This window comes from Dermacentor andersoni, chromosome 3 (assembly GCF_023375885.2).
Source record: "Dermacentor andersoni chromosome 3, qqDerAnde1_hic_scaffold, whole genome shotgun sequence".
Lineage (NCBI taxonomy): Eukaryota > Metazoa > Arthropoda > Arachnida > Ixodida > Ixodidae > Dermacentor > Dermacentor andersoni.
Window position 1 is genome coordinate 23,955,148 of NC_092816.1, and position 136,136 is coordinate 24,091,283.

Below are 136,136 nucleotides of genomic sequence, written 5' to 3' on the forward strand. Positions count from 1 at the left end.
ACGGTGTGTTGGATGATTTTGCAAATATTTGTGTTACCGTGACACATCAACGAGGATGCACGAGATTTAAGTGCCCATGTGATTTCGCACGATACAAACGACCTTAGGCGTAGAATTGCACGACTGTGGTTATCACTGTGGTTAATGGTTACAGGACCATCCTTAGCTGTTCCTGAGGTGTCCTTCTATTATGTGGATATTCCACTATGCAGAAATAGTTATGCTTGCCTTGCAAGCAAATTTTGGGGCTTTGGCACATTATCTGCTACAAAAGGGAATTGGAAACGGAGTATTACAATATCATGTGTAACACTGCAGTCGCTAGACACAGGGTGTCGTAAAATTGAGCTGCTGGTGGTTAATGCAATGCATGTGCGCTTTAGCATGGTATTCGCTTGATGGAAGGTAGTGGTCATTATCCTTACAAGTAAACAGCATAATAAGGCTGGCTTTCAATATATAAATTTTGCCCCATTCTCATGCATGTAATCATGCAAAACAATCCTTGTGCTACAATGCTACATATGGGAAAAAAATATGTGTGAAGCCACAAGGCAATCCTGTCACTGCGCTGTTACTTATAGTGGTCTGCCTTGTTTAACCAAACTTAGCAACTATCTTGTATTCGACTGATAATCGAAAAAAAAAAGAAGCGAAAGTATGTATGCTTACAAGTGGTGAAGTAGAGTAACAATAAACAGCTACTTCAACTTCATTGTACAGGAATACAGGCATTCTTCTAGCCAGTGCAAGAATGGCAAAAAGTTGAATTGCACAACAGCAGTGCCAACAGAATAGGCTGAATGCAAGCCGAACGCCAACAAAAAGCACCACGAGTGTACCGGAGCAGAAACTGCGTTTCACGCCGATTTCACATATAGTAGGAAAGTTTAGAGTGTTTTGTGCAAGAAGTGGCATTGGAGCACAATATATAATCAGATCACTGCAGTCAGCACGTTTCATTACCACAGTATGTGTCATTACCAAACAATTGGCCCAAATCTCGCAGTGAATTGCCGCCGAGCCTCCAGTCATACCAACACGCTGATGGTGCTGCCACTTGTAGCCTGGTCTCACAGCCAATAGTGGTCGTTTCATTCATTGAGCATTGTACAGCCAAAGCATAAGGCACTGCTTGTTCTCTTCATTTTGGCTCGGCGCTATGGGCACATGTCAGTTATGATAGTGCTAGTTTAATGGTGTAGCTCTTTTGCTTTTATATGTGTGAGAGTTAATGTGTGCTTACGAAGCAAAGCAGATGAGATAATAATGGCTGCACTACTTATCAGGACACAGCGAAAATTTACGCTTTATAAAACTGTCTTTATTCTGGCTGACTGCACAAAAGCAAATTGCAGAGAAGCGCAGTAAGGGCTAACTGCTCCAGCGTGAAAGTCACCAGTCCTTGCATATTGAAAGCACACCACAGAATAAACAATTTTCTAATGTTTGGCAACAGAGAGCCCAAAAGATTAAAGAACATAAAAATGAGCAAGTTTAGGTCATTTTCAAACTGCACGATAACTAGCTTCAACTCGCAGGGCTTGAGGGAACATTCAAGCACAAACTACTTTGCATCACATTGTGAAATATGTATATTTTATAAGAACTCAGTATAATGATATGCAAGTTTCAAGTGTGAGGAAAGATTCTGTGTACTCAATGCGTGCAGCAGCAAAAGATCTAAGACATGCAGTGCATGAACAATGATTCAGAATAGACAAGGACAATGGATCAAAATACAGAATAAAGCTTGCACACAGCAAAAGAATACGTACCTTTTGATTCATATGTATAACAGCCAAAATCACTGTTAGAACCTTGCAGGAGATAAGTACACCATCAAAGTGGCCTGATTTACTATGTACTGCCAATTACAGACGAAACCTTTAGAAGAAAACATGAAATCAAATCACATTGCCCCAAAGGTTCCTGTATTCTGTTCATATTTGGACAGCAGTAGAATCCTTTCTAAACGTTTACAGCTGGGGGGAATGCATTTTGTAGCTTTAATAGTTTGAGGTTGTAAATAAGCAACAGTGTGTTGTGGATATGCTATACATGTAGAGCAATACTGCTCCTTTAGTGCCGTAGCAAAGCACATAACCCTCCTTAGACCATACAAAGCTAAGTTCATTTAGAAACTTACAAGCCATGTGTCCAAGCCTGGTTTCCTGCCTGTATTACAATAAAAAGAAGGCTAAGTGGTCAATACAAAAGACATTTGTTGAGTCTTGTGTACACTGCCTGAACACATGCACAGTGACTGTTGAACATTAGTTTCTTAGACAGAGCTATCATAGAAGTGTTACACTACCAGTAGTTCATTGCTTGGTGGCTTCAGCAGGCACAAGCATTTGATGAGGAGGATGTGCTATGAGAAGCCTCAGCACAGGTCCCCGACAATCACTTGTCATATGAGAGCTCAGGATCAGGCAGGCTCATGAGGACTTCATTAAGGAAGCCAGGCCATTTCAGAAGCAGCAACTTATGGCACAGCTGGTGAAAAGATTGTAGCTATGCCAGAAGGTCCCCAAAGTAAATCCTGCAAGTCACACATTTGAACACAAAGGCCCCACTTGCATATATATGCAATCTTTAGTGCAGAATTCTCAGCATGTAATGACTATGCAACCTATAAAACTGTGCATGCTCATGAGAGGTGAAAGAGAAAGAAACTTCCCTCTTCCCTTTTCCCGCTCCTGAAACATCAGCTTAGCAATACATGCTTTGTAAGAACATATGACAGACTAAAAGGCACAGTGGGCCACTAGAAAGTGGAAATGAAGAATGTGAAATAATGACCTCTCACAACCCAAGAGCATTGCACTGGGCGACCACTGAATCTAGTTGCAGACTTGCACCACGAGTTATTTAACGCAAGTATTGAAGACAGTATGACGTTTCTTTTAACACTTCTCAAATAACAACCGCCATTTGTACAGAACTGAGGCTTCTTAGGGCTGTTACACATTTAGGAAGTTGTGTTTTTGAAGTTTCACAATTTTGCACGAAGAGAAAAAAAAAATGAACACAAACACAGATACACAACTTCCTCAAAATGCCACATGAAGCTCAGCAATTTTTGCATTCCAAGTAATGGCATGTTGATAGACGACCAATGATCCGACGGTAATCCTGGCTAAAGCCAGTTCACTGTGTATACCAACTAATCTGGATAATAAACAGCACGCATTTCAGCAATTAAGGTGACATCTTACTGCACAAATGGATGACCGCTTACAGGTATCATAGCAAGAATATGTTGGGCTTCACCTCGTTGCTGCTTCACGTGATCAATCTAGTGAACGCTGGATGATGCACAATTAGCATCAAAAGTTAATGGGGCAGGGTGCCTACAAAAAAAGCTGAATAGCAGCAAATACTTGCAGTTGCAGAGCTTGTGGTGAGCACACTGGTCTATTTTTCAACAAGCTGCACAGCCTAACTCCATGAAAATTTCAGCTTATCACAGGAGCCATGCCACAAACTTTTCATGCCTGTAGTACATCAACCTGGCAATTTGTCAAGAGTGATTAACAACTACCAGTGAAGACTAAACTGCACGGCATGTGAGGGAAAAAAATTAGGTCAAGGGTTCCTGCACTGTGCTGGCAATCTTGACAAATATCACTAGCTGTCGCAGCACCTTTTGTGAATAGGTCAAATTAGCAAAGATGTGCACTCCCTTTAACTGCAAATCTCTGCGTGCCCATATCGCACCTTGGTACAAAACAAATGGATTTTCAGAATAACAAATTACCAATGTATAAAGATGTACAAATATGTCTGCCTTGAGTGTCTCTTCACTCTAATACTGTTAGTAATTTCTTTGGATAACCTACATGTAAATGAGCAGTTTATGCTGATCTGACAGTGTGCTGAAGGAACCTGAAATGTTTTAATAACTTGAGCATGATATGCTTCCAAAAGTGGAAATCTCTTCTTTTTTGCTTGCTGTTTGAACACACCAGCATTAGGACAAAACAAAAGTTCACAATGAAGAAAGGAAACTTGGGACACACCAAGCAGGGACATATCACAGACAATACAACAACAAAATAGAAAGACTTTGCACATTGCATGAACACACAGAGTAAACACCGATATATGCAAAGACAATCATGATAGTCCCAAATAAACCGTAAATATGAGTTGCAGAACCACTAACCATTCAGTGCTCAAAGAAAATTGCAATTACTAATGAAAATATCTAAACAATGCTCACAGAAAAAAAAAAATGGTGGAGCAAACAGCAACACAAGAACTACTTTTCACAAGCTTTCCAACACCTTCTAGTCCACGTTTCAGCAAAACTATAGCCAAGCACGGGCAGACCTATAGCCGAAGGTCAGGAGACAGCCTTCTAGCCAGTGTAAACGCAAGAAAGTAACCCATGAACTTTACTTTTAGTTTATATATTCCACCAAAATAAATTGACGAGCTGGACTTTTAATGTATATAGAAAGTTACCAGCCGAGACATGACAGGTGCTTCCCGATGCTTCAATGGAAAAGTGATCTGAAAAGAGTATATTTATATTCTTAAAAGGCCCTACAACACTATTTCGGAGAGATGTGGAATTTGTCTGCTATCAAGTGCATCACGTCATGAATCCTTCGTAGCAAGATGTTTCTGGATGTGCTTTGCACGAGGGGAGTTACTGGCAATCGCATTCTGTACCTAACAGGCCTTCTTCAACTACTCACTTTCGATGTTCCTACTGTGCTCAAAGTTAAGTCACTGTGTCAATGAGTAGCGATGTTTGTTAAGTCACGTGTAAACCGGTATATCGTGCTTGCTCAATTGTCCGCCAAAGTCGTGATCAGTTAACCCGCGAGATCATCGAAGCAAAACTGATTGACAGGTATGGGGACACTTGTGTGTCGAAACAGTCTATCGCCCTTTCCAATAAGGAGCTATCCTTCGTGCATAGAGATAAGAATTTTCTGTGGAGGCGCGCACGTGAAGTGCCACAGATTTTGCTATATGTGCGGTTGCTTTCCTCAAAATAAAACGCTGTTGTAATCTGTGTTTGTGTGTCTTAGCCTCTTCTCTGTCCTCGTCTTGCGTGCAAAAAGCTGCGTTCGTGTTCTACCAACGTGCCCAAACAGTCACTTTAGTGGCTACTCCACCCATCATCATGATGAGCTTTGATGGCCATCGAAGTTGATTCACCGCAGAGCCTAACTTTGGAGGCCAGAGGCATAACGTTAAAGGGACACTAAAGGGCAACAGAATTAAGAGTTAGGGAATGGGTGCCAAAGAAAGGTAAGCGCAGCCAAGGACGCCAGAGAATTAGGTGGTGTGACAAGGAAATTTGCAAGCATAACTTGCAATCAGCAAGATAGGGGTAATTGGAGACTGCTGGAAGAAGCCTTTGTCCTGCAGAGGACATAGAAATGTTCACTGCAGGACCAAGGAATTTTATCATCATCCGCTGATGATAAAAGGGCAACACTGAATCATCTGATACAAGTAAACGATTCTTTAAAGATGGTGTTGTCATTCATTTGGCAGAAAGAGGTACAAAATGAAAGCAAACTTTCTCGTTAACTATCGCAGCAAAACTTCAGCTCTGGCACGTCAGTGGGAGACCAATTTATTTTATGAATTCATATTGCAACCACACACTGACGATTTTAGCAGATTTAGATTTTAATGTATCCTGGCCGGTTTGGCGCTAAAAAGGTGCTAGGTTTATTCACTGGTTCTTTTAAAATGCAACGTAGTCCTTCTTTATCGTAAACAATTTACTAGACATGTGTACACACCAGCAATATCCATCACATCACGGTGATCTGGTGAAGGACCTTAGGGTGGTGTCACCAGTAGTCGTCCAGTTAGTCTTTTTTTTGATCCCCAGTAATGCCAAAGACTCAGCTTGCTGGTTTTTGCACGATTCAAGATAGAACAGTGCAACTGTTTCACAAGGACAAAGTTGAAGAACAGACAAGCACAAGCACCAGCTTTTATGATGGAGTTTTAAGGTAGATGCTTGTTCGTGTCTGTGCTTTGGTTTTGTCCTTGTCAAAAAGACAGTGTGACACTTCGAATCTGGCTTATCAAGCTTTCTCTCATGGTAAGAGTGGCTGTCTTTCTGTTGAGGAATAGTAAGGTACTAATGGAGATTAAGCTAACATTCCTGATTCTTTAACATCTGCCAGCGGAGGGTGAAAGCACCTTATCAGTCATGACATCTTTGTTGTCTTCTGAAAGAAATTTTCATGTAAAAAAATATCTGACCATAGCCATAATGTTCATTTCTGCTTCACAAGAAGTTGAAGGAATTTTAACAAGTTAAAGGAAAAGGCAGACAGTCTTGAGCAAACTCATAGGCTCCCTGCTGAGTCTACAGGAATAGTACTTTGCTCAGGTGTTCTTGGGAGCAATGTTCAGCAACTATGCGAATTTAATTAGCATGTTCAAAACATGCTGCAGGGCCCCGTTAGGCTTGCTCCATGCAAGCAATATGATTAAGATACCGTGAGTATTATTTTTACAATTCCAGTGACTGCATAAACTGAAAATGAGTTTATTTGCTTTTCCAAAAGAAAGCTCATAATGACGGCTCTACCTTCTTGTCTGTCGGAACCCTTGAACAAATGCAACACTTTGAAAATGAAAAGTTATGAACATGGTATGTGTGCTGGTGCAAGGAAGGAAAAGAATCTCAAAGGATCAACTTCTTTTAACAACTTACAAGCTAGGGCAGCTCATTGAGCGGTAAATTTTTTTTTGCTAAAGTAAGCAATATCTTTACTGTACAGTTATGTTCCCGTCCATCTGTGCTAAGTTAAAGGGACTGTGGGAGTCGTCAAGCCGTGTTGTGCCTTTTAGTTTACGGCCCTCAACATGTGTATTACTCGGCTTTTGACATTGATATGATGCGATTTGGACTAATTCAACTTGACAATTGCAAAAGGAGCATCACAAGTAAACACCATGTAACTGAGAATAACAAGGCCAAGCTTGTGCATCTAGACATTGTGCCCAAAATGTGGCACGGATGATTATGGTATGATGGAATGTCCTAGATGGGCTCTTTTGTGCAGGAAAAGTTTGAAAAGCATGCCAGGCTGACATCATGCCTGCACACTTTCGTATGCAATGTGATCGTTGTTTTAGTTGGTGAATTATTCAACGAGTACCAAGAAAACACTCCTGACATCTATAGCATCAAGGTAACCTAATAAAAAGCTTTATGGAGATGTTTTAAAACCTACTGTTGGTTTCTGCAACTTTCTAGCATACCAAGACTCTGCTTGTAATAAAGCCAACCTGTTTGCATTTCTAGGAGTGTTATAATCAAGGTTAGTTTAACATTTTTCTAACATTCATAATATGACAAACATATGCAAATAGATGCAGTAAAACCTCATTAACACATAGTTGGCTGGGAACATGAATTAGGCACACACTAAGCGATCTAATAATTAACAGACAATGGCAGATGAGTGGCTATAGACTTACTGGCCAGAAAATAACTATTTATGTCTTATTGTCCCAAACACACATGCAGAACTGTTTTATTTGCGAACAGGCAGCAAAAAATTTGCGATTTTCACTTGCCGCCGCGGCAGCTTGAACTAGAAGTTCTTTAATGTGCATGTCAACCTAGCACACTGGTGTTTCTTCTCTGTGCACCCTTCAGAATGTGACTGGCAAGGTTGGGTTTCGAATCAAGACCTCACAACCAGCAGCAAAACACCATATCCCCAAAGCCTTTGCACCAGCTAGAATGCAGTTCTTTTTTTCCTTTGAGAGTCTGCGAATGTCTCATTAGAGAAAGTGCAATTGAATGTTTTAGCCGTACAAAGCGAAGGAATACAGATTTTTCACTGAAATGAGAGACAGGCAATGAATCTTTATAACAGATTCTGGGTCTGATGTGCATATTTCATTGGTTCTAATGAAAGAAGTACCAGATATGACAATACAATGCAAGCTAAATTTAGAACAAAGAAAACAAAACAAAATTGTAACAAGGCAGACTTTTATCACTTATTTACTTATGCAGTATAACATTACTAGCTTGAGTGTGGAGTTATTAAAACAGGCATGGATATGGTAGCAACACAGCAATACTGAAAGCTAAAGGTATACCAATTACAGGTTTCACTTATACTGAAAGCTTGAGTAGAGGGTCTTTCTAGAGCCGATGCAATCAGATGCCTTGTACTATAAACTTGCTCTTTTGAATGAACACTCAAACCATAATGTTTTTAAAAAGGGGGAGTAGATCATGAACTGTCATCGATAGGATACAGCAAAGGACACACTTCAGTGCCCTCACTTCCTAGAGCTAAAGTGTGCAATCAACATCTAATAAATTATAACCAATTCTTTCTGTTACGTCACCCTTAATCTACCAAACCAAATATACAGTGCTATTGTATTTCCTATCCTTTTCAAGCACTTTACTGTGCTTGTGAAATTTCATTTTGTAAAATACACCTATACGTTTTTCTTGGCATAATAGAGCCGTGGTGATTCCATGCTCACAAACAACTAAACTTGGCATCCATCATTCCTGCTGAATGCAATGGCAGAGCCTTGAAATGCAGGACCCTTTGCTAGACAATTTGAAACACCCATAAGTCGTGAAGGATGCTGTTTGCAATTAATTTGACATCCTAATGTGGGAGCGGTCTGCTTCGGGCTAGGAAATTAGCGCGACCATCCATCCATCTCTACCGAGGGGCACTTGCATCGGCTCATCCAGTAGCACAGCAGGAGTACAAATAACAGAGTAAAGGAGAGCATAGCGAATTATAGCAGGAAATTCATTAAAAGCACTCATTACTACTTTGAACGACACAATGCAACGCTTTAATAAACATGTCCAAATGATAGCAACAATTTAATGAGTGTCCCCCAACTATCTATACTGAAAACACAAGGAGTAAAAGCAACCATTATGTCACTGGCTCCAGTGAGAATTCCAGTTGAAGGTAAAGAGCACTCGAGTTATCAAGTGAAACAAGAAGAAACTTTACAACACATTTGAGACAATTTAATGCGCCATTAAGAACTTGCGCCTATTTATAGTCGGGGACTTTAGTAATCGTTACGAGAGCACACCATCGAGAAACTATACTATGCGTTGCTTCAAATCATAGAGTGCATACTGTCAGTACTGCCATTCTATGGCTTTGTTCGTGGCTTCAGACGCAACAACCAGAGTGCGATACTGTAAATGGAGCAGCAGCGATTCATGCACTCTTCGGAGGCATTCATTTAGCCACTAATCGTGCCTCTACACAACCTTTATGATACAGTAAGCAAGAGCAACTTAAATTTGTTGTCTGCACAAGGTACACTCGTTCAAAAATATTTCGCTTTGTCCAGAAGCACACTTCTGTCCACAACAGATATCTCCGACATTTTTACAATGCAGTTCTCAGTAACATGCAGCCCAGCTGAATATTTGTATCGTTGACACTAAAGGCTGGAACATAGTGGGCACAGAGTGCTGAGAAATGAATGCACGAGTGAATTGCTGTTATAGTTGCGTGACAGAAGTGCACTTAGGAAAACTGAAAATTTAGTTACAGTATAATCTAAACATGAGCCCCATGCTGTGCAGGTCTGCTTGTGAAGAACATGCACAGCTATTTCCAGGGCTTTCTTTTTCATTCAGTTTATCTTCTTCACAGGCTGTAACGCTTGAAAAATTCCGTGAAGAAGAAACACTTAGCCATGCTTCTTCTGAAGCAGCGCATTTGCTTCACGCCCTCCCCCGCAACTCACTGTTGGCCAAGTGCTATATAGGCAGTCAGGTGACTATCATCAGCTAGCCATCACTCAGGCTTTGTAAATGCGGATGACATTGACTATACGCTGTCGGCAGACGGGGCACTGAGGGTCACGGCTTTGCAGTAGCTTCAGGCCACAGTCGTGGCATGTGAGCGAGTGGCCACAGTTTATGAGCACACTCTCAATTGAGTTCTCGAAGCATATCCGGCAATCAGTGTCAGGTTCCTCTGCACAGAAGAAAATGCAAAAGAAGAGACTGGTCAAATACATGGACTTATGGAATTTTCTCCGAAAAAAGTTTGCAGAGAAAAGGTCAAAGCAACTTCACACTTCAAACCTTCAAAAGAGAACACCGCCTTTCACAATTGGCAAGGTTCACTACTCATTGTGATAGCAATTATATGGACACTCCAGGTGAATTTTTGCCGACGCGTTGCGGATATATTTGAGTACAGTTAAAGCTCGACAAAATGCAATTGGTAAAGTCGGCAATTTGCATTGTTATATTAAAATTCGATCTCTTATACAACTAAGTGCAGTTGCCGATGAATTTTTCTTACATGGAAGGGGCTGCAAAATTTTCCAAATCATTGGCCAATTGGACAAATACAAGTTTGAGGGAAAAAAAAATTATAGTTTTGTTGAAATTGAGAGTCGGAGACGAAAGGTATGGCTTGATACCGTGTTGACAATATCTTAACATCAGCAGTATGAAGCGAAGCCAGCCACATTTTCGCATCCACTCCGTGCCCGTGTTTATCTGCCTTTTGCTTCAACGCACCTCTGAAACTCGAGATTATGCAACCTCCAGCACTAAATGCGTGGGAAGACAGTGCATGATGTCACGCCATCTCAGCTTGCCTAGTCTTTGCACATGTGGCAGACTACCTCTATAACAGGGTTTATGAGCTGCGTATGCATGCAGACATGACCGGGCTAAAGTGATGCATGTTTAGCTGCCCCCCACTTTAATAGGGCAACTCAGTTGGACTCCACAATAAATTCTTGGACTGTGGCGCAAACGTCCCTGCAGTTGAATCAGCGTAGAAGCCTCAAATAAAAGAGTAAAAGTGAAATGCTAAACCTTGTTATTACTGTCAATGCTTTGTGCTTTGGGCAAAGCTGCCACTTTTCCTCCTTTAATATAAATGGGAAATGTATGCAAATAAGCTTTAGCAGGCGAGCCATGCTAAGCTGGTAATCTGACTGGGTTAGCTTCATATCTTAACACAGACAAATTGTCAAGCAAGGAATGTTAACGAGGCATAGATAGCCAAAACATTTTAGCCAAGACATATTTATAGCCAAAACCAATATTTAGGCTGCTGTTTGCATTGACCAGTGCCACAAAGAAATGGTGCCACTACCCACGTCACCACAATTTGCAGCTGTTTTAAGAACATATGTACAGTAGAAATGTGTTGATATAATCTCATTTCTTATGATTTCCCGGCACGAATTTTTGTGATTGAGAACTAATTAAAATGACCTAATACATTTACACAACATTCTTCACCAGTTTTTCACGTTCCCGGAAAACAAGATTTTTCGGCACCAATGCTCAGTACATGCCTAAACTGCAACCATATGTGTGTCAACAATGTCAAAAAGAAAAGACGTGAGGTAAGCGTGACCGAGAGCAGTAGGTGCCCGCTACGGCAGCTTCCCTGCAGCCCTTGGCGCCGATGTCACATGAAAGTGTGGGCACGCACTCAGTTTTCCCTTCCGCGGTACCAGCAAACTTCCTCGCAGGTCGTTGCACGTCGTATTCACAGATGTCACTGCCAACCCGATATCGATAATCATCTTCACCTATCTGTTTCACAGTGCGTGTGGCGTAGTGCCACTGGAAGCGTAATGCATGCCTTTATAGGTGATAACCCAAACGTGCCGTTGTTCCCTGCAGCAGGTGGTGTGAAGTGAGCATCGTGTTTCACTCTTCTTACAATAATATTTACATTCATAGCGTAATCGAACTGTGTAGGTGAGCACACTCAAGAAAACTGTATGGTTGTGTACCCGTGAAAAAAAGGAAAAAAAAAAAAAAGAAACGTGGGATAAGCTTTCACTGATCTTCATCTTATCGCCAACTTCTTGAGTCTCAAAAAAAAAAAAAAAAAAAAAAAAGAAAAAAAAAAGAAAGAAAGAAAAGTAAACGGAAACACATGCACTGTGGGACTCTTCGTATGATGCGCAGCCCTACGAGCAATAAACGAGCGAGTAACAGGCGGTCGCCCTTTGAGCGATTAGTAACGACATAGCCATCAGTTTTGCGAGCAGAAGAAGCCGAAACCGTCCGTGGAACAAAACCCAAACTAACCGCCGCCTGCCCACGCGTGTGCCAATGCACAAGCGGTAGTATATAGATGCGTCGTAGCAAACAAGCTAGCTCTAAAACAAACCATGCAATGAAAAGTGAGACCAGGGAGGCGCAAGAAAAAATTCGGTGTATTCCCACATAGTGGCAGCACATGCCATGAAAGAAAGAGTTAGGAAATTGGCGCGCTATTTAAATGCACAGACGGTGCCGTAAATATACGGCATTGACCAGTTTGGACTTGTTTAAGGTGCCGTATATTTAAGTCACTGACCCTGAAAGGGTTAAATATATTGTTGTCAATATCAGAAGTTAATGAATATTGAATATATAAGAAAGCTATTTTCCTGTCGAACATAACTTCCTTATAACGAGGTTCAACAGCATCATGCCATTATGGCTAGAATACCAGAAGCAATATTATTCAGTCGTCCTCACCAATGGATGGTGTCGTTTTTGTGGTGCTGTTCTCTACCTTGGGCTCCGGGCTTTGCTCACTCTCGGCCACAGGCAGTCCCCGCTTGCTCCCTGCACGTTTGTTAAGTTCCTGTAATATTTTCTACACACACATGAAAAACACACAAAACTAAAGAAGCACTGGATGCGAGCCACTTTTTCAGCAAGCGGACTCCTAGAAATTTACTAACGCCACACTTTACCAACTCGCATTGCAAAGACGCAAGTCCTCCACGAAACCAACATCACAGATTGGTCAGCACCTTCACTACATTGCAGCATATCTTTGCTTTCACATGTGACCATTCAGAAGTGGCCTAACAGAAGGTGGATTTGGGAGCTTTAATGTACAGTCGTACCTCAATAGAATGAACATGAGCATAACAAAGTAAACAAATATATTTTTGAAAAGTATGGTCTCTTGTACAAGTTCGGGGCTGCATATTAGGTCTAGGAGAGTGTTATGAAATGGCCTGTATTGCTGCTTTTATGGATTACAATGGGTTATAGATGTTGACCTACATTTATTGTAAATAAATGCCAAGTCGGAAATGTCACGTCAGTACTTCCACGCCATGGATGATGTGGGTTCGTCTGCGCATATCTGTGATGAGCTCAACGCATCAATGATACCTTTCATTCTCTTACGGTTTTCACTTTCTTGTCGGCAATTGAGCTCCAACTTTCACATGAGCCCTACACCTCATACTTCAAGGATGTCCTGGCTCTGTGACATTGTGCAAACAGGGGTACGATGGAAGTCGAATGTGTTTACATCTGCTAAAAGAACTGACTCTGTCGTATTCAATGCCTTAGTTGTACGAAATCCAGCTACTGTCCAAGACGTTACATCCACAAGCCAGCACATAGATGAGTGGAACTCTCCATCTTCACCAAGACAGCAACAATCCTCGCGTTACCTCTCACTTTGATTTATGTGCTCTTATCCGCACCATAAGCTGCAAAAAAATTTAACGTGCAAGAATTGAGGTGTTCTTCTGCGTCTTGCATCCCACTCCTAACCTTCAGCTTGTGCTACATCATAATATTTGGGGTTTGAAATCTTGAAACTGCACAGTGGGCCATAAGCAATGAAATAGTGGAGAACTCCAGATTATTTTTGACGACCTGGGGTTCTTTTAGGGAGATGCGCCTTAGAGAAAATGTTTTTTTTTATTAATAAAGCTAACTGGATGAAATTTATGCAGAATATAGTGTTTAATCTAGGGGTGTGCAAATATTGAATATCACCAAATCGAATAGTGAGCGTTCGAATAATTTGATTCGCAAATAGAATATTAACTGTTTGATTTCTCGAACGTTCAATATATTTGGTGTAGAGATCCGCACAGTGCCCCACGTCGCGTGCGCAGTACAGCCCTGTGCGCTCGATGCCGCCCAAGCGAGCGTTTCACTTCATTTTTGCTGCGAAAGGACCGCCAAGTGAGCCGCTGATGAGTCACCCTGGCTGATGCACTAGCGGACTTTGTCACTGTGAATGCTCCCCGATGTCTGCCCGATGGAGGATTGCACATGCAGTGCACGAACACCACAATTCGCAGAACGGTACTGCCTTGGCCGAGGCCACCTCCGTCGGTACAAGGTTCAACCAGGTAGGCAGGACTGATTGGAATGATAGTGCAACACAGGTGGAGGGAACAGCAACATTAGCAGCGTGTATCTCATAAAGCAAAGATTGGGTCGATTAACCACCGACAGGCACACAGTTCGTGTTGGATAAGTTGCTTGCAGTCCGTTACCATCTCGGCCAGTGGCAGATTGTCATCACGGCCAAACTCACAGCAGGCACTCACAACAGCCCGGTGCACTGTCCTGTAGTTGCTTTTCACTGTCTGCGTCCCTGGTGCTGTTTTATATTTACGGCCACACTGCCTAGCTTATTAGCCCTCATTGGCACTGCTTCATGGGACATAGATTTGCAGCAGCTGCAAGACACTCGGACAAGCGACAAAACGCCTCGCAAACAGGAGCACATCCAGGTGCCTACTTTTGGGGGCGGTGGTTCCTTAATGTGGTTGGGGAAGAAAGATTGCGATAGTAACCAGAAGTCTGTAACCATGATTTCCATGAGACCATGTAACCATGAGAAGTCTGGTCATGATTTGTTCTCAGTTGTATCCCTTAGTGCATTTCTTAACATCTTGCAGACAACCATGTCAGCAGTTTGAAAACAATTTGTTGATGTCAGTGGGCATGGTCAAACCTTGTAACAGCACTAAAAACTAAATACTGTAAGGAGCCAGAAAAGGGAAGTGCAAATCTCACTTCAACCTCTTCACTGCCCCCAAAAAATATGTAGGCAAGAAAAACAGAAACATTGTCAACATATAATTTAAGATGGCTTCGGAAGTGCAGAAAAGAAAAAAAAATTGTGAGAAAATTTTCATCTTCAAATGGTACAAATGAGCGTCCACAAATGTGGACATTAGTTGGGAGCATGGTAAAAATGAAAGGAACAATTTTACCCTTGCAGGCACAAGAAAACACTGCATTTCATGCACCAAACTTTCGACTTTGCTTTGCCATCTTTGTTCCTGCATCTCATTCCACTTCCAATTTTACAAAATACAAAATTCTGGGAAGTGGTCAAAACCATTTTCTCGTGTCACTGTCAGGTGGTTAAACTGGTCTGGCCTCTGGAGCTGCCGGTCTGCTTTTGTACCTTCATTCCCTGGCACCATTTCGATTTGGGTTAGACCTGGTTAAGGTTTTGACTACATCCTGCTTGAAAGACAGGAGAGACTGCACCTCTTTTTGTTGTAGGTGCAAAGCTGTTGGGTCGCGACAGTTGATAGACGTATGGGGTTTTATGGCAAAAGGGCCAGACATGGCCAAAGAGCACCATACACATGATGATGGGTATTCAATTATTCATTTATGAAATGGAGAAATGTGCTTGGAATGGTGGATGTAAATAGGCCTAAAATCAGTCGCTGTAAATTGCACAAAATATAGGAGTATTAAAATAATGACCATGACCAGAGGTGTGAACTATGAACATAAGTGTTTTGTTAAGCGCGGGCTACATGGAGCGAATTGTCACGGCGAACGCGGTGCGGCGAACAGGGGCGCGGCGGCAAGACGTCGAAGATGCGCTGCATAGCAATACATGAGGCGAACAGCGGGCGGACGCCGCCGCGAGTTCGCCGTGTTGGCCCCAGCGTTATCAGACTTAGCATACGCGTTGTAATAAATGATGAAACAAATATAAGCGCTGCTTAAGGTGGCATATACCGCTTTTATAACTGAAAAATACATCAACACTAGCGCAGACACCAACGTGGTTGCAGAAGACGAGAAAAGGCCCGCACGCGAAAAACCAGCATGCCTAGCGACCGGAACTCGCGCCTCCCGATTGGCTGTCGTCCGCCGCTGCGCGCTCGACGCTTCCGGCGGCCCGACGAAAATATTTGGACAGGCAGGTCGGCGGCGGCCGTCAAATTTTTGGACGCCGGCCGTCGGGCGTTCGCCGCCCAAGGAAGTTCGTCGCTCGGACGCCGGTTATTCGTTCCATGTATTCCGGGCTTTATGCAGGGATGACGTAATGAAACATGTAGGTGAATGTAGCACTATTGCCTCATCAATGCCTTTGGGTGCAGGGGCCTGAGACACGTGCTATACTTGATGTAATGAACGCAGCAGCAGCTTCTAGTGAGAGGCCACACTACGTAACTCTTGGACTGATAACGTGCAGTGTAAGAATGTAATCTAAAAAAATTTTAAACATATTTGGTGTTGAATAATGGAATTGTGCCAAGAGACTATGCTGGATGTAATGAGGTACGCTGTTGATATGCTAAAGGAAAGTGCTTTTTCCTATCAATTTCCGTTTCCCGACATTCCACAAGGACGTGGATGACGATCAGTCTTTCACCACATATACCACATGTACGAGGTTCAACACCAGTCAGCAAAAAGTTGCGTGTACCGTATGAGTGCCTTATTCTTATTTCACAGAACAGGTCATCGATTTCGCGTGATTTTATTATTTGTGGGGAAGTGCTTAAGAGTGGCTCAATTAAATGAAGTTTATTTGAGGTTTGGGCGTCCCACAAGCATTGCCAATAGTCTCTTAATTTTTTCCGAATGAAAGATTGCAAATCTATGGCGGAGACAGCTATGGAAGAGTTGAAATCTTTTGTGGCTGTGGATGTGGCGATTTCATCGGCAAGTATGTTACCCTCGACGCCTCTGTGTCCAGGCACCCAGCACATTATGACTTGTGGATTGCATGCATAAACAGCGCACAAGAATGTATAAAGATCAATAGATACAGAATTTTTTGTGGCCTCTCTAAAGCCTTGACAATGCCTAGAGAGCCGGCGAATATAATAGTCTTTTCTAGTTTTAATTGTTTGATGCGTTTCACAGCTTATAGTAGTGCACAGGCTTCAGCCGTAAATATACTTGTTTACGCATGCAGAATGTCAGACTCTGAGAAGGACAGATTGACTGCTGCATAAGACATGCCAGCTTGTGACTTTGATGTATTGGTGTAAAACTCCGGGCAGCAGTACTTTGACCGAAGCTCAAGGAAGTTCATTCAAACGTGCATATCAAGAGCACGCTTACTGACTTCAACAAACGACATGTCACATTCCACAAGCTGCCACTGCCACGGCGGTGACAGCTTCGCTGGAAGCATTAGATGGTGTTCTAGAAGTGGGACACACATTTCTTCATTGAAATTCCGAACACAAAGTGAGACGGGTTCCCTAGGGAGGCTGCGGGCGAATTATTAAAAAGTATGGCACAGGACACATCGTTTACAGTTGTGTAACAAGGATGTTCAGGATTCGAGTTTGCTTTTAGATAATATGTGAAGCTGGAATATGACTTCTGTAGACGAAGTGACCCCTCGTTTGATTCTACATAGAGGCTTTCAACAGGGCTTGCCCTGAAAGCACCAGTTGCAAAGCGGATGCCTAGATGGTACACAGGGTCTAGGATTTTTAGCACCGTTTGCATCGCAGAATGACGGATTATAGCACTATAGTCAAGGCAAGAGTGGACAAGGCTCTTGTACAAGTTCAGGAGGCATCTTCAATCACTACCTGATGTTGTGCACGACAGAACTTTTAAGAGGTTCATCGTCTTGAGGCATTTCGCTTTTAGATATTTAAGTTGGGGGATGAAGGTAAGCATATAGCCTAGATTTATTCCCAGCAATTTGTGTTCACTGCTCACAAATAGTTCCTCTCAACTGATCGAGAGATTTGGCATTGGTGTCACGCCTCTTTTGTTTGAAAAGAGTATACACATACTTTTTTGGGCGTTTATAATAAACCACACAATTTGTATAATGCAAGCTGCACCTGCATTCGCAGATACTTATTTTACATGGTTTGAAACCAATCTGCCCATCATCGACAAGGCGCGTGGAATGACTGTATACAGGGCCGTAGACTGTTGGTGCATCATGTAGTGTTGCTGAGCAGAATTTTTTTTTTTTTTTTACATTTAATGTGAAAAAAATTACAAGTTCGAAATGTCATGTCAGTACTCCTTTAACTCCTTTCATGCCATGGATGATCTGGGTTGGCAATTCCTAATTTTTCTTTTGTTTTCTTGTATGGTGCAGTTAATGTTCACTTGCAATGAGTTGAAGGCAACTTTGTAAATACTAAGTGCTTCAAATGTTGTCTACATTGTTATTTGTGAATGATTCTGCAGTAATGAATTTGGCCAATTTTGGTAAGATTTCAAGATAACAGCATGGCCAGGAAGGGGTTAAGTTGCACTGCAAGAGAGCAGCCTTGAAGGCAGTGATGACTAGAATGATAGAAGAAAAAAAGAATTTAAGAAAATCAAATTGTTTCTGGAGCATTGCTTTGTGCCTACTAAATAATATGCAAAACGTGCACTTTTCCTGCACAACTTGCGTGACCTAACCAAAATGGCAGAGCTTGCAAGGTGTCAATAGTATGTGGGCTGGTGACATCATTCCTGCCTCCCTTCATTGCCTGCACTGTTCAAGCTTGTAAACGCATGTTTCAGGTTAAATTGTGCTACTAGTGAGAACACGGCTATATATCTCTTAAGTCAACTTAGATTTATGAGAAAGCCTGCTAACGGAATTTTGCATATTGTCCACGGGCTACATAAAAAAATCCTAGACCTTGTGCACCATATTTAGGCATCCACTTTGCGACTGGTGCTTTCAGGACAAGCGCTCTAGAAAGCCTCTATGTAGAATCAAAGTTATTGAATGCGGCTATATTTGCAAAGGTTATATGTACAGATGTTCTCTTTCACCCTTCTTCCCAAGCAGTGTAATTGGCAAGAGTTGTGTACTAGAGCAGGTTTATGCACAAAACACAGCAAGCCTGGTATCTAGACGTGGTAGTATTTCTTTCTCATCCTTCATTTTGTACCTTCCTGTGGTTACAACATATTATATTTTCTCAAACTCAAAAATACTGGCTTAAAGCAATGTTCTGCGCGTTTGCTTTGTGCTTTGACATGCAACAGAGGCTACTTTCTATTCAGAGAGAGTGCAGGCCACGAGCTCTGCCCTTTTCTTTTCCTACTTGTTCTCCTTTACACTGCAAACAACCAAATTGAACAAATTGCGCATACATATGTAGATGACAAGCACGCAGGGTAGTTTTTTAGTACAGAATGAAAATTTTTGGAAAGATGAAAACAGAAAAGGTAAATACGTACCAACAAGCCTGAGCTTTGTTACCCGGCCTGCAATGTCGAAAAACGGAAAGAACTGCTGTGTGCCATCCACGTACATTATTGTTTTGAATGACCCATTGTTTTGCGAGTACTGAACCTTTCCTGCAAGCATAAAGAAAAAATTGAAGTGAACATTAGGCACCAAATTGTGCAGAATAGCATGCACACTTTTTCAAAAAGCTACAAGCAACTTCAGTGGTTCTGCAAACAGCGTGGAAAATGAATACCGAAACGAAATTGGGATTTGTGTGGCATACCAGCCACGAGCACAGTGATGTGCCAGAACTTGGTGCGTGGGAAATTCAATATTCTGAAGATGAATAGTCTGTGCACTCAATTTGTATGCAATGTGAGAATTCACTATTTATTTTTTAACACCAATTTTCATTTGAATATAAGAGAACTCTACAGAGAGAAAGTCAGGTGCAAGAGTGGACTGTTCCAAATTATTTTGCTGCAGGGGAGCTGCAGCTGCTCAGCAAACATACAAGGAAGCTAACTCCTCGATTTCATAATTTAGTAACGATATCTTGCCATTAGGCGACTTGCAGATTTGTTTTCGCTACTTAGGCAAAGCAATTTATCATCTGAACGATACTACTGCCTTAGCATTCCTTTAGAATGATGCGCTGTTCTGTAATATTACTCTGCTCTTTCACAAGCAATCTGATGTTATTGTCAGTGACATGGTGTGCCAGATACAAGCATCTTCTAGTCATTTCACATTTGCAAGCTACTCAGTTGCCCAGTTTAATGGTAAATGGCATTACTTTATTTGCATGATTCTAACGCGCCACAATTTGTAACGCGCAGCTATATTACCGCCCAAATATTAAAAAAAGTTACTTGGTGCCAATTCTACTGTGCACATCAAGTAATGAAACCCAAGTTAACACGTACCACGGTGAAACAATATTATGGAACATACAAAGGCACACCGGCATGCACATAGCTGAACCGTAGCGACTAGTCGCTATCGTAGTCTCACAGCATCTCCTTTTCACTGTCTACTGACCACAGAAAGTCATCCTCAGTTCCATTTAATGCATTATAAATGCCACACTTCTTGAAGGCTTGAGCACGACTGTCTGCAGCAAAGCATTCCACGCACCATGGACCCACCTTGCGATGTCTCCCGGCATCGCTTTCTTCAAACGACCCGTTCGACGGCAGTGTGGCTAGCTACCTTACATTGAGCTTTTTTTTTAGTAAGAATCTGTTCCTTCCTGGATTTTGAGTAGAATTAGTTACGAATGTAACGCGCATGCAAACTTGAACGCAACTTTTATTAAAAAAGAAGTGCAAGTTAGAATCGTGCAAATACGGTACATGTATCAAATACAATCAAACCTCGATATAACATGAATATATACTGAATCATTTTATATACAGTAACGAAGTAAATATAAAATTTGGTTGGTCATGCTTTATTTTAGTGGAGCATTCTCAACATCAAAATGAGGGATTCCACATGTCGTCGGTTATATAGAAGCAAATCTTTGTTACCATGTGTTTTAAGATATACATATTCTGGCAGAAAAAATGTGCAATAATGTCATATACCGTCACTGACCAATTTTTCAGGCGCCTGATTTTGCTGACCTGCATGTTTTTTTCTGACTTGCGGCACCACCGATGTACAACAATTTCGAACGCAGCACGATGTTTTGGGCATGAACGACACGCACAATGCAGCAAACATGATTGATGGCCAAGAACAAAGTTCCGCCATGTCAATTGGCAAGAAACCGCGACAGACTTCTGTGGCAGTGTTTGATACAGGAGCAGTACAGCCTTGCACATTAATTAAATTTCTAAGGGGGATGTTTGAACAATTCATTTAAACAATAATTAGGCATATTCAGGTCTTATATATGCGGCATCGACTGCTGTGTCAACAGAACCGTGCAGCCAGGCTGCAATGGAGAGTACGGTAAGAAAATTGAGAATATTTGGCCAAATTACAATATCCTTCATGTTCAAATGTAATGCAATGTGCATTCCTCAATACAGTCGAATCTTGTTAATTTGAACATGCTTAACTCCATCTTTCAGTTTATTCCAACTGACGCTGTGGTTCTGTCAAAGTTATGTGTATTCTAATGGGCGAAAATGCCCGATAATTTGAATGCACAAGCATTTGTGATGGATAATTCGAACCTACTGCGCTCTGACAATGCTCTCAGCAGCGTGTCGAATCATGCGGCGGTGGCTCCGACCAGCAGTCCTCCGACTCTGCCAAAGAGGAACAGCTTAGGAGAGAGCCCTCAACACCGCACACGAAAAAAAAAAAAAAAAGTGGTGTATATTTGTGTGCAGGCATGTGTAGCTGCGTATATAACCGATTATTTCTGTTAGTGACAGGTGTCCTTTACAGTTAACGACAGATTTTCCGAACTCCCAATTTTTCGCACATGCCCTATAATTCAGACACCTTTGCAGCACCACCATGTACTTACACCACTCAATGTATAAGAATGTAAGAAATTTTGGACGCAAAAAACCTTTGCCATCCGATTTTCCAGACTGCTTGCCATGATCACAGGTCCAAAACGGCATTAAACAAAGCTATCAACGCCGTCATTTTGATTATCTCGCCGCCTCGAGCCGCCGCTCTTGCATGCAGATCCGATGGCAGCTATAGCCATGACTGCAACAATGCTAGGTCTAGCTATTTCGACATTCGCTGCCAAATTTCTTGCTGTTCGGTTCCGTGTGTTTCATTGAAACAATTCTCCGCTATTATTATTGGTGCAGGCTCCACCTTTGTAACCCTCGCCAACGGCTTTGGAGCGCGGAAAGCATGGCACGCTGCATAATGCCGGTTCCTGAAAGTCAGCTTCGTCCAAATACAGCAGTGTTAAGCAGTGAAGCATACTAAAAGTTAAAAGAGGCAATTGTCACGGGAGATGGTATGTTTACTTTGAAGGGGCCCTAAAGGCAAATACTAAGTCGACGCGGACTGTTTAAATACCATTCCAGAACCTTGCAACATTGTTTCATGCCAAGAAAAGACTTGGTTTACAAGGAAATTGTATCTGAAGGGTCTGAATACCTTTATCGAAATTTGTGTCTCCCGCCGCCCAACCGAGGGAGCGGTGACATTGCATATGCCCTCACCGCCCTTTGCTGCCGTCGGTGAGTAAACGGCACCCGACAGACAACGACATCGCGCCGCGACAGAGCGGCGGATTCGCCACTGCAGCTGCTTTTTGCTCAAGTGGCATAGACCGTTCGTGCATCCCGCGAGATCCCATGGAAGTTGAATTCTGTGCTACTCGCAGTTTGTGCAAGTTTCTCGAGATAAAAAAATCAGTGCAGCACTTCGCGATCAGGAAAGTATTGAAACGTGAAAGCGTGGGTGGTGTAGAGTCGAACGAAAACGAAACCTTTCAACTGCCTGTGTCATTGTCAACGGAAACTTCAATGAGCTCTTTTTTCTATACATAAAATGGAACTGGACAAGTAGCTTTTATTTCATATTATAATACAATATGAGGATGTTTTCTGCAATGAGTAGTTGAGTACTAGTGACAGAATTTAGCTCAGGAGTGCTTTCATTATTGGGCAAGTGCTTGAATGTCCCAAGGGAGTCATGTCCTGCATTTACCTTGATTTCTAGATTATTAAGGCTCTGTCCATGATAATATTGACGCCTTAGAGATTCTCAAGCACTAAGCCATCACTTCAGTTTGATTTAGTATGTGCCTTTAGTGTCCATTTAATTACACACGCATGCGTGCACCTGCCGTCTCCTATCCCAGTACGAGCACCGATACACCTAATAAGTGTAGTGGCAGGCTTCAGGGCTATTTTGGACGTGTCTGTGGCGATTTGGGCCCTTGAAGGCAGTAAAAGGCACTCCTTTATTTTTTGGGACCATCCAATCTTTCGGACGTTTTTGCGGCCCTAGGGAGTCTGGAAAATCAGACGTTGACTGTAATTTGCAAATACTTCCAAATAAATCTTCTGGAACTTCCCACTCAAGTGTTAGCTGAGTACATGTGTGCTACTGCAGGCAAATCCTTCATTCAATTAGCTTCCTGTATTGCGAACAAATTTCAGGGCCCCTTCGAGTTCGAATTATCGAGATTCGACTGTACTGGCTGACTTAAAATTTACCAATATTACAGTGGGCATGTTACATCACTGGAGGTGATGTTGTACTGGCATGGGAATTCCCACAAGCACGCTAAACAATGCACTATTAAAGAATTGCCAGAGCTACACAAACCATCGTCCCCTGTGACAAAGGTGAGTTCATCGTTGAGTAAGCAGGGAATGTCTTTCTGGAAGACCCAGTACTCTGGTCGATCCAAAAGAGCATCCAGGTCGCTGGGGAGTTCAGAGGCAGCTTGCGCAAGGGTTGCCGGATCACATGTCGTCAGGCCAAAAGCCAGAGAACCAGACAGCGCTGGGTCTACGCCTACCACCTTGACCATAAGCCTCTCGTTTGGACAGAGCGTGCGTGAAGCAAACACAAACGCGTGCTGCTCGCTGAGGTCACAACGTTCTGCCAACAGTCTGTAAAGCAAAATATAGACAAACTGTAAGAGCAATCCTTAAGTCACCAACTGAAGTCCCTGATAAGCTCAGCTGCATATGGTTACGTGGTTGTGCAGCCAGGACCTTTGGCACAAGGCCAATTAATCTTAGCTTGCTGATTAATGTTAGGATTGAACCTTAGGTGTCTATTACCTGATGACTTTGCTGCAACTTCAAGCTACATCAGCTGATGCTGAAGAGTTCACACTCTTAATTTCTTTGCCCAAAACTAAGCAGACTATTTTGCACTAGGCAAAAATGGGAGACAAAGAAGCAGAACCAGGCCCTAACTGATAAAGGACTACAGTCACTGACGGATTTTTCAGACCGAAAATTAATACTTGAATATTCCGGACTTCATAAATGCATTGTCAGGGTTTTTATAAAGCTAATGCATTTTCACAACCGATTTTTCGGATAAATTTAGGCCCCAAGGTTTGATTTTCCAGATTAAATCGCTTGTTCCGAGCAACACTACCCAAGCTTGGGGGTCGCCATGTTGGATTTTCCGCCGCTGGCTTGGCCAGGCTGGGCTTCCAGTTGCCTGCTCTATAGCCTCCAAGATTGGGATGTGCACACTTTCAATAAAGAGCCTGCAACATTCTCTAGTGTCAGAGGCCATGCCTGCTCTTCTTTGGCTGACAAAACTCTTGGTCAGCACTATCATCCTAATCACTTAATATGGTATCCATATTTATTAACTTATTTATTTTAACTATTTGCACAAGGTGTGCGCACAAAGCAGGTGGGTCTCGGAGACGACGTCGCATCGTTATGTGTGTTCGTGCGGCTTTGAATTTGTGTGATCGGCACCACCTCGTGTGCCTTCACGAGAGCCAAGTGGTGCGAAGAAATGTGGCTCGTTTTTTTCTATCTCCATCAAGATCTCCGGCAATGAAGATTGCAGATTACCAATGCAGTGATGCTCTTTTCAGACTGTATATGGAGACTACGTCACTCTTGCGCAAATATAAGCAAATTTGATCACCTCCAAGCATGGTATGAGGCAGGGCCATCTCTTAAATATTTTTAAAGTTGCTCTAAGCCTAATAAATTTTATTTTTTTGAGTGAATGAGTTTTTCGGACGGTTAGATTTCTCCGACTATCTTTTCGCTCCATGAGAGGTCTGGAAAATCGGTCGGCGAGTATAATGGACTATAATCAGATACTTAAGTGTTTTCCAGCATTTATTTATTTATTTTTTTAATTGTGGGGTTTTACGTGCCAAAACCACTTTCTGATTATGAGGCATGCCGTAGTGGGGGACTCCGGAAATTTGGACCACCAGGGGTTCTTTAACGTGCACCTAAATCTAAGTACACGGGTGTTTTCGCATTTCGCCCCCATCGAAATGCGGCCGCCCTGGCAGGGATTCGATCCCGCGACCTCGTGCTCAGCAGCCTAACACCATAGCCACTGAGCAACCACAGCGGGTGGCATTTATTTGGCTACTGACATAAGACTTCACTGTGAATACTGAAGTATTACTCACTGTTATTTGCAGCCAGGTGAAGTAAAGGCTTTTACTAGCACTTTATTTTATATTGTAATTGATGTCTAACCTACAACTGCATATAACTGGCAAACATACTTTCTAATTAGTGAGCTTGCTCGTTTACAGACACCTGCCTCCTCCTCCAATGCCTTTCATGATAAAAATCACATAGTGGGATTAGCAGAACCTAAAGCAACACCTGTGCTATTATCTGCCTGACCAAAGGAGACGAGCTCACTTCATGAAATCCAACGAAAAAGGGCAGAGTGGGAATTAATAACCGATACATCAAAGGCAGCGAAGCTGTACAATCAAGTTCTCACATTCTTCAGAATGGGGTATGTTTGCTGGCTCATTGCTACTGCGTTTCGTGTACAGTCATGGCTGGCTGTTCACTATGACAGCTCCCACACAAACTGTGTTGCAGCACCACATTATGAGCTTTCCCTATGAAGCCTGCAATAAAGTTATCACAAAGAACAGCGAGCCACTAATACGCCCTAACCTAGCAGCAATGCTGCATTGCAGCACCAAGCCAACAGCTTTCATCGCCACAGCAGTACAAACTCCAATATTGAGTGGGTAAAATGAAAGCGAGAAAAACTTTTTTGGATTACTGGTTAATTTGAGTGAGGTATACGCACGGCAACTTTTATTTTATAATCATCGATAAACACATCTTAAAGCAATAATTCAGGACTCTGGCTGTTCTTTAACATTTTGCTATTACCCATGCCACTGCTCTTTGCATGAAAACAACTGTAACACTCCCCTTAACAGGTTCATTGCAAGAACAATCGTTGTGAAGTATGAATCTCGCTTGGTAGACTGCAGTGAAGTGCCAGGCGAGTCCCGTTGCTGCTCACCTGTCTGTTGGATCTAGCCTAGCGTTTGGGCCGAGCACATTGTGAAACACTAGTCGCTGCCAGGCGCTCGCACCAGTAGGAGCGTGCATGGTGATGGGACGGCGGTGAGGCGGAGACTGCAGAGGCGTGCCATCAAGCGACTCTGAACTGCATGATGCCTGCATATTACAGCAGATGAAAATAAGTATGGGGCAGTTTATTGAACATTGCTTTAGCACCACAAAATTCAAGAAAAGTCAAGCAGCAAGATACCTTTTAAGTGTGTTCTTACTGGCAAGTGGTCACTTAAATAACCAGAAAAGCACATTGCTTAGTAAAATGGTTACACATACATCGGCACAGTAGTGTTCTCATGTATATGAACAAAGTGTGAACATTTCTCAAGTTTGCAAGAAAAAATAAGACTGCTGTTTACCTAAATTCAAACAAGACAGACGCTCACAAGAAGATTGAGGCTTGAAGTGACCAAAAGTGGTTTGACAAGGAATGTCACTGTAGCCAATGCTTTAAAAAGGGGACCTGTATTCTTCAGAGTAGCCAATGTTTTGACAGGTAAACTTGTCAATACTTTGGCTACAGCAACTTTGGCTACAGTGGTTGAACCACTGTTCATCACTTGTTTACCTGAACACATAGCCAAAGGTAACCACAACACAATTCAATGTACTGAACCTTCACTTGGGATTTAACAGCACAATCTCATGGCATTAGAAATGAACTTATCTGGTGTATCTCGTTATTGGTGATATAATGCTCAAACATAATTTCCATTTTCATATTTATTAAATAGAATCTGCTTGGCACATTACTGACAAACATAAGCACATCATGGAGTGCATGTGCAGTATTGCCAAACATACACTGCGACAACATGCTCAACTTCTTGATACAAAAACTGCCACATTACAAATTAGGCCATGAACTCATCTGTGCCACTGCTTAGGTGGGTTATTGCTCCTCGAAAAGCAAGCAGCACATGTTTAAGGGTGAAATATACTGACGGCAAAGGAGAACTAAACGATACAAATGATTGCTTGATTAATTTTGACGTCCCCGAGCAACATGGGGATTACAGGAAACTGTAGTGGAGGCCTTGAAATTGCAAATTTTGACCACTTGGGATTTGAGCAGAAGAAACAGCATGATGAACAGGACAGAAAAAAGGGCCAGAAAATATCAGCAACTAACAGGCAAATTTCATTCTTTCAAGCAGCATATGTAGTATACCTCCTCAACAAGAAAAAAGAGAAAAGACAGAATGGGAGCATGTGCGGAAGTGATGAGATAAAATCACCCCGACAGGATTCAGATTTCCTTTAGAAGAAGTGAAATGAATGGGTAGCTGGGGATCCTTTAACAGGCCTGCAAAGCATGGTACACAAGCATTATTACATTACATTCTCAACAAAATGCGGATGCCTCAGCTGGGAAACAAATGTAGCCGCAGAACAGAATGCCATAACCAGAGAGTCCCAATAGCAGACAATGTGCAGGACAGCAGCACCACCACCTTCAGCAGTAGTGAGAAAAAGACTATAATAAATCAGTAAATGCAAGGGAAGTGTAAGTTCCATGCATTACAAAGACAGGTAGTGACAGCAAGCTAAGCGTTCCGTCACAGAGAGAAAAGTAGTGACAACAGGAACAAGCAACAGACTGATGAAATCCAAAAAGTACCTGAGTCACCACTGGAGCCGGTCCGGTTGTCTCCCTTGAACCATTGAACTCTTCCATCTGTCGAATCAGGTCCTCCACACCACCAGTTGTCAGGGTGACTGCAAAGCCCACTGAAAAGTGATTCTGGTGCACTACAGACACGAATGTGAATTCACATCAGCTGACCTTGTGAGCAGATCTTGCAACTCACACTAAGAAAGCTGAGATTATGGATGAAAGTGGTGGCCAATAAGCAGACAGTCCTCTCAAAATAAGCCTCCCCTAGCAATGAAATAGGGACTTTGTTGATCAATAATGTTTGATGTAGGGTCAATGTGGTCCCACTTCGAGCCAATATTGACTGCTTTCTGTGCTGCTTGGATAAATAGATGGCACAGTTCGTACATAAGAAATCTCTCTCATTCAAATTAAGTTTTGGATAAAGCACTAGGGATGTGGACAAACAAAAGGTAGCCCCACACCAAAATATATGTTAATTTAAACGAGTACACGTGCTGGTGCATTAGCTGGTTGTTCATTAGGACATCATTGCAGGGTGCTTGAGGTGTCTTGCCCACATAAACCACACACTCAATGTGCTGCATTCACTGCCCAATTACCTATATTCGCAATACATAAACTTTTTTTTTTCATTTCCCAATCGTAGTTCCATTGAACGCATTTTTTTACGATTTAGTGAACTGGGGCCCTATAGCGTAAAACTATTCCAATCTGTTTTTATTCCAAATTGGCCATTCGCCGTCCATGACAGGTCAGAATGGTTCAGGTCCAGCCCACATGGGCCGGCACCACACATATGGACAGAGCCTGAGCCATTTTGATCTATCACGGAGGGCTAATGGCTGATTTGCAATAAAAACAGATTGGTATAGTTTTATGCTATACCGGCCCTGGTTTTGTTCCACAGTTTCAATTAACTGTGTCCACACGTATTGCCTGCATGTACTTGGAGCCTTTGCAGCCATCAGGTCTGAAAAATCAGTTGGCAATTGTATTTGACTTTTTGGCTACCAGAATGTATCTCGAGGCACGTGCAAACAAAAATTTGCTTCATCAACAATGTGTCAAATCTTACATTACTGATTTTGTTATAGCAGTAGAATACTCCACTGAGACAAACCATGACCAACCAAATTTTACATTTACTTAGTTATATCTGATACTTTGTTATATTCGTGTTCGTTATATCGAGGCTTGAATGTACAATATTGTCCTTATGCAATAAAGGCACCGTATAATTTTATTGCTTTTTTCCATCACTTATAGAACTGTGGCTATGATGTTTGGCTTAGAGGTGGTCTACTGCATAGATGGTACAGAAAACAACTAAGGTAACCTGCAAGTTGAAATTTTAACTTCAACAAGAACTTACCATTTCGAATGATCTCATTTCGATTGTTCAATAACTGCTCATCCTCTGCAAGAAAAAAAAAGTACTCGTTGAAAGCGACAAGTACATTGCCTACTAAAGCCACAGCAACACCCCATGTACTATGCACTAAGCTTTTTAAAATGCAGAATGACATATTCACTGAACATATCGCAGTTTTAAAAATATTAAAGGGGCCCTGAGCCACACCTCGGGCTTGGTGAAATAACCTAGTCCGCGGGCGTCCGGGTACATCTCAGCCAAGTTTTGCTGTCGTACGCAGCGCGTGGAGCTCCCCAGCGGATCACAAAGTTACCTTTCTCTCAAGGGCTCTCTTTCAACAAAAGGCTCTGTCTTCACTATCTTCTGGACGCTTTCTTTTGTCATGCAACGCTTTATTTCGTCATTCTCCTTAGACGGCTGCTATTGGTCGATAGCCAATATTGTCACGTGGTGGTGACGTTCAAGAACACAGTAGCAATACTGTGAAAGAAAAACTAACCTTTATTGGGCGAACCTGTGCCCACAAAAATAGGCTACACTTATACCACAACGATAGCGGCGGACACGGTAGGCGATCGTCGAAAATCTGATCTGCGGGTCAAGCGCGTCGACTTTTATACAGCAGTCGTCGAATGTTCCAGACTAATCGTTCGGACCCGCGTGCCTTCCACAAAGTTCTACACCATTCGTGTCACGCGATGAAATCAGATAACACAAGGTTCGGCGACAACAGACAGCCGGGTAGAAGCATCGATAACTTTCCAGAAACTTCAGATACATGCAGGCGTGTCCCGCGCTGTGCGATTACATTTGTCAGGCGGCGAAACGTGGTCGCCCGATAAAGATAAGTACACGTGTCAATATCGAGCTGTAGTTGCCTACATGGCATAGATACTGCAGCCACTTCGGGGTGCCGCCACGAGTCCACTGGCTAGGCGCACTATGGCTCGCTGAGGACAACCGCGTTTGGCTTATGTTTAGCGCGTCGTAGGGCACCAAAGGCGGAAGTTGTGGCATCTATGTTAACATCCAAAATGAAATTTAAACTGTGCACCACGGTGACATATAGAAGGTGGAGCGTTACGGGCCCACCCCACTGCACCGTAGCCTTTGGAGCACAAGGCATTGAAAAAGGAACGGGAGCACAGTGGAGGCCGTGTTTGATCGCCAAAAGCTTCACTTCTGCTGAACGCATTGAAGTACTTTTTGCGGCAAAGTATTTCTGAAATAGCCTATTTTCACTTCAAATGTCTTTCTCCATTTCAATAAAAAGTGGTTCAGGGCCCCTTTGAGCAGCATTCAGCAAGTAAAAAACTAATATAATGTGTCTGAGATAATGGCTCAAGCACAGTGTGCAAAATTCAGGACCTCATATAAGTGAGGACTTCTAATTAAAGTTGTTAAAGGCCAACAACAAAATTTCACTTCTAAGATAGTTATAAATAAGTAGCATATTGTCACACTGTAGGGACGAAGATAGCGGCAATATATATTGAAGCAACCTTGGCAAAGCTGCAGGGCTGGTAATTATCTCATTTTCTTATTAAGTATAAGATGCACGTACAGTAAAATCACATTAAACCGTACCCACTTAAACAGTAGTTTCGTTACAAAAGTAGTAAAGTCAAATCCCTGACTCAGCAGCCATTGAACATAACGAGTTTTGTATCTACATAAACCGTAGCAGCTTATTGTGTACATATTGGTTAACACGTAGCGTTTCCACTTTTCGTCGCGCAAACACGGCGGTGCGTCGTCTCCATCGGGTGGCGTGGCAGAACAACAAGCCTCAGAGGTCGGAACAATGGCCTCCAAGCACCCCATACGTTTGCGCGTGAAGCCACATCAACATAATTTCGGCGCCGTGTCAGAGAGCATTGTGGCATCGTGCAATCAAGGAGTCGTGTCATGCCGAAGCTCGGATAAGAAAAACGCCGAGTGCTCAGCATAGAAGAAAAATTAGACATTGTTTGTGATATCGAACCTGACACGAAGAAGTCGGCGCTGGCACGCGACAGGGATCTGCTGTTGACTACGGAGTGTGGCATTTGGAATGCAAAGAAGCTGCTCGGCAGTGCTGCTGCTGCTGCGACCGTGAAGAGATGTCGGCTACGAGGTTCGACTTTTCGCCATCGTTGCCTCTGTTGTTGCCGAAGTGTCAACTAGCGACAGTGATGAGGACGACACAGAAAGCAACAGCACGGGCGATTCAGGCCTGACAGTGGCAGAAGCTGCACGTTATGTTAGCCTCATGAATGCAATCATCGCGACGAGAAGAGCGCCCTGCAATGAAAAAGGCGCCCCGTGACTTTTGCAGCGCTACCGCGCGCGTGCACGGAGAATACGTAACGCCAACGAGGAATCTGCCATGCAAGTGTTTGCCGAGAAGAGGGGGCTGGCTGAAAAGCTGGCTCGCAGCTTCAGTAAGTTGGAGGCTGCTGTCGCCCCTGCTATGCCGCCGAGGCATCAAAAGAAAGTAACCCCTTTGTCACGCGAAGTGAACAAATACTGCATGTTTTTCCCCCTTTCATCGCACTCTCTCCGAGCTCCGTTTTCGACAGGTAAGTGGGCGAGAGCTCATGCTATTTCGGTTAAGCAGTACTACCCTTTAGCACGTACTTTTTCCCGAGCTCCAGCCAACGGTTTAACGAGGTTTGACTGTACTTAGTGGTTAGCAGACATTACACACATTCTAGAGCATGGCCTCCAAGATTTTCAGTGCATTGTCTGAGTGCGCACTCTTGGAGGTCATGCCAAGGAGCCAAGCTGGTTTTTAACTTTTTTGGATCTCGTTCATTTCCAGTGAGCAGTATTAGAGTTATTTTTTCCAGTTTTGGTTTCAATCTTGTTAATTTTTATGGACAGTCATTTCTGGACACCTACCGACCATCTTGATGGCTGTAGTGTTGCCGTAGATATCGATGAGTGCCCATAGAGGCCCTCTGGTGTCAACACCATTCAGAAAAAGCCCCTTCTCCTCGCCATTAATGCCAAAGAATACTTCTCCCATGTTGTTCACATAGTAATGTAGCAATGTGCCCTCCGTGGCATACCTGCAAAGTTTGCATGAAAGTGTCAGTGCAAAGCATTGGCAATTACCACCACAAATACAAGTTTAGAGGATCATGCACAATGGTTCATTATTCACAACTTCTGTTGCCAAATTCATTCAATTGATCTCAATCTCTACAAGACACTCAAAGACTGCACTGACAAGAATACGAGCATGATCTTGCAAAATGGTTGTCAGTAGGGCTTGTTGCTATGACGACATAATATGGAAAACAGCATAAAAGAGGGACTAAGGCTGGAGAAATGGACAGCACAAGTCACGGACAGCACTCGTGCTGTTTTTTCTATAATCTAGTACCGTTTTTATGCTGTTTGCTGTAGCATTCTTCTTCGTTTCGCCCCATTCCTAGTAAAATTTTGTGTTCTTTGGCTTCCTAGCCTCTCCTATGCTTTGTTTTATCCTTCCACAAAATCTACAGAATCATGTTATTGATGATTGTTATTTCTATCAGAATTGAGCATGAAAATGAAGCACCACTCGTCATATTGCATTATCACTGCCCCACATCGAGCATTACCTGAGCAGATTTATGCACATGAAAAGGCACTGTGTCTGCAACCATCAAACACAGGCAAGGCATGACTTTATGGGCAAAGACTAGGCATAGTGCTTTCGTGGCTAATGATGCATCTTCACTGCCCGCACAAACAACATGTTGAAGAAACCTTACTGCTTCATAAATTTTTGTCCGCACAAAACACAATTGGTAATTACAATATTAGCAGTAGTTAGGAGCCATTATTCATTACTTGCTATGTCACTTAAAGCTACATAGGGCTAGTCGGGGGGGGCATTATTGCAGGGTCCATATCTGACAAGTGAACTTAAATGAAGTGCAGCTAGAAGTGCTGTGAAGTGGGCTAGTTGGTTGTACATACATTTTTTACCACTCTGTTTTGTAACAATACACAGAACAGTGCACAGCATAGGAAGGTGGTCAGTCAGTGAGTGCTTTTAACAAGTGTGCTTGGCATTCTTTTTTCCTGCCTCTTCTAGAAGCTACTAGTAAATTGAAATCGCACAGGCAATCACGAACAAACAATGTTTAACTGGCTTCCACATTTTCCCCTTTTCCAACAATGAAAAATGTGTGCCTGATACAAGTGTGGGCATTTCAGATTTGAGTAAATAACGGTTGTATGTGTATGAGTGTATTATATATATATATATATATATATATATATATATATATATATATATATATATATATATATATATATGAATAGCACCATGATCTCTTTGCAAAAAAACTAAGTGTGCACTCACTTCGGAGTAAAATAACAGTCAGTTCAAGAAATAAGTAAGGCAGCGGAGGATTACGTGGAGTGCTAAGAAATCAGCAGGCACAGGATCAGTTCTGTTAGCGTAGGACAAGGAGAATGAAGATCACTGCGAGAGACTTTAATCCTACAGTGGACCTTATAAACACTCATTTATGATGATGATGATGATGAATCATGTATAATTACATAGATGAAGTCAAACCAGTTTGCTATTACAAAAGTCCTTCTCAAGGGTAGCTTTCATATCTGGAACAGTGATTGTATCAAACTTCATAATAAGTATTGAACATTCTAAACACAGTTTTCTTGCCAGCAGCCCCTGCCACCAATTCCAAGTGACACATTACTTTGTTGTGTGGTACTGTGCTGCTAAGTGAAATTGAAATGCAGCTCTCGTACTGTGGGTGTTTGCTTGATTGCCCAAATGGGGCACTATTTCACTTGGGCCAGATTTTGTAAGGATTCTTTTTGCTAGATTTTATTAAGCTCTTTCATTTGCATGATCGATCTTGACAATAGGGTGGGCAAAGCCTCATACAATCGATCACAGAGGGCAAAAAGAATGAAAAATGAAAATTATTATCTTAAAATATGGTTGTATGGTTGAACTTGGTTAAACTGGAAGAAATGTATTACCTACATAAAGTGAGTCAAATGGCAAAGAACCATACCTTTCACCCAGCGCCTTGGCCCAGTTACCTGGTCTGTTGGTCAGATCCGGGCAAGCGTATTTTGGTAGAGTTCCCTGTAGCGTGACTGGGTCGTGAGACGTGAAGCCCAGCCTGCACGCAGATAAGCAATTGGAAGAGGGAATCGGGTGTGGATTTTGAGCTTCTGCAATTAATAGCTTGCCTGTGTAATCAACTGATGCTTATAGATACCCTGGCACCACTGCGTCTAACTGCATGTTACCAACATTTCAGCTTCAAATGTAACACTAGACTTAGCTAGGCTAGATCTATGCAGAGGCACTGCGCCACTTGGCTATGTGCAAAGTGCACTCCCATGACATAGAAGAGCCTACAAATAATGTCAGAGCCTCCAAGATGCTCTGACATTATTTTGCACAGTTGTATTTGGTGGTACATGTTTACTTATGCGCCAAACATGCCATCCACATCTCTGGTGTTTCAGCCATATAATGAGGCCTTGCCACATCGATCTCAACACCTGATGACACGTCCGTTTGCACTCGCAAAGTGCAGCCAGACATGTTGCTCTTACAGCGTTGGATGCATGGTGGCATTGGTTAACAAAACCAGCGTCACTCAGAATTATCTTAGGATGAGCGATTCAGCCTATTATGTCACATCGCCTGCACTCCGCCAAGGTGCTTCCCTCAAACTAAACTTTCTTGGGGAGTGTAATTCAGCATTCTAAGCAGTGCTGCAGTATTGTTCAAAGCAAAGTCAGCATGGTGTTTAACCATTAAGCACCGCTCCAATGCCCCGTTAACCTTCCCCATTCCTCCTTTAAAGGCCGATTGCATTGAAATATTGTATTGCGTAAAAAGCTTAGTCCAAGATAATGTAGATACAGAGGAGGCTCCGTGTAAAATTTGAAATAATAGCAGAAGTGTCACAAAGAGCTTGGAAAAATAGTTGTTTTTGATACTGAAAAATAAATGCTGCCATTACTGCTCACCAGAAGTGACGCTCCGTGGCATGATCTCTAAGATTATAATGACGCACCCGTGCAATCTTGGACACCATGCTGTGAAGCGCCTTCTTGCTGTCGAGACGCTCAGACCAATCGGAGCACACAGTAGTTCCGAGCGTCTCTCTCTCTTTTGTTTCTGACATGACCTTCTGTCAAACAAATGCACAGCTCACCACTGTCAAAATGCGTGTAATACACACACTAGCAATTTCAATCTGCTCCTAGGAATGCTTATGTGCCCACGTGACAGCAGTAACAAATCCGGATGCTAGTTTTCCAACTTTTTTGTTTCCTTCTCTTGCTGTAATTTTTTTTCTGCGAGGGCACTGCGACTCTCTGAAGCCCAGATCCCTCTTATTACAATGGTTCCAAGGTGGCAGTGTTGTGTAGATTGTGTCAATGGCAAGTGGTTGCACACTCCGTGGTGCAATCACACCTCCCAACGGCGAACTTTTCACCCATTTTTTACCCACTTGGGCTGAAAGATTGCCACTGCTGGCATGCATTCCCTTGTACCTCCTTGCTCAATGCCAAAATAACCAAAGGCTCTGCATGCATGCCTTCAGACTACGTCTCATTGTATCAAGCATGAAATTCCCGCTCACACTAACTTTTACTTTATTTTCAAACAAAGTTTTAGTAGCAAAAGAGGTATGAGGTCAATGGCAATGCTGGCAATTAGTGGTTTATTTAATGAAGTATACCAAAGCACAGACACAGAATATGTGTAAAGTTATGAAGCAGTAAAAACTTAGTAACTTCACCTGCTTTGTTTCTTTTTCCCAACATACACTCCTCTTCTTTCACTTCTAGTAAAAATCATTACCTGCCTTCAGTACATTCCCCCCCCCCACCAGAAAGTTTTCTGCAGACACTCACAGTTCAATGTAAGCTAAGTGAATTCGGTGTCATGAGATGGTGCGAGCAGTGGTGCTGATATCTATCAAGCAAGAACTGGTGGGAATGTCCACCTACCACAAGCACTGGAGTTCAAAGTTGACAAGTTGATGGGAGCATCATTAACTCTTTAAGGACGAGACATACAAAAACCCTAAGAACATTGCTATTTCCTATTTAAACATGCAAAACACATGGAGAATAAGAATAATCACGGAAAAGAAAAAGATATTTTGCTGGAACTTGTGCAGTAATAGGGGGGTCTGCTGTAATACTGACATCTCTCATCATACGTGAACTAGAGGTGTACATTTGATTTGCTTTACATCATGTGTGCGATACCAGTAATGGTGGAGATCTTGCATCAGTCTCTCCTCTGACCGTACTTTCAAAAGAAAGTGGGTCATGTGCCAAACTTCTTCCTCATCCTGTTTCTGCTATAAATTCACAGGTGACGCTTGCTGCCAGTTATTCAGTGTTGGCCAAAGACATTTTAGCCAGAAACTTCGTACTCAATGCCACAACTCAGCAGAAAAATCTTTTTTTCCTGGTATGTTGCCTCTAGACAACAGTCATCCATAAAGGGCTAACTGGTTGGTGGTGGAGATCAGCAAGTGACAACAGGAGTCTTGGTGAAATAAAAGCAGTGCAGAGGTGGGGACTAGCATAGGTAACTTTACAAGATAGTGACAGGCAGAACATTACTAGAATGCAATAGATAAAGTGAAACCTAATTAGCTCCCACAGACTAGATGACTATTTATTTGTCAGTACCATGATTCAAAGGAGATGACATTAGCAACCATTATCTGATGTCTGCACGCCAGTACTTCAATGCTTGGCAATTAGCAATACACATATTGACATTGACTGCTCGGCTGGTTGATGCACAATGGCAATTAACTACATTTTTTGTGCAGAACATTGGACAGATGCTGTTCCATCTAGGAATTATACCACTATGTGTGCATTCCTTTTGTGGTTGTCTGTTTTGTGCAAAAATTTTTATTTTACTACGTGTTGATTGAGTTACGTCGTACATCTACAGGCTTTAGTTCACTAATGATGGCAAAGCACTCACCTCAGTGCACCACTCCAGCCATTGGAGAGCTCTGTGATGCGCAACACCACCCTCTCGTTGACCTGCACAGGCCGGGAGCTGAAGACAATTGCCTTGCAGAAGCTCTCTGCTCGGCGTGCCACTTTGCCGCCTTGCTCCAGGCGCACATTCTCGCCATGCACCTCATGAAAGCCCATTGGCTGCCCGCTGCTGAAGGACGTTGCCCCAGCCGTTCCAAGAGGAGTTTGTGACACTGGGGACATTAACAGTAAATGATGGATCTAACTGCTGTTGCACTGTGCAGTGTCACAAGTTTTATGAAAAGGAACACTCGAGTGTGTGAAAGACATGCCTGTATGGTACCCATAACAGTGCAGTTCTTTTGCTGCCTGTTCGTCCTCACTGCCGCCTCCACCTACTCACACTAAGGTTTCTTTTCACCAGTTTCCTGCTAAACTTTGCCCAAACAAAATGCAGCATCAGTGTTCTCACTGAAGAAAAAATAAATAGTGATACTTGCTGCTGACAACTTGACACCAGCAGCTAAGCAGAAGACAGAGCTCAACGAACTCTCACCAAACTGATTCCTCAGCCTTTAGTTTTGACTCCACCTTTCATTGAAAAGGAAATACAAAATTAATCAAGTTGTATCATTTTCATGTGCCACACAAGACAGAGGATCACAGGAAGATGGAGCCTTGAAATGATCAATAGCAATCAAACAAGAAAACACAAGTCCCTTTTCAACTTTCAACTTGTGCACAGCCCACAATGCTACAGTGGACAATGTTCATCATCCATAATTTTTTATTCCGACGTTCCTTTTTCTTAGCACTTTGATACATCCTGGTGAAGCTGCCACTTCTATTGTCATTGAAAACAAAATAATGCCCCATGTCTTTTAATGTTCTCTTTTCCAGTGTCTGTGAACAGTTATTTACAAGATTCTGAAAAAAGAAAAATTCTAATTTTTACTATTATTTTTTAAGAGGGTTCATTTTTAATCAAAACAGGCAATTTCACACAATTTGTAAAAGGATGTATTTGTGCTACAGCAGCAATTTTCACCATAACTGCTGAACAAGTTGAGTTCTCATAGCCGGCCAAGTTTCAAAAAGCTACATGCATTGGCTTATAGATGAAAATTCGCTAAAGTAGCAACCTTTTAACGAGTATTGAATATTTTGAATGTTTAAATATAATATATTTGTACGGCTCCAGCAGCCATGACAAATTCTAGCTTACTATTCCTTACATATCCATCTTAGACAAAAAATCCCTTCTATGTAGCCATAACATTTCGTATTTTATACTGTTGTGAATTTGTAAGAATGCCTAGTACATGAAAATGGCATTTCCACACTGAAGAACTTCAGTTATTTCTTTCCCTCCTGTATTATCCAGTCACTAAAGAAACAGAGTTCACTTTCGTGCTACCAAGTGATATGTGCATAAAATATAAAACATTTCATGGAATCTAAAATATCAATTTTCGGACCTATGTTCATCTCTCATGGAATCGACCAGAGGCAAGCACTAAAGCATTGAAAGGCTCTACAATATAACTGCCAATTATTGTGTTACAAAGGGTTCCTCAAGTACTTGCAAGCCGAATTAATTGGTAAGCATTAGTATCAGAAAACTGTACAATAGGCCATGAGGGACACCTCAGTGGATGCCTCCACATATTAAGAATGGAGGTTCTTTTTTCCCTACTGTTCTGTCAGTACTTTTTGCTGAAACCTTTTCTTGTAATGTACAACCAATGAGCTCAAGCAATGACAACCCTTAAAAACCACATTCATTGAAAGTGTCACCTTACAATTGCTGGGAAGCAAAGCCAGCAAGAGCGCTGAAGATAACACTGAATTTAAAATGAACTGTTGTGCATAGTATGTGGAAAGGTGGAAAAAAAAACACTTAGCATTGGCAGTTTATAAATATAAATAATAGCAGCATTAAACGTCTTTATTGAGAGATCGCCTCAACAACCAGAAGAAGAAGTAAAATTGAATTCTAGGGTCTTGTGTGCCATAATAACAACCTTTTCGAAACAGGCCAAAAGCACTTTCTTTTTGGACCTGGTGAGGTCATAATTAGAGTTCTGGATTTTCGGCACTCAACATTTGGGGACACAAACCGTTTGCTCTACAAAAGAATGCAGGAATGTATACAAATGAAAGCAAGCAGGCCAGGGTGCTTTGTGTGTGCAAAGGTCCCTTTGGGTACCCAAAGCCTACATACACGAACTTTAAAGCTCTCTATTATGGTTGTGACTTCACCTGCAAAAAATTGACGAGAGCCAAGAAACTAAGCAAATAAACTCAATAAACAGATTGCAAGCTAGCACAGTAAGTCACAGCAGCTGCATTTCGATGCGAGTGAAATGCAAAAATTCCTGTGCCATGCTTTGGGTACACATTAAAGATCCCCAGGTAGTCAAAATTAATCCGGAGCCCCCTGCAATGGTGTGCTCTGCAATGAGATCATGATTCTGACATGCAAAACATCCGATTTTTTTTTTTTTTTTACCATGAAAAGCCACTTATGCTCTACACCAAACACACAAAAGTTATCTGCTCACACTGTGCCAACATGCTCAGTATGCTTCTTTCCCGCTGTAATTCTGGTGAAGCACAGTTTGCAAACACAGGGGCGATCTGTGAGTATGGAACATTCCGGAAAGGAATATATATATATATATATATATATATATATATATATATACATATATATTCTGACCAAATGCTGCCAAGTTAGCTGACGCTTCGGCAAAAAAAAAAAAAAAAAGCACACTGAATTGATAACTTTTTAAGGCTGCAAAAGGGCTAGTGCGCGCCGTTATTTGATAAGACCGGCCTTGCGCAAAAGCCGCCGGAAATTACACTTTATCGCGACACCGTCGCTGCATTACAGCTGCATGCTGCAGTGGTTGGACGAAACTATGGCCACTACGGCACGCAGTTTTTAAACGAACCTCTGGCGCGCATCGCCCAACGGTTACCAGTACGTCAGTGACAACGCAAGGAAGACGTGACTGCTTTACGTCGCGCATGCCCTATGCTATTGAGTCGTAAAGAATACATAATGAACGAAAAAAATATGTGGTTTAGTTTAGTTTCTTAGGTTTTTATAGTTTTAGTTTTTTAGGTTTTTAGTTTAGTTCACTTTAGTTTTTTACAATAGAGCCAATCGCACGCAAGTCCTCAAAATATACTGCAACAGCTTTTTTCCACACCACTTCGGCAGCTGCCATAATAACTGCGCCGGTATCTTGAGACCGCTTTACTTGTCATTGGTAGTAGCAGAACTGCATGCGTGGGAACAATTAGCGTCGACATTTGCGATAGTGTACAAAAACTTCCGAAACTGCGTTGGGCCAGGTACGGCGAAAGTTAACGCGTGAGGCTCACGCCAGCAATTTAGGCATGCGGACAATTAAATTGATAGAAGTGTACGAGAAAAGTTAAATGAACAGTCAAAGTGAAATTCGGCGGTTTGAGTGAAAGAAACCAGCTGCTGCATTGCGAATTTCACCTGTTGCTACGCTAAAGCAGATGTTATCGCAAACAAGTAAAAAAAAAAAAAAAAGCGCGCACAAATATGCGAATGTCCTTTATGCAAAGCAGACTTTCCAAAGTATGTGTCCCAGCTTGGCGACGTGTTCTGAAACCATGCCGAGAGCGTTATAGTTATGCCCCGCAGTTCCGCGTTGCATTAGAGGGAGTGAAAGCTTCCCGCACCTTTTCCCGACACGATTGGCCGGTCAAAGTACGTTTTGGGTCACTACAGGTCACGGAGATCGAACCGCAAAGGCACAACTACAACTCTATAGTGCCTCGCGCAGCTTCGTCACGCCCATAAGGGTGCTAAGGCATAGCAGATAAAACTGGAACACAGGGCAAGCCGTTGATAAGAAGGCCCAAGAGAAAATGCTGGCACTTACATTGGGTCGCGTTGGTGTTGCCCATTTCACTGACGCATCGAGGCGGATTGTTTTCGCCAAGCATGCACTACATACTTCAGTTGAACAAGTGAGCACGCTTTGGTAGTTACTGGGCAGCGAAATGGAGTGGTGACAGCGAGCCTGAGCAGTCTGTGCGGGAAAACAAGACGGCAAGCAAACTCGCCCCACTCCAAGCTCTCAGGTTCACATCAGTGGCCAGATTTTGATTTGGCTAGAACTGAGTCTCTTATTCTGACTGGCTTTGTCTCGATGACCGCCTCTCTTACAAAATATTTTACAACAAAAAATATTTTTTCTTTGCGATTTCATATTTAAATGTAAGATTAATTTAGTTTTATGCATGTTATTTTATATATATTGTTTTACGCCTCATAGTTGTTCATTTTCTTTTTCATGATGCTAAAGTTAGTGCGGCAGACGATTGCATGCAGCAAACAAAGAAAGCGAGAAGATTTAGCGCGGTTATGTTGATTTCTGAATGCATCTTTCATAATGCATGTATTGAGTGTATTCTATGTGAAACTGTTTGTTACAAATAATTTGCAACGCGTTTAGTTATTCGTGATCTTTAAACGCGTGTAAGAAAACATGCGCAAGTCATCTATTCTTCAGCAATCTGCAAATAAGAAATTTAACAGCCCTTTCTTGAAGCCAGCGTCGACTGCTTCAGCTGTGAGAGTAAAGGTAAATGTCACGCTTTTATTCTGAGCGTCCCAACCTTGCAAATCGAAGAGGGAAAGATATCAGTCGTGCAAAATTATGCACAGAACATTGTATCAACCCGAATGCAAACAGACAGCAGCAGACGATGTCCATTGCGTTTTGTTGAATGTATGCACATGTGCACGACTGATACTGTACGATTGCTTTCTAGCCTCTCACCGTGATGCTTGCTTGCTTGATCCTCAACTAATGGAACCCACCCACTACAGGAAATCGTCCAGTTTAGTGGTGGAACTCCTCCTCTTCTACTGTTTCTATCCGTTACCGAGACAACTAATCTACGCGCCCATTTTCCCAGCTTTTGTTCATGAAAAGTCATTTTTTTCACCCATTTCACTAAACTTAACTAGGAAGGTCAAATCGTGTGCAGCATGAGCACATCATTCTTCACCTGCACTTGCCACCTACATTCTTTTGCCTTGTTGCCTCAAACATATGCACGTACCCATAAGACGTTCACATTGAATACCCTCCTTCTCGCTAATTTAATGATCTGTACTACCCATATATAAAAACAACAATAATAAACCTGTCTCTACTAAAAGCAGTTTCGTTTGTTTTGTTACATGTTCTTACAAGATATTTTCTCAAGATCACTCTCGTCTATATTGTGGTTTCTGTGTGTTTGTATATTTATTGCAGTTTCCGTCTTTCTTTTTTTTTTTATTTAGGAAGGATGGTAGCTATATACAGCAGGCACCTTTCTGCATGCAGGTCTCCACTTCTGATTTTTCACTACCTCTTTACTTCTTTCCCTGCCCGTGTTTTGAAACATAGATCAGAGCACATGTTGTGCAGATTGCTGAGGGGCACCTAGCTGCACATCATTGTGTATTCTCATCCTAATATACAAAATAGCTGGTAATGGTCAGAACTCGGATCATGGTTCTTATGTCTCAAATAACACTACAGACTACAAGGTTTGCAGGGGGAAGGGTTTCAGATAATTATTGTGGGAACTCTACTGTTGCACTTGAATCCATATGTAAGCACCTAATAGAAATGAGTTCTAATTAGACATACTTAAGTTGTGACTATTACTCCTTCATGCTGAGATGTAATGGGTAACAGGATCTCATCAACTATGTTTGCTTATGCCATTTTCTACAATATTGAGATATCTTATCCTTAATACCTTTCACAATCAACATTTTATTTCACTTCACCTTATTTTCCTAAGAAAAATAAATAATAATAGTTTTTTCACTGCCTGATTCATGGCTGATCCCCCTGTGGGGTTTGTGCCATTTCACTAAGGAACAAGAACAAAATTTAAACAGCCTATTTTCTACCAAGAATAAACATGGCAATTACATGGCTTCTATTAGGGGTGTGCAAATATTCGAAACTTTTGAATCGAATAGTCTCCTATTTGTTCGATATTCAAATTGACTAGTCAATATTCGTAAATATTGATATTTTTTCAATGCTTTTTGAATGTTTCAAAACGCCACCTGCACCCAAATAAACATAAAATTGGAGCAAAGGTATGGTAAGCTTTCACCCCCACGGACATAGTATTATACATAAAACATGAGAAAATGCATAGTGGAGCAGGCTATGTCACTTAGGTAGCCATACCTTACAGGCTGTACAGCGATCATTTGCACTCTCTGAAGAGTCCTGTGCATGCAAAGGAAATCCTTGTTTTCTTGTAATGCCCCATTTCTGTTTTTAATGAATAATGCTTTATAGCATACTATGACAGAAACTTGACAGAAATGGCAGTGAATGACAGAAACTTGCGAACTTCAAGAATACTGGGATGTGAACATTGTTTTATATTAATTGTGATAATGGCTGTTCATTGTTCGAAAGGTTTGCAATTCAATTTGATTTGCTTCTGGCACTATTTGATTTGGTCTCAAAAATCACTATTTGCACACCCCTAGTTTCTATTCAAACATGGTTTGATTCAAAATGTGACCACTGGTGTCATTGGCTGTGACCTTTGGTGGTTCATTGATTGTGTTACATTATGAAGTGACATCTAGACTATGAGAGATCAATAGTTTTTCTTAGCAAAGAGCTCTCAATAAATTCTGATTCTCTTGTTGGCTTGTTAATACTTACTTGAAGACAGAAGTAGTAAATTGAGTTATTATGTTTTTCTTAAAACTACATTATGATTGCTGTTGCTTCTGAATAAACTGCTGGGACAGATGAACATCACTGGTTGTGGCTGATGTTATAATTCAATGTAATTGATGAGGAAAACTAAATGCCCTCTAAAGTTACCAATCATGTGTTTGCTAGCCTGCTACATAAGGTCCTCCTTCATGACTGAGCTAAGCTTTACCCTTGTAGGAACAGCCAGAGCTTTGCAGCACTGTGACTGGGTCTGACAAGGGGGCTCAGAAAAGAAGTATCGGTGATATAGTGAACCTTGTCAACCAATGCCCAGCTGCACAAGACGCAGTGAAGAAGGTCCGTGTAGAGCTGAATGCTCAAACCAGACCTTCACCAGATGCTGACAGCTGCAATGAAAGGTAACTAGTCTGTCTCAAGCTTTACATTAAAATGATTTAACTGCCCTGTTGCTTACAGTGCTGCTCCTGATGTTGTGCACCCTTTGTGACCATCACATTTAGAATCTCTTCTAATGGAATTTTTTAAATGTTAGTTTACCCTTCAGCATAAAAGATTTCTCACCACATAGTTGTGAAGCCCTGTTACCAACATAAAGTGAAAACAAAGTTGCCATGATAGACATTGCAGCTGGTAGCGTGTGTAGGTTGTATTAACAAACAAAAGTAAATGCTGGTTGTAACATTTTTTAGCTAATATATTGCTATTTTGAATATTTTGACATAGTCAAAAGTGACTAATTTTTTTATATCTTCTTGTCTAACAGCTTTGTATATTATGTGTTTATCCTTCTGTTAACACACATAGGTAAAAAAAATGTGAGAAGGAGTTCTTAGTTTCAGATATTGGTTTAGGTTTAGAGGATACTTTGCTGATAATTTCAGACATACTGCACCACCCTGTTGTGAACTATGCTTTGAAAGTTGTAGCACTGACCCACTGTTAAAATCGATGCAGCCTACCAACACTGCCAACACCAGTGCAGAATACCAGAACACAGTTACCTCTGTCTGATGCACCAGGAGCCACTAACAACGCTCGTTACTACAGCGTTGTCTGGTGCAAGAAGTCAATGAAAAAAGTGAGTTTTGCTCCCGTTTCTCTTGCAGTGGAATGTAATCTGACAGAAGTATTTACACTGACATGTGACTGTTCTTTTTCATGCATAGCACAAGAAGTGGGAAGGTGATGGTAAGTTGCACTACCCATTTGAAATGATTCATGCTTTAATGACTTCGTTGAAATCAAGGCATCTGAGAAAACGCTTATAGCCACGTTGTGTCTGCTACTCCACTCATTCACTCACTCTGTCCTCTTGTTTTTTCCTTCATTATTTCAATTTCTCATCCCTCTTCCCTCAGGCTGGGTAGCCAAGCGGATGTCCATATGGTTATTCTCACCGCCTTTCCTTGTTTTCTCTTTCCCTTTCACTATTTCTGCACCACTACTTGTTGCTTTATGATGTCTGGAACTTACTTTCCGTGGGCATTTTTCGATGCAGCTGTGCTCATAATCAAAGGACGGTCAGCCACGTTGAGAAGCTTGGAGGGAAAAGAGTGAGTTCTATCCAATTGTTTGCATGCATTAGATGCGTGGTAACTGGTTATATAGTAGATAAATTGTGCTTCTTCAGGAAACAACAAATAGCATTAAACCTCATGTGCAATAGCTTTCTAATTGGAGAAGCAAAGCCACATCTGTGCAACTTAGAATTTTTTGAAAAAGCAAGCAAGGTTCTTTTTTCAGTAATAGAGTGAAAAACTTGAAAACGTAGTAACACTGGGTGTTTCCTCTCTTTTTCTTTCTTTTTTTTGTGTGGCTCAATAAGGCTGCAGGAATATCATCTTTGTTTATGTCAGCTGTTCCCGCTTGTTCTCTAGTTTAATTCAATTTAGCTTTCTTGCCTGTTCTTCCAATTTTATGTCCTGCTGTTCATACTCTTATATCTTGTGTTGATATTTGTTGGAATTTTATCAGAGCACATCTTGCTGACACTGTGTAAATTGTCATGTGCAATATTGGAATTGACAAAGAGAAATAAATTAATGGATGAAAACTGCTGGCTCAAACATTTAGTCAGTATTCCTTTCCTTCTTTGTATGTTTGGCTCATAAATACAATACAGATTGTCGTCTGCATTTGGGTACAAAGTGAAGGAGGTTGATGCAATTGAAGAAGGAAGCATTTTCAGCATCGGCGGCAAAGAATGCGAGGTATTGTGCCATCCTTATTGCATGGCTTCTCTGAAATGATGACTGTTGGGTAACAGAATTGTAATTTTTCTTGATTTTTCACTTGACACAGAAGTTAAATTGTACCAGTTAGTCACTGTTTTCTTTGAATCTAGCTATCAATTCAAATGCTTTTTATAAAGAATGCTGATCTTTTTTCCTTATTTGTGTTTTAGATACAAGCTTCCATATCTACCGAAGAGTACCTTTCAGGGCGCTGTTTCAGTGATGGCTTTGTACCTGTGGCCACCCAAGAGGACTCAATACAGCCACGTTCAGCACCTGCACTTAGTAAAAATGAAATATACTAATTGCTTGTATCATTGCTCTCTCGTGTGTACATAAAGGCTGATGATTTTTTGTAACGTTTGTGAAAATGACGTGCAAATAAATGACCGTGAAGAAATGTCGAGATGACTCATGACACCTCAAGAACAGTTCAGTAGCCTCGTTATAATTGAAATTCAAATAATTGAAAATCCTGGATCTTGAACAGATCTCAAAGAATTAAGTTATATTTTCAGTTTGTTTTAAAGGCACGTAAACGAAACAGGTCGTTAATGAATACTGGTTAAAGGCCAACTGCATTAGGACAGCATAAAAATTCTAGTTTAGGATAGTGTAGCCATAGAGGATCCTCTGCACAAAATTTGGTGCTTGAAATATGAGCAGAAGTGTCCCAAGCATCTCACAAGAATAGCTGGCTATTTTTTGATACTGAAACTAAAAAACACATTGTCATTACCATTGCCGGAAATGACATGGCTTTTTGATATGAGCTTTGAGATAAGGCACCACGCTGAGAACTCTTGGAGGTGGTGTGCTGGGACTCGCGTCATAGCAACAACCACCAGGTGCGTGCATTGTCTGCTTAAGTGCTGTTTAAAGGCTGCTAACAGAAAGCTATACAATTACCCGCCCTGCACCTTTGCCAATATTGCTTCAGTGCTACTCATAACAAATGTAACCAAAGTGAAAATTCGTTGCAGTTGGCATTCAACAGAAAAATTTAGCTCAGGCCCAACATCAATTTTTCTATTGAAATGTACTTAAAATGCAGAAATGTTTTCATAGACAATCGTTGTACGAATTTGAATAAAGTCAGTTGCACTTGAGGCAGAGAACTTAATTCTACTAACTGTAGGAAGCAAAATTGTGATTTAATGCCTCCAACTATTTTTCATGAATTGCCAAAAAGTCAACAACATTAAAAAAGCTTGAGGACAAAGTTTACGAATCCAAAACTCAGTACCAACAACAGGTACAGCAGTTCTGTAAACTGCATCTGCTAAAGCAAGTGGACAAATTTGTCATGTTGTTTTACAGCTTACGTGGAATCATTACAATTTTTACGGAGGCTTTGCAAAAGTTTTATTTGCAAATTAGTGGTGTACTATGGCATGGTGTATTATTTTCTTCAAAATAACTGCTTGGCCTAGTTAGTATTTATGGTAAGACATTTTGCCACAAGGAACACAAACAAAAAGCAAGACATGTTGATGGTTGTGTCATCATCAATATGTATTCTTTTGTGTGTGTGCTCTGCAGCAAGTATGTCTTAAAGTGGTGTATTATACATCAAATTTGTCCAATTGATATGTGTCAATGGGTGCAGTTCACAACATTGTGATATCAGTATTTGTTGCAGAGTTACAATTTGTAAACTTCATAATTGATTGTTTAATATTTTGCAGTTTTCAATGATTACAAAAAGTTGATAGCAAAAGTCAAAAATTTACTTTCTACAGTTGCTAGATTTCAACTTCCACCTTCAAGTAGAACATGCCTAATAAGCGTTGGTGCAGTGATTGTCAAGATAAGTGATTTTCCATTCTCATGTATTAAATAGCTTCGTGAGATAAAGCTTTTAAATCAAACCTTATGGCTTCTCATGGAAAAGGAACACAGCCAAAAACAGGCGATTTCAGGGTATTGATGAGGCATAAGTAACCAAATGGTGCCCACGCTAGATATTTAGGCCATTGTTTGTGTTGATAGGCACCACTGTATGATGGAATTAATGACCCTATTGCGCTAACACAGTTTGATGTTATGTATAACTCCTCTCATGTATTCGTCAGCATATGACAAGGTCTCCATGTAATAAGGCATAATTCTGCTTTTTGGTCACATTTTTTCAACTTAGGTTAAATCAAACTTCTGATGATTGAAGCAAAAATCTCTGGATGCAAAACGTTTTGAGCTAAGTCGTCTACTGTAATGTGTAATTTCCCCAGAACCATGACAATGTTGCTTTCTTTTTTTCGGTGGGACTTTGTGCGTGGTTAAAAAGAAAGTAGTGCGTGATAAGAGTTGGACAAAAAATACCCCAATTTTATAGAAGCTGCTAATAAAAATATTCATCTCAATTCGCAGTAACTGTTAAGAAACGAGGTCATCTTCTGGTAAATTGGCATAGGTCATTTTATTGTTTTGCTAACATGCACCGTCTTGTTCTGCTAATATAAGTTCTGATACACTTGAGTGAACAGCATGCCTTATTTTAAGAATTGTTCCTGCTACTTTTATCATTCGGCTGATCACTGTAAGAATGAAAAATCATGGTTTAGCTAAAACAAGTACCTGCAAGAAGGTGACAAAATTGGCATAGTATTTGTTCTGTATGATTCAATTTATTTTCCCCTCAAAAGCGATATTTTTCGCTTCATGAAAACTAAAAGTGTGAAAGTGTGAATCATTTATAGACAGTATATCACAATTATTGATTCAAGTGTTAGCAAACACTTCAGACATTGCTGTCAGTGTTTGCACTTTATGCTGTGCTTAATTAGACTTCTTTCCCTTCTACACAGAGGCGTCAACACAGCAACATGCCACAGTCAAGTTCCCAGCTTTTAGAAGTCCTCACGTGGGAAGCCTTCCTTCTAACACAAGCAGCAAAAAGATTTTCATCCCACTGCCCTGTCCACTGATCAAGCCAGACTCGCTAGTCATGCCTCGCCCAAACAGCATTCACCAAGTATGTCCGCAACCTGCTTCAGTAACATTGTTTGCTGCATGAGTTGGTTCATATTAGTGGGTGAAAGAAATGAGTGAAAAAATGCAAAGGCAAAGAAGAGCTACACAAGACAAACGCAGAACTGAAAATTTGATGAATATGGTAGTCCTGACATTGAAGCAGCGGTGCATGTGTCAACTTCAGTAGCCTGACCAGGAACAAAGCAAACAGGCATAATTGATCCTTCAGTGCTCGCAGATAAAGAGGTCGTATTTTTACATTGTTAGTGCATGTTAGCCTAATCACTGAAATGCTTGAATAGCTTACTATGCCTGTTTGCTTTGTTCCGGGTCAGATTACTGAAGTTGACACATGTGCTGCTGGTTTGATGTCAGGGCTACCATTTTCATTAAATTTTCAGTTGTAATTCCAGCACTTGTACTGTGTAGGTCTTGTTCTTTGTCTCTGTGTTTTTCCGCTGGTTTCTTTTACCCACAACCTGCATGACCACTTTCTGTTATTCATAATAGAATAAGGCTGTTAATGTAGTCCATAGACTTGCAGAACTTGTATATAGCGTGCTGTGTAGCAAGCCAATGGCCTGAATGCACAAGAGGAAAACATTGTAACATACTGTCATTGTATCGTGACTGTTGATGCTTTCAATTGGAGCTAACTCTAGAGACACTTGTTATATCACAAAACAAATGACATTTGCCTCAAAGCAGGTGGTGTGTTGTGTAGGGGTGCAGCTGATTAGATGAAAGGGAGTTATGGATCGTAAATAGAACACAAAGTTTGCTTTGCTTACTTATACTTGGGGAGGGTTTATTGGAGGCAGATGGATAATAAGAATGTAGAGAAGAGACACATATCAGGTGGGCACGTTTAAAGCCATCAACACAAATCTTTTGACCGTTGGAAACATCAAAGGTAGCTTTGTCACCCTCTCTTGTCACATGTGATGAGTTCTGAATTGTGAATGTGACATGTGAATGTTCTGAAGCAAGAATAAAAAAGAGTGCTGCACACATTTCTCCTGGTCACACTCGCATGTGGAAACTGCAGTAGTTGCTGGAGTGGTGTAAGCTATTGTATGCATGACACACCAATCGAAACTGGTTTGTAGAAACAGGTATAATAGCAAATTTTATAGGGAACTTCATATTTTTTTCAAGGTCTAGACGGCTTTAACTTTCATTTAATGCACAAAAATGACAAGTGGAAATTGTCATGTCTCCTCCAAGATCAGGGCTGCACCCATAGGAGAATCTAGGACAAGGAGTTGTCTGCTCTTAATACTGTTGTACCAGCATTTCTTTGCCTAGCATGCCTAGTGTAAGAGCTAGGATTGCTGCAATTTACAAAATGGAAATTACCTGCTGTGTTTTAGGGAACTGCATATTTTGTAACTACAGACAAACCTCGCCATAACAAAATAATGGATATAACAAAGCAAGTGAAATTCCCATAGAATTCTCATAGAGATTCATATTGCAGTTTATACAATAAGAGATAACAACGTAATGGATATAACAAAGTGATTGTGGCTCCCCTTTAAACTTTATTATAGCTACATTTTACTATATACAGTAGAACTTTGTTGATACGTTCCTGTTACGTACGTTTTCCAGCGCCAACATTCAAAATCGAGAACACAAAAAAATGACCCGACAAAGTTATGCTCAGTTTTTACCGGTTCATACGTTCCTGGAAAACACGATTTCTTGGCACCAACATTCAGTACGTTGCCAAATTTCCATCATGTAATACGTTTTTGGGCCGCTAGATCCCATGTAAACAAGATAATCTGTGAGGCGCGGACAATCGAGAACAGTATATAACAGCCTGCCATGTCAGCTTCGCCACAATACTTGCGTGCCCATCTCACCTGAGAACGCCGGCGCACACTCAGTTTCTCATTTCGGTACCAGCAAACCTTCTTCGGGGTCGTCGCACGCGGCATTCAAAGCCATCACCGCCAATCCTATTGTGATAAGCATCTTTGCCTATCTGTTTCACAGTGCGTGGTGCCGTCGGAAGAGTAGTGCATGCTCCTAAAATGCGATAACTGAAACGGGCCGCCGTTCCCTGCTGCAGACTGCGATTGTATACATTTGCCGGCTGCTAGATCCCATGTGAACAAGAAAAGGCGCGAGGAGCGCGCGATCGAGAACAGTATATAGCTGCCAATCTCACACGAAAATGACCGCGCGTACAGTTTCTTATTCCGGTACCAGCAAATCTTTGCCCGGGTTGTCGCACGCTGCATTCACAGCTATCGCCGCCAAACCTATTGCGATAAGCATCTTCACCTATCTGTTTTACAGCGCGTGGTACATAGTGCCATTGGTAGCATACTGCATGCTTTTAGTAAGCGATAATCCAAGCGTGCTTCCGTTCTTTGCTGCAGGCGGCACGATGTGGGCATCGCATTTCACTTCAGCGGCATCCTGCATCACCCACTAGCTTGATTTCGTTTTGGTTTCCTGTCACCCTCTTAAAACACCGTGCAATAGGAAAACAACAAAACGTGTCTCGAGCTGCCGGAGCACCACCAGCTCGATGCTCGTCGGCGTCCTGTGCCGAAACAATCCGCGAAATCCTTCCCATTATGTAGATGTTGAGTCTGTCACATTTTTTAGTTACTTCGGATTGTATGTTTTTCCGGTTAGTATGTTTTTTCTTGCTGTTTTTACCAAAACATATGAACAAGGTTCTACTGTATTTCAGCAAAAATAAGCTGTCAAGATGATCGTAAAAAAATCCTGACAAGCGAATCATCTTTAATTAACAGTTGCATGTTCTATAAAAACTCTTACTTCACTTTCTGAAAGAAGCACTTTGGTTGCCTTTCAGTGGGACCATAACAAGAAGAACCTTCCCGTGACAGATGTGGTTGTGGAAGACTCACTTGCTCGATGCTTGCGGCCTCACCAGCGGGAAGGCCTCGTCTTTCTCTATGAGTGTATCACGCAGATGCGAGCTTTTGATGGATGCGGTGCGATTTTGGCGTAAGAATTATGTTCTTTTTTATTGCAAAGCTGCCATCTGACATTAACACAGTAGGAAAGTAATGAATTGACACAGAATGTTGTTTTCATTTAGTTTAAAGCAATTTAAGTATAATGTTCCCATAACAGATATGGATGTGGATGATTAACTTGCTCAACATTTGCAACTTCCTCATTAAACTAATACCTTAAACCTCGTCTGTAAGCCCCTCCCCTTAACTAAAACAGAGCCACTGTATTAGATTGCATGTCAGGTAAAATTGTAACTTGGCGTTCATAAATTTTGTAATAAATGGTTTATAGGAACAATTTAGGGGTATACTACAGAGCAATCTATTAAATATATAATGTCACTTTTTTGGCACTGTAGATATTGTAATAGATGCGCTGTGCAGAATCGCGATATTATATCTTTTTCTTTTTACATAATGAGCCAGTTTTCAACTTGATGCCGCCATTGTTTTAAGCTATCTCACTTTCTGCAGTATATATAGAAAAATTGACAGCCTAAATTCACAGAAGATCCGCCTGGAAGAGTCATTGGAATTGAAGTTAATAGGTTCAGCCCACCTTGATGCAAATATTTCTGCTTTTCACCTATAGTTATCTTGATACACAGGGCCAAAAATAGTGCTTTTTATTAATATCTTTAGCTCTCTAAAAACATGGCGGAATCAATGCAATGATGAATGCCAACGTTAATGCAATTCACAATAACGCACTGTAGTAGCACATCACAGTGCCGCTGCCAAAACGCGTCGTGTATGAGGTGTGTATGCAGCTGGGTTCCTCTCTCGCTTCCCACTGGACATGTTGTGCCATCTAACGATGCTGCCATGAAGTATGCGCATGGCACATGCATAAATGTGTATTCACAATAAAGTGTCACAAATAGAAGAGGCGGGTCCAATTCTGCGCAGCATTGGAGAGATATTAAAGGGTTTTGGTTGTCATTCAAAAGCACCGCATTTCTAGTAGCAGCTTTCCCAGTAGCACATACGCGGTGACCCAGGTTGGTGTGAAAGAAGTTCATTGAGGAGCGGTATATACCGAGTGACCCAGGATAGGGTGAATGAGGTTCATTGATGAGCAGCACGTACTCATGGTCACATATTCATCACCCAAGTTGGCCATACAGTTAGTTTCAAACATGGTTCCCACAGCATAGCAGCATAATGCGCTACCCATTAGACTATGGATTACCCAGTGACCCAAGTTGGCAGGAGAACTGTTAGCAACATAGACTGGGATAACGTAAAACTAATCCAATCTGTTTCTGTTCCAAATCTCTGTAATAGCTAAAAAATATGGCTCCGGCTCAGCCTATATGGGTGGGACCTGAGCCATTTTAACTTATCCCGGAGTGCTAAAGGTTGATTTGGAATAAAAACAGGTTGAAATAGCTTTAGTTTATCCTGGCCATAGATAGATAGACAGCAAGCCACCGGAAAGTAGGTGAAGTACTCTAAGAATGTTAATTGCATTAAAATGTTAGCTGTGAGAGCTTGTGTGGATTTCAACTGCTTTCTTAATAATCCAAGTTTTGTTGCTTCATTGTTTGTCTCCTCAGTAACAAATCTGTATTCTGTTGCTCAGGGCAGTGGTGTGGGAGGGGGTAGGAAGTATGTAACATGTTTTTTTTTTCAAGCTCATCCTCTCATTTCAGGGATGAAATGGGCCTTGGAAAGACCCTACAGTGCATTGCACTTATATGGTGAGTGTTAACGCTATGAAAACATGTGCTGTCACAGCAAGCATTGCACGTAGCGGTCATGAAATGCAGTGCAGCATAAATTAAGAACACGCCATGGCTGTGGCGTTCACTGCAGGACACTTCTGAGGCAAGGACCATACGGCGGGCAACCATTTCTTTATAAAGTCATCATTGTGACACCAAGCAGCCTCGTTAAGGTGTGTATTGCACAAAGGCTGCTTAACATTCATTTGCAAGGGAAAGTTTGGAGACCACAGCATCAGCAAAACATAAACATTTCTTCTAGGATAGCAGCACAGTGCGAAAGAATTTCAATGCATTGCGTTAGTCAAACACAAACATGCGGCCGGTACCTCTTGATTTCAGCCTGCATGCTTAAGCCCTGAAGACAAAAAATGTTTGCGGTGTCTGTGGTCTCCAAATTATTGCTGATGTATGTCGATGTGCAAAATGCTGAAGGTTCGTGTTCATCATTGTAAACCAGTGCTACATTATATGTGGCCTTCTATAGTTGCTAACTTGCCTCCACTTCACAATGTATATATGGTCAGCATCAAATTAAAATTGCCGGCACTAAAGTGTGGAACTCTGTACCACTAGAACTATAAAAGAGGCACCTAACTTCAGTATCCTAGCAAAAAAGTATTTTTTATTCTGCCACTGTGATGTTATCTTCATCCGTCTCTTTTCCCTTGCGTGGTGAAAATTTGCTGAAAATCACAAACTTCCATGAAAACATTTTGTCTTGAATAATTAGGGGTCACAAATATTGTTTGTCCCTCATCCTAGAACAAACTACAGCTTACAGAGATCGCATTACACTATACCAGCCATGCTGGACAACTTTGGGGTCACTGAACATGAGTTGAAAACTTTATCTTAAAGAAATTTGTGTAATATGCAATTATAAAGTCTATAAAGTGACAACCATTTTGTTATGTTGTGGCATATTTTTGCTTTAAGATTGTCTTGGTGTAATTTATTTTTTATGATTTACCTTTTGTATATGTTAATTAGGTTTTTGCAGTCATATGTTCCTATGTATTTTCTGTGCGCTATTGATGCTGATGTATCTGTTGTGTGCTAAAAAATCTGTTCAGTTGCACGCTGACTCTTCTGCCAAACTTGTAAAGGAAGGTAGGACGTGTCAAGCTGCATTGAGACACAGCGTTTTTTTTATGCTTTCCTCTTCACGTCACGTACATGGGTATACTTGTTTGTGAGAAATAAATCAACTCAAATCATATCAAAATGATGCTTCAGATTTGCTTCGCCCTCTGAATGCAGTTTTTTATTATGTAATCTGTAAAAGGAAATTACCAACTGTAACTATACATGCTATTGGTATATTGCCGTGCAGTGTCCTATGTCCATACTGCAATATTTTTCTATTTCCTCTTTAATCAAGATAAACAGAGTGAACTTGGAGCACAATGTCATCACGATCACTTTCAACGTGTGAATGCTAAGCTATACTTGCATACGGAATTGCGCCTTTATCTTGAACCCATTACTAGTCTTTGGTTACATGTGCAAATAGGTCTTATAATTAAATTGTACACTTTATTTCGAATGAAATTGAACTGACGCAGTTTTAGAAAGATAGAAAAATGAACAATGCCATGCGTTCATGCTTCTTTCTGTCCTTGTATCACGGTAGCACCAGTATTCAATGATAATGTATACACGTGTTTACCTGCATGTTTAGGGATCAGTACAGAGAATTTGGTGCACAAGTGAATTGAAAAGCACATTTACTAACATCTACTCTGCAGCAATTCTTTTGCCCTAGGTAATTTTCATTATTGAGCAAGTGCTAGAACTAATGGCTACCTTGACCAGCTGGACACTGAGGCTCCTGGTCCAGCACCCCCACTGAAACTTTTCTTGCAGTAGACTCTTGTTATCGTAAGATTATCTGCACTGCAGTCTTATGCGGCCGCTGTTCAAAGATTGCTAGTGCATGCTGTCAACTGTTACACTTCTTACGACAGATTCTGTTTACTCGAATACACTGATATTGGGCTGCTAAGCTTAGAGGTCGTGTACTCCTGCCCTGCCAGCACCATGATGCCGATAGTCCGTTACACTTTAATGTTGTCAGCCCTGTAATCAATAATCTTTGTGTTTTGTGTGTCCTGGTGTTAGTGTATGTACATTAACATATCATATTTATTGTGTGCATCATGTGCAGAATTGGGTCAAAGAGTTCAAGAAGTGGCTGCAGAACAGAAATCTTCGAGTCTACCATGTTGATCAGAACAATAAAATTGATGTGAGTACTGTACCACCTCTACTGGTTCTTCATAAGCAGTCTATCCGAATTGCATAAATAATACAAGGTAGCTGTGCAACTGGCCACAAATAATTTCATCTGTGCTTTAGCTTGGAGCTTTTGCTGACAAAGTAAACTAGTTTATCACTTCTAAAATACTCCCATTCTCATCTCATCATCAGCCTATTCATGTCCACTGCAGGACGAGGGCCTCTCCCTGCGATCTCCAATTACCCCTGTCCTGCGCCAACAGACTCCAAATAGCACCAGCAAATTTCCTAATTTTATCACTCCATCTAGTCTTCTGCTGTCCTCTACTGCGCTTCCTTTCTCTTGGTACCCATTCTGTTACCCTAATGGTCCAACGATTATCTAGTCTGCGCATTACATGACCTGCCTAGCGCCATTTTTTTCTCTTAATGTCTATTAGACTATCGTCTATGCCTGTTTGCTCTCTGATCCAAACTGCTCTCTTTCTGTCTCTTAAAGTTATGTCTAACATTCTTTGTTCCATTGCTCTTTGCACGGTCCTTAACTTGTTCTCAAGCTTCTTTGTCAGCCTCCAAGTCTCTGCGCCGTATGTCAGCACCAGTAAAATGCACAGATTGTATGCTTTCCTTTTCAGTGATAACGGTAAGCTCCCAGTCAGGAGCTCACGATGTCTGCTGTATGCGATCCAACCCATTTTTATTCTTCTGTGAATTTCCGAGATCATTTCATTAGGGAGGTTGTGGCTGAATACTGCACCAGGGAGGCCAATTCCTATTTTGGTGAGGGAGTGTCTTTGTTCAAGCTTAGTGGGCCTTCCTAATTTGGTTGTACCTGGATTAGTATAGCCTCACTCGCTCACGGCATCTTTCGCCGGTGTCAGGAGCTACTCCAAGCCTGCAGATGTAGTGCACTCTCCCATTAATACTCCCATTACTCCCATTAAAAATGTATAAATTTTTACACTTTAGCAAGCACGTCATTTTATTTTTATTCATTGCTTTCAGGCATTGTGTGTAACTTATGTGTAACCCTGGGACCCAGGCTGGGACTGCAAGCCCCTGTGGCCTGTGCAGTGCTGCCTTTTTGCACCCCTGCGTGCCTTGGATAAATTCGTATAAGTGCAAATAAAGTATTGGTATCAATAATAGGAGTTTTGTTTTATTTGTAAACAAAATTACTCATTTTTTAGTCTTTGCCTTGAACAACACAGAATCAATATTTGTATGGTACAATTGTGACCAGTGGGGTAAAGTTAGTTGTTTTCGGGTTTTATCAATATTACATGGTGCACTGTCGTGTAGAGCCATATTTTTAAAGTGAATTGCTCATTTAGCTAATGTTGTTTTCTTTTTCACAGGTCTTTTTAAGTCAACCATCCACGTATCCTGTGCTGATTCTTTCATATGAAATGTACATGCGTGTCAGCAATAGCCTCGCCAGCATCAACTTTGACCTGCTGATCTGTGACGAGGCACACAGGTTGAAGAATGCCAACATCAAAACCACAGAGGTAAGTCAGCTCAATAACATCCGCCAACGGCAACTGCTGTGAAATTACTGTTATCTCAGAGGTTGTCAAGTTCTCATAATAAGTGCGCATTGTTAAATTCCTTTCTGCGGTGTTGTCATCATTTGAGAGCCGTGTGCTTTTTGTATGTTGTCTATTTTGCATGAGTACACATAGGTGTCAGTTGTGGCTTGCTACATTCAGTGGGTCCAGTGATTCATATTCTAAAGAGATTGTAAGATATGTTCGATACAAAAAGACACCATTTCTGAACATCCTAGTGAAATCATTTTTTTTTACTTTTTGTACCAGTGGAATTATCAACCATAAAAATGCTTGTTCTTGCTGTTTAAATTGATAAAACAGAAAAGAGGAACATTAACCCATTCTGTACCACTGACATGTATAGTCGTCATGAGCAAAAGTGTCTCCAGTGTGAACGGATTATTTATTTATTCATTTATTCACAATGCCTTACAGGACCATTGAAGGGCATTGAGTAAGGGGGGCAACAGTAATTACATGACAGAAAAATAGCAAAGTGCAGCATTATTATACAATATTAACATGCAACGAATGCAGGTTATCTCAGCATATCTTGTGATTGGAGATGGATGCAATGTGATCTGGGAGACCGTTCCAATGTGCAATAGCTCTAGGAAGTGGTGATAAGTTAAATGCCTGTGTTTGACCATGAATGCACATGAAACTAAGTGCAATGTGAATGCGTTGAGATGTGTGTGCAGGATCACGAAGTGGCAAACAGTGAAAATTACCACTATAAATGTACCTGTGAAACAGACATAAAAGAGCAATGACACGACGATCTTCCAATGACCGAAATGCAAGGTCTTGTTTTATTTGGGTAATGCTCGAATGATAGTCATAGTTGCCAGAGATGAATCTGGCTGCCCTATTCTGAACGGATTCCAACATATGGATTAGATAATCTTGATATGGTGACCATGTGGATAAAGCGTATTCTAGTTGTGGGTTAACATAAGTAAGATATGCCAATTTTCGTACATTAGAAGGTGTGTTGCGCAAGTTTCTACGCAGGTAGCCGAGAGATTGAGAAGCTTTGGATGAGATAGTTGCTACATGCATTGTTCAGTTTAAGTCCGATAAAAGATAAACACTGATTACATCTGTCAAGCTGCTTCTAGTTGCAGTTGTTGACATTATGTAGCCTGTGTGTAGTGTATCTCTTTATTTTTTTGGGTGCTTGAATGCTTGCACTGGACATGGGGCCTGCCTGCGCGACACATTTCTGGGAAGCTTGGTACAATTTTCGTCATTTTCTGCAGTATGGAAAGGGTTAAGCAGGCAGACAGTTGTCTCCACGAGGTGCACAATGGCTGGTATGACTCAAAGAGGAGGGAGAGAAGGGTAGAAGAGAAGAAGGAACAGTAAAGAGGAGAACATAGCGTCAACAGGTCTACTAACTGATAAGCTTGCCCTAAAGGCATGCTACTAGAGCTGCATGGCCACTAAAGTGAAGGAATCAAGCACTAACCTAACTGGTGTTACAGTCGAGTTTATGAATAAATCCAGCCACTACCAGCCATTGACCATCTGTGATGCACTGCAAGCTGTAGCAGTGGCAGACGTTTCAGGAGGGGCAGGTTAGGACAGCTATGTTTTCGAGCAAAAATGCTCATTATTGTCTGCGGATTATCTTCTGTGTAATATGTGTAACTTAGGCAGTCAAGATCACCTGATACAGTGATTGGGTGGGTCTATTTTCCATTTTCAAAAACTGTTTTGAGATCCCCCTGGCAGACCTCTCCTTGCTTGGAAAGGCAAAGTAATACAAAAGCCTCATAGCATGTAAGATGCAAAATTGTATCGCAGTGTATTTGCATTAAGAGGAAGCTTTAGCTCGGGGTCTCCTATCTAAATACATGGAAAAGAAGAAATCGTTTTTCTCCGTGACCACTGCTCCAAATTTGATGAGGCTTGTTGCATTTTAAATAAAAAGTTAAAATCTAGTGACTGTTGGTAGTGGCAATTTTTGACTTAGGCAGTCAACATTTTTGTAAAAATTACTGAAAATCACAAATTTTCAGAAAACGAAACTATGGAGTTCACAACTCTAACTCAGCAATGAATACATTAGATATCATCTAATTGATATCATCTTAACTATCCATTACATATGTCTCGTTGCTGTCTCATTTGATTAGAAATCAGTACATATGCGCATGCGTACGGTGGTGTCTGTTACCTAGATATATATGTGTACCGCTTCGTGGAATAAAACAATTGCTGGAAGTTAGCACTGTGTCTGCGTCTTACCGTCTCTCGTTCCTTTTCATTCGCTAAATAACCTCAGTTATGGAATACCAACACGCCCTAACCTACGCTCTTTCAATGAAAAATAATATCACAATTCTGTGAATTGTATATAAAAGTACATCTAAAGTGGACAAAATTGATGCATTATATATGGCTCTCAAATAGATCACTAATATGTGAGTATAGGACTATTGCAAAACCATTGCAAACAATGTAACGAATTCACGTAAAATGTAAATTGATAAATCAAACTTGTTCACTTTGGATGCTCTAATGGATGCAGTTGACAGAACTGCAATACCTGTTCTTAGTTCAGAACTAGGAATTTGTAAACCTTGTGCTTCCATTTTTTTTCAAACTTACAAATTTCTGAAAGCTCCTTTTAAAAAATTCGAACCCTAAATGAAAATTCTGCTTCCAGCAGTCACTAGAATATAACATTTTTCTCTCAAATGCAACAAATTTCATTAAAATCGGCCCAGTGGTTACCTCAGGAAAGTGTTTATGTGTTCTACATGTATTTGAATAGGCGGCATCGGAGTTGGGCCGGAGCTAAAGCTTACTCTTAACCCTCCACACCATAATGCCTTGTGTTACTGTGGGTATGTAATAAATAAATGAATGAATAAATAAATAAATAAATAAATAAATAAATAAATAAATAAATAAATAAATAAAAAAAAAGAATGTGCTTGCATAAACAACATGATTTGCTGCATAATACTAAAGCAGACCTTGGATTCTTTCATGGCTGTCTTGGTGCATAATCTCATATAGCTGGTAGCATGCTTTTTTATGCGAAAATCACTGCCAGCTAGATTTCTACATCATTGTTCTTTTTTTTTTTCACCTGCCTTTAGTCTCTGCACAACTTGGGAACCCTACGTAGAATCCTGCTAACAGGGACACCTGTACAGAATGACCTACAAGAGTTTTTTGCCCTTGTTGATTTCTGCAACCCTGGAATATTAGGTGAGCTTAAGGGCTTGCTTTAAAAATAATCTTAAAGCCACACATTCAACTTACCAATATTCAGCACTATTCAGCACAAACATTTTGATTGCAGTTTGGGCCACTGTTCTTATGCCGTCATATTATGTTGAAGTCTGCATGCTACCTTTACTTGTCAATAGCTGGTGCACAAATTATGCAGCTTGAATAATGTCCCATATGTGTGACTGATATGCTTTTCATGAATGCTGCATTGCATCCTTAAAGGTATAATGAGTGGTATGCATGCAGGTAGTGTGGGGATGCGCGACTCTCGCGCGTCCCCTGATGTTTTTCCCGCATAGCGCATCCCCTGATATGCTGTTTTCCCGCACGGCTCGCGTGTCCTGGCGCCCGCGGCGGTCGGGTGGTACAAGCGCGGTGCGAGAGATGGCGCGACCGTCGCGGCGGGGTTACTCGGGCGCGGAGGGACAAGGTACTGGCTCTTTCCCGGCGGGTCGGCGCGCGGCGGAGGACGTCTCCCGCGAGCGCGCGGCGACCGATGCATCTGCGAGACCGCCTCGCGTGGCCGCCTTGGAACGCGCCACGATTCGCGTGACTATACACGCGAACGACCAGGCGTTGGGATCCAGCATGGAGCGAACATATTCGCTCGCGAGGACGCGGTGAGTCGGACTTCTAGATTTGTCGCGCGCCTATCGGCATGTTTTGGGGATATGAACTCGGCTAGCAGGCATTGATCCATGAAAGGTGCAATAAATGCCCTTGTGACTGTTTGCACTACTGTGTGTTGTCGTTCCTTTGTCCCAAGAGTACGGAGGAGAGAAACCCGTATCTCCCACAGTAGATAAGTAACATGTAACATGTCATGCTTCTGATAGATCTAAGAGTTTCTTGGGAGTGATTGAATGGGAACTAGCAGCTGGTGGTTCTTAAAGTGAGTGTTCATGTTTGTCAAATAAATTATGCTGCATGAGGCCTGGTTGGTGCGAGTCAGTATGTGTTCGGGCATGCTATGCTCAACTACATATACGTATGATGAAATTTGCAAATTCAGAAAACTGCAAGCAATCTGCACATGATCCACTGCACAGTAAAGTTCCTGAATAATGGGTTCAGTATTCTTCAACCTTCAAGAGGGACAAAGAAAATGCATAAATGCGTGCTTAGAAGAGAGCTTGTACATTCTTGCACACTTCAAAATGGGCAAATAATACACAACTTAAACATGCTTAACCTCTCTCTAAAGTGCCCATAGCCTGTAGTCCTAAATATTTATTCTCTGAAGCAGAGATTCAGTATTTGTTGTTCATTCAAAAATACTTTCCTCTATAAATTCCTCCTGCCACAGAATTATGCATTGTTTGGCTGCTTTTTGTGGTCAACTCACAAGACCTTAAATTTCTTGATATTGAGGGAACAAGGATACGTATCAGCAAGATCTGTTTGTAATACTATTACATATTGAGCACTGACATTTGTTGCATAAACGGCTGGACACATTAACACATGAGGCATATTTTGATGATTTTTTCTGTAGAGCACCAAATAAAATGAGTATGTATAAATATGTCAACCCAGTTAAATCTCTACAAAACATGTTTGTCCTTTAGCAGTTGTTGCATGTTCTTAAAATAGTTAGAATAGCTTTTTGTAGTTAAAGGTGGGTGGCATTTAATGAATGAGGCACAAAACAAATACTAAATAAAATTTCATAAGTATTTTTTAAGGAAAGATAGGACATACAATCAAGTGTACACATGGAAATGCCACTGAGTAACTATCAGTCTTAACCAGTGTAGCTAAAGAAAATGGGCTTCTGTGGTTCAGCTAGTATTGCCATTCCTGTCTCAAGGCCTCGGAAGATCATGTATGTGTACCTCTATGTGTATGGCAAAGAAAGTCTGGAGCGCCAACCATGTGACGCTTAATCGCTAGTAACGACACCGCATGTGGTTGATGTGCCCAGGCAAGTCGTCAAGTTTTCGCCGCATCTATGAAGAACCAATTCTGAGGTCGCAACTTCCGGGGGCCACAGAAGAAGAGAAGGAGCTGGGCCAGGCGCGTGCCAACGAATTGATGCAGGTCACTGCACCGTTCATCCTCCGCCGGACCCAAGATGTAATTCAAAGCTACCTTCCTGGAAAAGGTGAGTATTCCACAGGAGAGTGGCTGCTTCTTGTGCTCTGTAACGTAGGGACACGTCAGAAGCTTGCATGTTCATTAACGTTCGAGCACAATATGCGGCACAGGCAAAGCACTTCTTGTTGTTCTGGTTGGTAAAACATAGCTATTAGAAGGGGCGCATAATTTAATACGTATACATAGATGAGATGAAGTATAGACAGGACGAGCTCCTACAAACCCTTTTATTGGGCTTTCGAGATTCACCTGTATACTGAACGCATACCTATAAGCCATACCAGCACTGAAAGACAACAGATGGAAACTCAGAAAGGAAACACATAAATGGCTTTCTGATTTCATGCCACAAGTTCCAGCAAAGCACTCACCCTTTGTGTACTTCTGCTTATGTTTGTTAATTTGCACCCCTCTTCTAATAGCTAACAGACAAAACTAATAACATCAACAAACGGCTCTATTTCAAGCAGGGCATATGTACTGATATGACGCTCGTTGGGAAGCAAAGATGCCGTGTACATATTTAAGGCAGGGCTGGCAATGGCTCGCTTATGCACTCGATACACTAATTTGCTATTTCTGCTGCTCCATTAACTGCTTTTATAGGAACATGCTTGTGTCTTGACTACTTGAAGCCTTCTTTGACATGTCTTAACAGTAGATCTCTACACAGTCATTTTATGTGTTTGTGTTACGTCACTACTATCTGTTTGAAGTTACTTAGCCTGATGACTGTTGAACACGTGCTTGTGTCTTTTTCAGTTTTTACTGGCTGCGCTAGCGTTTTACATGTTTTCGGGTACTTTAAAAACATCCTCAAAAGAGGTCTGGCTGTTTCTTCTGGGCAATTAAATTACGGTTCTTCACATTAAGGAAGAGATAAAATTTGCATTGCCTATCCTGGCTTGATGATGACTTGATCTCCTGAAAAAGGTTAGGAAACGAATGAGTTAGTGATACTGCAGGGTGAAAGTAAAACACCAACTTAAGTGCCTTGTTTGCACTTCTTGTTACATATTATTTAGAAAAATAGGCTGCATAGGGACAAATTATTCTATCCTGATTAACCCTAAATTCATCACCTTCATACTATGCACAACTCAGGTCCATCATGGCTAAATAACACTGCTTTTTGTGTCCTAGGAAGTTCATCGCTTTAATAAATGCCGGCGTTTGGTCTCTCTAAGTGCAGCATTATGCTGCTTGGCCGCTGTCAGTAAGCTTGTGAGTAAGTGCTCGTGATCTCAGGGGAGCAAACATGGGTTTATTAGTTTTGGGAAATTATGCGGGAGTAGGCAATGATATTGTTTTAGCCAGGAGGGCATACCATAGGAATGAAAAAGAAGGGTGTCGATCACTGACTTAGTACTTCAATGCAGACTTTTGTTTTCGTGAAAGCCCACACGGGCTAATGCATGCAAGGGCTAACACTCAAATGTGGCTTTCATGCATAAAGAGTTAAAGAAACAAGACAAACACTACGATAAAGGAGACGGGGGTGCTAAACTTCCAACTGATTTATTTCATGACACCTGTGAAAGCTTATACACTCAGAGCAAGCAACAACACACACACAATCCATTGTACGCGTATCGGTGAGCCTGGATTACCCACATCTGTCCAAATCTTGCTATGACTTCAGCTTCTTCTGTATCATGTGTCAGCTGATTATGATGATGTCCTGTAATTGTACATTTGTTGGAAGTCAGGGATTTGCAACAGATGCTGCCATAATTTCAGAAGCAGCAGCACACGATCAAAGTCTGGAGCTGCCGCTGCGACCAGCACTTGCAGCCTAAAGTGGTAGAGAGAATAGGAGAGGAGATGAGAGGAAAGGGGCCGGAACCAGCTTCTCAGCTTACTAGGCAAGCATCTAGTAAAGGACACATTAGCATACGCATTAAAAAAAAAAGTTGATTATATGTGTACATATTTCCTTTTCAGTCAGCGCCTTGTTCACATTAGCAAATTTTAGATTTTTCACATATAAAGTTAGGGGATGCAAACTGCCGGGCTTACAAAAGAATGCAAGGAGAGTGCAAAAATATGCAAGGGCCTTACAATGAAGTTTGGTATTTTGTGTACACAAAGCCGTGTGGGTATGCTATTTCTGAAACTTCCTATTATGGTTTGCAACTACAGTGGACTCTCTTTAAACAGAACCTCAAGGGACCAGGGAAATTGGTTCCTTTTATCAAGAGTTCCATTTACTGAGAGACAAAGCTGAATAAAATTCCATGAATACAAATCCAACCAACCATGAGGGTGGTGTTCCGTTTAAGAGGCAGTTCCGTTTAAGCAATTTCCATTTATCGAGATTCCACTCTACGTCAATTACTAACTCTGCCAAAGTGCCACACCTGAAGTCTGCAGTAATGCGTACTTGAGTCATCTCAACACTGCATTCACCAGCAGACATATTTTGTAATGATCCATTTCAATTGTTATTCTTTTGGTATTGTCCTCGCTTGCTTGACACCGCTGTGCCTCTGTTACTGTCGGGATCAGCCACTTGATGTGGTGGGTGATTAAGAAATATAAGAATGAAATATAATTGGGTCTTTACCAAATATGGACCCATTCCATTAGCACAGTAAGTCTATACAGCCTTAACGGTTTCTGCTATCTAGTACAGTGAAATCCTGATAATTTGGAATCTCTTAATTTGAATTGATGAATAATTCGAACTGCTCTGCTGGACCCGGCAAAGCCCTATGTATTTGAATAGAGAAAAAAATTCTGCGAATTTTGACTCCAATAACCACACAACGGTTATTTCGAACGAAATTTCTCACTCCCATAGACTGCTTCTCGAACAAACCCGAATGAAAGGCGAAGGTTCTATGCTTTGCTAGCTACCATAATATTGCATTCCGTAAAGATCACGAGGAAAGATTCGCGCCTGAGCAAGCAAAGCGGCGCTTATCCTCCTTTTCTCTCTGGCTTAAAAGGAGCAGGAAAGAGCCCCTAGCCTACACGTGATCATGTCACGATGCGCTCACCCAAGTCCCCTCCCCTCCTCTCTCTCCTAGCATGTGCTTGATGACATTACAGTGCACTCGATCACGTCCTCTCCCACATTGGGCATGCGGGAGGATGGCGCACATCAAGCCACCATCCTTCTTGACTCACCCTTGCACGTTTTCCCTCGCACCCACAGCAAACTGTGGGAAAGGTGTGATCTTATTGCATTTGGACTTTAGATGGGACCTAGGCTTCTTCTGGCACGTGTTGTCACACACTGATAAAGGAAAGATAAGACTTTCAATGTGAGCCCAGTGACGGTTTTGGTTTTGTGCACTGCACCTCACAATAATTCACTGGGCTCTGTATATAAAGGGGCTCTCCAAAATTTGAACTTCGTATTGTTTGAATAAATTTCCAGTTCCCCTTGAAGTTGAAATTAATGAGATTATACTGTACTTGCCTTATAGTTGATGAAAACGCATTGGCAAATACACCATTGTGCAAGTCAACGCTAATTTGTACTATAATTGTGCCAGCCAATTACATTTGGCTCATTTCTGTGACTTCACAGTGGAGGCAAACGTCTTGTAATAATGGCATCTCTTGGGAACTGCGTTTTGGAGTTCCAAGTTACAGAAGGCAGGTGCATTGCAGTTTGGGCAGAGCTTGTACTGAATTCACCAGATACAATCACTTCTGTCAACATGTACGCCAATATCAGATGCAAACTGTTTGCCCTTGCTATATTTTCTTACACGTGGCGCTTGTCTTTTTCTAGTCGAGTGTGTTGTCTTCTGCCGCCCTCAACCGCTTCAGCTAGCACTCTACCAAAACCTGCTGGATACAAACATGGTGCGGGCTTGCCTAAGCAGTTATCTGTCAACTGATGCGAACTGTCCCCTGGCTTGCATTCTGGCTCTTCGAAAACTCTGCAACCATCCCCTACTCGTTGCCTCCCAGGAATTTGCTGACAAAGATGAGGACGCTGGTTTAGTAAGATTCTTTCTTTTCTCATTTCGCAGTTCTGCCTATTTAGTATTTATGCATGATACAGTAACCCAGATGGTACTGGGCAAGACTTTTGCTTTATTAGGAGTCTTACTGTAAGTGGAGTCATTGGAAACATTATTTTTGCCCATAAGTTGGCTTGAAGACTGAAAGACCGGTTTATGGTGCTGCATGCACACTGTAAACACATTATGTAATTACATTTATGGCTTTTTCCTTCTTGCAGTGCTGTCATGGTAATGTTGCACTAATGCTTAGAAGAGATGTGAAAAAATAAAACATTGAAAGTAGACGCTGAAAGATTTGGGTGCTCACGGAACTGCAAAACATCGTCTATGGCACACAGTTTCGAAACCTCCGAATTTAATTGTGCGTATTCTACAGCACGGCCCATTTTTAAAAGATTCGTTACCATCTGAATATTGCTTGCATCTACCCACACTCTGTAGTGCTGTAACATTCACTGCTACTTTTTAAGATTTTTTTTTGCAATACATGGTGCAGACTTGACTACCAGAGTTTCTAAACAAAAGAGACGTAAATAACAGCATGTTTTGTCATAGTTTCGTTATATATGTAGCACATAATTAGTGATGAAGTGTTATTGCTGCATGTGGAAGTACAGCCAGAACATTCTATTTCTAGGGTCTGTGATCTAGCCGTGACCAAATTTTATTTTTGCATGCCTCTTTTGACTGTTTCTATGGCTCTGAGTTAATAGAGCACTGTAAATTTTGTGCTTGATACAACACATTGTGGCAGTGTTGTGAAAAATGATAGTGTATGTTTTATTTTCTTTATTGTCAAGTGTATGTTTCTTTTGTGTATGCTTGGCTAGGGTATGCTCCTGGCAAATGCATGTTTCGTCCCTTTGGCACACGAGTTCTCATTGAACTCTTCCATACTGCAGCAAATGATCATTCTGAACTGTTCTGGCATGTTACCTATATGACACTTCACTCATTCAAGCATGCGTAACGATGTGTACTTTTCATGAAATTGAAAAATTTAATGGTGGCCATTTTTGAGAAATTATGTTTGCTCATCATAGTGGTTAACTACGGTACCTTTGAAAAACCTAAGTGCGACCTAATTTAAAGGAGTGCGACTGTCATGGATGCGTCAGTGCTACGGCATCATCAATAAGGCGATGTCACTGAAAGTGGATGAGAACAAGTTTGTATTCTTTTCACTTGGAGTAATTCATGGTAGTACACGCTTTGGGTTAGCTTGGCATTGTTTCAACAGAGATCAATACGACAAGCATTGGAAGGTAATTGTAAGTTGAGAAATGCTGCACTTTATACTGCTGAAAATCTGAAATGCGAGCGGAGTACAAATTTAGTTCAGTTGGTATGTCCTCAGTTTTGGAAACAGTGATTACAACAGGGCATAATGCAGACTACAAACACAAGCTTTGACCAGCAACTCTAATGTTTATCTGCAGTGAAAATCTAGCATCCATGCGTCACTGAGTACAAATAGAACAACAAAGTGCATAGATCACTCTGATTTGTAGATCCTCTTAGAACTGAATCAAGTCCTATTCTTTGTAAATGCACAAAGTTATGATGAAAGCCATATTTTTTCATGTTTGTTTGTACTAGTGTAAGTCAATATCCACATTGTGGTAGTAAATTGGAAAGCTAAGTGAGTTATAACTGATGCATTCCTTGAATCATCAAGGAATGTGTCAAAGACAGACACAGTACAAGCGCTTTTTAACAACTCATAACAGTTGTTAAACAGCGCTCGTCCAGTGTCCTTCCATTTTGTGTTGCTGTCGTTTTCTACACTGATTCAAAGAAAGTATGGTTATGTGTCTCCCAGTTTATTTTTTGCCTGTCCACCCTCGTCATTGACGCACTGATTTTGCAGGCAACTCTACATGCCGAAGCTCGCAGATGTCTCGCTTCAGAACTTGATCCCATGTTGATGGACCTCGAAGCGGGTTCTGGCAAGCTCACAGTTTTGGCTGCTATGCTTCATTCTCTGTGGACTTCCTTGCCTCGGGAGCGGATAGTCCTGGTGTCAAACTTCACAAAGGTAGCAATGTTGGATTTTTTTAAAGGCAACGGGACTTGACACTTGTATTACACTTTGTAGCTTTGTTACAGCTTTTGTACCCCTGTGATTATGTCCAGTCCTGCTTTTAAGAAACAGCCTATATGTGGTGGAAGATTCACTGTATTACAGATAAGACAAGAGGGAGAATAATATGCAAAACTGAGGGACTCAGTCTTTTGCTAGTACTATCAACTACACAAAACCAATATATTAAAGCTTAGGAAAGCATAGGGGAAATGTAACTATGTTTTTAATTAAATTGCCGAAATTATGAGTAAAATACGAAATGAAAGTGGAAGGAAATGCAACTTGCTGCTGGTGGCAGCTGAACACAAAACTTCAGTGTGATGCATGTGATGCTCTGCCAGTGGAGCCATGACTGCTAACATATGCAACAGGTTACGTGTAGCAGCAGGGCATAACATCAGGATGTATCAATTGTGGAGAGAGCTCATAGTACCACATTTACTCATATGTAAGCCAAAACTCATAATTCTAAGGTCCAGAAATAGAAAATAGGTTTCCTTGAATATAAGCCGACTAGAATATCAACAAAAGTAAAGCTCTGTTCACTGTTACTTATAGCATATTAGTCACAGATGTTTTTTGAGTAATTGTGCATAACACATGGAAAGCTTGCTCTCGTGGCATAAACTCATTCTTTGTTCGCATCTACATTACGGTAAGTCCGCTGCTAAAAAGAATGCCTAACAAGTACAGTAAAAGCTTGTTAATTCACAACTCGTTAATTCGAAATAGCTACCGCGGTCCGTCCAGCAATGTATTGAAAGCAGTATGTAACACATCCTGCTAATTCACATTGAAATCCGCGCCGTCACCAATAAGTCAAACTCTGTGCCATCGTGAGTGGGGAGAGTGCTAGTGTGCGGGAGCACGTCGGCGACGCTGGCATCACCGCAGCTATGCTTTTTCCATCTGCGGCTCATTGTTTAGGCCTGGCTGGAGAGAGATAGGTTTGTACCTGGCCAGGCATAACCAACACCACTGTTGCAGGTCGCTTCTCTCCCGTGAGGTTCTGTACAAAGCTCAAGGGCGATAAAATCGTTGCCATGCACTGTATGCTGTATGTGTGAGCGAAAGGGTGCAAGGGTGAGCCGGTGAACGTGGCTCCATCTCGCATGCGGGAGCGAGGAAGGCGGGGCAGATGAACGCCCTCTCCTGTCGTGCGCGAGTTACGGAGGTGAAGTGAAGGGAGGGAGAAAGGGAGGGAGGGTGGGAGGGGGACATTCTTCTTAGGGGGCTGCTGCTTGCGGCGCGGCCATGCGGTCATCGTATCTTGAAAGTGATCTGTGACTTTGCCAAACTGCGCGCCCACGTAGGCCTCATCTTCAAAGTGATCTGAGATGTTTGCAGAGTGCAGATGGTGCCAGTAGCTTCGTATGTGATGTGCTTTCTACATTTTGTTCGCGTTGAAGCGAGAGCTGTATGAAGGTCAATTCGCTTGCTGCTACTGCCGCAATTCTTCACTTCACCGTTTTTCAGCGAGTTTCCGTGGTCATTGAGTGAGACGCGTTCATGTTTATCTGTGTGCGCATGACACCGTACTTGTTAATTTAGTTAGTAACTGAATGTTTGCAAGTTTATACAGCCGATAATACCACTATCCTTATTTTGTATAGCTATCTACTAATGTGCTATCGCAATTGATGCTTCGCTTTTCAGCCGAAACTTTGAAATTTGAATTAACGAGCTTTTACTGTGATAAACACAATATAACTGGAAAAATGTTTGCCCTAATTGTAAAGAAATGGGCAGATATACTAATCAATTAGATGTGCGTTTACGTGAAAAACTAGTCTCTGGCCTTTATGCCATATCTAGGTGATAACTGATGGCAGGTACTAACAGCCTATTTCCTTTAACTATGGACCATAATGTATAGACAATCACTCTTACTCTAACCTGAAAATTCCTTAAGTGTGTTTTTGTTTGCTTCTACAGTGGAGGGCGCCAGAGATTTCTTGTTGGGATGCCTTGAATGTGCTAGCTTTATGCAGCTTCCTTCCAAAGCATTATGCTTGCTCCTTACAGCTCATGTATGTTAAAGTTAAGCCACTAACGTCTTTACTGGGATGGTGAAGTTTGACTGGCAGCTCTGCATAGACACCATTTGTTTGTGTGCCTGTCATCCATTTTGCAAACATTGTTTAGCGCACTGTAGTTGATGTCACAAAAGTGAACCAATTTTAGATTCCAAGTTCAAATACCGGTCACATTTAGCAGGTGCACTTTCTCAGGAAGCCTTTCAGTCTAGTGACATAAATTCAGTTCTTGAACACATCATTGAAAGCAACGTCAACGCTGGCAACTTGCTTGTAAAATCCTTGAACTGTGTTCTCAATTTTAATCCAACCCTTAAATTTTGTTGCTGGCATTTTGCTAGAAACTATTGGCTTAGACTGAAATAAGCTGCTGTTGTGCCATTTTGAGGCCCAAGATCTCAGTTACGTCAAATGTAGAAATTTTGGGTGCTTATGCTCTGTGTGTGTGCACAAGTAGTGTCCTGCACAAATGAAGGAGCTTGTTTTATCATTTCTCTAATGGAAGTATGTTAGAAGTACGGAAGTGCTTGTTGGAAGCACATTATGTGTGTGCATCTGTGTGCTTTGTCCCACCTCTGCCAAGTGCCCTCTCAGCCTTCTTTTTTCTCACATTCCATTGCTGACCTTCTCCATATTTTTTTTCCAGACTCTGGACATCCTTGAAGACGTGTGCACTCAGAAAGGGTATCCTTTCTTGAGGCTGGACGGATCCACCTCAACGATGCAGCGCCTGGAGCTTGTCGAGCGATTCAACTCTCCACACTCAAACTGCTGTATGTGCAGTGAATTTCTATGTAGCATGTTATGTTGTGTTGTTCCTACAGCGCCAATGCCTAAATGGTCAACAAAGTAACCAAGCATTCTGATGAAGGCTGAATGTAAAAATGCCCGTGTACCATAATTATTTAAAGATAGACCAGGTCGTCAAGATTAATACGGAACCCTCCACGACGGCGTCCTTCATAACCCTCTGTGGACAGTCTCAGGATGTTAAACCCCACAATTTAAACACAGTTCTGGCACAGCCGCAAACATTACAAACTTCTGCTTCAGACTCGGTTGGTGTAACTGCCTGCCTTGGTACAAGTTTGAGTAACGTGTAAGGCTTCTAGGAGTGGTGTTGAGGGAAAAGAAAAGCGGGGGGTGGGTACAAGTTGCTGATAGAAAACTCGGAAAGTATTCAATTTTGATGAACTATGTTGAGCATGCATGTAAAGTGTAGGCCTTGCTTGTTCTGTTTGTACTGTATGTCTCTTTATTTAAGTCTTGAAACACGACCATACTTGTATGTTGCATACTAAAAATCATTTTTTGCGGTCAAACAGTATTGCCTGGTAAATCCTGCTGGGTTAAATATTTGCCATTCAACAAACACTCCTCACACCACTTGCTTGCACCACAAGAATGCACCACACTCCTGACACTTGCACCACACTCCTGACACCAGTTCTTGCACCACAAGAACTCTTTCAAATTGTTGCTTGCAGGGACACCAATTCACTGTGCTCTAGTTACGTGAAATAAATCAATGCAGCCCTTTCCCTGTCTTTTTATTTTTATTTTTGAAGGTCTCAGTAGGTGGTGTAGTCACACAAGTTCTGTAAATTTCTTAGAGAGCATGAACATTGACTCTTGGACACTTGTTAAGTGATAAGGGTGTACTAGTAAAAAGAAAAATGTGATGTTCGTGTAAGTAAGCCAAGTATTCAAGGGAGTGTCATTGAAAGGAGCATTGTAGCTCAGTGTAACAAGATTTCCCTGTTAAGGTTTTTGCTCCCAATATCTTGGTTCTTAATCTTTTTCGTTGTGTTTTGATTTGCAGATATGTGTTTACTTTCAGTTGAAAGGCAGCATACAAGAAGACCGTTTTCATTCTCTTTGTGACTGTTTTTCTAGTGTAGCTTTTGAATAAGATTAACAATAATATAATGTAGCTGTAAGTTGACAGCTCATCATGGTGCTCCCATCTTTTATACAGTGTGGGATCCACTGCTCACTAATGTTTTATGTGTGCTGCTTGTTGCAGTTGTGTTTCTGCTCAGCTGCAAAGCCGGTGGTGTGGGGCTCAACCTTGTTGGAGCCAGTCGCATTGTTCTGTATGACGTAGACTGGAATCCGGCAAATGATCTGCAGGCCATGGCACGTGTCTGGAGGGATGGCCAATCTCGCCATGTTTCCATCTACAGACTTCTGACCACGGTTAGTCACTGACAGCATTGCCTTTGAAAGCCGTGAGCTACCCTTGTAAGCTTATAAATGGCTGTCTATAGTGTGTACTTAACACCATGTAAGGCAAACAAATTTAGTGTCAGTTTGAGTGGGTGCACTTCACTAGTGTCATTCACAGTCTGTCACACGGAAAGGTTTAGCGACGCTCGTTTCAGAACGTGCTTGCCAGGGAGTGCGTCTGCTGAACTCGCTTCACTGTGTCGAAATGTGTAACCTCAAGAGCAGGTCTTTAAAAATAAATAAAATAATACAGATAAAGTAATAATAATAAGATAAATAAAAGTACACTGGACTCCGGATAAATGAAACTTGGTTAAATGGAAATGTCAGATAAACGAAACAATGGTATCAATGTTGGTTGACCGCCCTTAGGCACAATGTTAACAAACTTTGGTTAAATGAAAGCCACCTTTCTTGTGAACTCCATTTAAACAGAACTTTTGCCGAAACTGCCACCTACCTCATCAGTATAAGTAAGAGGAAATGTTTGACGAACGTGTAAAATGGCAATGCTATGAATAGTGAAGAAAATTCAATCTATCATGCAACTGCAGGAAAGTTAATGCAAATTAAAGATGCTGAAGTTGCAACTTTGTTCCCATCAATAGGGATTTGCTAGGCAAGTAATAATTTCTGAGAAAGAAGAGAGCACCATGGGGGTATGTAAGATCTTGCAGTCAGGTTGCCTCTACTGCTTTGTTCACACCGCCAGGATTAAGAGAGCCCAGGTGAGGCCCTTGTTACCTACTCTGAGGAGACAGTGGAAGATATTAGTGAAGTTTGTGCCGAAGACATAGATAATACTGCTCTAGTGCATGTTAGTGTTCTGCACCAGAAAGCAAGAGATGCATTTGAAATTCTTCAGTACTATTTAGAATGCAAGAACAGTGCAGAATCATTTGGAATCCTTCTGTGCATGAACACAGCCTTGCGCAAAAGAAGCTACAATATTTGAAGTAGGGTGTAGTAAAGTCTTCTCTCTTTTACCATATAATATTGAAATGCTTGGACATACAGTCAAACCCACTTATAACGATACCAGTTTTAACAATATATCGGTTATAACAATGAGAAGCTGCTGCACCGTCAACTTCTGCATGTTTTCCATGGTGAAATGACCTGCTTACTACAATGCTCTGATGCAACATTATCGGTTATAACGATGAAGTCTGGCTGCTGAGTGTCCGAGCCAAAAGGTAGTGAAATGTGAAATTCTTGAAAAGAAAAAAGAAGATGAGAAATTGGAGCTGCTGCATGATGGGCCGCTGCTCCAACAGCCGCCGCGCACTCATTTTCCAGCCATCTCCGTGCAGCTCTCTCCCGTCGCCCGTCCACCCTCCGAACATGAATGGGCTGCGCCCATAGCTCTACGCCGCCCCACCTTCCAAAACAGAAATGGACCTTGCCAACTGCACCGCAAGCAGATTGCTCGCATGTTGCTCGCTGGCTCCTCATTCATCCTGTACTGCCCCCTCCGCCTCCCTGCTGGCGCTGAGCCATGCTACCGCAAGGGTTGCAGAACATAGTGCTAGCCTTTCCTCCTTCCCTCAAGAACCAATTCTTTCCTCATTCAGCGCAGTTCTGCGAACAGCTCAATCGCTCGCATTCGTCATAGTTCGTTGTGTCGAAGTCGTTCCTGCCCACGCGGTTTCTCAGCTTCGCTTGACTCGCTGCCGAAACAGAAGATGGCTGATCCATCCGCTGAGCATCGGCAATGCACGACGTTGCCGGTGAAAAGAAAGGGCGTGGCTATAGATTTGGAAACTAAGTGCTTCCAACCGATCGGACGAGCATCATGAACGTGCTTACACCAGATAGCGATGACGATGATGGCAGCGATGATGCGGTAGGGCAAGCTGCCTCAACATTGTCCTCACAGGAGGCCCAGCAGATGATTCAGTCCCTCCGGGGCTTCATTTTCGCGAGCAACCTTCCGCTGTCCTACATGGAGCACTTGGATACCTTGGAGAAGGATACCGGCAACTTTCACGTATAGCGTGCAAGGCTGACGGACATGGGCCTTTCCCGTGCAAGCCAGTGAGAAGTACGTGGCGAGATGCTTGTGGCGATCTCTCCTCAGCATTTCTCCTGGATTTCTCAAGCTGACAGGCTGCCGCGGCAGCCTTCTCACAATTTTTAAAAGGACCCTTTCGAGGCCACCAACGCGATGCCTTGGCGGTGCTCTCATATCGCTTGCTACCCGTGACACCTTTTTGCAGTTGTTATAGCAGTGCCATTCTCTAACGCCGACAGCCGCGGCTTGTTACACACGATCGGAGGGCCCAGGAAGCACTTAAACGAGTGAACACAATCGGCAGACGGATGGAGGAAATGGACGGAGGATGGGGAGGGGCACTGGCCTCCTCGCCATTATGGTTTTCTCACATAAGCTCAGCCATCCCCGTATTTTGATTTTTTTCATGCAACCCGGTTATAACAATTATCGGTTGTAACAATGGAATTTTCGTGGCACTTGAATATTGTTATAAGTGGGTTCAACTGTACATCCAATAAAACAAGTGCTGGTTGTCTTTGTTTAAATAAAACTTAGGATAAATGAAACACATTTTTTCCACACCTTCAAGTTCCATTTAAGTATAGCCTACTGCAAGGAAAAAATCCAAAATCCGTCACTGCTTCATGTTTCTATTTGTGACAGGGCACCATTGAAGAGAAGATATTCCAGCGGCAAGTGACAAAACAGGAACTCAGTGGAGCTGTGCTGGATAACAAGAAGGATGGCAAGAGAGCCAAGTTCTCCCTCGAAGACCTGAAGGCAAGTACTTGTGTCCAAAGAAAGCATCTGGAACTACAGGAATTGCAGGAGCATATTGAAAGACAGGCAAAGCACCAAAGAGTGTTAATCAGTAAGGAGATATCATCAGAAACAGTATGCAGAGAATCGTCTGTTTCTCTGATGACTGCCAATCATGGTCAAGTGCTTAATAATTTCATTCACTGTCAGGCAGAGTGCAGTTTTTTATAGTAAACATTGTTTTACATGTGATCTCTAAAGGCACAGGAAACTTTCACTCATTAAATAACTATAACTGACTTCACTTCTGCTTGTTCTGGAATGTGAACCAGGGCTGGCAGTGATTATAATGTTTAGCTGTAGCTTTGTGTAATGGAGAAAGTGTACTGTGACTGGCATCACTGTTTGATGCATTTCTTTGCATAGAGGACCGCTCAAATGACAAAGACGTGGCCATTGTAGCTTTTCCTGTGCTGTGCCTCTTTTTTTTCCTGTGCTCAATGTGACATCAGCTGGTGCAAAGAGAAAACCTCTGTCTATAAAATGCTTGTTGCACTGTAACCAGTGTATCGGCTTTTGCATCTGGCATTACACATCTCTGAACAACATTGCAGGACCTGTTCACGCTTGATGAAGAGACCAGGAGTTCTACTCACAAGTTGCTGGGTTGTAGGTGCGACAGTATGGAGGAAACTGATGATGATTTCCGTGACAGTCATACCCAAGCTGACCCTGCAAAGGAGCCAAGTAAAATCCCTAAGCGTTCATCTCAGCTGGGGAGTGCAAAAACTCACGGCATCATCGGAAAGGTGCTTTCACTCTGCATACAGTTACGTAGTTCATAAAGTTGGTGTATGCGTGTCGGTACCTTTGCATGAGTGAATTGTGTTACTTTGGCATCATGCGAATTAATCACTTGTTTCCAGAGACAATAATTGTCGGTGACTCAGCAGATACTGTATTTTGGCATGTGTCTACTACATTATAACTTCGAAAATGGAAAAAATTAAGTACTGAATGGGGTGCTGCTTGTACATGAATTTTGCCTTGCACTGCAGCTTCACTGCAGTGTGATTGAGTTTTGTTCCTAGACATTTGTTAATGGCACGAACGTGACGGTCTGGGCCATTGTCAACATTGACAATTGTCCGAGCCACGGGAAGATCAACAACCTCTAGGCGATTGATGGGTAATTTTTGCCTGCAAACACAACCGCAGTACAGCAACTGATGGATCAGGACATCATTGAGACCACTCGGAAGCTGTACCGCAAGGCTCTTTTGCAGCGCAGGCTCACAGTGTGCCAGCAAGAGGTACAACTTTGATTTGCTGTGCGAGCCATCTGCTAAACTTTTCATGGAAAGAACTGGCACCATCGAAGGTCACCAACTGCTTTGTGCATGCCGGCTTTTCCAGCGCTGTCGTCAGCGACCCTGACGATGACCAGCCGGACGATGACTGCACTTGCAGCAATCTATACGAGGCTGTTCACAAAATTGCTGGCCAAGAGGTAGAAGGCGACTTTGAGAGATTCGCATTAGCTGACGCTGCTGCTCCCGTGATTGTCCCAGTGATGGATGCGGAGGTAATTGACCCTGTTGGCCTCGATGAGGATGAAGATCTGGCAGATGAAGAGCCACGTGATGTGCCAACTATGGTGCTGACGCGGCAGCACCTACGCCTACTGCTAAATAAGGTTGAATGCATGGGCGGCAACTACGGCCTCATGCAATGCTTGGTCAAATTAGAGCAGGGGTTGCTTGCGCCGAGTATGAACTTGAAACAGCCAAAGCTGACTGCCTTTCTTGCACCTGAATAAAGTTTTCCTTCACTGAATACATTGTATTTTGACTTCCTTGCAGTTGTGGTGCAATTAAAGCTTGACTGTTTTAGCTTTTCTTGGGTGGTCGCTTATATCAAATTACTGCTTATAATGGATTTTTTCACCATCTTGCTGACTTCGTTATAATGAGGCATTACTTTACCTAAGACGGCCATTACAACACCAGTCATACTCTTTGAATTTTTGCGAATGCTGTTTGGTCTCAGGAACGCTGCCCAGTTATTCCAACATTTTACTGACACAGTAACACATGGGCTACCCTTCGTCTTCGGCTATGTCGATGACTTGTTGGTAGCGAGCAAATCTGTCGAAGAGCATTTACACCACTTACGACTTTTGCTCCAACGACTATCTTAACATGGCATCGTCGTCAATGTCTCCAAAAGCAAGTTTGGTGTTGACAACTTGGGAGCTTCTAGGACATCACCTCGATGCCATTGGCACATGCCCACTTTCACCAAAAATCGAAGCAGTATAGAGCTTCCTCAGCCCCACAACGATCACGCACGAAGCTGCGGCAGTTCTGCAGTTAATTTTTACTGCCAGTTTATCAAGAACTGTGCTGCCATAGTAGCGCCTCTGGATCACCTCCTTACCAACAGGAACAAGACGTCCTTGCTACCCTGGGATGCCACCGCAGAAGACGCCTTCATCAAGATCAAGGGCATGCTCGCTAACACTGCTCTTCTTGCACATCCTAACCCCACAGCATCACTGGCCGTCATGACGGACGCGTCCAGTACAGCCGTGGGAGCGGTTCTCCAGCCGCACATCGATAATTCATGGCAACCCCTAACCTTTTTCTCCAAGAAACTCGCTCGAACCCAAGCTCGCTACAGCAGTTTCGGTTGACAGTTGCTTGGAATTTACCTCACTATTCATCACTTTCGCCATATTGTTGAGGGCCAACCCTTTACCATTTTCACGGATCACAAGCCCTTGACGTATGCGCTTTGCAGAGAATCGTCGACACATACACCACGAGAAATGCGCCATCTCTTGTTTATATCGGAATTCTCCACCAAGATCTGACACGTCAGCAGCGACCAAAACATACTTGCTGACACCCTGAGCCGTGTGCATGCCGTGACACCACCTGCATGTCCTGCGCCACTCGATGTGCAGACACTCGCCGTACATCAAGTTAATGACCCTGAAATCCTTCAACTGTGCTCATCTAAAACAGCACTGTGGTTGGATGATATCCTGCTTGATGGTGTAACACTCGTCTGCGACACTTCTACAGGAACACTGAGACCATCTGTTCCCAGCACGTTACGCAAGCAGCTTTTCTACACACTGCACCAACTTTCTTACCCCAGTGTTCGTGCCACACAACGCCTTATCTCATTGCACTATGTATGGCCCCGGATGAACGCTGATGTACGCGACTGGGTTTGTGCATGTGCACCTTGCCAATGTGCAAAAGTTCATAGGTATCCTGTTTCCCCACCACGCCATTTCCTCCAACCTGATCATTGTTTTGATGTTGTTCACATTGACATTGTTGTATCACTACCACCGTGTCAGGGATTGTGCTACCTGCTCCCCTCTATCGATAGGTTTACCTGTTGGCCAGAAGCAACGCCACTTCAGGAAGAGCTCTGCTGTGGCGGTCGTGGCAGCTTTTGTCACAACATGGGTTGCCCGCTTCGGATGCCCTACCAAAATTGTTACTGACAGAGGACTGCACTTCGAGTCCGCTTTCTTTCAAGTGCTCCTGCGCTTGCTTGGCACAAATCGTCTGCACACGGCCGCCTACCATTCCCAAACCAATAGCTTCGGGGAACACTTTCATCAATATCTCAAGTCAGCGCTGATTGCTCATGGCACACCATCGCAATGGGTTCAAGGTCTACCACTGTTTCTTCTGGGTATCCAGTACGCCTTGAACTCGGACATCGGGTGCTCGAGCGCAGAGCTTGTCTACGATACTCCGCTCCGTCTGCCCAACGACTTCTTTTCACCACAACCACCTTCAGCTGCTCTGTCTACTCACAAATATGTGCACCTTCTTCATGACCTCTTCGACGATCTAAAACCCTCTCTGACGTGTCCAGTTTCATCACGAAAACCTTACGTTTCAACTGACTTTGCAAATGCAACCTACGTCTTCGTGCACCATGGACCTGTTCGGCCTGCTCTCCATGCACACTACCTCGGACCCTTTCCTGTGCTGGAGAGACGTGAGTTCCCATGCATCATGGACATTCATGGCAAACCTGACACCATCGCACTTGACCGGCTGGAGCCAGCCTACTGTGAGGCGACTCCCACAGTCGCATCTTTCAATTCAGCCCCGGACGTCTCCATTCCAGTCAGTGCTCATGCCCCTTCAGTCCGCTGGGTTTCATGGACGTGCTGATATTGTTTGTAGATCATGTTGCTCTCTAGAGGGCGAGCTATGTAGCGCCAGCAACATTGATGTGATTGCCCTAGAGAAGAAGACGAGGTCAGGCGATGCCATGAGTGGTGTGGGAGTTTAATTGGCTGGGAACCAAAGAAACAAGAGATCAGTTGAACTTGAGCTCTGGTGCTGGAATAACGTCTTGTCTCTCTCTTAATTCAATGTTTGCAAACAATACAGTTTTTTTTATTAATGCAGAATTGCTGTAGTTCTAACAATATTGAACTGTGATTGCTTTGCCGCCACTGAAAGGTGTTGCACAACCTTTGAGAATCTTTATGCAGCCTATGTGCACAGAACTTCTTAAAAGTGCATGAGCCATATTCCTTGCAAAACCCGTTGCCAGGCTGCTACACCTGCTCTTTATTTTAATCCATTGCAGAAGCTTGGCATGAGTGATCTGCTCCGGTGGGAACACATTCCTGCACCAATTGGCGAGCACTTTTTACAGGTGAATGCGTTAGACACCACTGGTAGGCAGTGTCTTTTCTAGTTAATAACAAAGTACTATGTAGTATTAGTAGTGTTATAATAACACAAGAACGGAGGAAGCGATACACACAGGTGAGGACTTTCAACAACTGTGTATTGTAAACAGGACAGGGAATTATATGCATTATTTCACTGGAAGTGCGCGTGTCACACAACCAGATCTTCAAAAACTCTCTAAAATCAACATGAAGGAACACAAGCTCTTTTTTGGTAACCCTTTTCCAGTAAACATTTGTTGGAATTTAGTGCCAGTGTCTCTTGCGTCCTCTGTCCTTGAGTTGTTTTAGTGCTGTTACTTTGTTGTCATGTACCAATAAGCCCGCACTGTTCTTGTTAATCTTCCATATCTCATAGAGTGCTTGAGTGTAGCACCAGCACAGTTCTTTAATTGTTAATCTAATCAAAGATACCTTACATGGCTCGGTCATGGGGCATTGAGTGAGATGGGTTTTAAATAAATTACATGAACTACACGATTAAAAGTATGTAGTAAACTATAAATGCAAATATATAGATACAGTCAAAACAGGATATAGCAACCACGGATATAGCTAATTATCGGATATAACAAAGTAAATTACAGGTTTCTCGCCAATACCAGTAGGTTATAGGCTTATAATGAATATTGGCTATAATAAAGGTGTTTTCATGTCATGTGTCATGCGACTTCATCATAATGAGGTTCATTTATAGCAAAAATTTAACACTTGTAAACATATTCAAAGCAACACCCTCAAAGAGTACAATATAAAAAATGATATAAACATATTAGGAACAAGCAACCAGCCAGTTAAAAGAGAAAATAACACAGAATCACAATTCAGTAATCTATAAGAAGGAAGAAAATTGACAAAGATCATACAATATTTGAGAAGTGAGCTGAGAAACGCACAATTTAATACAATGAAAAATAAAACTAGAAATGATAACATGGCTTTAGTACTGAGAATATGCATGTTGATTGACTTCCAGAATTTTTATTGGTTAGTTTCTATAGCTATGTTAACGGGAATGTTATTCCACAGGCAAATGGCATGCGGAAGCAATGAGCTGAAAGCTTCAGTATTGCTGTAAACATACACGAAGCTTAGGCAATTGTGCAACCTACGTTAGGTGTATGACTATTTTTCCAGATGCAAGAGGTGGTGGGAGAATGCTCACAACACCAGGGATGGTGTATCTTTACTGTCATACAGCCACTTATCATCAATTCAGCCATTGCAGAAAATGAAATGGCCCTGATAAGCACTATACCAATGTAATAAAAGAAGTGTGAAACTACTGTACACCTCAAAAGGGTCCTGAAGCACTTTTCTAACAAATCACAAAATGTCCTCACTAGTATTAGAGGACGTTGCCTCACAAATCTCCTGCTGTAAAATTTTTTCGAATCCTTGAAGTATAAGTGGAGTTGCAGGTTATTGCACTGATGCGCAGCTTTCTCTGTCCTTTAATCTGTACTGGCACGCTGGAAGCTACACAGGAGGGGTGGCAAGGGGGCAAGGCCCTTCCCGTTCAGGCGTGCGCAGTGCTGTATCAGCACAAGAGGTGCACTCGGGCATCTGGAGCTATGTCATCTGGAGCTATGTGTGTAGGCTGCAAGCACAAAGATGGAAGTTTTCTTTTTTGTCTTTTTGAGATTGCAGACATGCATACTTTTCATTATGCAAAAAAGAGGTGAGGCAGGCAGACAGGACACAAGAGTAGAGAAGTGGACAACACGAACGCGTTCGTGTTGTTCACTTTTCTACTCTTGTGTCCTGTCTGCACGCCTCACCTCTTTTTTGCATAATGAATGCTTACCCACTAGCTCAGCTTTCTGTCGTTCTAAACATACTTTTAATTTATTTAGCTCAACATTTGCAATTATATAGTATTTCTGAGAATGTTCTTGTGATCACGAAATCAGCCAATATCTCTTGGTGGGCTTGGCTGTTTGCGATATAGCTGCATGATGACATTGTGAAGGAGAGAGCAAGCAATTTTTCACTGTTACGACACAATATTGTAATTTCCCTGCTGCAAGCAGTGCAATAATGTTTAGCTCACATGTTCATAGGAGCCTCCTCTACGGATCAGCAACGTTTTCTGGTTATGTTCTAAAAGTGTATCAAGGCCCCTTTAAGTTGCCCTCACAGGCATTAGTGATTCAGGATGACTGATGACTGTGGGGAAATTTAGCAAGTTTTGAATACTTTTCGTGCAGCAAAATGGCTGAATCATTAATACTGATGACACTGATCAGGGTTACAGAATGAGTGCCAAGAAAAGGGAAGCGCAGTCGAGGATGGCAGAAGACTAGGTGGGGCGATGAAATTAGGAAATTCGCGGGTGCTAGTTGGAATTGGTTGGCGCAGGACAGGGGTAATGGGAGATTGCAAGGAGAGGCCTTTGTCCTGCTGTGAACATAAAATGGGATGATGATGATGGTGATGATGATGATGATGATGATTGAATGAAAATGTGGTTCTGAAAAAATTACTGTATCAATATATAAACAGCGTCATTCGAGACTATGACAGTGGATGCAGAATGTTTTCTTGATCTGCGAGAAGCCCATAGAATGTTTCGAGTTGGAAGTTGGCTGCCTATTTTGCACACTGTTATAAAAGCTCCCAAATTTGCAGTGTTTAACGAACTTGAGTAGATTATCAAATTCATTCAACTTTTTTTTTCTTGTTACAGGACCCTCACCTGGTTGCTGCAGAGGACAACATCACATTTGTTTTCCGTAACACTGTCTCGAAAGCACAAACCGAAAATGATGTCAGTCCACAACTGTAGCCATCCACCTCACCCTCCTTATTTCGAATGTGTTTGTGAACAAGCACCACTAATCATTCATGCTCATTACTGTATTCATCATTTATTTTAGTCTTTGTTTGACCATGAACATATATATTTATGTTGGTTGCAATGTCTAGCAATATTAATAAAGAAATTATATGCTTGAAGGATTTCTTTTAACTATACTGGCACATGCATGTGAGCGTCAACTGAACATCTGTTGATGCAGTGCCTAAAATGTCGAACTTTCATTTAACAAAATTTCTTAATAGTTTTCCTTCCCCTAAAATGCTTTTGTTTCTGTTTACTGAAATATAGTAACCTTCCTATGCACCAACAGTATAGTGAAGTCTTCACATTATAAACACACACCTTTTGGCAACCTCACGAGAGCGATTCACAGGCAAGTGGCAAGCGAATCACGTCTTTGTTCCATTTCCTACTGAATCGGCATTTGAATTGCGCCCGTAGCAAGGCCAGCACCCCCAGAAAAACAAGGCTGGCACACTTAAGAGGAGGAAGCTTTAGTTCGGGAACTCCTATGTAAATACTACATTGGAATGGAGAAATCGTTTCTCTCAGTAACCACTACAACAATTTTGGTAAGGTATGTTGCCATAAAAAAAAAAAAAGAATATTGAATGTCTAGAAACTGTAGGAAGTGGAGTTTTTATTAAGCTGTCATTTTTTTTACAAAAAATTGCTGGAAATTGAAAAAGAAAAGAAAGACACTCGAGTAGTACCAAGTTTTTCGACTCCAACTCAGCATTAAAAAAAACACCACAATTTTGTTAACTGTACCTGTTGAAATGGGGAATCTCACACAACTAAAGCAGTCAAAATTGGTGTCTTATACATCACTCTGGAATAATACCACTAATTTGTGAGTAAGTTAGCAGGGTGACAGTTTGGGCTAGTTGGTATTCCATAGTCTAACAATAAGTGAATCAAGATGGGACGACAAGAAACAGAAACAAGTGCTTTAAGTTCCTTGCAAGCGCACGTCTGTCTTTCTTGCATCCCATCTTCATTCACACTTTAAGCTTGTTGTGATAAGACTTTTGTAAACCCTGGAAACATTGTAACAATTTTACGTAAGCTGTAAATTCATACATCAGGTTTACCCGCTTTAGATGCTCTAACAGATGCAGTTTACGGAATTGTGATGTCTGTTTCTTGGAGTGAGGTTACAGATTTGTTAACTTTGTGCCTCATTGCTTAAATGATATTGCACGACAAAAAAATGACACGGACGTGAGGGAAGACGACACACCAAGCGCAAACTTTCAACTAAGTTTATTGTGCTACTGCATCGATTTTATACATGGCAGGCAGCGTAGACCGCGCATGCGCTGCCTGCATCGATGCAGTGGCACAATAAACTTAGTTGAAAGTCTGCGCTTGGTGTGGCGTCTTCTCTCACGTCTGTGTCGTTTTTTTGTCGTGCAATATCATTTAAGCAATGGATTACCAACTTGCCCGGAATGCTGCTCTCATTTTGTGCCTCAATTTTTTTTACATACCAGTCTTCAGCAATATTTGTAAAAGATACCATGCCTTAATTCAAAATTCTGCTTGATGGAGTCACTAGAATTGAATTTTGTCTCTCAAATGCAATAAATTTCATTAAGATCGGTCCAAGAATCGTCTCATAAAAGTAATTATATGTTTTACATGTATTTGAATTGGGAAATTGGAGTTGCCCCCAAGCAAATGCTTGCTCCTAAAACTTTAATGCGAGATTTGTGGGCCAGCATTTGCATTTTCAAGCATGCTTCCATGAAGGCATGAACACGGCACTCTTATACTATATGCACTGCTGAATCCTCTTGTGATGTCATGGCCCAGCGTGTACAGTTCCTTGCTATATTCAGATGATACAGAGATTTGTATCAGGATCTATATCGAATAAGAGATCAAGGTAAGTGGAAATCACTGACCATGGCATTAGTCCTGCAGTGGACATGAAAGAGGCTGACGGTGATGATCACATCTACTTAAATGGCATCAGCTGGGATGTTGCATTCAAATTCGTTGACATAGATTAATTTTATTCACATTGTGTTCCTGTCAGTTGCCACAAGCTTTCTTGTTTGACTTGAAGTCAGAGCCGACAAGTTGCCATTATGTGCATCTAGGTGGTTTAGCTAGTACTTTTGTGTTACACATAAATCAGCAGGCTTATGGATTCATGTGGGGTTGTAATCACAGGGTGCAAATAAATTGTACTATGTACTCATCTCATCAGCAATAGCTATTAATGTGTTTTTCCCAAACTTGATGTAGTACATGGTGTTGTGAATGTAACTGATAGCTGTCATTCTGCTTTAGTACATCAAATGTAAAAAATAACGGTAATTATAGCACTTTGTGTTAGCCAAAGATGGTGATGAAGCAAGGGTATTATTTCGGGTATAAATTCAGTCTACTTATTATCTCTTTACAGCATGGTCCTCATAAGCACTGCTAAATTTTTTACAGTTGTTCTGAGATGAAACAATACAGCCCCTTTTACCCTCCTGTGGGTAAGCAAAGTACTCAAGACTAAAAACAGTTAGGGGCCAGGTGCTAGCATAACGAGAACTTTACAGCTGCAACATTCTTACTAAAGGAAATAAGCGCGGCGACCTATTTACTAGACAAGAGAACAGCTGGATATCTGTGACCTGTCTGTGCTCTCTTACATACTACCATGAGGCTTCCAAGTACTATTCGTTGGGAGGCATTCTTATTAAAAAAACTCTTTGCGATTCTTGTGTTTTTCTCGTTTCCCTGTGATAGCTGTATCCGCACATAAAATGTCAGGCAAATGCACTAACAAAAACCATTTGTTAGTCAGCACAGGCCCGTTTTCTGTGTGAACTTCCGTTCGTCCTGGTACTTTAGCGCTTCTAGCGAATAGGGCGGCTGACCTATGATCCTACGATAAACTATTTAGTGTGCGTTTGGTAACAATGGTCGTAACAGACAACGGTATTCAGATGGAGAATCAGGTGGACAATGGTACGTAGGAGCTTTGGCTCCTACGTACCATTGCCCATGTGATTGTCCATCTGACTGGGCAGAATTCGATTGCGAAGGAGTACACCTGTAGGAAGAAAAAAAAATGAGGAGGAGATATAATGGTGACGAGAACGACGGTAGCGGTCATGGTGATGAAAGGTCCCTGTAATGGAGAACAGGGGAGGCATAAAGGAAAAATGAATACCGAAATAGTGGCAGCAAGGTTACGAGGAGTGCATCTGTGCAAGACCCGAAACGCGCTATCGAGATGCAATGGAGACAGTCGCCATTGTCTCTCGGCATGCACACTCCATCTTGCACTAGGGTGCGTGCCTCAGTGAGTACCGCCTCCCCCTTGCAGAGCGGCAGGTGAGGAGGACATCGAGGCACCCTTCGTGCACGCCGAAAAAGCGACGCTTTGCGGCCAACAATGGCAATAGTGTCGTGGGTCTGAGCGCCATTTATGCCATTGTGCGAGCCTTGTTGAGATGCAAAGATCGCTCTTTCTCGCCCACGGCGAAGCAAGATGATCACGGGCACTCAAAGGCGAGTCGTCTCCCCAGCACGGAGACGGTGGTAGCCTGGAAAGGGGAACTGTGCTGCTGGTGCCATTCGTCGAAGTCGTGTGCGCTTGAATGCCGCGACGTGCAGTGCAAATGAATTATGCCCGTGTGTATTTTCAGTTTGTTGCAAGCGTGTTGTCGTCTTGTTTGCTTCTCTTCTTCAGGAGAGCTACGCCTTTTCATTGCGCTTTGGTAACCTTAGACCCTGCGAGCTGCTCCCGCTCTTTTCTTATTAAAGTTTCGTTTTACCCCTCCTCATCTTCTGATTCATGTTTCGCGCTCCTCTCAACAGCTTGTTCGTTCGCATTTTTCCTGCTTGGCCAGCATTTTACTCGTCATATATTTACGCACTTATACGTTTTTACTCTTTCTGTGGCCCGCAATGGGCGGCTCAGTAGCTATGGCATTCGGCTGTTGAGCACGATAGAGGTCGCGTGTTCGATTACCGGCTCTGGCGGTCGCATCTATACGAAGGCGAAATAGAGAAACGCTCGTGTACTTCGATATACGTGCACTTCAAGGAACCTCAGGTGGGCAAAGTTAGACTGGAGCTCGAGACTACAGAGCTCCTCATAACCTATACATTGCAGTTGAGGGACTCCACAGTTAAAACCCCTTCTCTCATTCATGCTTATTTATTCCTCTCTCTCTCGTCTCTACTGGTATCTGTTCAAGTGTGAAGCTAAAAATTAAACAGTTACAATGCGGTCAGCCGTCCTTTCGCATAGTACTGAAGCTCAGTCACGCCGGTACAGGTACCGAGACTGGACAAGCGGTTGTCCCTTGCTACAGTGAGGATCCTTTTGAGCAGAACGTGGCAGTGTGGTCACTTGGCTTCGTTTTGCTGCCAAACGAACTCCGCGTCGCACGCGTCTCTGAGACCTTAGCAAGGCAGCCGACAATGGTGACTCGTACACGCAACAGGTCACGTGACCTTTGGACATTTGGCGCGCCGGCCGCGCATGCGTCGCCAATACCGGGAAAACACGATGACAGCAACGCGCCTCAACGTCCGTATCGTTGCTATCGCAATAAAGAAATATGAAGAAGAAAGTTGCAGTTTCGCCCGCAAGGCGAAGCATTGACTGCGATAGCAAATTAGTAGACAGCTATACGAAGTAAGGATAGTAGATTTATCGGCCGTATAAACTTTGGAACATTCGCTTGCTAATTGAATTAACAAGCATGGTATCAGCGCGTGCAAGAAAACATGAACACATCACACTCGATGAGCGCGGACACTCGCCGTCAGAACGCTGGTGTGAGCAAGCGCGGCAGCAGCAGCGAGCGAAGTGACTTCGTGCGGTCTATCGCTTCAACGCAAGAACGGCCAGAACACAGCGCGCACAAAGGTATAAGCCGTCTGCAGATCCCTTTCAACATACGGCGGGCGCGACCGCGCGCAGCCGTGCAAGATGTCCACTTGTTGGCGGAGTCAACGTCGCCCGCCCCTCTCTCTTGCGCTGCCTCCCCGCTTTCCTCCATATATGGCGCGCGAGATTGAGCCGCAATCGGTCAGTTCCCCTTGCGGCCTGTTGCGAAAGGCACAGTTGCGCAGTTGCGCAGTTCACTCGCACATGCAGCATACGACGCGCGGCGACGGTGTTATTGCCCTTGTACTTTATAGGGAACATCACGGCGAAGACGACGGCGACGGCAGAAATGCGCCTGGAGTGTCCTATAATTGCTATCGCAATAATGCAGCGTGCGGTCTGAGAACTGCTGCCTGTGAAGCGTGCACCTCTGCAAGTACGGAGTCAATGTGGCGGAGCCTGACGTAAGAATCTTGAATTCAGCTTTTTACAGCGAAGCTATATTATAGCTACCCTCCGACGATGGTCGATGTCCGTCCGTCTACGCGTCGCGTCGACACGAAAAAAACTTTGGTCTCCAGTATCTCCCGGATGCTCTGTAGCTATCAATATAATGTAGGTATCTTGTATAAGATCATACTGAAATTGGCCGCTAAGACGACTATATCATTACGGGGAGTTTCAGTTACTTGTCATAATTAGTTCACAGTGTAATTGTAAACGTTACAGAATTCCCGTCTGCTGTCAATACATGGCCTTCTAGGGAGGGAGTATGGTTACAGAAAACGGCTGTAACTCTTGTTTTATCCAAACTATCAGGAATCAAATTATATGACAATTAGCCGCTAAGACGACCCTCACATTACGCCAAGTTTCATCTACTTTTCATAATTATGTAGTTCACAGTGAAGTTGTAAATAATGTGGAATTCCCGTCTGCTGTCGATACATCGGCTTCTACGGGAGGGAAACAAACAGCCCAATGTTTGTCCGCTATAATTAAACTCTAGTCCTTCCACGTCTCATTCGGCTAATTAGCTAGGAAATATGCTCTATCACAAATTACAAACAAAATCACTCCACAGTCAGAAGATGCATTCGTTGTCGTCAATCAATCAATCAATCAATCAATCAATCAATCAATCAATCAATCAATCAATCAATCAATCAATCAATCAATCAATCAATCAGTCAATCAGTCAATCAATCAATCAATCAATCAATCAATCAATCAATCACGTTTATTTAACGTGCCCAGCAACAAGCCTAAGGTCTGAGTGCTGGCGCACGCATACATTAAAATACAAAAAACAACACTGCAGTGGAATAATTTAAGAAAAAGCAATGAATTAAAAAGCGATTGTGAAGTGAAGAGTGTAGATACGAAATAATAATAATAATAACAACACACCCGCCATGGTTGCTCAGTGGCTATGGTGTTAGGCTGCTGAGTACGAGGTTGCGGGATCGAATCCCGGCCACGGCGGCCGCATTTCGATGGGGGCGAAATGCGAAAACACCCGTGTACTTAGATTTAGGTGCACGTTAAAGAACCCCAGGTGGTCGAAATTTCCGGAGTCCTCCACTACGGCGTGCCTCATAATCAGAAAGTGGTTTTGGCATGTAAAACCCCATAATTTTTATTCATAATAATAATACTTATATAAACATAAATGCGTCGATTGAGGTAAAACACACCGCAGCTTCGCTGCTCGTCCTTCTTTCCAAAATGGAAGGGCTGATGAATTTTTTTCTTCTCTTATCTTTTTTTTTTCTAATTTACGGATCTACTTGTCATGTTTGCTCATATAATTTCACACAGTGACGAAGGCATTCGTCAAGGGAAAACGTCTCTGATCTGTTTTATAATTCCGAATTGCAACACATTTCTCCCTAGCTACATTGTGCGTCTGTCACCCCCCCCCCCCCCCCCCGTTTCTATTTTCACTTGGTTTGCCACGTCAGCTACCATCTTGTATAGGTATATTTAGGCTACTATAATCACTTTTTTTCCTTCGGTGCGAAAAAAAAAAACTTTACGTTGCCAACAACTTCTGTAAAGCCATTTAAGATTTTCAGCGTTACGCACCCGGTTCTTAAGCTGTGCCACGGTATAAAATTACAGCTGGCTTAGTGCACCATGCATGTAGCGCGTAGCAATATTATGTCACAAAGAAAGAAGACTTTTATTATCAGTTAGTGTTTTAAATGCGTCACCGCGAACTCCAAAATCAAAGATGCAAGGGAAACACCAAGCAGAAAGTAGCCACTAAGAATAAGAGCTCAGCTGCTCCTTAACGACCACCGGTGAATATCCTTCGTGGTTTATGGAGACACATACCGGGGGGTATTAACGTTGGTTTCCTTCCGGAGGCGAATAAAATATTGTTTCGGCTGACGGGATAAGCCGTTAAGTGCGCTCTCGCGGTGCCATAAGAATGACGCACAATGCACCTTGTGAGATATGCACAAGATATTTTATTACACTAGCGCGATTAATCCTTTTGTTCAGACGAAAACAGGACAGAAAGAAAATCATTTAATGGCCGGTTTATATCCGGTCACTGCGACAGTACTTCTTTTTCTTGCGACTCTAAATACCACAACACTAAAATGTTTTCAGGTTCTCAAATAAAATAGAACCATGCGCTTGAGTAGCTAATAAAAAGAAAATAGACACACACACACACAGACAAAATGGGAAGAATAATTGTTCTTGCGACTTTTACATGTAAGTTAACAGCAGATACATAGCGACACTGTATGAAATAAGCGGTCAATCTGCCCACACTACTATAAGTTTTTAACATTCAATTTAGAGGCGAAGATATATTTCAACCGTTGGGAGCATTTTTTCGCAGAGTTTGCGACACGTTTTCCCGGTCATGACAATGAAATGGTGACGAGTGGTGTCATAAGTGCCAGATGTGGCGTTTACACAAACAAGACGGTTTGTTTGACAGTAACAACAAAAAAAGTACCCTTCATATTTTCATTGCATGTTTAACGTCCCCCCCTTCCCCCATTCCCCGCTCTTATATCTAGAGTTCAACAGCACAAACATCTTGGTTTAGCAATAATGTCTGACCTTAACTGGACACTACATATTAATGATGTAACTTCCTGCGCTTTACGACAACTGTTCTTTCTTAAACGTTGTCTCCGACTGGCACCCACTAACATCAAACTTTTAGTTTACGCTACATTCTACCTGTTCGCTACCTACGCTACCTGTTCTTTAGCGTACTAATGTTTTATCGTTTTCTTACGCTAAATCTAACATAACTAAACTAGAAAACAACCAGAGAAAGGCCATGCCGTTCATTTGCAGAAAAAAATAAGCGCAGTCATTCACCTAGTCATCTCCTAACGCCGTCAGGACTTGCTACATTTGTGTTCCGAGCAAGAAGAGCTCGCCTAAAATTCCTACATCAAATACTACAGAAGAGACTAAATATAGATGTCGAAGCAAACGTTTCCTTTTCGAGATCCGGCGTAGCTCGTCATAGCCATCCATATACATTAAATTTGTTCCGTTGCAGTTACGATTCCTTTCAATTTTGTTTCTTCTCCCGTGTTCGCGAGTGGAGCAATTTAGCTGACCTAGTAACTAATACAGCATCGCAATCTGCTTTTATTAAATTATTAGATGACGTAGTAAATGATTAGAACAAGTTAGTTTCTCATCCATATTCCATCTCAATTTTCACCTATATTATCTATACATAAAGTGATTGTGTTAATGTTGAGTAGCTTTTCTTCTCCTTTCTTTCTTTGTAAAATTGTTAAATTGTGCATCAAAATTTAAGAAGTGAACTGAGCATGCTACTTTGTATCTTTCCTTTATAGCAAGTGAGTACAATTACTGTTGTAAATGTGTACATTTAAACGGCTTTTTAAACCTGCACATATTCTAATATTTTATACATACGTTTTCATACCCCCATGCCCCTTTCCTTCATCGTATAAATCATACGTCACTCAACCATATGCTCGCTTGCTATGGTCTTGAAATGAGACTGTCAGCATTCTAAATAAGTAAATAAGTAAATAAATAAATAAATATATAGTAAAGGGTCCGCCTCGTATGCGGCGGAGATACTGGGTTCGAATCCTAGTGCCATCAGAAACCTACCCATTTTTTTCTGATGGGTAGAGATGTACCACGACGCGGTGCTCGTTTGTGCATACCGATTTTCATCTCGAAAGGGGGTCCTATAGAGATTTGCGAGGGTCTCTGGGCGCCCCTTGACCCCTCACCACAGCTTTGGTGAAATAGTCTGGCATCCACCGCTGCTGTGGAAGGCAGACGAATGCCGCCGCCGGGTACCTCCGGTAATATAGGTACAAGCGCGCTCCCGGCCTGGTGCTTCGCAACTACGGCGTTTAAATAAGTGCCTGTAACGCTGGCGTGTAGTGGTTGGATAAGTTTACCCTCGTTAAATATCGTTAGCTTTGGTCTGTGCAGTCTGTGCCACTTGCCTTTGCGCATAACGCGTGCGTAGGCTGTTGGCTCGAAACAGTATTATTCTCTGATATTTAAGTATCGGTGTTGACTAGCCACGTGGCTTCGTATAGCAGGGGTGTCTAGTATTGGATACTTTTCTTGTTGGTGCGGCATGGCTGTTATTTTAGATTTCCAATATACTGGCGTCCGAAAAGTAACTGTGCAGCGAGATAATAAACAAAATTGTGATAATAATGGTGAATGACATCGCAGTTTCACGCGCAATATGATAGCGGCGAAGTTGTAGTTCGCTTGATAGCTACTGGGAGGTGCATTGAAAGGACAAGCGTAGAAGAACAATTGTTTGCAGGAGCTGCAGTCATTATCCAGCACACTGCACTGATAACTCCAGCGAATGTACACTGAGTGTTTAACAATATGCGGTGTCGTATGCAGACATGTCTTGAAGGCAGTGGTGTACATTTTCAGCACCTCCCACAGTGACCACTGCACTGCCGTAAGCTAAATTTCAAATTTTAAACCACCATTTCCAGTGCACAGTTACTTTTCGGACACCCGGTAGTGTCACTAGTACCTTTAGTGTAGCAGCAATTTAAGTGGTCGTAGTTCGAGTAAGAACGGCAGAAGTATGGAACGCGACTTCTGATATTATACTACTACTACTACTACTACTGCTACTACTACTACTACTACTACTACTACTACTACTACTACTACTACTACTACTACTACTACTACTACTACTACTAATAATAATAATAATAATAATAATACCAAAACTCTCTAAAATCACTGGCGCTGCCATCATTTATTAATTTCACTGCCACCAATAGTGATTCTTCATATTGTAGTACAACCACTGCTGAAAGTAGCAGGAATTGTAGCGGCATGTGCCCCCTCCCCCTCCCCCTTTAAGAAAGAAAGACGCTGCTGCTGCTACTACTGCTACGCACTAGTTCTAGTGGTTACAGTAGTTAACAGTACGAAGAGGGAGATGAGGAATTGTAGCAGCAACGCAGCGATAGTGACCGTACAGTTGTAGCAGCAGTAGCAGTAAACAAAGTCGCGCTTGCACGAGGAGCGCCTGCACGTTTGCCGCGAAATTTGGCAATGAGCCCGCGTAAATGCAAATGCGTCTCGGCGGATCCTGAAAGCTGGACCGCAAGTAGTTTCTCGCGGATGGGTCGTAGACCGTGGAACGCCGTGCTAGCGAATCTGCGAGTAAATGGCCGTCGAGAAAGTATGTAACGAATCGCGCGGACGGAGCTCGCGTCGTGCGGCGAATACGGGCGCAAAGGCAAGATTCCTTTTCCTGGGGACTTAGAAGAAGCGCATTAACGTCGTAGCAGCTGCTAGTACGCGTCTTTGAGAGGCACTGGAAAACGTGAACTAAAGGAGTGTTGCGACGTTACGCGCTCCAGCCGAGACCCTCGCGAGATCCGTATATGACGGGTTGAGCGGCGCCTAAGCGTCCATTAGGTAAAGGCGCGTGTTGCAAGCGCACGTGGCGTGATTAGGACCATCAGTGACGGGGATGTGCAAACTCGGCTATCTGAAGTACTACAGGAATAAAAGACCATAACAGAAAGCCCTAGTTAACGTCTGAAGCAAGGGTAGGTATATTATATGGGGTAACTGAGCGTCAGTTTGAAATGTCTTGCGCTGTCTTCAACGAGCTGTTCACCGCTCAAGTTGCACAGGGTCCACTTGTTTGGGATGCTAAAATGAAGGCTTTTCGCAATAAAGATAAGAGGAGGATTCTTTGGGAAGAAATTGTGGACTGAAGCTGAATGTAATCGTCGCAAGTGACGGATACTTCTATAAAGTAAAAGTCGGCGTCACTTGAATGCACCATGTCTATTGGTGTCTCAGAAATGCCGCTTGTTTCCATGTGTCGTTTTCGAGTTCCATTCAATGGAGCCAATTTGTCCGCTCTTGCTGTTTTCTTTTTTGTTGCCCCGCCCTATGTTCACCCCATATGGGTCCGAAAAGACGGGATGAAACGGCACTCCATACTTTCGTTCGCAGCGCAAGCTAGTAGGTGTTTTTTTTTTCCTTGTTCACACACAACTCCGAGCTATAGCGTGTTCGTAGTTTTGTTTGGTCTTGTTTCTTCAGTTGAAAGGTCATGTACCCCGAGCTCTACAAGGGCCGCCGTCTTTCTGCTCGAATGCCTAGAGGCGAAAAGGGACGCGAGCTTCTTTGAAAATCGTCCATATAGGCCTGTTGTATCCGGGTGGCCGAGACGGCGGCCGAACGCCTTGCGGCATTCGAAAACAAGAGCCCTTGGCAGACGTGCACACGCTTCAAACCCAAATCGCGGAAATACGAGCCAACCCATTCCTTTGCTTCTATATGGTTAATTCTGTGTGCGTGTGCTTAACAAGACTTTTAAGCTGTCGCCTATAAAGTGCTAAAAGAACGTAAAATGAATAAAAAAGTATTAGCAGTTCGACACACAGTATTCTTATTTTTTGCAAGGCTTACAAGCGCAAAAGTGCAGCACCAACCTAAAAACTTGGATGACGTTTAAGCTTCGACGTTAAGAGTGGAACGCCATTGCATTCAAAGATCCCTGACTGCTCCTCACGCTTCCCGGCAACTGCAGCGTATGTAACCGTAACGTTTACCGGGAAACGCTGGCGGCGAACGCTACGCACGAAGGCGGGCTTTCTGGTAGAAACGCGGCCTCATGCGTGTACCGCAATGAGGTGGAGGCGAGCGCCATGTGGAGGTGTTGCAAGGAACCAGGCACGCCGCTTCGTGGCCTCCAAGATATTCGCGCGCCTGCGCGCGCATATGGCGGACGCCGTGGCCGGTCTATGACTGGCAGAAACGCTGGAAAGGGGGCTTTAGTTTTCACGTAACAGAATTATGTTTTCTCGTATATTCAATTTACAATCCAACGCTATCATGTCTGTATAGATTGTAAGTCGTACTTTACGATCTTTCTATGTATTTTAGCTTGAGAAATTAAGTTAGTTTAGTAACTTCCTTGCGCCATGCAGAGGGCCTGGGTATACGTGGTTCAAGATTATTTATTCCAGGACGACGTCCGACTCTGGGCGCGGGACGCCGACACCGTGTTTTCTGCGACACGGGGCCCTTTATTATATCGCGTTAATACACCGATGAAACCCGGAGCTGAAGCGCGCCAAAACATGGAAATGTAGGCCAAGGCGCAGCTCTTGAAGGCCGCTGAAACCCGCTGCTCACGGAAGCTCTCCGCGAGCAGCACTTTGCATCACAGCGGCACGCGTCGCGCTAAAACGAAGCATGTGAAACGAAGCTGCGTCTGCGCACCACGGTGCCTCTCAGCCGCCGCGACCACCGCCGCGCCATCGCTTGCATGTGAAACAGGCTTAATGCGAAATTTAAGCGCAGCTTCAAACGTGTTCTCATTTCGCGATATATTCTGTAATGCGAAGGGTATATGGCACGGACAATCTGTGTCATGCGGCACATTGCAAACGGAGCGAGGGACAGCGCGGCTACCTCGCTAATCGGGAGATCGCGAGATGCAGCGCGTGGGTGACGCGTGGGCGCGATTCACAGCAGCCGCCGCAGACAGACCTCCCCTCACGCAGTGCTTTGTTTCCATATATGGTAGAGGTGGACGCGCTTGCCGCATGTCATCGGTAAAAAAATGACGGCGGGCTGGTCTGGTGCCATCTCGTAGCGGTCTTCGCCGCAGAGCCCGTCTTGAGCGGCACTACGCTTTTCTTCTCACGCTTTCGCCATACCCTCCTCCTCCGCTTTCTTCCTTGCGCTCTCTTCGTTATCGCCGGCTTTCATTTCCGCTGCGCTCTCTCATCCTTCGCTCTCTTGTTCACTCGGTTACGTCGACGCTCAACGCACGAACGGGTGCCTCAAAGCCCAACCATTGGCATGCGTCGGCACGCGTCGGCGCGCGCCGACAAGCGAACGCATCTCTTCGCATCGGTTGGAGGTAAAGGCCGCACAACCACAGGACACAAGCTCACACGCGCGCCGACGCTTGCTCATCGGCTGCGGCACACTGCTGCTGGACCATTCTGTCTTCAACCGTCCAAGGCCGGCCTAAAACAGCGTGTTGTAAACTGAGCTTGAAACAATAAGCTACTGAACTGTATGTCCTTTTAGATATATAAAAAAAATACGTTTCATTATGAATGTACACCTGCCACAACAGCCATTTCTCCTTTGGAGTAACAACAGTGCACAAGATATCCACATCAACGCTTGCGCTCGCGTTCGTTGCCCGCGTCTTTTCGTCTGTCTACAAGACCGCTTTCCGCTTTCCGCCTGCCCGCTTTGCATGCCCCGCCTTCGGTGTGAATGCGCCTTAACACCTGCACAACCATGCCATATCATATCAAAAGTCATATCAATAGCTGTCCTACTATGTTATTTTGGTAGCTTGTTGCATAGCCAACTATATAAAACTTAGGTGTGCGAAGTCTAATTGAAAAATCGTTATTACAAATATAGTTATGCTTGTTGGTGTAGGCGAGGGCTGATTATCCAGACTTCGGACTTCGAAAGAACGTTTCCATTAGTTTCGATCGCAACAAAATATACATACAATAAGCGCAGGCGCTGTGGCAATCATGGTGTGGTGCGATTTTTCAAGATATTGGCTCACAAGTTTTGGTGGCGATGTAGTCACGCAAAAACCCAATTGCTCCCGAAGCAGAGAAGCTGCGGTAAAGGGCGGTTTGATGAGTTGACAGCTCAGTCGGCACTGCAGCGGGAGGCATTAGTAAGGATTCCAGCTGCATAGGCGCGCGCTCACACCACGCGCGCAACCAGTCAGAGCCGTTTCGCTTCCGCCGGGGAAAGAAAGGGCAGGAAAGGGTATTGCGCGCGCTGCCGTTGGCTTAGTTTCCGTTCAGTTCATCTTCAGAAAACTTATGCGACGGCTAGGCGTTGTGCGCTGCCCCGAAGAATTGGCGGCGTTCGACAAACGGCGGCGAGAACCCTCCTGTGAAAGGGCTCGCCGTCGGCGCACTGTTTCAACCGTTAAGGCCTAAATATTATGGAGATAGGAAAGCGTAGGAGAGGCCTTGGCTAGCACGGATGTGTTGGAGAAAGTAGCGGAAGTCACGCGTTCTCTTTCGCAAAGGAGCACTGGGACTGGTACCCCAAATGTCAACGTTGTCATAGCAAGCACGCTCCTGAAGCTCTCGCTGCTGCTTTCGGCCTCTGAAAAGTGAGATAAAATATTGCGGCCCGTGTCTTTCTCGCAGCACGTTCTATTCGCGAGGCAACTTGACTTTGGAGCGTGGTGTGTAAGCTTGAAAGTTATGTTCAGGGTCTATGAGTGTGAGTGTCAGCGAGCAACGGAGACACTCAAGCAATCGCGGCGCGGGTCTTTGTCGTCTTCTTCAACGTGCTAGGGAAAAGCACAGGAGAGCGTGTGCTCCACTAAAAACTGTTACAGAAGTTTCGTAGGCTTTGTTTTGAGGGGCATCGGCAGCACACAGTTCCGGTGGCTTGCAGCAATGCAAGTTCAAAGCTCGCGCATATCTGCTCCGGCGAGCTAATGGAGGCGCAGCGGGAGACGGCACACGAACATGGCGGCCTTTCCTCCTTCAAAAAGGTGCCGTTAGGGTTTCTCCTATTTTGTTTCTTTCCTCCATGCATAAATATAGCCCAGAGGATGGAAACTCTATGGCCCAGAGCACGATCTACTGAACTCGTATATCGTGGCCCATAGTAGCGTGAGCGCGCGCTCACGTTACGTCACCTCGGCGAGAACAACATCGACCGATGGTTCGACGCACTGGCGCCGCCAACGTAACCGGACGTGGCCAACGCACTCCGACGCGCCCGGCGTCTAACGGCGCTTGCCCGCGCGCTGATAACGTCGGACTTATACATAAACGCACCTTTAAAGCCGCCCGAGCCCAGGCAATCCGACAGCAACGAGAAGATCCCGAGCTGAAGGAGCGGGAGGCCGAATCAATTCGGCACCCTTACATGTGGGTTACTTAACCGATGTACTTGACAGATTACTTAACTGGCCACTTAACCGTTACAAAGGCCAGGTGCGCGCAGGTCAAGCTTCGGTTATCCCCAATTTCCGGTAGGGGAAGGGTACTCATTTTTTTTTTTTTGCTAGAAGATCGCACTGAGACCGCAGTAATGACTGTCGGCAGTTTGGATTTGTCGACGTTGTTCGAACTCGGCACGAATTCTCGTCACACTACCACCACACACGGTCGTCGGTCGTGTCGTTGTCGGCCTAGTATCACAACACTGTCTTTCAGAAACACTGTTGAGCTCGTTTTGCATCTAAAGAACTAGGACGATCGTTGGCAGGAGTGTGCGAATAGTGACTTTTGAGACCGAATTGAATACGAATTGAATATTGCCAGAAGCAACTCGAATCGAATAACGAGTACTTTTCGAATAGTTTTCGAATAATTAATTAACAGCCGTTTTCACGATTATTACAAATCGATATTCACGCCCCAGTATTATTAAAGTTATCAATTTGCTGTTGTTACGCAGTGCGTTATGAAGCGTTACTTGTTTATTAAAAGCACCAATGGAGCATTAGGAGAAAACAAGTAGTTTTTTTTTGCGTGCACAGGGCTCTTCAGAGAACGCGGGTGATCGCTGGACAGGCTGTAAAATATGGCTATCTTATAGGTAACGTAGCCTGCTCCACTACTGAAGTTACCATGTTTTGTCTGCGCCTGGGTGTGAAAATCTACCGCACTTTTGCTACAATTTTATGTTTATTTGTTTATCTATGTTTACTTAGTCGACGTTTTGAAATATTTGAAAAGTATTAGAAAGATATTCGTATTTACAAATAATGACTGTTCGATTCGAAGACCGAATCGAATAGGACATTATTCGATTCGCCATTAGGAAGTTGCGCATATTCGCACACTCCTATAATCGTTGGTGTCGGCGTCTCCGCGTCGGCGGGCATCAGACGTGGCAGCAGCCGAAGCGTCGCGGCCTCTGAGTGGTGGACGCCGACGACGCGCCGCACAATATTGACACGTGTACTTATATTTATCGGGCGACCACGTTTCGCCGCCTAACAAATCTTATCGCGCAGCGCGGGACGCGCCTGCATGTATCCGAAGTTTCTGGAAAGTTATCGATGCTTCTATCCGCTGTATGTTGTCGCCGAACCTTGTGTTATCTGATTTCATCGCGTGACGCGAATGGTGTAGAACTTTGTGGAAGGCACGCGGGTCCCAACGATTAGTCTGGAACATTCGATGACTGCTGTATAAAAGCTGACGCGCTGGGCCCGCTGATCAGATTTTCGACGATCGCCGACTGTGTTCGCCGCTCTCGTTGTGCTTTAAGTGTAGCCTGTTTTGTGGGCACAGGTTCGCCCAATAAAAGCTAGTTTACCCTTTCACAGTATTGCTACTGTGTTCTTTGCCATCACGACCACGTGACATCTGGTGGAGGTGCTTTTGGTCCATGTACCGGACGCCCCCGACAAGCCGTGATCCAAGCCCGGACCGTAAAGAGAGCACCAACGTAGTCACGGACCATCGAGTAAGCCGTCGTCTACAACAGCTGCCCCCGGAACACGGACTTCTACCTGAGAAGACCAAGAAGATCGTGGCCAAGACAACCCCAATGGCTGCCCCAGCGTCCCCCGTTGTCCTGCAACAACCTCGGGACCCACCGACCTTCCATGGAGCAGCGACTGAAGACTCGGAATCATGGCTGGAGACCTACGAACGCATCGCGACGTTCAACAACTGGGACTCCGACGACAAGCTGCGGCATGTCTACTTCGCCTTAGAAGACGCTGCCAGAACTTGGTTTGAGAACAGGGAATCGACCTTGACAACGTGGGACCTGTTCCGTAGCAGCTTCCTGCGCACCTTTACGAGCGTCGTGCGCAAGGAAAGGGCCGAAGCCATGCTGGACGCCCGAGTGCAGCTACCTAACGAGAACGTCGCCATATTCACGGAAGAAATGAACCGCCTGTTCCGCCACGCCGACCCGGATATGCCCGAAGAGAAGAAAGTCCGCCTTCTCATGCGTGGCGTGAAGGAAGAACTTTTCGGCGCAATGATACGAAGTCCACCGAAGACCGTAGAAGAGTTTCTTCGCGAGGCCACCAGCATCGAGAAGACACTCGAAATGCGGAACCGGCAATTCAACTGCCGCACGAACTCTACCAACTACATAGGAATTCAGTCACTGGCCAGCGACGACCTGCGCGAGACTATCCGAGCGGTCGTGCGGGAGGAACTACAAAAGCTGTTCCCGTCATCGCAGCCTCAAGTGGCTTCGATTGCCGACGCCGTACGTGAGGAGCTCCAACAACAACTCGGAGTAGCCCCTGAATCGCCGCAGCCTCAGCCGCAAGCGATGACATACGCCGCTGTAGCCCGCCGTCACGTTCCCCCTCCGCGCCCACGGCAGGGCCCAGTGACGGCACAGTTCCGTCGTCCACCACCAACCCCGCCGCCAGCACGCCAACCCGTCACCCCACGCGGCATTCCAAGGAAGACTGACGTTTGGCGCGCCCCTGACCATCGCCCGCTTTGCTATCACTGCGGAGAAGCCGGGCACATCTACCGCCGATGCCCATACCGGGAGATGGGACTCCGAGGGTTCTCCGTGAACGCGCCGCGACCACAGATTGGCGAACGACCTCGCGATATCGCCGACTACCTCGCCGCCACTCAGTGGAGCCCTCGACGACCGTCCCGTTCGCCGTCACCAGGCCGTTACCTGTCGCCGCAGTGCCGACCATACACCGGCCCAGCCCGGGGCCGATCTGCCAGCCCATATCCGGAAAACTAAAAGCAGCAACCGATGGAGGTGCGGTTGCTGTTCGTCGAACTGACGAAGATCCTCCGCCGACGACGAAAATGACGAAGGGACCACCTCGACGACATAATAAGGACCCGCCGCCGTCCCGACGAAGTCAGGAAGCCAAGACTATATCGACGAAAGACGACTTGACGACACGACGTTCCAGCTTCAGTTCAACACGACGCAGCCGTGATCCGACGCCAAGGCCTAACCGCAACGCCAGACAAAGAACCACCGACCTCGACGTGCTTCTCGACGGCCACGCTGTTACCGCTTTAGTGGACACAGGCGCTGATGACTCCGTCATGAGTGGACACATCGCCGCCCAGTTGAAGAAGGTTAAGACTGCATGGGAAGGCCCTCAAATTCGGACCGCTGGAGGACACCTCATCACGCCGACTGGAATATGCACGGCAAGAATAACCATTCATGACCGGACTTACCCTGCCACCTTCGTTATCCTCCAACAGTGTTCACGAGACGTCATTCTCGGTATGGACTTCCTGAACCAACACGGCGCAATCATCGACCTGCAGTCGAAGTCTATAACGCTGTCGGAAGATAAAGCGACACCGCCGGAGAGCCCTCGTAGTCGCCACGCCTTGAGTGTGCTCGAAGATCAAGTGAGCATCCCGCCTCGCTCCAGCATTGTTATTTCGGTCGGCACAGAAACACCCGCTGACGTAGAAGGCGTCATCGAAGGCGACCAACGTCTACTGCTAGACCGTGAAATTTGCATCGCAAGAGGGATCGCTCGACTGCATGGAGGGAAAACTGAAGTGTTGCTGACAAACTTCAGCCAGGAGTTCAAGCACATCAACAAGGACACGACGATCGGGTACATTGAGGAAATTCTGGAAACCAGTAATGCGTTTGTCCTCTCGGATTCCCCCGCATCTGCCCCGACGACCATGGTTCCCGAACCAAACTACGACATTAATCCAAGTCTCCCCGTGGGCAAGCAGCAACAGCTCAGATGTCTGCTCCGACGATACAAAGCCTTCTTTTCGACATCATCGAGGATTCGACAAACACCAGTTGCCAAGCATCGCATAATCACCGAGGAGTGCACTCGACCACTCCGCCAGAGCCCTTACCGAGTTTCGCCGCGAGAACGTGAAGCTATAAGAGAACAAGTCGACGAAATGCTGCGCGACGACATCATCCAGCCGTCGAAAAGCCCGTGGGCGTCCCCTGTTGTCCTGGTGAAGAAAAAGGACGGAACCCTACGTTTCTGCGTCGATTATCGTCGTCTGAACAAGATCACGAAGAAGGACGTATACCCCCTCCCACGGATAGACGACGCATTGGATCGGCTCTGCAACGCTAAATACTTCTCGTCGATGGACCTCAAGTCTGGCTATTGGCAAATAGAAGTCGACGAAAGAGATCGCGAAAAGACCGCCTTCATCACCTCGGACGGCCTCTACGAGTTCAAGGTTATGCCATTTGGACTGTGCTCGGCGCCCGCAACGTTCCAACGGGTGATGGACACGGTTTTAGCAGGATTGAAGTGGCAGACCTGTCTCGTTTACTTGGATGACGTCGTTGTCTTCGCCGGCAATTTCGACGATCACCTTAGGCGGCTTGCAACAGTACTAGAGGCCATCATGTCATCAGGACTTACTCTGAAGCCGGAAAAGTGCCACTTCGCTTACCAGGAGCTTCTATTTTTAGGCCACGTCATCAGCAAATCTGGAGTCCGCCCCGACCCGCAGAAGACAGCTGCCATCGCAAAGTTCCCGCAGCCCATCGACAAGAAGGCAGTGCGTAGATTCCTTGGCATGTGTGCCTACTACAGGCGCTTTGTCAAGGACTTTTCACGCATCGCGGAGCCGCTAACACATGTAACCAAATGTGATGTCGAGTTCAAGTGGGAAACGCCGCAGGCCGACGCATTTCAAGAACTCAAACGACGCATGCAGTCGCCGCCCGTACTTGCGCACTTCGACGAGCACGCCGATACCGAAATTCACACTGACGCCAGTAGCCTAGGCCTCGGTGCCGTCCTAGTCCAGAGAAAAGATGGACATGAACACGTGATAGCTTACGCTAGCCTGTCGTTGTCAAAAGCGGAAGGCAATTATTCTACAACCGAAAAGGAATGCCTCGCCATCGTTTGGGCTACAGCGAAATTTCGCCCTTACCTATATGGCAGGCCATTCAAAGTGGTCAGCGACCATCACGCGTTGTGTTGGCTAGCTAACTTAAAGGACCCTTCAGGACGGCTGGCACGGTGGAGCCTCAGACTACAAGAATATGACATCACTGTAACATACAAGTCCGGACGAAAACACTCAGATGCCGATTGCCTATCACGCGCCCCCATTGACCCGCCGCCGCAAGATGACGAGGATGACGACGCCTTCCTTGGCATAATAAGCGCGGAAGACTTCGCCGAACAACAACGAGGGGACCCGGAGCTAAAAGCCCTAGTCGAGTATTTGGAAGGGCACACCGACGTTGTCCCTAGGGCATTTAAGCGTGGATTATCTTCGTTCACGCTTCAAAACAACCTACTCGTGAAGAACTTCTCACCAGTCCGCGCCAACTATCTTCTTGTTGTTCCGTCGGCGCTGCGTCCAGAAGTACTGCACGCCCTACATGACGATCCGACCGCTGGGCACCTCGGTTTCTCCAGAACGCTATCGAGGATACAAGAAAAGTATTACTGGCCGCACCTAACCGCCGATGTCGCCCGTTACGTCAAGACATGCCGAGACTGTCAGCGACGCAAGACACCACCGACAAGGCCAGCGGGATTACTACAGCCGATCAAGCCTCCTCACCGACCTTTTCAGCAGATCGGGATGGACTTGTTGGGACCGTTTCCGACATCGACTTCCGGAAATAAGTGGATCGTCGTGGCGACGGACTATCTCACCCGCTTCGCTGAAACTAAAGCTCTACCGAAAGGCAGCGCAGCCGAAGTGGCGAAATTTTTCGTCGAGAACATCCTGCTGCGACATGGTGCTCCAGAAGTCCTCATCACCGACAGAGGAACGGCTTTTACAGCAGAGCTCACGCAAGCCATTCTGCAATACAGCCAGACAAGTCACAGGAGGACAACTGCCTACCATCCGCAGACGAATGGTCTCACGGAGCGCCTGAACAAGACCCTCGCCGACATGCTAGCAATGTACGTCGACGTCGAGCACAAGACCTGGGATGCGGTCCTGCCGTACGTAACATTCGCTTATAACACGGCGGTACAAGAAACAACACAGATCACGCCATTTAAGCTGGTTTACGGCAGGAACCCGACGACGACGCTCGACGCTATGCTGCCGCACGTCACTGACGAGGAAAATCTTGACGTCGCTTCCTATCTCCAGCGCGCCGAAGAAGCTCGACAGCTCGCCCGCTTACGGATCAAGAACCAGCAGCGTACCGACAGCCGACAGTACAACCTGCGACGACGCTTCGTCGAGTACCAGCCCGGCGACCGTGTTTGGGTATGGACCCCGATACGCCGACGAGGACTAAGTGAGAAGCTACTGCGACGCTATTTCGGACCCTAGAAGGTTATCCGACGTATTGGCGCACTGGACTATGAGGTCGTGCCAGACGGCATTTCGCATTCACAGCGGCGCCGCACACGATCTGAAGTGGTCCACGTGGTGCGCCTTAAACCCTTTTATGGACGCTGACGAACTTCCTTATTTTGTTGTCGTCTTTGCTACGAGTGCTTTTCCTTATTACTTTCGTTTGTTTGCAGCATCGGGTCGATGCTTTTTAAGAGGGGGGTATTGACACGTGTACTTATATTTATCGGGCGACCACGTTTCGCCGCCTAACAAATCTTATCGCGCAGCGCGGGACGCGCCTGCATGTATCCGAAGTTTCTGGAAAGTTATCGATGCTTCTATCCGCTGTATGTTGTCGCCGAACCTTGTGTTATCTGATTTCATCGCGTGACGCGAATGGTGTAGAACTTTGTGGAAGGCACGCGGGTCCCAACGATTAGTCTGGAACATTCGATGACTGCTGTATAAAAGCTGACGCGCTGGGCCCGCTGATCAGATTTTCGACGATCGCCGACTGTGTTCGCCGCTCTCGTTGTGCTGTAAGTGTAGCCTGTTTTGTGGGCACAGGTTCGCCCAATAAAAGCTAGTTTACCCTTTCACAGTATTGCTACTGTGTTCTTTGCCATCACGACCACGTGACAATATTAAGCGATATCGCTAAAGGTCACGGGTCGCAAAAAATCCGATGTTGGTGTCTTGCGTTGCACATCGTTTGTGCAAAAAATCATTCCAAACCACAACCGCGCAGGCCCTCCTTGTGGCGCAGAGGCATTACTGAACTAATTGAATTCCTTAAAGCAAGATCCATAAAAAAAATCGTAATGCACAACCAAAACACAACCTACAGGCACAATAGCGTCGGTCTGTAATTTGAATATACCAGAAAACATAATTCTGTTACGCGGAAATTCAAACATGAACCCATTTTCCAGCGTTTCTACCGTTCATACAGCGGCGCGCTGCGCTCGGTTTCTTGCAACACCATCCAGATGGCGCTCGCCTCCGCGCACCAGCGGCACACGCTAGGGGCCATGTTTCTACCAGAAAGCTCACCCGCTCGCCTTCGCACATAGCGTTTGCCACCAGCGTTTCCAGGTAAACATTACGGTACATAAGCTGTAGTTGCCGGGAAGCGTAAGAAGCAGTCAGGGATTGCTGAATGCTATTGCGTTTCGCTCTTAAAGGTGAAGCTTAAGCGTCCTCCAAATTTTCTAGCATCGGTGTAGCAGGTGTAGTAGGCAAAATCTCCGCGCGTCCCGACGCGTCAGCCTGTTACGACCGACGCCTTTGACACATTGGCGCGTGTCCGCGCGTGCCTACGCGTGCTGCCGACGTTGCCGACGCGTGCCAGTGTTAACGCGTGCCAGTGGTTGGGCTTTAGGAAGTGCGCTCTCAAAAATGTATAAAATACGTGTACCACTGAGTATGTATTCATGTGATCGCTGTGTGTGTGTCACTGGGTATGTGCCCCAGGGAGCCCGAATGGTGAGACTAGAAATCCATAAATACATGTTACTAAAACCTTTTCCAAGCCCGAAAAAACTCCGCAAATTAAGCGCTATTTCGTGTTTTTCGGGCTTTCTTGGAGAGGCAGAAAGCCAAAAACGAATTGAGGTGGTTTTCGCCCCTCGACTCATTGGGGCCCTCGGCGAGACTATAGCAAATTTCTACAAAGACGGATGGCCTAACGGCCATCCCACCACCTCGGCCTTCCGATCCACCACTACTTCACTTCTACTGGGCCACCTCCTATACGGTCTAGCTCCAGCCTACTCATCCGGTCGAACTCACTGAGCTGTCCCGGCCGGGCTTCTCTGAGGCTGCTGGGACAACCCTCTACCTTTCTCCCTCCTACCCTCTCTTTCTTTTAATCCCATCTCCCCCACCCTGCTGGCGCTGAGCCGTGCTCCCGCATGGGTTGCAGAAGATAGTGCCAGCCTTTCCTCCTTTCCCACAAGAACCACTTCTCTCTCTCTAAAGTGGGCTGCTAACTCAAAAGCACTCAGTTCGCCTTTCTTTTTCTCTGGCCGTGCTTTTACACAATAGATCAGTTTTCAAACCAAGAAATTTGAACGGGTAGCGACGTCCTTCAGCAAAGTATCAAACCATTCAGGTTTTCCAGCTCGAAAATTTGCGGCAAACTCAAAATGAGGCGTTTTGCCTCGTGATTAATTTTAACCTGCTCTATTCTACTCGTGTTTTCTGTGTGTATGTAGATTGGCCGTGGTGGATAGCACAATTCTAGTTCATGAGCCGGCCTACCCGAAGAGACGGACATTACTTGCACAAAGAATTGAAGTGCATAATCGAATAATTAACAAAAATAAGTAATTAAGTATTTGATAATTATCTGATGGCCCATATTGCAATTTACAAATTCTAGCCGCGGAGTTTGCAAGGCGGACCTACTTGGAGCGAATTATCAGGATGACGCTAGTTTCGAGATATCAAGTCCCGAACTTTGCGGAGAAATGCATTGACGTTCCAGTTACTTTCTTAACAAAACGTCGTCTTATGCATTGAAGCACAAAAATAACGGGAACACCAACGCACTTCTCCGCAAAGTTCGCGAATTAATATATCGAAACTGGTGTCATCCTGAGAATTCGTTCCAAGTCGATCCGCCTTGCGAACTCCACGGTTAGTGCAATACGGGCCATAATGTAATTAGGCAAAAATTTAATTAGTGCATTTTGTTAATTAGTCGAATACGCATTTAAACTTTTTTGCAAGTAAAGTCCGCCTCTTAGAGTAGACCAGCTCATGAACTAGAATTGTGCTATCTGCCACAGGCAACTTTTAAATATTTTTGAAAGTGCTCGCTCAAACCCAAACAGCGGCCACATAGTGTGCATAGGATTTTCATTGTATGTATGCATTTTCATAACAGTGCAGCACTCATCATTGTCATTTTCATCCCGAATTCACATAAAGTGCTCACGACAACCAAAGATAGCCGAGCGTAAAATATCGCATTAACATCGCAGACCAAGCACAAGTTCAACTAAAACTCGTGTGCACTGCACATAACTTCTCAGTAATTTTTTTTATGCTGCTCTTCCACCTACCGTTCGCGGCCATGTTGTATGTTGTTGAGCTCTGGCCCGTCGTGTTTGACCAGCGACCGCATTTTAGCTCCCGCCTGCTTAGCGCGGCGGCCACGTTTACTCTCCGAGTTAAGCCACAACTCGCTCCTACATCGAGCAGTCTTTTTTTCTTTGTTCCTCTCTCTCTCGCGCCTCAACCTGTTGCGGCAGGACATGCCACGTCGCACACAGTGTAACTCAATCAGCCACGTGGAAAGAAAGAATGGCAGTAGGGAGCCTATACATGGCAAGTCTTGTTTGCATGTAGGCTCCCGAATTGGCAGAAGCCTGCAGCGCCGTCAGTGGTGCGCGTAGCTCCTCGCGCGCTTAGGAGTTCCAAGAGCACACTGACGAGATGACGATGAAAGTATTGAAGCCACTAGAGCCACGAGGTTATGATAAAAAAACGCTCGTAAAAGTATGCCCACTTAACGAAGCTCGCAGACTGGTCCAGTGATACTCGCAGCGATTCGCAGCCTTCGACTGGTATTGTGCGAGAATTCGTGGCTTACGTGTGCCCGTGTTTATTGATTGACACATTCATGCCATTGTGTGAATGTATGTATGTATGTATGTATGTATGTATGTATGTATGTATGTATGTATGTATGTATGTATGTATGTATGTATGTATGTATGTATGTATGTATGTATGCATGCATGCATGCATGCATGCATGCATGTATGTATGTATGTATGTATGTATGTATGTATGTATGTATGTATGTATGTATGTATGTATGTATGTATAAATGCGTAAGCACGTAGAGCTTCAGTTATGTGCTCGGCTAACACAAATTCTTCATCATCTTGAACCCTTGCCAAGGTTACACAAGACGTGTAGAGAAATAAGCGACGAACCTTCAAATTTAACAACAGTGCTCGCCGTGATTGCGAGCGAGTGCCCTATAATCGGTGACAACCTAAGAATGACAAAAAGGTAAAAAAAAAGAATGGCGAGAAAGGTTAGCCTGACCACCGCGGCTCTCAAGCAGATCACATTAGAACTTTTTCATTGTTCTTATATGCTAACCGAATCCATGTCTACACGGACGGTTCGGTCTCGGAAAATTCGACGGCGCCATTGTTTTACCATTTCAATCGGTCATCAAGTTTAAGACTTCACATGTAACGACATCTACAGGTTCCAAACTGGCCGCTCTTCGCGCTGCTGTCGAACACATTGAAAAAAGAACCGCTTAGCAAATGGACAATACTTGGTGATTCCAACGCAGTCACCCAAAGCTTGCGAGGTTTACGACGTGGTAATTACGAACAGCTGGTGTCCCAAATCAACGAAATTTGCGATTGCGCTTCTGAACAAGGTCATGACATAATATTTCAGTGGCTGCCGGGCCATCGTGGCATCGTTGGTAATCACCTCGCCGATGACGCTGCCCGACGTGCCCAGGCTGAGCACCGACACTACTTATACCTTTATCGAGAGCAGACGCTGCAAGAGAGCTTCGCAGTCTCGTTCGTACATCACGTTCAGTTATTGGCATACACCGCGGAACTCAAACAGTCATTTATACAGCCTCAACCCATCACTGAAACTAAAATTACCAGCAAACCTCTCACGATGTGACGCAACACTGCTGTGTCGGCTGTGGGTAGGAGTAGTATTCACTAACTCCTACAGTTATCGTATTGGAATGGTGGATTCTAACCGATGTGCGCTAAGTGCAACTGTGAAGATACCATCAGTCATCTTCCGTGCCACTTTTCTCGCTTTGATAACCAACGTCAGACTCTCCAGTGTGCCTTGAATAGACTGGATGACAGGCCATTTACGGAAGCGACAATCTTGGGGGTGTGACCTCACAGTTCATTAGCCCAGAAAGCCATTCGAGCGCTTTTTCACTACCTGAAGGCAGCAGACTTGAGTGCCCGACTGTAGACATCCTGCGCCTAACTTAATCGCTGAGCACGTGTTGATGGACGAATTGGTTATACATGATTACAACGAAGGCGCCAAATAACACAACGGACGAAGGAAGGCAACACGGGCGCCTACGTGGTTGCCCCGTGGTGCCTTCGTTCGTCCGTTGCATTATTTGGCGCCTTCGTTGTAACCTAACTTAGTGCATGTGAAAGTGCCTGCGATATAGACTCATCTTTTCTCTCTCTCTCCTTCGCTCCCCCTGCCCCTCCCCACGTTTAGTGTAGCAACTAGACTCAGTCTGGCTAATCTCCTTGCCTTTCCTTCCTCCCATCTTTCTCTCTCTCCTCCACCTAGAAAAATAAAATAAAAATAGCAGTGCACCTACCCTACACCTCCAAAAGAGAGCCTAGCCAGTTAGAGTCCGCTCAGAGTTTAATGACTTTGCTCTGCTATTGTAAATGCTGGGCGATTTGGGAAATAAAGGCTCGCTATTGCAGGCTAAAATAATACCTTTAGCTGAGCCGTAACATCAGGATCCCCAATAGAACTTGCCCTAGAATCCATGTTTCATCCTGAAATCAGTCACTCAAGGATAGACCTGTGCGAAGGGAAAATCTGCTGTCTTAAACACGAAATAACAGTTGCCATCAGGGAAGTAAGCTAATCTTATAGATTGAGGATAATTTTCGTATAATCATGGATTGATTCCTGCTGGCTTGGCTCTCTTTCAGAGGTGAAGGATAGGTAGACTGCGTTTTTGTGAGTGGAGCTTGTTCGTAATTCTTTGGTTGTCATGGGCAATAGTTGTCGCCTTGTCCCGTCTGTGTTTTAGCTTAACTCGACACCAGCCCAGCAGTGCTCGTACTACAGCATGTTGGAGTAGAGTGTCTGTGTGAGTACCCGGCGTAAGGAGCATTAAGACGAAGATTCCGGGACAGTCGACAAACACAGACTACCTTGTGCTTTCGTTGTTGCGTCGTATTGATGGCACTTGTGCCTCATTATGTCCACAACAAACTCCATGTATTACCATATGATTTCTTCCGGTCACGTTATTTCTCGCATTACGACATGCGTCCATGAAGGCTCGTGTATTTCGATTTAGGTGTACTACAAAGGGCACCTGGCGGTCAGAATTAATCCGAATTTCCTCTTCCCCACCACGGTGTTTCTCGTAGCCTCACTGTTAAATTGCTTTGTGGCTTTAAATTTCGCTAATAGATAAGTCTCCTTACCCTGTGCATCTTTCTCTAAGGAAGATTGAAATCTGCTAGTTCTCGCTCAAGTTTCCCTGACTATACGCTGTGAACGATGGAGACATTGCGACTTGCTTCTTTAAAACGAATAGCTTTTTTGGCATTTTCGCCCGTTCTTCTAGTGGCCGGGCTGTCACCGACACCACAAAAGCGCCAATGCAAAGGGAACGTGCTTTGCCGAATGGCGACCAAACCTCCTTGACGCGGACTATTAAATAGTTGAGACACACGTACTGTCCATATATATAAAAAAAAATTCTGGTTCTTTGAGTGTGAAATCCACGATTTGATTATGAGACGCGCCATAGCGGGGGATTCCGGATTAATTTTAACCACCAGGGGATCTTTAACGTGCCCTTAATGCACACAGGACACGGACATCTTTTTGCACTTCTCCCCTATCGAAATGTGACCGCCGCGACCGGGATTTGACCTTGCGCCCTCGTGCTTTGCAGCGCAACACCATTAGTGGCTAAGCTACCGCGGCGGGTCGGAAGTTATCCATCAGCGACGTGTTTCATTCTACCCGCTGGCCATTCGTTCCCCGCTTTCAATCATTTCTACATACTTTTGTCGTCGCGATCTCCTCTACATTCTGACAAAGAGCCACGAAACTCATCTTATCTCCACATTGTCTTTTCTTTGCGAAGACTCGCACGGTCATGAATCTTCTAAATTGCAGAGAAGACAAAAACGTGTTCTTGCATTTTTTTTCCTACACTGCACCTGGAATTTATCTTAATTGGTGCCCTAACGCCGAAACAGCAAATGTATGTGGAGTACGAGCTGAAAGCTGTGATAAGGCTGTGTGATGACACATAAGGGCTGGGCGATGTTCCGGAGAGGACAATCCAGGATACACGAAACAAAATAGCCCGGAGACAAAGGCTTGCGGGTGATTTACTGTAAGTCGGGGGTTCCTCTGTTGACCGTTTCTAATTTGAAAGAAGAAATGACGCGCAGAATTAAAAAAAAAAGAAAGGAATAAATTGAAGAAAAAGGCATGACGTGCACACGGCGGTAGCACGCTGCACGAATACAGGTCGCCGCTGTTTACTTGCTGCTTCTATACCTCCAACATTGACAAATAACAGCGCCTACATCGTTGAGATGAAGATAATAGCTGGTACAAAAGCATGTCACACGCATTGTTTTTATGCTTTTCGTAACTGATTACTGCGATAAACGTCGTCCTAATGGTTCAGTGGTTGTTCATAGAGCCCTTCGAACTTGTCTGTGGGGTTTTAGCAGTTCAGCCTGATATTGAGTACAAGGTCGTGCGTTCGGTTCACCGCACCAGCGGCCACATTCGACCGGGACGGCAATAAACAAAATGCTCGAGCGCTCAGGCTACGTTGTGTCTCAAGGGCAATCTTTATGGTAAAACTGCACAATGAAACGTGAACGAAAGGTAAAAACAGAGACGACAAAGACGAGCGCTTTCCTTTCCATGCTTTGCCTTTGGCTACGTTGCATTGTGAAGTTCTCACTTGACGTCGACACGCACCAACTGAGCCCGACAGAACGTTGTATAAAGAGCATTGGAATGCATAATGGAACCGCGCAAACAACAAGGGACAAAGAAGGAAACACACAAGACAGGCGCGGAACTTCAACTGTTGAAGTTCCGCGCCTGTCCTGTGTGTTTCCTTCTTTGTCCCTTGTTGTTTGCGCGGTTACGTGATGCATTCTAATACCGACCACCAACTAGCCCGCCTGTCACTGTTAAATAAAGAGCAAGCTTTACTTTGGAGTTCTATCGATCTTCCGACTTCTGCATTCGGAAGCATGTAGAACGCGAAAAGGGCTCTAAGTAGTCATTCACTGAAGTGAACTAAACGCCATTTCTTGCGTTATTTCGAAACAAATGAGAATTTCCATGACGTTTTGTGGTCAGATTGCTTATTTGAACGTTCACTTTTTTTCTGCGAAAATGCTTACAATGGAACGACGGGAAACGTACGCTCTACCTTGCACTTGCTCGTGTCTGAAACAGTGGACAAACTTATGAGAGAGAGAAAGAGAGAGTGAGAGAGAGGGATAAAAGTGTTATGGCTTTCACACAAACTTCTCATTATTTTCAAAGTAAGGTACCGTTTACTCCATGTATGCCGGCATTCAAACGGTCGGATACGCTTCAAATTCGATATCGTACTTTAAGCGACTGTGCCTGCATACAACATTGTTTCCCCCCAGTTCCAGCATTGTTTATATATATATATATATATATATATATATATATATATATTACTTGGCGTCACACGGCCAGCATTTTTTTTGCCAGAGTCATATGAACAATATTTGTTTTTAAGTCAACGTCCCTTTCGAAATACCTGGCTCTGGCATAACGGAACACCGTTAGTTTTTGCAACCTTTCTGACCATCCACGCGTTATTTTCAGGTTTTGGCTAAAGCATGTCGGAGAAACAAAACATGTTTTCTATAAACGTCTCCACTTTCAAAACCTATATGTGTTGTTCAAAGTCACCAAGCAAATTAAATTTCTCCACCATTTACGGAATTCACGGGAGAGCGCTCGACTTTATGGAAGAGGAAGCCATCAGAATATGTTTAAAAAAATCTCGCAATAGCGTAACATAACCGTCCGAACTTACGCCGGCGCGTGTGAATGCGTCATATCCAATCGTACTAGGATTTACTACAATCAGCTGCAATGTTTTTGTCTGAACTCACCCCTTTAATGCCACGCCAAAATACGCTAAAAGCTTTTCCGGGTCGTAAGCAACTTCAATTTCGCCCTCTTGCAGTTTGTCTTTTACTGTAATGTGGCGGCCAAGCGGCTCCCTGATTTTCAAAGTGACAGGGGCACTCGCACCGGAAAATGAAGTATAGAACAGTGCACGACGTGCTGCTTCAAAAGAGAAAGAACTTGAGGAAGAAAGAATTCAAACCGTCAACTTACGGAACAGCGATGTCAATGTCGTTCATGTCACTTCGGCGATAATCATATATGAATGCGTTGCCGGTGCCCTGTGTCTCGCTCCAAGAACAAACCGGCAACTGCTCCAGAGCTCAACGCATACGCACTCTGCGTTATGACAGCATCGATTTCAGATTGCCGCCAAGGAGGAAGTGTACACTAGGTTTGTCAGTTACACTACTACTCCAAATGCGTTCAGCTCGGGTAACTAAACAAATAAAAGCGGCCCGCAGTGCAAATGGATTTGACGTCGCCTATTCGTTTCCCTGGTTTGGAGATTCAGCACACTGTTCTACAACGACCAGTAAATCGGCAGCGACACGGCTCTGACGTGTCAAATGGAAACGTGGTCCCTTAAAGCTCGGAGACGGGCTGCCAGCGACTGCACGAGTGCATCTCAAAGTTATTGGTGTCACGTTAAAGTGCTGCTATTTTCGGAGGCGCAACTAAGGACGACGTTGATGATGTGCTTTTAAAGCGTCTGTTCAGCCACGGCAGCAGGGCGTTGTGCTTCTCCTAGAAGCACAATGAAGTTTATGGCACCGCGATACTTGTTTTGCATGGAGCCGCGATTTCACAGCGAAGCTGTTTATGGCTAGGGTTCCGCGGAGTTTTCCTGTCCGCCAACACATCTGCGTGTGGAAAAACACAGCTCCCGAATATGATGCGATGTCGCTTCATTCTATGCAGGAGCTTATATGTCTCAACACTTGGATATACATTTTCAGTAGATTAGTTATCAATAGTCACCATTTTCAAGATCAGTAGACTCTCAGGTAGATTACCTTTTTTTGCTTGCTTAGGGGGTATGAGCCATTGCTTAAGGGGGCATAAGCCATTAACTGTCTTACGTGGCAGAGAAATTTCTGGTTAGGTAGGCTAGAAATGCTTACGCCTTTAATAACCGAGGTGATACGAGAATGTGTGTGCGTAGCTATCGTCACAATGACCAGCGATCAGGATAAAAGAAATATATAAAGTAAACCCTCAATGAAAATCATGAGCCATTCCGCTCTGTGAAGGTGTATCACCAGCGAAGCTGTTTAGCACACGACACCGAGATGAAACAGAATTTTTTAACAAAGGTACGAACACATTTATCGTCCTGATCGATGGTCATCGTGAGGATAGGCAAGCACACACATTCTCATATCAACTCCGTTATTAAAAGCGTAAGCACTTCTATGCCTACACAAGGAGAACTTTGTCAGTCACGTAAGACAATGAATGACTCGTATCCCCGTAAGCAAGCATAAAAAATTAATTTCCTACGAGTTTACTGATCTTGAAAATGGTGCCTTTCGATAACTAATCTACTGACAATGCATATCCTAGTGACGAGACGTATAAGCTTTTGCATGGAATGAAGCGATTTTGCATAAATTTCGGGAGCCGAGTTTTCGCACACGCAGATTTGTTGACGAACACTGAAAATCCACAATACCCTATAGCCGTAAACAGCTTCGCTGTAATAAATGTGTTCATACCTTTGTTCAAAATTCTGTGTCACCTCTGTGTCTTGTGCTAAACTGCTTCGCTGGTCATCCTCCTTCACAGAGTAGACGGGCTCATGATTTTGTGCTTTTTGTTATGAGCGCTCACTCCACGGCATCCGCTTTCCGCGTGGTGGTTTATTGTGTGGCACAAAAATGCCAACCCGAGAAGGCGCACACTTCTCTTAAGAATACTCATGTGACGTGATCCTTGGGGTGGGAAGCAGCTATAAGGAAGACGTAGCGACGTTCCTTACGAAGTCTGAAAATCTTTGTACTTGAAAGAATATTATTCTTTGTATTTTTTTTTCGTAAAGAAATGCGAGGTACTGCCGTTCAGCCATCCACAAAACTAAACGCTCCAGTATTAGACAGCTTTAGTATACTGCGCCATGACGATACGTACGCAGCACGCAAGCGCTTTGCGGAACGTAGGAGCGCGTGTCACGTTAGGGCTTTTAGTACTGCGAAATGCCTACGTACGTAAGCGGGCGACGGGCGCGTCGGAGCACGTTGGCCGCGTCCGCCAGTACATCGAACCGTCGGTCGAACTACAGGCGCTGTTGATGTCGCCAACGTGATGTAACGTGTGGGTGCGGCACGGTCATTTGCGACGAACTGCGCCAACAGGAGGCCGAGCCTTTCGCGCAAACAGCGCACACTGAACACTTTCTCAAGAATTACAGGTTTTCTTAAGATCTCTTTTAAGAGGTGAACGGCGAGAGCCTACTCCTCCTCCTCTTATCATTCGCGTCTTTCTCTTTGCTTCTTCTCTCTCTTTCTTCTTTCTTTTAGTCCTTACCGCTCACTACTAAGCATTTTTGTCATTTGTAATCAATTGTGGTCATTACAAGCCGTCTCAAGACATGTTGCCATATAATAGTCATTAGTAGTCTCTACAAGTCATTACTAAGCATTTTTAGTCATTTATAATCAATTGTAGTCGTTACAAGTTGTCGTTAGACATATTGGTCATGTAGAAGTCATTAGTAGTCATTACTACTGATTACTTGGCATTTCTAGTCATTTCTAATCAATTTTGTGCATTACAAGCCGTCGTTTGACATATTGGTCATTTCGGATTCACTAGTAGTCATTACAAGTCATTAGTAGTGATTTCAGTGATTACTACTGATTACTTGACCTTTCTAGTAATTTCTAATCAATTTTGTGCATTACAAGCCGTCGTTTGACATACTGGTCATTTCGGATTCACTAGTAGTCATTACAAGTCATTATTAGTGATTTCAGTGATTACTACTGATTACTGGAAATTTCTAGTCATTTCTAATCAATTTTGCTTATTACAAGCCGTCGTTAGCCATATTGGTCATTTCGGAGTCATTACAAGTCATTAGTTGTTATCGTCAGTCATTACTACTCATTACTTGACATTTGTAGTCATTTCTAATCAATTTTGATCATTACAAGCCATCGTTAGACATACTGGTCATTTGGGAGTCATTAGTAGTCATTACAAGTCATTAGTAGTCATTATTAGTCATTACTAGTCATTAACCTCTACCAATCTCTATTATAACGTTATCATTCACTAACTGTCACTATCAGTCATTTTTCATTCCTTAATCTGCTTTTAATCTGTCTTCATATGGCGCGATGACGCTTCGGCGGACATTCCGGCGGTCAGGTCTGTTGACACGAACTTCACTATAAGCCTAGAAAGGTTTTCGCCTTAAAAACAAATTCCCTATTTTTGCTATGCGTTCCCACGGTGCAGGATACGGGAATGGCTTCTGCGCGTTCACGCAGCAAAGCCAAATCATAGGCCGTTAAAAAGTACAGCCTTCCGCTGGTCGCCCTTGACGCTGCCATGTTGCGAAACTCTTTTGTCTCGCGCTCTCTCGAACAAACGAGAACCATGAGAGCAGCACGCAAGGCTCCCTACGTACGCACGCATAAATCGGATGCGTGCGTGCGCAGCGGCCGCGTACGCATCCCATACCGTTCGTGTTGCGTTCTGCACATGCGCACTTTGCCGAACGTAGTGATCTTGCGTACGCAACCCCCTTGCGTACGCAACGTACGCAGTACTAAAACTGTCTATTAAAGGCGTATTGAAACATGATGCGGAATTCTTTCACAACGGTAGTTCCGCCTGTACCTTCCAATATCCTCCTCCTAAAGATAAGCAGGGGATCAATCGGACAACAATAATCCTTTCTGGAAGGCTTTAAGATAAGGCAGCACACAAACTCTTGTTTCCAGCACATGAGGTGTACCAAGAGCAACGAAAGTCACGTATAGACAAGCTCAAGACGTTTATTCAACTTTTATTCAACTTTTTTCTTCACTATTTAGTGTACATGCATTTTTGTCCTAGTAGCACCATTATTCTATCTCGCTCATGGTTTTTTCTTGTTTTGTTTTGAAGAGCGTAGTGGCTGCTATCGCACCAAGTGAGTGACTCGCCACATACTGCAACCCCGTTCCACCTATATGCTTGCTATCTGTGGTGCTTGTGTAAAGGAGGTCGTTAACCTGCTATTAAAGGCAGGTCACTGCGTACGTGCCGCAATTAACGCCGTCTATTCTTTCACGTCAGAGCGTCGTCTGCTCACCCTTGAGCGCTCTCTTGAGCAACAGAACACGTCTCGTATAGATTCCACTCTACAGTGCCAGACTGTATACTGTAACAAGTAGTTGTCGAGGCGTCGGTCTTGCAATTTAGAGTAGCGATTTTGATATTGAACCTTGTATGGGTCAGGGAGCAGAATTTTCTTTCAGCTTGCTCTGCTTAGCATGACTAACCGGAGCGAGAAAACAAAACGATAAGAAAAATAATAATGAAAAAGATATCAGTTCTTGTCGCCGTTTCGTATAGCGACATTTCGTTCACTATCAAAACTAATGCGCCCACTCTCACAAAACTCTCCGACTTGCAAGGCGTTGTGAATCCCTGCTAGGGTTTTCAATTCGCGCTACCGCGCATACACAAAAGTGGCTCGCAAGAACGAAACTGACAAATTTTGCTTTAGAACGGGATGGAAGAAAAAGCGTTGGCAAATGACGAAGAGTTTTCGGCTGAACGAACGACATTGTAAGTTCAGTCGCAGGAGAACTGCCACTTCTGTTGCTCCCGTTTAAATAAGGCGTCTGAAAGGAACGAGACATTTGCGTCACGCACATCAAGTGGTGTGAGCGCCGAACGATTGCTTTGAATTTATTGCGTCAGACTTATCGCGCCGCCGTTCACCACAATGCCCACGGCTCTGCAAGAAGATACACTTCCCCCAAGCATCGGCGGATTTCGTCATCAGGCCACTAACAAGTGGAACCAGACAGAGAACACAAACCAACGTGCCATGAGGGAACAACTATCGTCGGCCTGATGTCTAACTATTGCTCTTTTTACGCTCAACGCCTCTTTTCTTCCCCCGGGGCTTGTTACTCGTGCGCATAATGGTAGTCTGCTGTTCGAGAACGTTGCAATGAGCAACCACAATATGGGGCTTTTGGTTCACCTACTGCTTCTCGTGATTTCTTCTATTTACGAGTCTGGCGGCCTATTCTATACGTGTCCAAGGTAATAAACTGCCAGTCACAGTAGCCAGCCAAAACACAATGTATGAGCATCTACAAAAACGAGCGTCTGAAGTCTCGTTTATGCGGAATCCCCTTGTGATTCTGAGGCCCCTAATGTCGAAACCTGGAGGTATATTGGGATGGGCGCAGTTTTTCGCTGAGTGCAGTGAAATGCCTAAACGAGCAACGCAGAGGCAGTTTTCTTTCTATGCGCTGAGCGGACTACTTTAGCACTTCATCTTTTAAGGCGAGAGTCTGATGTGACTCGTACCCCCGATGGTCTGGAAAACGCGATGTGCGGTACAGAAAGTCACGTGAGCTCGGCTCGCGCAGACACGCGCTCGTGCCACTGCTCGCACGTTCGTCGTCGTCTTCTTCCACAGCTGGGTTCGATGCCGCTCATCATGCGCCCCCAAGAAAAAACAGGCAAAGTTAATTAAGATAGAATCAATTCAGGCAGTAGAACCCACCCCTTTCGGTGGGAGTCGGACCATCTAGCTTATGTGGAGGTCGAACCCACGACATTTGTTCTGAAGGCGAAGTTAATTAAAGCGCAGTTAATCAATATAGAGTCAGTTAATGCACTCGAACCCCCGACTTTTGGTGGGAGGGAAATCCAGGACTTTTAGCGTTAATAAGGCCAAAGTTAATTAAGAGACAGTTAATCAAGGTAGCGTCAATTAAGGCACTCGAATACACGACTTTTGGTGGGAGAAAAGTAATAAGAAGTAACAATGCTTTTGAATGACAATGTCACGTATTTTAATAAATGTCTTGTATGTTTAGACGTAAAACAAAACTAAATTTGATTAGTCGAGCGTGGGAGTGAAGAAATGTGATTTGGAAATTAAAAAAATATTGCTAAAAATATTGAGATAAGGTAATTTAATATAAAGAAGTGAAATAACAGAAATAATGCATAATTTTAGAAATTCAGCAAGGTAGTCTTTTTGTATAAAATGGTAAACTGCGAGAAAAGCATCAACGTAGAGGCTGGGTCCCTGCGAAGTCGCCCCATAAGAAGGAATGGTTAGGGAGGTTAGCAATAGCTCAAGTTGACGAAATGAGTTTTCCAAGAGCATTCTTTGTCTACAAAAACGGCGGTACGAGAGGAAGGAAAGCTCAATAGATACAGGTGCGTTGCAAAAAGAACATAGATGGGACACAGCGAGACCGGACTTTTGCATGTGAGTGTCTCTAGAGCGCGCATGCTTTTACCTTTACCCTCTTTGGTGTATGCTAAAGTGAGTATAAATTTTTTATACGTTGGCCACCCTCAACGATGTATAAAGTTTTATATACATGATGCATTACCATTGCTTATATTTTCAGAGGGCACAGGAGACTAATGCGACGCTCATGAGCATGGCAATCTGACACGTAGAGATGAAAAATGCAGCTTTAGGCGCTCGAAGATGTTTACGAGAATGACGTAACGAAATATATCTGCATTCTTGTCTTCTTCCTAAAGCGAAAGGATCATTTCGAAAGGTCATTTTGACATATATCTTACGGTGAACGGCGAATTGCTGGGACCTTTCTTTATTAGCGAAGGGCTGCAAGATCTTTCTGGGCGCCTTTTCTGTGCATTTAGCGTCGCTTGGTTGTCAGACATTATAAAATGAAAAATGTGAGCACTCACCTGTAGATTTGATATCTTGTCTGCAACGCCTCATTATAATTGCTTAGCTTCAAAGACAGGGTTAAATGAAGTGCTGGAACGTGAATGTACGCTTTCGGCCATGGAAAGACCTCGCCTGCGGCTTGATAGTCCAGCTTGTGGTTTGTTGCCGCAAAGAAGAGATAACAAAAATGAAACGTACTTACGAAAAAAAAAATGAATTCTTTAATGCTCTAAAAGCACAGTTCTCCTGTGTACACTGTTAAAAAAAAGGAGCGAAAAAAAGGAGGAACCAGCCGCTTTCCTCCTTCAGGCCGGTGAGTTCCTCTCGCGGCAATCAAAAGTGGAGGAACGTTGCTCCCTTGCGTGCGTGCGTCGCCACCGCTGGTGACCCGAACATCGACTACAATAACTTCTTTTCGACGGAAAGTAATGCTATGTAGCATAACCTGAGGACTAAACCTTTCATGACAAGCGACCATCAGTGTCAAACCTCTAGCTCGAAGGGGAGCTGCGATGCGAGAATAATTCAACTCGAAAGCAGCGTCCGGCTGCTGACGCACAGCGAGACGAGCCCGAACTCGGGCATCTCGGCCTAGACACCGCAAATATCAGCCAGCCTTTCTTGTGTTGATGCGTGAAATCAGGACGAGGAGAAGCTCCGTCCGCCTCAACGCCAGCAGAAAGTCCCGCCATGCCTACTTAAACCGCATCAGTACGTCTCACATAACTGTTTTCCACGTAGAAGACGCCACCTCACACTAAACAGACCGCGCAAGCCCGAAAATAAACGCCAGAAACAACCGCCGAGGGTATACCTGACATACAAGACGGAGCGCTCGCCCAAGTCAGCATGCCGACTGCCCATAGATGGTGCCACTGCGTGCGCAATATGGTTATGGTGGCGCCCTATATATATATATATATATATATACACAAACAGACGGTGAGTGTTGGCTTCTGCTGTCGCGACGTTCGCATCATACCGCTTTGCCCGGATGCAGTCAATACAGGAAAACTCCGTCGTAAACTTCATTCGTTTTTATAATCAGTGTAACATTCGACCCCTTTAGAAAACGAGTAGGGATGGACGAATATTCGAAGTTTCGAATACGAATTAAGTACTAAATACAAGCTATTCGTATTCGGTTTCAAGAAGGAACTATACTGTATTTTCGAATATTTCAAGCTAACCAAAAATTTCACAACAGCCTAATGGCATCAACACTGCAACTTGCACGCATGATCACGCGAGTCTCGCACAGACGCCATGGCTTGTGAGGAGAAGACACACTCAAGCTAGTTAGAAGTCTGGTGGTCAGCAGAATGACATACAGCCTCCCGTACCACAGCCACATCAAGAGCGAATTCCAACAGGCGGATTCGATAATACGCAAGGCGTACAAAACTGCGCTCCTACTCCCCCAAAACACCTCAACCGAAAGACGTCTAGCTCTGCGACTACAGAACACGTTCGCAGAACTAAGAGAAGCTCAACTCATGGCCCAAATGTGCAGACTATAGCAGACAGCCACAGGCTGAGCTCTCCTCCATTGACTCGGCTACGTTGAGCAGATACGGGAGGACTCAAATCTCGAGGACTGAAGCTATCCTCAATGAGTGCCGCAGCACGCTTAAAGTAGCACCAATCCCAAGGAAGATGGACCCCAACCTCCATAAAGGTCGCAGTGAGGCAAGGGCTGAATACCTTCAGAAAACGAAAGCTCGCCAAAAGGCAACGGTGTATGTGGACGCAGGCATATGCACCAAACAAATGGGAGCCAAGAACGCAGTAGCAACGATAGTCGACTCGGCGCTACGAGAGAGAACCAGCGTTTCGCTACAAGACTGCGCGGTAGTCGAGGCTGAAGAAGTGGCCGTTGCTCTAGCGGCAGCGGAGGGCTATCTCATCGGAGAGTCGCTAACAATACTCTCGGACTCTCAAACAGCCTGCGCAACTACTTGTATGGCAGAATCAGTCACCGAGCACTCCGCATACTCTGCTCAGTAGACTGCGAGAGACAACAACAAACAGGCACAGAACCACATGAAACGGTCAGAAAAAAGATCGTATGGGTACATCGTATGGGTACCAGGATACACGGGGGTGGCAGGGAACCAAGCGGCGGACAGGATAGCTCGAGAGTACACTAATTACTGAGCGCCCAACGTCGGCAGCCTCGACCCGCCTGTACCCCGAGAGTACTCGGCCATTTTAGACTATTACAGGGGCAGCAAGAAGCGGTGCCCCCGGCCGCACAAGTTAAGGTTAAAGTTAAGGTTAGGCGGTACCCCCACCGCCTAACCTTAACGTGCTAAGTAAAATGCATCCCCCACTATATATGGAAAAATGTCCGTGGTGCAATGAAAAACCCGCATAACAAACTGACGAAAACCCGAAAAACAAACTGACGTAGCCCGCATCATGTCACACCCAACTGCGGAGCAATGGGAGGAACTGCTGTCCAGCGACCGCTGCCAAGACCAGTTGTCTAGTGCGGCGTGCACGATGGACAGCACAAGCCAGCGGAGCCCTGGACTGAGCGCAGCCGACCATTGCTATAGAGGACGGACGAAGCGGGAGGTGAAGACCTCCGAGGGAGACACAAGAAGGAAGATTCCCCTGAAGAATGCGCCCCAGCGCAGAAGAAAACTATTACTAGAGCTCAATAAAATTTTCACTAACTAACTAACTAACTAACTAACTAACTAACTAACTAACTAACTAGCTAACTAACTAACTAACTAACTAACTAACTAACTAACTAACTAACTAACTAACTAACTAACTAACTAACTAACTAACTAACTAAATAACTAACTAACTAACTAACTAACTAACAACAAACAAATATGAAAATGTTACTGATGTCCGTACGGTAAACAATGTTGCAAGTTATCAGAAGGCAGACAATCACAAAAAAATTGTAGATGCAATGCCGAAACAAAATGGGTAATGCAAACTTTGCTCTAGGTATTGCTCCAAAAGTGTGCATTACAACCTTTAATTTTTGCGTATAGTCTGTCATCTTTTTTCGGCCGGCTAGTCATGCATCCCTTTTCCCCCGTGTAGAGTAGCAGGCCAGAGCAAGTTATAGCTCAGGCCGTCCTCTCTGCCTCTCTGTAAATAAATTTCTCTCTCTCTTCTTTACGTTACAACCTGTGACGTTTTTCTCGCAACGGGCCCTTGAACAGGCGTCTATGGCATAAATTCTTTAATAGCCATTTTTTACCCCACACCTTATCTTTTTTTTTTTTTTTTGCAACCATTCATTTGCCTTTTTCGGAAAGCTAGTTGTACAGCAGCCATTCTTTCTTGAAAAACTTGTTTGAAAGCAGGCTCTTAAGTTGTGCGGCTATTAGCGCAGTGCTTTTGTTGACAATCAGTGATCTTGTGGTTAAAGTTGATCCTTAGTCCCTGATGGTTAGCTGTCCCTTTTGCAGTAGTAGCTACAGGCGCGGTGCGTAAATGTATCGAAATGTATATTCCTGCTGTAAATTTATGCGTCCTCACTTTGCTGTTAGATATACGATTAGATATTCAATACTTATTATTTGTATACGATTCATACTTGAAAAAGTTTATATTCGCCTACCTCTAAAAACGAGCATAACAGAGAAGGGGGAAATAATGAAACTGCCGCTGAAGCGTGAACACAGTGCCATAGCGAAAGTTTCTTCGATAAATCATTTCTATGGATTCACAAAACTACAGCTACGTTCACTTAGCAATGATTGCTTCCCATTTTGCACTTCATCGGGTACGACACCAACTTTGCGCAAAGCTGAGTCAGAGCTAGCAACCACACGCGTACTGCTTTCAACCTGTTTGTTTAGGACCTATTTAAATTCACCTGCCAAAGAGCTCAACTGCCATACACTCCTCCATAAAGCTTTTAGAGTTCGTCAGGAGTGATGAACGCATATAGAAAAGCTATGTCTGAGCTGAATTTATATATAAAGTTTGAGGCATGACCCAGTTCACGCCTGTGTGGCTTGTGGGCCAGCTGTCCGCACGCGATTAAGGCTGCGAACACATTGAATCATGCAGGATGCCCTAGTGGTATGCCACGCCATATCTCGAATGGTGTTAGAAGTCCTGAATGTGCAAGCGAAATTAAGGGACAAGGGAGAAATGTAACTCAGCCAACGCACTTCTCTGGAGGACTGGTATCTGCGCTGAAACTTTGCGTGGGCCCATTGGGGACTCACGCATCGTTGGCTCGACGAACGAGCTAGCTCACTACCGGTGCGACGATTTTGACGAGTCTCTTGAGGAACGCTCGGCTCTGCACTGCCCCCGGCCGGTTCGCCATAGTAAGCATGCGCGAACCCCGCTGAACATCACGAATCACTTTCGAAACTCGTTCTCTGGTCCAACGTCACTTTGCTTGGCGGTGTTCTCAGCTCTGAGAGCTTCCGAGTCCCAACACGGGGAAAGTTATGACTACAGAATTTGAGTGTTTTGTGTGTTCTTTAGTGCGTGAAAAAAATATGGAAGATGCTGAGTCAGTCTTAGTGCGCAACACAATTTATGTATTTTCAATTCACACCTGTAACGGTGAGCTTCACTTTAAGGAGAAATATGCTTAAATGCTTAAAATGCTTAAAATATTCACGCTTAGCCTGAGACAGCACGACCAGGCGACTGCGCTTAGAAGAAAGACAGTAAGGAGCAGGAGGTGTGTCTCGTAACAGTGATCGGCAATGGGCGAACAAGGGAAGACTTAACATTGTATTATTTGATTTATCTTAATAGTATGCAACTAGTATCTGTCTCTTACGCCTACTGGCCCCGTCAAGCCGACTCTTCGAGAAGTTAGCCTGTACCCTAGACATCTGTAATTCGACGTCAACATAACGGTGATTTGATTTGATTCGACGGGCCCAACGTTTCAAATGTGGAACTTGCCTTTGCCAGGGCTTGTTATTGGCCCTGATGATGCCAATCCCCCGTGTCGCACCGTTGACTCGAAGTTCAGCTATCCCTTGTTCTCACGTGCTGGTATATTTCGCCCTAATTTTCTTTGAAACCTTTGTCAGTTTTTGTCTGACTAGGTTTTGTTGCTGCTGTCTTTGTTATTGTAGCAACGTGATCTTCCCACTTTCATAGCTGAAGGCAAATAGCGTCACGTGCACACTTAATCTCTACAGGCGGGGATGAGACGCCAGTACTGCTCTGACACGCGAAAGCATGCTGCGACGTCGAGGTGTAACAAAGCGCTCCTCTCGTATCTGTATTGTACTTGGAATGGTGTTACCTGTCGAAACACAAATCATGTTAATGGTAGATCGGCCGTGGTGGTTCTGGAGCTATGGCGTTCAACTGCAATACGCGATGGAGTTGGTACATTTCCTGGTACAGCGGCCACATATTTATGACCTTGGTTTGACCGACGCTTGTTTACTGAAACTTTCGTAACGGGCAACAACCTTAGGGGGGCAAAATAATGTGGCGTTATTCAATGAATTGCGAACGTCTCTGCCCAGGTATACCTTTGGGGCGTTCTTTAAAACCGATTATTGCGCCATTAGCACACATGGATAAGAACGAACACACGGGATGTGCTACGGTTAGTCGATGTTAGACGTGCCATGGTTAGCACAAAGCGCATCTGCATAGTGCTGGTTCGACAACAAATTAAATTTATTTACATGAGCCCAAGTACTTTACCATAATGGTACAGTGTTTCTCTCGTTCGGCAGTGGTGCGCATTGAAGCAACAGCTAACATTGCCGTGTTTTTCTACAGCTCTTGGCAGATAGACTCGTTAGATACAAAATTTCAAGTCATCGTGCTTACTGAAACTTGGTTAAAAAAACAGGCGACACACTGCCATAGTTTCAGGGTTATAAATTACGAACTTATTTGCAGAGTCAACAAAGGAGACGGAAGACTTGCTATTATATATCAAGGAAAATATGTCGCATGTGGTCTTGGAAAATCTAATTAGGGTAAATAATGTAAAATGCATATTCCTAAAGTTTCAAGAATGCAGCCAGGCGGTATTTACAGGCCACCCAGTGGTAATGTGTCAGACTTTACAGAATCTCTAGATAACAAGTTTCGCTTTCTTAATTCAACAAGCCCATCATTTTCTATTTATGGGGACATACATATACATGCAATAACTGAATAAGCGAGCACGACAGAGTTTTGAGGCTGTATTTGAGGATGTATAGCTGAACTGTACTCTCGAGGCGCGGGCATGCGAAGAAATTCTAAGCAGGTGAAAACGACCAATTGACTAAATGGTATTCAATTTATTTCGTCAATTAGCCGCTTAAGTTGTATGCTTATTGCTTTCAATATCCTTAAGTTCCTCGCAACTGTCGTTGGGTTTAGAGCAGAAAAAAAAAAAACACTGGCAAAAAAGAGTTCACGGTGTTCGCTCCATGAATAACGCAGGTAGGTCGCACAAGAACTCAAACTGCTGGCCTTTATCACGACCCAGTAATTTGAGTCCCATTCGATAGCTTTTGACTTGAACACTAGCTAAAGCGAAAAACAATGCAGCATCGTTCCAGTCTTTCACAAATGTTCACTACTGGGAGGAGGATGCGGGAAAACGACCAACCAGAGAATGCGGGAACTCCCAAACTAGGACCGTGCCCCAACGACATCGCTAGATAGTATTGTCTTTTCTCGAAAAAAGAAAGGGAACAGAAACGGATGGAGCGAACCAAATAATTACATTTGGAAACGTGAAGAACAAGACAGCGGTGTCAGCAAAATAACCTCTTCTAAAAGATCGCGAAAATGAGGCGGGGGGTGGGGGGGAGTCGACGAGAATGTCCTACGTGAATGGGTCGGGTTACAGTAGCCACTACACTTTGATTTGCCGAGTTTTTCTTGTCGTACCCTAGGTGCGCGTGTGTGCGTGCGTTATTCAGCCCTCCTGAAGTTAGCAACGCATGGTTTTTTCTACGTGTCTACGTGTCCTCTTAGGTATTGACATAGCCGACGACGTAACTGGCGATGTTTTGGAGAGAGGAACACTCGCTATTAAACAGCCATAGCATGAAGCAAAAAGAAGAAAAATGTGGACACAGGACAAGCGCTTGTCCTGTGTTCACCCTTTTGTCTTTCATACTCTATCTGTTTTTTCCACACACTAACTCTGCCAAGTATGCATCAACTAGGCCCTCAGAAAGTCCTCTTAAGACAGTGTTAAGGTTATCAAGCTCGTAGCGTTCGATTCTAAGCAAAATAATGGTCCCGGCAAGAGTTTTATTTAGGGAATGCAGCGCATAGCTAACTTTGTTGAAAATTACGCCTTTCCGGCAGCGGATATGTCGCCCATGTTAATGTGTGTTATATGTATAAATAATCGGTAAATGAATGAATTACCTAAGTTTTGGTACTGGCAGACTTAGTGCGATAGCTAACAAGCACGACCACCATAAACAACAACTTCATAACAATTACAGCAATAACGATAAGAATAAGAATAAACAACAACAATAGCAGTAAAAATAATAATAATATGCTTATCGTCCGCGATGGAGCACGGGCAATAGCGTCCCGGCGCGCAAGGCTGCAGTACGAGAAAGGCGCACAAGCAAATGGATCTTCGTGTTCCTGTTGACCCCCAAACTTTTGCCCCAACACGCAAAACCGAACTTTACGCACAGAACCGCAAACGGTGGCTGTACTGAGCCTTTGGCGACTACGATCTATAAAGCTGTAGCATTTCTCCGACCCGGTGCCAGCGAGAAACGTTACACGCTTTCTGCCGGCGCAAGCCAGCCTCATCGATTCGGAGGGCAGCTGGCGTTCACGCCGCATGTAGCCACGCACTCCGAGCATGTCTGGTAGATCAGCTCACTTATTCACCCATGACAGCGAACAAAACAAGCAAGCGAGGGCTACCTCCCGAGGCTGCTGCTGCTGCAGCCTTCTTTACGTCTGTCTCGCCAAGACGTCACGGCACCGTTGTGCCGCTGACGGGTCACATGCAGTGCACGCAGAAGAAACAGAGCGGGTGCTCCGCGTGTTTGCGTTGCGTGCACTGCTCAAATGCGAAGCAAGGATGAAATGGGCACCTTAAGCGCAAAGAGAGGAAAAAGCAGAGAAACAATCGTTGGCCTATTTTGTATAACACTGCAATTGGTCCTTCCTGAGAGAAACCGGCGCTCAGCTCGTCGATATTGTAATCCAGCATGGCAATACTGTACGTTTTGCTGAGTCATCGATGTTGCCTTTTCTGTGCCCATGATCACAAAATTTCTCTTTAAGGGTGTGCGGATAGTAATTTCTAAGACCGATTCAAATACGAGTTGAATGGAGCCAGAAGCGAATCAAGTTTTTGAATTATGAAACACCGTTTTCACCATTATATGGAATGGTCAAGTCCTATGTTGTATTTACAACGTGATCAAGCTGACGTTATTACGTTGCACATTAGACGGAATTATTTATTGATAGCACAAATGGACCATCAAAAGCAAAAGAAAAAGCACTTCAGTCGCATTACTCGGCTTATTGGTGAGTGCGAATTATTATTTATTTAGCCAGAGTAGTATGGCTTTCTCAGTGACGTAGTGGGCTCCACTACTTAGCTTGTATTTTATATCTACTATGTGAGCTGTCTGAATTAAATGTGTCGCACTTTTGCTCCAGTATTATGATCGAATGCGTACATTTGGCGAATTGAAACATTATTCCTATTTACAAATAGTGACTGTTCAATTCCATGACCGGATCGAATGAGACAGTATTCAATTGAATATTTGAAAGTTTAGGATATTCGCACTGTGCTACAAGGTCTCTTTTGCGCTATTATCACCTCGCCTATCACACTGCCACATCGCACTTAATCGGGAGTGGAACGCTGGCCGTTGACAAAACGCTTCTACGTAAGACACACTCGTAAGACACACGTAATTTTTGTTATTTGTGCTTTTCCGTTAGGATTTCCTATGTCCACAGAAGTAAGCTCCGGTGTCACTCCCTGAGAGAGGTCTTATCACTTGGAAGGAGAAATAATTTTTGTATGCATGGCAAGAAACGCAAGCTGGTGAATCCCATAAACACGACTGAACCAGGGTCTGTATTTCTCCGCGTCGTCGACTTAAACATTTTTTTTTAGCCCATGGTGGTTTTACCGAACAGTGATGATTACTGGCTTATAGCTCTCATGCTCGACGCGTTCTATATAGGGTGTCCCACGTAACTTAAGCCAAATTTAAAAAAAAATATGCAAATGCCAGGTTGTTGGACAGAACCAAGAAAAATTGCTCCGCGACTAGCCACTCAAGGCACTTAGTGTGTATTCGCGGGCTTCTCTCATTCTTGGAAAAAAGAATTTTATGTATCACATATTGAGTAACAGAAAGCTGTATCAGAAGTTTTTCATGTTGCCTTACAATTTTCTTAGTGAGACTTTTCATCTAGCTTTAACATTTAGGATGTTGATTAATTCATTAAGACTAATTGCGTAACTAGGCGGAATGCAAAAACTAATATCATTATCTCCAAGCGACGCCAAACAACATTACCTTGCTTGATTAGTAGCTACGTGGCACTTGCACGGGCAAGTTTGGCCCGTGTAACGTGGGGCACCCGGTATATCTGAAACTTCCATGTCGTTGTCGCGAATTCGATGCAGCGAACGCTTGTATAAATAAATCGCGCGTGTTACGCGAACAGTGTTCTAGATTCTCGAATCTACGAGAGCATTAGCGATTGATTTGGAATGTACGCCGACGCGTGTATGAAAACTACTGGACCAGTTGGACCCATGAAACTAGATTCGGAGACCGATGACTTTGCTCGCCACTATCGCTGTTTACGGTTATTCTGCATTCTGACCAAAAATGCACCAAATATTTGTTCTCTATTTATTGTTCGCTGTTTGCTAGTGTTCTTATTAATGTAAATAATACTATATTTGCAGGAAATATGAACTTCATTTTACCCATCGTTCGCACCAACTATGGTAAGCAGTCATTACATTTTTCAGCTTTATCTCTGTGGAACACATTACCATTTCCTTTAAAATTGTTCAAAGTTGACAGGTGTCGTACAGAACTTAAGTATCTTTTTTTTAGCTTCCTCCTACTTTCCCATTTGAGTGTACTATCTGTTATATTTTTAACTTTCAGTTTGTTTCTCTGTATGTCTCTCGCATTTTTTTACTTCTTTTTTTTTCTTAAGCTATTTTTTGTAGTTTCACCTTTTGTTGTCTAATCCAGAGCCTTGTTATTGCTTAATACATTCATCTGCTGCTTTTCTGTTCATTTGTGTCTTGTCTCCTAAAACCTTTATTATCGGAATTTTCACATGTTGATAGTGTTGTTTTATTAATTCTAGTCATCATGCACAGGAGGTCCCATTTCAGTTTCTAACTACGGGACCTCCTTCTGTATATACTTATCATGTAATTGTCCCCATTTCTGTCTTGAATAAACTGATTCTGATTCTGATTAAGCCCAGGGCTCACTCGGTGTCCAAGAGTTTGCCGACCGCCTCCCTAGATATTTTATAAGATACTAAGGTGAGGGGGCCCGTCCTAATAGACAATACTCTATTATGACCGCCCCCTCGCCGCAGTAGAGTAAGTGATGGGGTCCTTTTTCCTTATTCTATTCCATGTTATGTACGGAGTTTCGCTAGTCAGTCGTTGGCTCGTATCAATGAGGCACACATAACAACGTAAAAACACATCATCATTCATTGGTCTGCGGGCGCTAAAGCGGCATCCACCCAAGTCACCCCACCCTCTCCTCCTGGCAGGAGCTCTCTGTTTCAGGCATTGTGGGGAAGCATACGACAAAAGAACAAGTACGGTAGGAGTCAAACACGAAAAATAATAATGCAGCAAAGTTAAAAAAATAAGAAATAATGCCCCGACCGGACTCAAACCCAGGTCCCTACGTTGACGAGCCAACGCTTTTCCGCGGCGCCATTATTAAGGCAGACGGAAAGGCGCGCTGTTACACGTTTTGCATAAGCTGCTGTTACTCCGTCATTATAGCGTTTTGCCTATAGTGAAGGGCCCCCTTCAATATGGTCAATTACATTTTAGAAAGGTCTTTGTATTTTAGAAGTGGCGCACCGTAACTCAAAGGCTCAGGCAAACTTTTTCTTTCGTAAATGCTGTTTGCCATTCGCCAGCCGGCGTCGCTAGTAAAATATCTCAACATCCCGATTTGGCTGGCGTTTGAACTTACGAAAAGTTCCAGCGTACGAACGTTTCATGAATATGGCCTGTGATGTAGTTACGGGAAATCAACGTCGACAGAAAATCTCGGTCTGCTGTCGCAGCGGGACGAGATGCCCCATTAATATATTGCAAATTTTTGAAGACAAGGTCTGCTTTAGCTGCTTCACACGGGACCAGCCGTGGTTGCTTAGTGGCTATTGTGTTGGGCTGCTAAGCACGAGGTCGCCGGATCGGATCCCGGCCACGGTGGCCGCATTTCGATGGGGACGAAATGCGAGAACAGCCGTGTACTTAGATTTAGGTGCACGTTAAAGTACCCCAGGTGGTCCAAATTTCTGGACTCCCCCACTACAGCGTGCCTCATAATCATATCACGGTTTTGACACGTAAAACTCCATAATTTAATTTTTAATTACTTCGCACGGGTTTGACATACGTCAGATATGGGTATAGTAAGAGTTGGGGTCGGGCATGTCAAAAGGGGTAGCTGGTCCATGCCGTCGTCCAACTCATTCACGCTAAGGACATTGTTGAAGGGTCCATTGTTGACATGTTCTCATCGAGAACGACGAGTACTCGGTTTATTCACAATATCTTCATGAAGAGTGGAGAACGTTACGTCTCATCAGTCTAGCATGAATGAATTGAAGCACACTGAGGAGCTGAAAAAGTCCGCTTAAAACCTCTCTGTCGTTCCTAGATCCCTAGGCCAGGGAAATCTGCCTTCCTACCTTCGTCCAATGGGAGCGTCCAAAGTCGCCAAAGGCGTTGAGAGCGAGGGTTCACAAAATCACTGCCGCACCTGTGTTCTCCGAACGCACAGAAATGAGGGGAGCTTCGTATACAGGGATTGTCCCGCTTGACTCAAGCTGGCATGTCTTGGTTTCTGGGATGACCCAGCAGCTAACTGGAGTGTGTGTAAAAGGACCGTGGTGGTTACCGGAGTCCGTGAGGAAACGCCGTAGAACACCCTTTTCCAGGGCTTTATTGCTCCTATCGTCCATGACGGCGACAGTGAACCGACAAACAACACTCGACCCGCCAAACGTGTCTCGCCTTGCTGCCGCCGCAGATCAGTCCAAGGAGGATGCATTGTTAGCTTCATGAAGTGATTCGTTGCAGTGGTGCAGGAGAGGCTAGTGGGTCACTACCCCCGCTGGCCGATCGTAACAGTATCTGTCTGACCTCTTCGTCAAAAAACGTCCTTTTCGCGCCTCCAGAGCACCTCAGCGAGGCGAAAAAAAGGTATAAAAATCTAGGTCTTAATGAGACAAGAAGCGATGATTTGTGAAGTCGTAAGTAAAATTAAGGGTAGGGGCACTATTACGTCATTATAGTCGAAAATAAACTAAGGTTTACAATATACTGCACTATCTTCGGGATCAGTCCACTTGCATGGCCTCTCGGTAAAAGAAAAGAAAAGAAGAAATTCTTGTCAACCAAATTCGACGCGAAAGAGGACCACGCCGACGTACATGCGCGTAAAAAGAAAGAGAAAAAGAAATTCGAATCAGAAAAATCTACATGAATTAACGAAATAGAGTGTTCGGAAAGAAATGTAAAACCTGACCATGGAACGAATGAAATATTCGAAATATTGCAAAAATATCATGCACTTATGCAACATTGCATCATCTCTAATGCCCCAATTTCAGTACATATAAATACATTTGTCATGTAGGTCAACCTTGTCATTTTTTCGCGTTGACTTTGGTTGGCCAGGTTTAAAGGGGCCCTGAACCATCCCTCGGGCTTGGTAAAATAACATAGTCCGCTGGTAGCATGCGCTGTGGTAAACATCTCAGCCAAGTTCTGCTGTCGCACGCGGTTCGTGGAGCTCGCAAGCGGAGCGTGAAGTCACCTTTTTCACAAACGCTCTCGTTTCAAAAACCCCATGCTCCTCGCTCTTTTCTGTGTGCTTTATTTCGTCATAAAGCACACTCCAATACACGGCTGCTGTCGGTCGCTGCGCTCGGCTACACCGCGGCCGCCGCGAGGTGCCGCCACGAGTCCAGTGGCTAAGCGCACTGCGGCTCTCTGAGGACAGCCGCGTTTGGCTTACGTTTAGCGCTGCATAGGCACCAAATCGGAAATTTGAACTGCGCGCCACGGTGACGTCTCCGCAGTAGCCTTCGCAGTGCAAGGCATTGGAGGAGGAAGGGGAGCACAGCTGAGGCCGTGTTTGATTGCCGGTAACTCCGCTTCTGCTGAACGCATGGAACTACTTTTTGCGGCAAAGTGGTTCTGAAATAGCCTATCTTCACTTCAAATGTTTTTCTCCACTTCGATAAAAAGTGGTTCAGGGCCGCTTTAATGGCCAGGGCTTGGCAGATCTTGTGCCCGTATCGGCTGAGGGACACATAGAAGAATGAAGATTACAGTGCAATTCACTACGGCATGCCTGAAGGCTGCTGAAGACACTGCCGGGGGAACATTAGGATGCGATTTACTTGATAAACTAACTTCCACTAATTGCAATAGAAAAATACGAAATCACATAAGCAAGGTGTCGGAGCACGCTCCGACGGAAACGCACTGATGACAAAAAAAAAAAGAAAAAAAAAGAAGGCGCACACGGAATGATGACAATGGAAAAGACAGTACGGGTACTCCAGTCGTAGCACACCAGTATAGCTCGTGATAGAAACGGTAATGCAAACAGACATCAGGTCTTCTTCTGTCCGCCTCTTTTAATTTGTGCTCGTTCTTCCAATTTCCCTGTAGCTAGATAAACGAGAAGCCCTAAATTATATTAAGTGTAACGCGAAGGCCTGTTTCGGCACGACTGTCTGTCTTTCCCATTATTTGAACAAAATAATCAAACGTAGCACTAGGATCCGCAGCTTAACGAGTTTAAAAAAACAAAACAACCAATGAAAAAAAAAAGCTTGTATAATAAATAAAAACGGCCTTTTCTGAAGCAGCTTGTCGGCGCGTCCACCCCATATAGCTCGTAAAAGGACTGTTCCTCGCTTTCCAGTGTGTGTTACCCAGAAACTACTCAGTTAAGCGCAGCTACATGTTCTGTCTCCGCGATGGTTTTAAATGTGTGAGCATACGCTGGTTGATCTAATTAGCTGTCGACGAGCGTTTCCCGGAATTCAATTTCTTCAAGCGGAATGGCCCACGTCTTTTTTATACTGGCAAATCTTGCAAATTTCTTATTGCTATCGGGCTTACTGCGCGACAATGCGAGGAACATAAAAGTGGCATTCCTTCCTCGCTGCTTTAGCAAATGAAATGAAAGCACCTTTCCGTGGCACTTACATCACCGACAGAAGCAGGCACCGCTTTGCATTCAGCGCTTGTACGCATAGAGCATACATGGTGTGAGACTGACACCGCTCCTAAGAAAACGAACGCCATCTGCTAGGTGTTTTCTTATGCAGAACACATAAAAAAAAGAAACAAATTCTTAGGCCCTTGCCACTTTTTCTGATAGGCTACTGGTTAGGCAGACATCAACAGCAAGAGAAAAAATAATGATTATTACGTTAAATTATCCTAATTAACTTCTTAATTAGTAACTTTCGGGCACATGTTGCAAATGTGAAATTGAAGCCGAGGAGTAGTGAAGCCATGTCTGCTTAGCAGAATCTTTATGACCAGCGCCAGTTTCGACATATGCCACATTAAAGTGTGCCATCAAATACAATGGCGTCCCATTTAACTGTTTCTGAAAAGCGGCACCTTTTTAGGATGTTTGGGGACTGTTGTCTCAACAGCGATATCTCGGAAGTGATATTTTTGTGTGTGAATTCAGAAAACTGTTCATACATAAGAGTTGCTTGCCATTGGTCAGTCGCCTTTGAAAACATTACGGTTGGCTGACACCTG

At 43.7% G+C, this 136,136-nt stretch overlaps 2 protein-coding genes across 2 annotated transcripts; one reads left to right on the forward strand and one right to left on the reverse strand.

The window, feature by feature from the left end:
* Positions 1-1,302: 1,302 nt before the first annotated feature.
* On the reverse strand, positions 1,303-41,343 carry LOC126518811 (protein neuralized-like). The gene is made up of 11 exons (XM_050168550.3): positions 41,112-41,343; positions 37,187-37,418; positions 34,221-34,331; positions 32,077-32,246; positions 29,194-29,238; positions 27,822-27,919; positions 26,145-26,302; positions 23,472-23,761; positions 19,220-19,339; positions 12,515-12,604; positions 1,303-9,986 (listed from the first exon to the last, which is right to left on the reverse strand). Exons 1-11 carry the CDS (start codon positions 41,173-41,175, stop codon positions 9,808-9,810), a joined length of 1,557 nt encoding a protein of 518 aa, XP_050024507.1. The 5' UTR covers positions 41,176-41,343; the 3' UTR covers positions 1,303-9,807.
* A 187-nt stretch (positions 41,344-41,530) lies between these two features.
* On the forward strand, positions 41,531-83,810 carry LOC126518768 (DNA repair and recombination protein RAD54B-like). The gene is made up of 23 exons (XM_050168545.3): positions 41,531-41,816; positions 44,163-44,344; positions 44,901-45,024; positions 45,113-45,134; positions 45,445-45,499; positions 46,069-46,156; positions 46,351-46,465; positions 48,988-49,154; positions 51,993-52,147; positions 53,814-53,861; positions 53,977-54,058; positions 56,056-56,136; positions 57,485-57,637; positions 60,793-60,904; positions 62,853-63,032; positions 66,771-66,985; positions 68,879-69,046; positions 71,777-71,903; positions 73,157-73,329; positions 76,019-76,135; positions 76,729-76,923; positions 80,747-80,815; positions 83,542-83,810. The coding sequence occupies exons 1-23, from the start codon at positions 41,721-41,723 to the stop codon at positions 83,638-83,640; spliced, it is 2,823 nt and encodes a 940-aa protein (XP_050024502.2). The 5' UTR covers positions 41,531-41,720; the 3' UTR covers positions 83,641-83,810.
* The last annotated feature ends 52,326 nt before the right edge of the window (positions 83,811-136,136 follow it).

Excerpts from the sequence above, each read along its gene's own strand:
- LOC126518768 (XM_050168545.3), top strand. The coding sequence starts at position 41,721 with ATGCGCAAGTCATCTATTCTTCAGCAATCTGCAAATAAGAAATTTAAC. Across the intron at positions 45,500-46,068 it reads AGAAGCTTGGAGGGAAAAGA|ATTGTCGTCTGCATTTGGGT; the intron begins GTGAGTTCTATC and ends AATACAATACAG. Across the intron at positions 49,155-51,992 it reads GCCCAAACAGCATTCACCAA|TGGGACCATAACAAGAAGAA; the intron begins GTATGTCCGCAA and ends GTTGCCTTTCAG.
- LOC126518811 (XM_050168550.3), bottom strand. The coding sequence starts at position 41,175 with ATGCTTGGCGAAAACAATCCGCCTCGATGCGTCAGTGAAATGGGCAAC. Across the intron at positions 34,332-37,186 it reads GGCTGGAGTGGTGCACTGAG|GCTGGGCTTCACGTCTCACG; the intron begins GTGAGTGCTTTG and ends ATCTGCGTGCAG. Across the intron at positions 19,340-23,471 it reads CTTTGTCACAGGGGACGATG|GAAAGGTTCAGTACTCGCAA; the intron begins GTTTGTGTAGCT and ends TTATGCTTGCAG.